The 144179-nt window shown below is 38.9% G+C and overlaps 5 protein-coding genes across 13 annotated transcripts; 4 read left to right on the forward strand and 1 right to left on the reverse strand.

The window, feature by feature from the left end:
- Window positions 1-5043: 5043 nt before the first annotated feature.
- On the reverse strand, window positions 5044-37785 carry LOC103705586 (Glycine cleavage T-protein family). The gene is made up of 3 exons (XM_008789348.5): window positions 37099-37785; window positions 35678-35796; window positions 5044-5711 (listed from the first exon to the last, which is right to left on the reverse strand). Exons 1-3 carry the CDS (start codon window positions 37666-37668, stop codon window positions 5165-5167), a joined length of 1236 nt encoding a protein of 411 aa, XP_008787570.2. The 5' UTR covers window positions 37669-37785; the 3' UTR covers window positions 5044-5164.
- A 2112-nt stretch (window positions 37786-39897) lies between these two features.
- On the forward strand, window positions 39898-44334 carry LOC149752989 (uncharacterized). The gene is made up of 5 exons (XM_089924926.1): window positions 39898-40074; window positions 41995-42232; window positions 42509-43077; window positions 43352-44094; window positions 44292-44334. The coding sequence occupies exons 1-5, from the start codon at window positions 39898-39900 to the stop codon at window positions 44332-44334; spliced, it is 1770 nt and encodes a 589-aa protein (XP_089781052.1).
- Window positions 44335-50255: 5921 nt separating this feature from the next.
- Window positions 50256-71698, forward strand: LOC103722954 (uncharacterized). 2 transcript variants are annotated; one of them, XM_008813706.5, is made up of 6 exons: window positions 50256-51162; window positions 51313-51878; window positions 70066-70256; window positions 70486-70552; window positions 70639-70714; window positions 71223-71698. In XM_008813706.5, the coding sequence occupies exons 1-5, from the start codon at window positions 50355-50357 to the stop codon at window positions 70678-70680; spliced, it is 1674 nt and encodes a 557-aa protein (XP_008811928.4). In that variant the 5' UTR covers window positions 50256-50354; the 3' UTR covers window positions 70681-70714; window positions 71223-71698. The 2 variants fall into 2 exon arrangements, with proteins under 2 accessions (XP_008811928.4, XP_008811929.4); XM_008813707.5 differs by having other exon boundaries at window positions 71227-71698.
- Window positions 71699-79074: 7376 nt separating this feature from the next.
- LOC103697793 (E3 ubiquitin-protein ligase RGLG4-like) lies at window positions 79075-111589 on the forward strand. Of its 8 annotated transcripts, none has more exons than XM_088702898.2 (13): window positions 82755-83352; window positions 83650-83739; window positions 95750-95834; window positions 95967-96107; window positions 96218-96331; window positions 107708-107805; window positions 107924-108003; window positions 109445-109550; window positions 109985-110112; window positions 110210-110330; window positions 110399-110455; window positions 110546-110616; window positions 111317-111589. In XM_088702898.2, the coding sequence occupies exons 2-13, from the start codon at window positions 83737-83739 to the stop codon at window positions 111357-111359; spliced, it is 1047 nt and encodes a 348-aa protein (XP_088559024.1). In that variant the 5' UTR covers window positions 82755-83352; window positions 83650-83736; the 3' UTR covers window positions 111360-111589. The 8 variants fall into 8 exon arrangements, with proteins under 8 accessions (XP_038972601.1, XP_038972600.1, XP_038972602.1 ...); XM_008779725.6 differs by having other exon boundaries at window positions 111348-111589; XM_039116672.2 differs by lacking the exons at window positions 82755-83352; window positions 83650-83739 and adding an exon at window positions 79076-79336 and having other exon boundaries at window positions 111348-111589.
- A 14964-nt stretch (window positions 111590-126553) lies between these two features.
- Window positions 126554-130835, forward strand: LOC149752990 (uncharacterized). Its single transcript, XM_089924927.1, has 9 exons — window positions 126554-126884; window positions 127029-127238; window positions 127471-127712; window positions 127839-129120; window positions 129255-129369; window positions 130065-130197; window positions 130315-130435; window positions 130493-130710; window positions 130794-130835. Exons 1-9 carry the CDS (start codon window positions 126554-126556, stop codon window positions 130833-130835), a joined length of 2694 nt encoding a protein of 897 aa, XP_089781053.1.
- The last annotated feature ends 13344 nt before the right edge of the window (window positions 130836-144179 follow it).

Below are 144179 nucleotides of genomic sequence, written 5' to 3' on the forward strand. Positions count from 1 at the left end.
CATCCTGATAATAGGTTCCACCCAAATTTCTCATACAAGCAGAACGAACCTATTCAGCATTAAGGTGGTCCACCAAGTTTTCAGAACTTCTCCAGGATAAGTCCATCACAAATGAACCAACCTTTCATTCCATCTGTACCTCCTTACAATACCCCTATCCCACAGCAACCTTCACCATTAGAAACCATGATGGCTAATATGATGAAACAACAACAAGATTTTATCAAGCAACAACAACAGACCAATACAGCCCAAGCCCAGACTAACCAATTTCATACGCAAGCAATTGCAAAACTTGAAGTTAGTCTGAGCCAAATAGCAAACTCTCTAGGGGATAGAAAGAAAGGTGAACTACCTAGTCAACCAGTGCCTAACCCTAGTAGACAACAAAATCAAGATCAGAGAGGTCAGTATCAAATCGATTCTAATGGAAATCCGACCTATGAAGTCTAGGCAATTACCACTTTAAGGTCTGGCAAACAAGTGGACAATAAAGTCCAACTTCCTGAACACGTAAAAGAAAATAAGAATGAATCCAATAAGAACCCTATTCAAAAGAGGGGTCAAGAATAGGACAAAAAGGAATAACCCATAGAAACATACAAACCTAAGGTTTCCTTTCCCAGTAGACTTCATGACTCCAAGAAACAATCTAACTTTGATGAAATAGTGGAAGTCTTTAAAAATGTTCAAATAAATATACCTTTTCTCGTTGCCATACGACAAATTCCCTCCTATACAAAATTCTTGAAAGATCTCACCACAGTCAAAAGAAAAACCAGCATTCCTAGGCAAGCTGTTATGGCTGCACAGGTTTCATTTCTCATTCAACAACAGATTGCCCCAAAATACAAAGATCCTGGTTGCCCCACTATTGAAATAAAAATAGGAGAGACGATCATCCAGAGAGCCCTATTAGATTTAGGAGTCAGCGTGAACCTACTTTCCTACTATGTGTACCAAAAGTTAGGTTTGGGGGAATTAAAGCCCACAAATATTACCCTTTCCTTAGCAGATAGGACGGTGAAGTAACCCAAGGGGATTGTAGAGGATGTAATAGTGAAGGTAAACGAGTTTTACTATCCTGTGGACTTCGTTATCCTTGAGACCGAACATATAATACATCCAGACAGTCACACACCTATAATTTTAGGTAAACCTTTCTTAGCCACAGCAAATGCTGTGATAAATTGTCGAAATGGCATGCTGAAGTTATCTTTTGGCAACATAAAAGTCGAGCTTAGTGTCTTCAACATAAGTAAACAACCACTAGACGATGAAGAAATCAATGAAGTTGACATGATTGAAAGTCTGGTTCAGGAGACTTTCTTACAAACTTATAGTAAGGACCCTTTAGAGGCTTACCTTGCCCATTCCGAGGAAGAGGTCAAGCATGCGCTCCCTAATTCTGTTCCCCTTATGAGCATAGATCGTCATCAGCCGACTGTTCTTTCTCGGACTCTTCCAAAACCATTCTTAGATAATGGTTGAAAAAAAAATGAATCTACATTTTGTCTGGCTGAAGACATAAAATATAACGCTCTTGGGAGGCAACCCAACATATAAATATTATAAAAAAATAAAATAAAAATAAAAAAAATTACTAACATGCAGGTTTGGGGGTTTTTGCCCCAATTGCAATTTACCTACCCATATCAAGTAACTTCTCCTCTGTCCTATTATTACTTTAACATTGAGGACAATGTCTTTAGGTATGGGGGTGAGAATATTTTTGATTTTTCTGCCTAAAAAGATTAAAAAAAATAGAGAAAAAAAGGGGATTTCAAATTTTTAACTCAAAATCTAATCTTTTTAGCTGTATAAACTAGGAATTACTTTGATAATAGCTTTGAGTTAAGAAATATGATAGCAGATCTAGCTTGAGTTTTCGTCCCACCTATCTTCTGCTAACATGATGGAAGACGATTTAGCACCTACACATAAGCACATGAATAGTGGGGTATGTAAACTTGCGACTAATATGAATACTTTTAATCTTCTGGATAATTTAAAGTTATATGTGTGATGAACACCCTATTAATATATATATATATGCAAAAAAAATATTGCTAAAAAATAATAAAATAAATTAATAAAATAAATTAAATAAAATGAGTTTATCGTAAGTCTTCTCGCTGAGTAACCGGGCCTTTTGCTTGGCAAGCAGCGAGTGTTCACGTAAAAAGGTGAGGATGATCGAGATTAAACTCTGAGTGACTAATTTGGCCTTGGAGCCTAGTTGACTTGAGTTATTAAGCTTGTTAGGGTGTCTTTACACCTAGTGCCCTGAGCCATCTGGATCGGGAGTCATTGGCCTAACACTCGATACATGGGTTAGCTAGAAAGCTTAATAAGGCTAGATATTGCACAAGTCATTCTTCTTAGCATTCAGTCTGATTAAAAAAAAAAATTTGGGGTGTTCATTACCATTTAACTCTAGAAAGTCTTGAAAATTGGAGTGATCATGTTGAAAGTAAGTGAAAGCTACTCATTTATATGATACTATCTTGCACCTCACTACATTCTTGACTTGTTAGCAGATAGATGGGGTGTAATAAAACTTGAGTTAGAGTCTGATTAAATATGATAGCAACAAGTCTCTATTGTCCTTGCAATTCTAATTTCATACAGTAATACTTGTTCAAATTTCGAGTTAAAAATTGGAAATCCCTGACTGATGAAGTTTGTGGGTAACTTCACTGCAAACTCTCACGAGACAACACTCGTCCACTAGGGTAACCTAGGGGTTTAAAGGCTTGTTGCACGTGCTAAGTGTAATCGTGATGCTCTATGAAAGTGGGTACGTATCTCAGTTTTATGTGCGCTAGTGACTAAGAGTGGTGGCTGGGCTGGCCAATTCCAATCGAACTAGCTCTGATCATGCCACTGCCTGCTATATGCCCTGCTCCACAACAGTTAGCACCTGCACCTATTGATTGAACAGGTTGAACTGCTCATTATCCACAGGCATGGCGGGTTGTTCCAGCGAAGCCGGGTTCAAGCTCTGCAACAACCCTCAAGAGGTCAGAGCGCGGCATTGCAAAGCACGTGATGCGTCGTGGGCTTCTTGTGACTTCATGCTAATTGTCTCTCCCTTCGATGGATGTTGATATTGCTGGAGTCTGGTGCCCTCCTAGTGCCAATCTGCTTCCACAGAATCCAAGCTAAGGTCGGAGTGCAGCTCGGACGACCCTGAGGTCGGCTAGAGATAAGCTGAGTAGGCTGGCTATGGTGTGGGGGGTGGATCTCCTATAGACGTGGCCTAAATTAAGTCTAATTGCAGGAGAGTTTTCGACTAGAGACCCTCCAATGCCTAAGAATAGCGAGGCAATAGCGTAGAAGAGAGAGAAATTCAGTAGAGTTTGATCTCTATAAGTAATATTGCATGCATACCTGAGGTCCCTCAGGCTACCTCTTTATATAAGAAAGTCGATTTTGTTATTATCTGGCCTGACGTGGCGTGCAATAATGGCCAGATAACGGCCGGTAATATGGTCGAGACGTGGGTACCAGTCCGCATGGGCAGAGGGCAGCGCTGGTGGAGCGTAGGCCGTGGTAATGCCACGACTGTGGACCGCCAAAGCTGTCGGTTGTTGGGATTGTCAATTCTTGTCGATACGTGCTAATTATTCTTCTTGGCTGATTAACTCCTTGGCCGGAGCCATGGTAGTACACTTCGGTCAGTCAGCTGCTCGGCTAGGGCCAAGGTAGTTCTCCTCGACTAACATCTAAGATCAAGAGGGGAGGTTTAGTCCGAGGTCGAGGTATCCAATATTTCTTCCAGCAATGTCTAATGCTGAAATCAGAGCTGCTCGCAAGGTCTTATACACCGTTGTACCCTAGTTCAAAGTTTCACAAGTTTTGGTGGAGGGAGACTCAGAAACTATGTTCAATTGGATTAATGGATACGCTTGTAATGCTCCGAGTTTCAATCCCTTATTGTCCCTTGTTGAAAGGCATCTGGTAGTACAGAAAAACTTTGTTAGCATTCAAAACCACATATATCTTTAGACAGTGGAATCAATCTGCGGATTGGTTAGTGAATAAGTCTCAGGATGATATTTGTTTCGATGCGGAAGCTATCCTTTCTCAGTTTTCATATTTGTTGGCTGCTGATGCCTATGAGACCTCTTTTCCTCATCTCTAATTTTCTTTTCTTTTACCAAAAAAGAAATAAAAAAGTTTCTGGCAGCTTGACTTTTTGTTCAAGTGCCAACATCTAAAAAAATCGCTCAACTAATATTTTCCTTCACTTTTTTTTGGATAATCACGCTGTCAGCTAAAAGAAATGGTAGTTACAATAGGGGTTAAAGTTTTCAATATGTCAGTTACTAAATCTTTTCCTGCCGGTAAAAGTAACAAATTCACAACCATCTTTTTTTTTTTTTTTGTTAGTTAAAAAAGGAAGGGGGAGAGGAAGGGACAAGCCCACCCCCGCATAGTAGCCTCTACTGAGCCCCTATCCCGTCAGGAGAATATTCGATGCGGACAGAAATGACCGTGTGTTGGACACTCCGACCAGTTTTACTCATACCCTCCCCACCCGTAAGCCCGGCTCGGTTACCCCTCTGAACTCCGGCACAAATATCACGTATGAGTACGTCACACCTAGCACCACCAAGGCTACCAGCAGAACGAAACGCCCTTCCAAACTCCATGTCCGAGTAGGGAGCATCCGGTCTCCGTAATTTAATCGACGCCCGTGTGTTTCGAACTCGGAACCACTTGGTTAGAAATAAGGCCACGCTTCCACTAGGCTACCACCTCAATGGCACAACCATCTCTTTTTTGATGCAAAGATCCACAACAATCTCAAAATCATGATGATATTCATGTCTTGAGGGATTCAGAAGAGTCCTGTACATTCTATAAAAGCTATCTTGGGCATACATGTTAAAATGCTGAGAATGTAACAGATGTTGCTATTGGTTCCGAGCGCTTTAAAAGAAGGGATTTTTAATTCTTACTTTAATTCCCACATGAATAAAACTGAAATGGCGTTTGCTAAGCCACAGTTCGCAGGACATCAAAAGGAAAATCATGGAACACAAGAAGCAAAACTGTTTCCATATTTAAATTGTGATTCAGAAGGAATGTTAACTCACATTCATTAACTTGTCAGAAACATGTGAAGAGAGGGGACAACTTGAACAAATTCCAGAGTTTAGGTGGGCCTATAGTACTTGGTTGGAACAAATGGCATCTTTGTCACGGCCGCAATATAGGATTTCCCACGGATGACAATCTTAGCCTCAGTCCCAGGCTTGTGGAAACCAGATTTCACATAACCCATTGCTATATTTTTCTTTAAACATGGGCTAAATCCTCCACTGGTCACCTCCCCTATGTTCTCCCCGGTGCCGCTCACAATCTCGCTGTGGCTCCTCGGTGGTGGGCCTGATGAGAAGAAACCAACACGCCTAACCGGTGGGCCCTCCTCAAGCTGCTTCAAGATTACGTCTGCACCCAGGAAGCCACCTTCTGCTCTTCTTCTCTTCCCGATTGCCCATGTGAGGCCAGCCTCAACTGGGGTGACATGTTGCTCCATATCATTACCATACAAACAAAGGCCAGCTTCAAGACGGAGACTGTCACGAGCACCTAATCCTATCAGCTTTACCTTCCCTTCAGACTTTTCCAAGATTGCTTTTGCAAGATCTACAGCATGCTCTGAGGGAACAGAGATTTCGAAGCCATCTTCGCCAGTGTACCTGAAATTAAGGCAAATGGAGGAAGTTACATACTCACTAGTCACGTACTAGGAGGACAAAGAAGCTTCCAAAGCATGCTTTAGGAAAAGGTCCTTTTTTATTTTAAATTTTAGTTGCCAATGGTTGGTAGATCAACAGGCTGGCACCTACCTCTCCAAGTGAGAGGTCTCAGGTTCAAAACTGAGTAATGGTGAATAACCACCTTATTGTCAAAAAAATATATTAATATTAGTTGTTTGAGAAGAAAACAAGGCTAACAGACATAATTCTGTATGCCCTGACCAAATATTATTGGAGGCTAACATAAATTTTGACAAAGGGAAAATAGATTTCAAAGCCATCTTCACCAATGTACCTGAAGTTAAAGGCAAATCAGGATGTTAGCTACCTGCTGATTCACTGGTCATGAACTGATGAGGCAGAAAAGCTTCCAAAGCATTAAGAAAATATCCTTCTCAATATAATACATTTCATTGTTTGAAAAGAAAATTAGGCTAAATGACATAAATATGTGTATCTTGAATGAATATGTGGAAGTGAACAGAAATATTGATGTACACTCTTACAAACATAGCCCATGTAGGATGAATTTGGACATGATGCCATGAAAAAAACTTTCAATGAGTTTATACTTGGTACTATGATGGTGGTAATGATCAGCCTTAGAATTAGTAAATATTTTTCCGATATCTGTGAAGAAATTTAACAATGTAGTTCTAGCATCTTTAATGAATTTATTATAAAGAGAAAAGGTGAAATCCACTTTCACATTTGTCATGCTGCACACTGCCATAATATTTCTGCATGGTTTCAAAGGAAACGAATATCAATTTCATTAATAGAACAGAGTGGAATGTCAGATAGAATAGGGAGTTATAGAGCTAGCAAACAACCCTAAGAGAAAAATCTACCTCAGATGAACAATATTACCAGACAAAACTAGACAGCCAATGCCAGGACACCAGCAAATCAGCATAAGGCTATAAAGAAAAATAGACAAACAATTACTACAAATTATCCAATAAAACAGCTGCAGACCCACAAATTATAAGTAACGCCTCAACATATCAACTCCCCCACACTTGATAGTCTTTGATGTGATATGGTTCATTCAGTCCACAACAGTTCTTCCTTTCTTTGCTCCCACTCTGGCAAAAACTAGCCGTTTCTTTTACTGCCAACAACCCAGGCAGCATCAATCTGTCTGTTAGAAAAATTGGGACAAAAACTCCTTGTTACATTTGAAACTGAGCTTCCCTTCCCTCTATAAAGTACTGCAAATTCTTCTCCTTAAAGGGCACTTGCAGTCACTGAATGGAAAAAAAGGAACTATGTTCTATGCAAAATATTAGAGGCATATCGAAGAATGGTCTAAAAAGTAAGCAAAGCCTTGCTCCTAATTGGATTGCTTGTTAATGGAAAGTGGTTGCTTAAGCAAGTAAATATTATCAAAAGAGCACGAAAAAAATAATAAATGCCGAACATCAAGGATGGTCTCAAAAAATGTTGCAAATGATTTCCAGAAAGGCTTCTGAAGAAAGCCTAATAACGCCAAGACATTTTTTCACCTTCCTATGGTAATCTTGTAATATACTTTGCTCATGAGAGATATAATGAAATCTATTTCAGTTGACCTTTAAGGTTAAAAGAGGATAGAAGACTACCAAAATAAAGGAATGGAAATGTGTATGAAAGCTATAAGGTGGCTGAAGGAACTTAAAAAAGCGGTACAAGAGGCTACATTCAAAGCATATAAAGAATTATATCTCAAGTTAAAAACTAAAGATAGGAAGAAAAATATCTACAAGATTACTAAATTAAGAGAGAAAACTAGAGACTTAGGTTAAAACCAACAAGGATGAAGATCAAAAGTTCTGGTTAAGAAGGATGAGATCAAGGAAAGGTAGAGAAGCTATTTTATTCAATGAAAGACATGTAGATGATCTAGGATGCCTAACTAGTTTCATTGAAAGTAGAAATATCAAATATACATGTAGAATTAGAGTATTTGAGATAATGGAGGTTATAAAAAAGATGAAAACAGGAAAAATGGTTGGACCTAATGAAATTCTAGTTGAGGTTTGGAAGTGTTTAGGTGATATGAAAAGAACGTTGTTGACTAATTTGTTTAGTAAGTCGTAAACTTTAAAGACTAAGAAGTTGCCTGACAGAAGTTCCCAAGAATGATCATGTTCAACATGTAGGATCAATTATTCATAAGGAGTGAGAGATTGAAGAAGATATTCTCTATAGGTTTAAAGCACGTTGGATGAAATGAAGAATTGAAATTAGTATAGAATATGATCACAGGCCAAGTTGAAGGAAAAAATTCATAGGTAGCAAGATGACCGGCTATGCTGCATCGGGTAGTTAGAAAATAACATGTGAGCAAGATGAGTATAGTTGAAATGAGAATGTTAAGATAGATGTGTGGTAATACAAAAAAGATAAAATAAGAAATGAATCGTTTGTAAATAGGTAGAAGTAGCACCACTTGAAGACAATTTGAGAGAAGGACGAATTAGATGGTTCAGACATACAACATAGGCCGAGAGATACATAAGTAAAAAGGAGTGATATGATATAAGGAGGAATGAAGAGGGGTAGAGGTAGACCAACAATAACGTTGGATAAATTAGATAGGAAGGACGCAATATCTCAACATCTTTTGGAAAACATGGTTCTAAACCAAGTGAAATGGAGGAAAAAGATTCTTATAGCCGACATCAACTAATTTGGGATTAAGGCTTAGTTGACTAGAGTTGAGTATATCAGCCATTGTATGAAAAGTTTCAATAAGTTATAGTCAAAAGTATATACTAGATTGATTACTCATGAAAATAAGATTTTATTTTAACGTGGCAAAATACATCATCAAATTTGTCAGATCTTGAGAAAGATCTGAAACACTCAAGCAAAGGAAGACAATTTTCTTCACATGTCAGTTCTATTGTGAAGCTTCTTCTTGTCAAAACAAGTATGAAAGATTTTTGGATTTAAATAGCTGGCCAAATCTTAGAGATTTTGAATTATGGACTGAAAAAATGTTGGACGTAGGTGGAAGAAAATACTGTGGAGAGATTTATTAGAAATTAAAAAGATTTGGAGAAAAGGAAAGAACCAAAAATGTTAGTTTATAACATATTTACAAAATGATTGGTATTTTAGGATCACTAATAAATGAAAGAGAAGACATCTCGCTAGAGGAAAAATTCATGTATCAATTCACAAAGAGATAGGCAGTATATTTAAGTGGAGGTATCTTGTTTAGTTTGTTTGGCCATTGATTAGCCAAGTGAGGGATTTATCTTATTCTATGTGCTTTTGGCCTCCAGTTACCAGAAAAGGGGCCTTCGTCCAATTATGTCTTCTAGTTCACAAAGGAGCAACCTCTACTCTAGGGTTTTGCAGTTCATGGCACGCTCACGCATCATATGCTGGTGTGGTATACAACATGAAGGGTACGCCCTAGGGTGAAGTTCCTTGACTATGCTCTATTGGGCGATGACAATGTCATCGCGGATCTAGTAGTCATGAAGTCATATGTTGAGGTTATGGAGGACTGTGAGGTGACCAAGTTAAAAGAAAAGTGAAAAAGACAAGCGCATCGGGAGAAGAAATGAATAAGGGGTAAGGTGCAAATAAGAGGTAAGGTGCGAATATTCTTCCTTTATATGCTTTCCAGCGAATCATTTTTTAGGAAAATTCAGTTTACTTCGAAAATCACTCTCTTCAAGTTCTTGCATAAGTGCGAGGACTTAGATCAGAAGAAAGGTAGCAGAGTGAGTTTAGGTGAGAAAACACTTGCTCAAATAGGGATTAAGATTTCAGCCTCTTCCAGAAGACTATGAAAGAAGGAAGAACATCATCAAGGAAATAACAGACTGTTGAAGAAAAGGTATCATAACAAGATAGTTATATTGTGCTTGCTACCATAATGTTCTATGGAGGTAGGAGACTGCTATTTCCATGAAAACCATTAAAGCGCCAAAAGATTGGGCTTGAATTGATGGAGCGTACAACAAGGCCAGTTCGACCAATGGTTTTTAAGAATCAAATTTCGGGGACGGAAAGGAAGTCGCAATGAGATCAAAAGAACATATGGTACCCAAACCAAAGCATGGAATAATTCTATTTGTTGATCCTAAAAGGTTGATTTTGATAATGCAAAACAGTTGAATCAAAAGTTGATTAATCTATTGCTGAGTTTTATTAATTAATTTCAGAAAGCAAGAAGAAAACCAAATGAAGATCATCCATCTGAAAAATTTGGAAGCTCACATACAAGACAGAAAAAATTCATCCTGAGCTATCTCAAGAGTCAACCCTAAGCTTGCAACGAGTCGACCCCGGCATAGTCGCTAACTGATACTCCTTCACGAGCCAACTCCAGCAGATCATGAGTCGATCCTAGAACGGTCTCAGAAGACAGACAGAAGCCAAAAAATTCATCACATTAACGAGTCGACCTATGAAGCACTCAAGCCGATTCAAGCTTAGCGATAGTCGACCCCAGACAAAAGCAAGTCGACCACAGAATGACCATAGAGAAAAGAAAAAGAGCTGAAAAAATCATCGCATTGGCGAGTCGACCCATAGAATTTACGAGCCGACTCCAATCAAACTAGAGTCGATTCCAAAAACAGTCGTGTCGGACCTAGAACCACCGCAATGAAAAGACAGAGTAGTGAAACTTACTCCGTTGAGGAGCCGACCCCTGAAAGTAACAAGTCGACTCCATTCATCTGACAAGTCGACCCTTGAACTGAGAGAGCTAACTCCACAAGTGCCATAGAAAAAAGACAGAGCACATCAGAAACAGAAGTAAGCTCGAGACGACTCCTGAATATCACAAGTCGACTCCTGAATATCACAAGTCGATTCCTGGAAATCTCGAGTCGACCCTAGAAAACAGCGAGTTGACCCCTCTGCGTCTGACAACAGTATCGGCTAGTTTTTTTAAAATCAAAACGATTGTTTTCATCTCATAACGGCTCTATTAACTGTCTAACAACTAGAAGTGTTCCAACCTTCTCTAAAGGGTATAAATGCATGGGAACACCAAAAAAAAAAAAGCTCAAGCACTACAAAGAAAAATCCATCGGAGCAAGAAAAAAAAAGCAAGAAAAGAGAGCCTCAAAAAGAATATCAGTCAAGACTCAAGAGCTTTCATTATGAGCTAATCGATCAGAACCTCAACATCACAGAGTTGGTCAAGTGCCTTCCAGAGCAATCAAGTCAACCAATAGAGTCTAGTTCCATTTATTATTTTATAATTATTATTTTGGAGCTATATTCATTGTGCTTAAATTCTTTTTATTCTTTGTTGTAACAAGTTTTAAGGATTGAAACTTGAGAGAAAAGGTCCATCCACACCTGAAATTGGATTGTAAAGGTTTTGGTTGATTGCCTAAAAAATCAACTGGGTTTCTTGTGAACCCGAAAAACAATCAGTGTAGGTTTTGGTTGATTTTCTGAAAAAAATCAACTAGGTTGTTTGTGAACCCAAAAAACAATCGGGTGTGGGTTTTGGTTGATTGGCCTGAAAAAATCAATTGGGTTTTGTTGTGAACCCAAAAAACAAATGGGCTATAATCTAGTTTATAATAGTGAAATTTCCAAAAAAAAATCTTGGAGAGTGGACGTATGTGCAAGGTTGGCACAGAACCAATATAAATCTTTTGTGTTTGCATTGCTTGATATGTATGCCTCTATTTTCAGCTTATTTACTTATTCATCATTAGCTAAAATTTATTTTCTTCTATTAAGCATTTAAATCCGCTGCATTTAGTAAAAGTTTTTGAAAAACCCAATTTACCCCCCCTTAGTTGCATAGCTAGACAACAAGTGGTATTAGAGCTTAGCACTTAAACCTCTCATTGCCCTAATCGTCAATGAGTCAAAGATCTATGGCAGCCCCTGTTGGTACCTCTCCTCGAGGAACATACCACAAATAGACTTCTATTTAATGGCACCAACTACACTTTTTTGAAAAGCTCACATGTGCATTTTTATTCAAGCACTAGACTACGACATGTGAAATGTGTCAATGGTCCTTAGCCACAAAAATAATTGGTGTCTCTACCCAAACCCGAAGAAGAATGGGATAAATTTAATAAGAAAATGACAGCTAAATGCTAAGGCCATGAATGTTTTGTATTGCTTATTAGATGCTAATGAATTTAATCACATATCTACTTGTTCTTCTACTAAAAAAATCTGAAATAGGCTGGAAGTAACTCATGAAGGCACTAACCAGGTTAAAGAATCTAAAATTGATATGCTTGTACATAACTATGAGTTATTTAAAATGGAATCCAATGAGCCTATTTCTGATATGTTTTTACAAATATCATAAATGGTCTTAAAAGTCTTGGTAAATCATACTCTAATAGTGATTTGGTGAGAAAAATTCTCAAGTCATTACCAAGAATGTGGGAGGCCAAAGTTGGAGCCATCCAAGAAGCAAAAGACCTCAACGCCCTTCCTCTAGAACTACTGGATTCGATGATGACTCACGAGCTATCTATAAAGCAAAACCTTAAAGAAGAGGAATCAAAGAAAAGGACCATTGCTCTTAAATCAACTACTCGACAGAAAGAAAAGAGCAAAGAATCTGACGATACAAAGGGTGATGAAGAAATGACCCTCATCATAAAAAGATTCAGAAGGTTTACGAGAAGAAAATTAGAAGGCTTTAGGCTAAGGGTGAGCAAAGCAAAGAAAAAGAAAAAGAGTAGCCGCTAATATGCTATGAATGCAAGAAACTAGATCACCATAGAACGAATTGCCCACTACTGCGGAAATCTTAGAAAAAAACCAAAGAAGAAAAGCAATGGTCGCTACCTAGAGTAATAGCAACGAATTGAGTTTAAAAAAAGAAACCCAAGAAACAGCAAACTTATACTTCATGGTTCATAAGGATGAGGTAAATTCTGAATCCTTAAAAGGCGTTACTTTTGATGAACTTCGGAAAGGTTTTTACGAATTATTAGATGAATTTAAAAAGCCTAGTCATAGGAGCAGAGAGCTCAAACTAAAAAATCAAACTTCGATAAATAAAAAGAAAAATATTTTAAAAGTAAAACAAACATTACTGCAAGAAAATCAGAACTTAAGTAAAGAAGTAAACAAGCTAAAACCTTTTGTTGATAAATTTACTTTAAGCTTTGAAAAATTAAACATGATTTTAAACAGCCAACAAGCTATCTTTGATAAAGTAAGACTTGGCTACAACCCTCTGCTAAAACAAAAATCTTTACAGAAAATGTTTATTAAATCATCAAATCAATCAAGAAAAACAACTTATTATAACTGTGATAAAATTGGCCACAATTTCTTTACCTGTAATTACAAAGTAAATAGCTTATATGGTAAAGTTACAAAAATATGGGTTCCAAAAAAAACCATAATTGCTAACCTGCAAGGACCAAAGAGAGCTTGGATACCTAAAATAAAAACTTGAATTCTATGATGCATGTGTGTCTAGCAGCCCATGGAACAAATAGAAAATGGTACTTGGATAGTCGGTGCTCTAGACACATAATAAGGAATGAATCTCAATTCACTTCCCTTAAAAGAAAAGGAGTGGTCACCTTTGGCAACAACGACAAAGAAAAGATTATTGGAATTGGTAAAATCTGTATCATTCTCTCTTCATTTATTGAAAATGTCTTATTAGTAGATAGTCTAAAATATAATCTCTTAAGTCAATTATGTGATAAAGGTTTTTAAGTAATTTTTGAATCATCTATATGCTTTGTGTCCTGTGCCAATGATAATGGCATTAAGTTTACAGGGCATAGACATGGTAATGTATACTTTGGCAATCTTGACCATTTATCCATGAAAAACATGCAATGCTTGGCAGCCATGAATGCCAAAATCAATGAGACTAGTTGGTTGTGGCATCGTAGACTAGCTCATGCAAGCATGAACCTTATTTCTAAATTAGCCAGAAAGGTCTACCAAAATTAAGTTTTGAGAAAGATAAAATCTGTGATACATGTCAACTAAAAAAACAAACTAGAGTTTCATATAAATCAAAAAATATGATTTCAAGTTATATACCTTTAGAACTTTGCAAATGGACTTATTTGGGCCAACAAGAACTTCAAGTCTTGGTGACAAACATTTTGATTTTGTTATTATTAATAATTTTTCTAGATTTAAATGGATGTTATTTCTTGCACATAAAAATGAAACATTTTTTGCATTCTCAAAATTATACAAAAGAATTTCAAATAAAAAAGATTTACATGTTCTTAAGATAAAAAGTGATCATGGAACCGAATTTGAAAATCATGAATTTAAAAAGTTTTGCAAGGAAAATAGAATTAAACATAATTTTTCTGCACCTAGGACTCCTCAACAAAATAGGGTGGTTGAAAGAAAAAATAGAATCCTTGAAGAAATAGTTAGGACTATGTTGTGTGAAATCCATCTACCAAAATACTTTTGAGCTGAGACAATCAATACAGCTTGTAACATTTTGAATAGAGTTTCTATAGACCTTTGTTAAAAAAAACACCCTATGAACTTTGGAAAAGCAGAAAACCTAAAATTAGATAGTATTATATTTTTGGGTGTAAATGTTTTGTGCTTAATAATGGAAAAGATAATCTAGAAAAATTTGATGCTAAATCAGTTGAAGCCATCTTTCTTGGATACTCTTCATCTAGTAAAGCATATAGAGTATTCAATAAAAGAACTTTAGTGATAAAAGAGTCCATTCATGTTATTTTTAATGAAACTAATGACCTTCCTTTAAAAAAAGAAAAAAGATCTTGATGACAATGTAGGTCCATTGAACAAAAAAATGAAAGACCTAACCTTGAAGGACATATCTACACAAAATGTAATGAAATAAGAAGAAAAAGATAGTGTTGATTAAGAAGAAGAGGACCAGCCACAACAACAATCTCAAGGTAGATATAACTTGTCTAGAGAATTGAGGTACGTTCATAGTCACCCTAAAGAATTAATTATTGGTGATCCTTCACATGGAATAAGAACTAGGTCATCTATGAAACATACCTGTAATCATTTAGCATTTTTTCTCAAATTGAACCTAAAACAATAGAAGTTGAACAAGATCATAATTGGTAAATGCTATGCAAGAACTTAATTTGAAAGAAATAATATATGAAAACTTGTAAATAGACCCAAGGATTATCCAATTATAGGAACTAAATGGGTTTACAAAAACAAACTAAATGAAGATGGAATTGTAATAAGAAACAAAACCAGATTGGTTGCCAGAGGATATAACCAAGAAGAAGGCATCAATTTTGATAAAACTTTTGTACCTGTAGCAAGACTAGAAGCCATCAGATTATTACTTGCATTTGCTTGCTACATGAACTTTAAATTATTTCAAATGGATGTCAAAAGTGACTTTCTAAATGGTTTTATTGTTGAGGAAGTTCATGAACAACCGCTTGATTTTGAAAATTATAAATTTCCAAATCATGTTTTTAAACTAAATAAGACTTTGTATGGTTTAAAGCAACCTCCTATAGCTTGGTATTAAAGACTAAGCAATTGTTTTTAGAAAACAATTTTTCAAGAGAAAATGTAGAGAAAACTCTGTTTATCAAAAGAAAAGACAATGGCACCTTAAATGTGCAAATTATGTGGATGATATCATTTTTGGTGCTACTAACGAAGTTTTATATCAAGATTTTGCTAAGCTCATGTAGGGAGAATTAGAAATAAGCATGATGAGTGAACTTGCATTCTTTCTCAGTCTCCAAATCAAGCAAATAAGAGATGGAATCTTCATTAGCCAAAGCAAGTATACAAGAGAAATCTTGAAAAAAATTGGCATGGAGAATACAAAATATATTGGTACCCCTTTAAGCCCCTCTTGTAAATTAGATGAAGATGTGCTTGGTAAAAGCATTGATTTAAAAACTTTATTGAGGCATGATAGGATCTTTATTATACTTAACTGCAAGTAAACTTGATATCATGTTTAAAGTTTGCTTATATGCAAGGTATCAATCAAACCCTAAAAAATCACTCTTAACTGCTGCTAAAAGAATACTTAAATATTTAAATGGAATAATAATACTCAAAACAATGATGTTATTTGTATGTTCTGAAAATCTACTTGTTGACATCCTTACGAAACTTTTGAATGGCAATAATTTTTGTTTGATTGGAAATGAACTAGTGTTTGCAATCCTTTCTATTACCATTAAACTCCTGATTATCCTTTTGAATCAACTCAATCTCAATTGCATTTCACTAAAAATCTTAAACTCCCTTTCTCTTAAAAGTCGACTCTTAGTCTAAGGAGTCGCTCCAAATAATGAGCCGACCCCTTGGAGTAAGGAAGAGCTTTGAGTCAACCCAAGAGTTAACTCAAAGCTCTGCTGACTATTGGGAGCCGACTCGTACTCTACGACGAGTCGACTCATGTGCGGCGGTCAATCTCCCAGGTCGACACTTGGAAGCTCTGCTCTCTTAAAACAAGCCGACCTTTCCTTTTCCCCTCTTCATCTCTTCCAAATTCTACCTTCCATCGGGGATCTACCGTGCAAATTTCCTTCATCCTCTCTCTGATTTCACCGCTATCTTCCAAGCTTCTCGCCGTTAAATCTCTTGATGGCCCCAAGAAAGATGCTTCCTTAGAGAAGAAAGAGGTCTAAAGCAGAGGATCAAGAAAAGTCTCCGATCAAGCAACCGTTAGAGGATCGCCCTCTCTTCTCCCCATTACAGCCTCCTTTGCAAGGATTCCAAGCACGATATCCCTCTCCACTCGAAAGATTGCGTCTGGTAAGAACATTGATTTTCGATTTCTGGAAAAGGAGGGCTTCAATATAGGAAAACTTATCAGAAGCCAAGGATGGGAGTTTTTCTACATACTCAAGGGACCCATCTATCCAGACCTTGTTCGAGAGTTCTACCAAAACCTCAAGTTTCGAATAGGAAGTGTTTCATCTATTGTAAGAAATGCGGGCGTTGAACTGAATGATCATGTGTAGGGGTACAAATGGGTCGGGTTAGATCATGAGTGACCCCGACCCCACCCGATTTCTTGTTCGGGTCCTAATTTTGGATCCAGACCCAACCCAATAGAAGATCGGATCGAGTCGAGTCCACCGCTAGAATCTTTGACCCAACGGATCATTCAGGTCGGGTCGGGTCCATGTATAACCCGAACCCAACCCAAAAAATTCGGGTCCGATTCGAATTCGGGTCGGGTCAGGTCCGGATCTGTCATGGAAGTCAAGAGTTAAATTTTTAGTATTGAGAACAGAAGGATAATAATTAGTAAGCTTTGCAGTTTTATATGTTCTTTGGACATTCTTTTGGTACTAGATATCACCATGCATTTGAAAAATTGAATTTTTTATCTCATACATTGAATTTTTGCATCTGATCGGTCCATGACTGCATTCCCTGGATTGTTTTACTGTTTACATGCCGAGGAATCGATGCCAGAAAATTTCAAGAAACAACAATAGTAATACTAAATTCTTATGGCACTTCTAAGAAAATGAAGGATCCTAATACATGAATGTTTATTTTTCCAGGCAATCTCTAGCCTTCAAGTAGTATGCTTGGTATGGTCTGGCAGCTTTATGGGCTCCTTTTTTGGAAAAATCTTGCTTACTTATTTAGACGTAGAACCTTGCTTGCCTTCTGTCTATAGTAAATGGACTCATTATGTTTTTCGTTGTTAGTCAGAATGCTTCTTCTGTCAGAAAAATAGAAACAAACCTTTTCTCCATAGTGCAGGCCTTGGTCCATTCTGTCTCTACGTAAACCTTGTTGTTTAGACAATCTGCACAAGAGATTTGGTCTACAATCTAACAATTCTCAGGCAATCTCACTGGACTGATAACCATTGAATGTTTTTGTCTCTGGAAACATGAACCCTATATGATTTCTAGCTCTTCTTGGTGCAGCCTTATACAGTTCTCTTTTTGCCATCTTTTGGTTTCATACTATTTTGGCTCTATGTTGTTTTAGGTGTTGCAGATCTTTCTCTCTTGGATGGTTCGAAAAATTTCAAATGGCTCGGACCTGGTCGGGTCGGGTCTGAATCAATAAACCCAGACCTGACTCCAGAAATGGAATGGGTCCAATTTTAGGACCCAGCCAGGCCCCATGGGTCCTCCAAAACGGATCGGATCAGGTCTAAGCTGGTCGGGTCGAGTGGGGTCGCGGGTCAACTCGATCCATTTGCAGTCTTAATCATGTGCTCGGGCAAGTTCTTCAGATGCCCAACCAAGGTGCTCTCATGGACAAAGTTAAGATCGGCAAGCAGCCCTACAATGCATTCTGGAAAAAGAATCGATGAATAAAAATGCTAAAATCGGAGGAAGCCAACTCAGTGTGGTGATGAGGCTACTACACCACATAATCAACATGATATTTTATCCCACATCTAGGAGGTTTGAGATTGTGTCAAAGCGGGAGTTGTGCTCAATGTTCCACATCATCAAAGAGATCCCGATTAATCTTCCAACTCTGATAATTCAGAGGATGCATGAACCTGTGTCAAGGACAAAGGCTGCACTACCTTACTGCCTGATGCTCACTGAAGCCTTCAAAAATTTCAGTATAAATTTATTTGGTGAGACAGCTTGTGAACTTACATTTACCGATACTTACAATGATCATTCTCTACATCGCATGGAATATCCCAAGATAAATGATCGTTGAGTGAGAACTAAAGGAGGAGTCAAATCTGAGGAAAGAGAAGAAAACAGAGAAGCCATAACTGAACCTTCCTCAGTTAGAGAAAAATCTTATAAGCAACTTGCTGCTGAAGCAAACTCTAACATTCCATTGGCTAGCAGATATCAGCATGTTTAGATTCGACTGCATGAAGATGAGCTGAAGATTATATCTGATCAAGTAGCTACAATCCTTCTAATAGCTAGGATTCCTGAACTGGAAGACAGCTCAAGGGATCCTCAAGCCGCAGGTACATCTGATTTGATACAGTTGTTGATAGAGCAAGGTTCATGCTGACCTAAAGATTGATTTTGATGATCACAAAACCTTGAAGTATAATTACTAATGTTTGTGTTGCAAGAAGAAAGATAATTTGTTTTGCAAGGAACATAGCAAGTTGGAAAAATACAAGAAGGCCTCAAAAGCTCTCAAGAAAAGTTGGAAGAAAGTCACACTTCATTGGCCTAAGGTTCAAGTTCAAAGGATTCAAGTTGGAGCAAATTTCAAAAAAAATTCAAAAGAACAGTCCTCGAGTCGACTTCTGGAAGTTCAGAGTCGACTCTGGCACTCTGGAGTTTCAAGGAATAGTGCTCGAGTCGACTCCTACTGTTCACGAGCCAACTCCCGCAGGAAAAGACAGAGAATTGATTTTTAATGAACAGTGCTCGAGTCGACTCCTACTATTCACGAGCCGACTCCAGCTACAGTGCCGAGTCGACTCCTACTTCATTCGAGCCGTCTCTCTCAGTCAGGACAGAAAGTAGTTTTCAACGCTACAGTTCTCGAGCCGACTCCAGCTACAGTGCGAGCCGACTCCAGCTACAGTGCCGAGCAGACTCTTATTCACGAGTCGAATCCTGCTTCAGCCGAGTCGACTTGAGCACGCTGGAAGGCGTAACGGCTAGTTTTTTCTCGACTCCAACGGCTCTATTTTTGTCTCTAACGGCTAGATCTTTGTTCCCACGCCATCCAAAGCTATAAAATCAAGGAGAGAGCAAGGAAAGAAGGAGAGAAGTGGGAGAGAACATATAGGAAAGAGATTTCAAAGAGATTTTAAGAGAAACCTCCCAAAAGCACAAAAGGGCCATTCAAAGCAAAAGAAAGAGAAGAAGAGCATCTGAGTGAATCCCAAAGCTTCCTCTCCAACTGTGTGCTGCCTCAATGATCCTCTACCTCGTGCGAAATCAGAAGAGGATCAAGTAAAAAAGAAGCCGAGTTCTTTCATCTGCAAAACTTGTTTGAGGGCTTCTTCTCTTTACTCTATTTGTTTATATTGTTATATCTGCTTATTTGAGAAGTTTGTATTTGATTTAAACTCTTATTCTGACATCTTGTAACTTGATTCATCAAGGGTTGAATCAAGCAGTTAAGGATTGTTGGTGAGCCAATGAAAACCAATGTTGTAGGTTGTAGTTGGTAATCCAGGAAAAACCAACTGGGTTGGATTGTGAGCCCGTGAAAAACAGTCGGATTGGTTCTAGTCGGTGAGCCTGTGAAAACCGATCGAGTTCGTTGTAATCTCGTGAAAACAACAAGTTAGGTTGTAAGCTTGTAAAACAACCGGCTGTAATCTGAAGGATTATAGTGAAATTTCCAAGAGGTCTTGGGGAGTGGATGTAGGTGCTGGGGTGCACTGAACCACTATACATCTTTGTGTTTGTGATGCCTTATCTTTTGTGCTTAATGCCTTACATTCATACTTGATTGTGCAATATCTCTAGCATTATTTCCTATTGATTTATATGTGATTGTTTAGAGCTTGCTTAGCTTCCACTCCATTCATACCATTCACATAGATTAAAATTGATCATACAACTACAAGTTAATTTTAGATCAATTGCACTTTAAAGCCATAGTGAAGTTGCTCTAGCTTAATTTTCCACTGCTTTACTTATAATTGCCTAGAGCTTAAGTAAGATAACATCTTATCATTCCGCTGCATTCAATTCAAAGTTAATTAGAGAACATAATTTCTTGAAAATCCAATTCACCCCCCTCTTGGGTTGTCACCTTGGGCAACAAGTGGTATCAGAGCAGGTGCTCTAAGGTTAATTTTGATCTCACGATCAAGAGCCAAAGATCATGACAACTCAAATAGATAGTTTTCTAGGAGAGGGACAATTAATTGATAGACCTCCACTATTTAATAGCATAAACTACAAACATTGGAAAGCACGCATGCGCATTTTCATTCAAGCACATGACTACGATCTATGGAATATCATAGTCAATGGGCCACACACAAACACTAATCATAATAAGAAAATGGCTCAACAAAATTCAAAAGCCATAAACCTATTATATTATGCATTAGATGGGAATGAGTTTAATTGCATATCTTCTTGCATAACTGTTAAAGACATATGGAATATGCTAGAGGCTAAATATGAAAGCACTAACATTTTTAGTAAATCTAAAATTAGCTCTGAAGAAGAAGAGAGGCAAGGTGAATTGAAAACCTATACCTTGTGGCACACAAGGACGAGGTATGTATTGAAATACAAAGTGTCTCCTCTTCTGAATATGAAGTATATGATAAACTTGAAAATGATTTTATACTTGATGAGTTACATGATGCATTTCTTGATCTAATGAAAAAACATAAGCAACTCATTTGTAAAAACAAGAACCTGAAGAATGAAAAGAAAACCCTAGTAAATGAAAAACTAAAACTGTCTAATAATTATGAAACACTAATTAAGAAACATACTAATGAAACTGAAATCTTAATTGAGGAAAATAAAGAACTAAATCAGAAAAACCAACTTCTCACTGAAAGCCATGATAAACTTAAGAAAAACAATGAATTGCTTTCAGAAGATAATAGAAGATTAACTAAAGAAGTTGGTAAATTAAAACCCGTTGTTGAAAGATTTACTTTCAGCTCTGAAAAGTTGAACCTAATGATAAATAATCAAAGAGCTGAATTTGATAAAATTGGATTGGGATATCAACCTTGGTACATCCAAAAATCTTTCAAGAATATGTTTATTAAAATAGTTTCTAATTATTTTAAAACAGATTCTTATAATACTGATAAACAGGAACAAAAACTAAGTAAAATCTCTTCTGTTGTTCCTAAATCTGTACATTACAAATTTGATGAACCTAAAAGACAAAAACAGAAAACTGAAAGTTTATCTACTACTCATGTTAAATCTATGTTTGTTAAATTCAACAAGAGGATGCAGAAATACATTCCTTGTAATCCTAAAATCTGCAAACTTATGGACAAAATAGCTATTAAGAAAATATAGGTTCCCAAAGGAACAATTATAGCTAACCTACAAGGATCCAAAAGAGCTTGGGTTCCTAAGTTGAAAACCTGAATATTTTTTGTAGGTGTCTAGCACTCAAGGCTCCAACAAAAGATGTTAATTTGGACATTGGGTGCTCTAAACACATATTAAAGAATGAAACTTAAAATATACTTAAGAAAAGTAATTGAAAAAAAAATAATAATGAAATCAGTAATCCTTGCATCTCATCATTCTATTTGCTTTAGTATTTGATTAAAACATGAATTGCAAGTATTAATCAATTTTGTGATATAGATAATATTTTTGAAAATATATTCAAATCACTTCATTTTATAGTATGCTTTACTTACTGTTGGATAAGTTGCTAAATGATTAATCAATTTTAAAAGAATAACTCTATGAATTCTCCATATGCTTGATTGAGAGTTTTTATATCCATGGCATTATCTTCTATTGATCATAGACATAAGAATATGTACTTGATATGTTCTTAAAAAATATGCATTATAAATACCAAGATCAAAGAAACCTTTTTTTTGGCATATAAAATTAACTCATGCTAGTATGGACCTAATTTCAAAAGACCTTGTCATTTATTTTCTGCAAGGTCAAAGTTTGCTATGCATGTTAACTAAGAAAACAAACAAGAATCAATTTCCAAATCTAAAAATGTTGTTTCCATTACTAAGTTTTCAAAAGCTTACATTGGATTTGTTCTTGGCAAATAAAATTGAAGTATTTTCTGTATTTGCTAAATCTTGTAAAGGTGTTTCAAATGAAAAAAGTTTCCAAACTGTGAAGATAAAGAGTATCATGGCACAATGTTAAAAACCAAAATTCTGATAAGGTTGACACAGAAAATAAAATTAAACAGAATATTTTTTTTGCACCAAGAACATCATAAGTAAAATAGGATTAATAGAATCCTTGAAGAAATGAAAAAGACAATGTTGTATGACAGTCATCTGCTTAAATAATTTTTGTTAAAAACTATCATCACTGCTTGTCATACATATGGTTTCTATTAGATCTATTTTTGGTGAAAACTCCTTTTGATCTTCTGAAAAATAGAAAATGAACTATTGCATATCTTTCATGTTTTTCATCATACATGTTATGCTTGATATGTTCTTATGAAAATAATGCCAAATCTGATAAAGATATTCCTGTCCTTGGGTATCATTCATCAAGCAATGCATATAGAATATTCAATGAAAAGATCCTAGTTGTAGAAATATCAATTCATTTTATTCTTTATGAGACTAATGATCTTTCATCAAGACACTAAAATCAGATTATATGATATGTATATGATTAATCTTTTTGCTTACATATAACAATCTGAAACTAAAACGTCTTAAGAAGAATGAACAAGATTATAATTGGTCAAGTTAAACTAAATCATTTTTGGAAGAGATAGAATTTAAAATCTTGCTGATAAAATCTGAAAACTTGTTAATAATTAGAACCAAATTGAGTTTTTCAGAAATGCACTTAATGAAGAAAAATTGGTGACTACTAAAAAATTCAATCAAGAAAATATGAAATAGATCTTGATGAAATTCTTGCATGATTAGAAGTAAAGATCATTATCATCATTTGCTTGCTTTATGAGCTTTATATTCAGTCAAATGAATGTGTAGAATGCACTCCTATGTGGTTATTTCATTAAAGAAGATCTATGTAAAATAACCACCTTATTTGAAAACACTCATTACAAATATGATAAAGCAATATATGATTTGGAACAAGCACCAAAAGCATGATATGAAAGCTTGAGTAACTTTTTGATAGAAAGCAATATTGATAAATCTATGCATCAAAAAGAAAAATTTGTGATATCTTATCTGCTTAAAGTATACATTGATGACATCATTTTTGGTTCTACTGATGAAGCTTTATATGAAGGTTTTACTAAGCTTATGCAGGGTGAGTTCGAAATATGTATGATGAATGAGTTAACATTTTCTCTCAAACTCCAAATTAAAACAAACAAGAAAGGGGATCTTCATTGGCCAAAGTAAGTTCACAAGAAAACTCTTATAGAAGATTGGCAAGAAGGTATGTCTAGGATGAGCAAGGTACATCTATTGTTTTGAAGCTGTATTGAAGCATAATAGAATAATCATTTTATCATACAGCTAGTAGACCAGAGTGTATGCTCATTATGTGCCCTTGTGCAAGACTTCAATCTAACTCTAACGAATCATATTTTATTGATAACAAATAAATCATAATTAGAATTTTGATAGAAACAACAGATAATTAGATTAAAACTTAATTAGTGATCTTTTGAGCATAATAAGAATTTTGTTTGCATGATATATATTTATGTGTTATGAAGCACATTAGATTATTTCTTTATTTCTACTCTTTCATGAAAATTACTTGAAAAATAATAAAAGAGAGAAAGATAAAGAAAAGAAAATGAACATTGTTTAGGAGGAATAAAAACTAAGTATATGTAAAACCAAAAACATATGAAAAAAATTAAAATGGTCAATAATTAAAGAAATATATAAGGGAAGGAATGACAGATAAATGAAAAGGATTGTTGCTCACATTGATAATCTCTAAGTAAAAAAAAACAAAACTAAAGAAAGTTGTGAAAAATAAGTATAGTTTCAATCACTTTAAAACACACCTTAAGGATAAAATTAATGTAGAATTATATTTAAATAGGAAAAGATTATTTGAAAAGAATTGATTTTGATCCATGACATGCTTGTTATGATTGGAATGTTTTGAATTATGTGCTTACAATATTCAGATAACAAAGATCTTCCTTAAATATAAGTTGTAATGCTCCATGCTTGGATAAGTTGATTGAAACATATTTTATCAACAACAAATTGATATTCATACCTTGAAATATGTTTTGACTTTGCATACAAGTCTTTGCTTCACCCTTACCTCAAAATAACTTGTGTTCCAAAGCTTAATGAAAATGGTTTTCACTTGCAAAACATACTCCTCAATGATATGTATTTTCTGGATTCATCGATTCTCCTTGTACTTTTCTGATTTTAATGAATATCTTCTTAAAAACAAAAAGAAAAGAATAGACTGAATTTGCAATTTAGGCAAAATGAATTGATTTTGATTTATCTTTCAACTTGCCTAACTTTGGTACATAATGTCCTAATACTTGTTAAAATATCCTCCAATTTGTACCAAAACTCAATATTAAATACAAAGATTCTGAATGTGCTCTAATGTGTTTGAAATATGTGTTTTCAATCATAATGATTTAAGATGAGCTACAATGTGGAAGATACATATCTCAATTTATAATTTTGAAAGACTTCTTGAAAATCCTTATAAAAATCAGAATCTAATCTTTTATAAAAGTTTAAACTCAATATAAAATGCTTACATCTTTGAATGTTTATAATTTTTTTGTTATATGCTTCAAAGATTGCATCATTCTGGAGAATAACTCAATATGATTCCTAGATGAAAACTACAGCTTAAAAAAAACAGAATTAATTTTGATGCCTTAGTTGATTGCTCTGATACACATCCGAAACATATCATTTTGTATTTTATAAGTGTACTAAAATTGGTCTAAATGATGTGTCTTTCAATGATCTTGATTGCGAACAAATGTTTCTAAATATATGATTTTATTTTGATATTAAAAAGATTCATTGTGTTTCATGTATACATTGCTGTGACACAATGATTAAGAAATTGAGTTCTATAAATATCACTTTAATGATCATCTATATGTTTTCTCTCCTGCATAATTAAGGGCCTCTATCATTAAAGGAAAAAGCTTTTTTTTAAGAAGAGTGGATGATCTTAAAGCTATAAATATTTCAACTCACTCAAATAATTCTTAAAGGAAAGAAAATGTAATTGTTTTTGAAAGAAATTTGAGCTTCAAAAGAATTATTTTCTGATTAATATTTCAGTATATTTTCTCAAAGATTAAGAGGAAGCATAACTTGTTCTTTAAAGATTAAAAAGAGTGATTGCTATAAATTTTGAATAATTCTAGATCACTCTACATTTTTGATATCATAGAATTTCAGTTTTATTCACGCTTATCATTAAAATCTGAAATTCAACAAAAAAAAGAATGATTAAAGAAGAATGCATCTTTTGAGGGGGAGCTTTAGATATTCAATCTAAATGCATTCTGTATCTTATCCAAAAATTATGTTCATTTGATGAATACCTTGAATATTTTATGGATTGATTTTGATGAACCTCCTTGTATTGCCTTACTTGCCTTAGTTACATAATAGGCCTATACTTTGAGTTTAGTTCTATAAAGCTTTTCTTATCTCAAACTTTGAGCTTTATGGAAATATGCTCTCAATAGTGAAACTTGTAGAAAACATATTTTCAAGATTAACAATTTGAATATTTTATTGAAAATTATCTTCAAATTCTAAACTCTTAAATGGAATGCTCAATTAAGGGGGAGAAAGAAAATTTCAGGAAAGAAGATCATATGGAACATAATCGCATAAATCCATAACTAAAGGACAGAAAAACAATACTAAATAAGAAGTGATTATAATACTCTCCCATATGTATCATCTGAAATTTAAATCTGAAAATCTTTATGATACACCTTGAAGCTTGCTATTTGGTTAATAAATCCTGTGTATCAATCATGAACCAAATTGTTGTCTTAAAGTATCAGAAATTTACATTGGAATATACTAATGAGTTCTTATTGGCTTGCATTTTAGAGTTTCAATCCTGTGCCAATTCATTTTAATTGATTTTGATGATATTCTCTTTAAAGGAGTAAAAAAAAGTCTTTAAAAGAGCTCTAAAAGAACTTTCAAAGCTTTGAATTTTATGTATGCTCTAAGATATATCATAAATTGCATGAATTTATGTTTTGGTATTTATGCTCCAATGCTTTTATATCATAAAAAAACTTTGAAGTCATTAAGAATTAATGATCCAACATGATGTTATGTTTTTCGAGTATATAAGTTTTGATATTATACTCTAAAAATTAATTAGATTGCTCTCATACTTGCTATATATTTAATACATTGGGCAAAAGATCTTAAATGAACGCTTTCATACTTGTTATTAAAGCTCTTTCAAAAAAAAAGGAAGGTTGGATTTCCATTCGTGCTTTCTTTGAATATCATTCTTGACACTCCTTGAATTAACTTGAAAAAGATTCCATCTGCACTTGATTTAAAAACTATCTTTGGAATCATATTCGATGTGCTCTCATTATAATTTGCTCTGAAATCATATTAATTGGCTTTGATCTATGCTCATTAATCTTGTTCTAATATTATTGCCTTGAGTTATATGATTCATATTCTTGCAATAATTCGACATGCATTGACTGAAAATCAGAGTACAATAAGGGAGAGAAATATCTAAGTTTAATTTATTACTTTGCGCTTAATGTTTCATTATTTTACAACCTTTTTGATGTTGTCAAAAAGGGGGAGAAATATCTAAGTAAGAGTATATGCTCATAATGCTTTATGTCTCATAATGCTTTATGTATTTTCAATGGAATATAAATCAGCTTAGATTGAAATGTATTGATTGGGTTAAGCTAATTAAATCTAAAGCATTATCATGAAGTATGTTTTAAATATGCATGTTTTCTACTTCATGCAACTTAGCTATGCATTAGTTCTAGAACACAATCTATTTTATATTGCATATACTCCAAGTTTTGTCATCATCAAAAAGAAGAAGATTGCTGACCCAAAGATTGATTTTGATGATCACAAAATCTTGAAGTATAATTACTAATGTTTGTGTTGCAAGAAGAAAGATAATTTGTTTTGCAAGGAACATAGCAAGTTGGAAAAATACAAGAAGGCCTCAAAAGCTCTCAAGAAAAGTTGGAAGAAAGCCACACTTCATTAGCCTAAGGTTCAAGTTCAAAGGATTTAAGTTGGAGGAGCAAATTCCAAAAAAAATTCAAAAGAACAGTCCTCGAGTCGACTCTGGCACTTTGGAGTTTCAAGAAACAGTGCTCGAGCCGACTCCTACTGTTCACGAGCCGACTCCCGCAGAAAAAGACAGAGAACTGATTTTTAATGAACAGTGCTCAAGCCGACTCCTACTATTCACGAGCCGACTCCAGCTACAGTGTCGAGTCGACTCCTACTTCATTCGAGCCGTCTCTCTCAGTTAGGACAGAAAGTAGTTTTCAGCGCTACAGTTCTCGAGCCGACTCCAGTTACAGTGCGAGCCGACTCCAGCTACAGTACCGAGCAGACTTCTATTCACGAGTCGACTCCTGCTTTAGCCGAGTCGACTCGAGCACGCTGGAAGGCATAATGGCTAGTTTTTTCTCGACTCCAACGGCTTTATTTTTATCTCTAATGGCTAAATCTTTATTCCCACGCCATCCAAAGCTATAAAATCAAGGGGAGAGCAAGGGGAGAAGGAGAGAAGTAGAAGAGAACACATAGGGAAGAGATTTCAAAGAGATTTTAAGAGAAACCTTCCAAAAGCACAAAAGGGTCATTCAAAGCAAAAGAGAGAGAAGAAGAGCATCTGAGTGAATCCCAAAGCTTCCTCTCCAACTGTGTGCTGCCTCAGTGATCCTCTACCTCGTGCGAAATCAAAAGAGGGTCAAGTAAAGAAGAAGCCGAGTTATTTCATCTGTAAAACTTGTTTAAGAGCTTCTTCTCTTTACTCTATTTGTTTATATTGTTATATCTGCTTGTTTGAGAAATTTGTATTTGATTTAAACTCCTATACTGACATCTTGTAACTTGATTCAATCAAGGGATTGAATCAAGGGGTTAAGGGTTGTTGGTGAGCCAGTGAAAACCAACGTTGTAGGTTGTAGTTGGTAACCCGGGAAAAACCAACTGGATTGGATTGTGAGCCCGTGAAAAACAGTCAGATTGGTTCTAGTCGGTGAGCCTGTGAAAACCGACCGAGTTCGTTGTGATCTCGTGAAAACAACAAGTTAGGTTGTGAGCTTATAAAACAACCGGCTGTAATCTGAGGAATTATAGTGAAATTCCCAAGAGATCTTGGGGAGTGGATGTAGGTGCTGGGGTGCACCGAACCACTATACATCTTTGTGTTTGTGATGCCTTATCTCTTGTGCTTCATGCCTTACATTCATACTTGATTGTGCAATATCTCTAGCATTATTTCCTATTGATTTATATGTGATTGTTTAGAGCTTGCTTAGCTTCCACTCCATTCATACCATTCACATAGATTAAAATTGATCATACAACTATAAGTTAATTTTAGATCAATTGCACCTTAAAGCCATAGTGAAGTTGCTCTAGCTTAATTTTCCACTGCTTTACTTGTAATTGCCTAGAGCTTAAGTAAGATAACATCTTATCATTCCGCTGCATTCAATTCAAAGTTAATTAGAGAACAATTTTTAGAAAACCCAATTCACCCCCTCCTCTTGGGTTGTCACCTTGGGCAACAGTTCAAAACTGACATTAATTCAGAACTCTGACAACCTTTGAGAAAAAGAGTGGCTTCATTAGAAGAAAAGATTGATCATGGCAGAACAGGTCAAAGTTCAAATAAAGAACTGTGCAAATTTCTGAACTTGGCCTGGAAGCTGGAAAACTCAGAGGAAGAATTGAGTCTGAAATCCAGCAATTGGAAGAGACACAAGGCACCTCTACTGTTGTCTCCTCCAGAGTGATGTCTCTTCTTCAGGCCATAGAAAGTTTAATTGGGCAACTTGAGACCACCTCCTCTACCCTAGAGCCTCCACATCTTCTAGACCCCCTGCACAACCCAGTCAACCTTCCTCATCCAGACCTTCTCAATTCTTCTCTAGTGTTGGACCTTGTAGTAGAACTAGGAGTCACCGAGCTAGTGCATCTTCTAGCAGGCCTGCTCATCTTGATGTCTCCTCTTCTTCAAACGAAGACTAGACATCATAATTATCCTTGATCAATGATAATCATGTATCTTCTTGTCTATCTTTTGTGACTTGTCCCTATCCTTTCATGAACTTGATCTAGTTATCTTAATAAAATTTACAATTTCATTTCAGATACTATATGTTTGAATGTTTGCAGTTTTAGTTCAAGTGACAACTGCTTATGATATCTCTTAATATTATGATGAAGGAAAATCTACAAATTAAGTGCTTATTTGATTTTAGAACTTGTGCTAATCCATTTGATTATGTGATATGCTGCAAAGAATATTTTAGTCTAAATGATTCTCATGTTTATCCTGCTTATTCTGTGAACTAGTGCCCTCTTTATTAATAATGACAAAAAAGGAGAGAAAGGAAAAAGGGGGAGAGATGGAAATGAGAAAGATAGAAATAATAAAAGATTTAAGAGGAAAAAAAGGGGGAGAAAGAAAAATGAGAAAGATGGTAATGATCTAAAACAAGAAAAGCAAGCAAGTTAATATAAAACAATCTCTGTAATTAGAGATCTGAAATCCTTCTTTAAATAGTCCTGTTATTACATCAAAAGAGAGGAGAATTATTCAACTCGCAACTAAAGCAATTGTAATTAATCATAAAGAGTGAATGATAAAGCAAGATAAAATGATTTTTCACTTTATAAATTTTGTGAACTTAAATCCAAATGTTATTTAAGTTTATTCTCCTATCTGAATTTTGCAAAAGTATATTGTTCTAAAAAATATTGATAAAGGAGCAGGAGCTCGAGTCATCCTAGATATGCGTCATGTTTGGATCGTCGCTTGAGTGTGCCGAAACACAATGGGTCCAATATTTTCAACACCTAGTTACATTGGGTCCTCCATTTGGATATGTAAATTGTTGATTTGTGTTTGATGATTGAGTCCAATTTATGGGGCGTGTCAAGTCCCCTTTGAGTCCGTGTGTTCAACACCCAAGACACATTGAGTCCATGGCGTTGAGGAGTCCTAGATTGGTTTGAGTCTAGTCTATTTTATGATGTGGCGTGTTGGAGAAGTCTTTATGAGTTTAGAGTCCTTTTATTTGTATTCCATGGCGTGTGGGAAGGAGTCCTAGCTGACTTGGACTAGTCCATGCGGCATGAAGAGTCTAATAAAAGTAGGAGTCTTGTGGTTGAATTGGTCAATGCTTGGAAGAGTCCAAAAAAATTAGAAGTCCTTGTTTAGGTAGGATTTGATTCCTTTTAAATTCTGCATTGAGAAAAGTCCATGTTTATCCCAACCTCTTACTCTATAAATAGAAGAGGTATGAAGAATAAAGGAGGGAATTAGAGAGTTAATTTCCAGAAATCGTGTGAAGCTTTGAGAGAGGTGAGACACCTTTCCCTTGGGGTGCGACGCTCCAAAACGCTTCCTTGGTGAGTCGCCAAGATAGGCTGAAGTTGAGAGGGTGCGACTCCTTTCCTTCTTTACGCCAACCCCTTGAGATTTATGCGAAGGTGAGACTCTTCCACATCTATCTCATAGTTATCTTTCCCTCAGCAAATTCATCACGCCAACATATCATCATATCAGCCATCCATCACGCCCCAAAATCCTTTTACGGTTTCATTGCAGCATGCCCAACCAATCAGCCTTCAACCGTCCAAAAATCCCCATAGTTTCACGCCCCAAGTCATCCTATTCTTCCGTCCACAAATGCCCTTCATCACGTCATCAAATCCAAAGAGTTCTAAGTAATTTGGGACTCTTAATCTCATCAAAACCAAACGACATCTAGAAGTCCTACTTCAACTAGGATTTTGAATTTCTGCAGCGCCCCAAAACCTGCAGCCATAAGCCACGTTCCACGCCCATAAATCTCACCCTTCTCATCACATTCCACAGCCAATTGATCACTCTTCTCACCCCGTAACCAGCCAATCACGTACTAGAACAAAAAAAGAGAGCCCCAATCAACCGCCTACACCAATTCAGAAATTCTGCCCACTTATTTTCCAAATTCAGCCGCCAACTAGTGCAATCAATTGAACCCATTAGCCATCCCCTTCATCTTTCTACTTCCACCATCCCTAGAACCCTAGCCGCCATTACCATAGAAGAGAAAAAAAAAAAAAAGATAGTTTCAGCCATCATACAAAGGGAAGAAGAACAAACAAAAAAAAATTGGCAACCTTCCCACTTCCTTCTGCGTCAAGTGATATCAGAGCATCCCTTTATCATGTTTCAGCATCCCTTTCCCTTTCAATCTGCAGCCACAATCAAGACAAAAAAATATTGCCACGCCCACCATCCACATAATCATCCTTTCCGTTTCCCACACGCTGCTCCCAACTGCGTCAGATGTTATCATTGATTATATCTTTTTCTTTGGAACATAAGAATTTTTTTTCATCATCAAAAAGGAGAAGATTGTTGACGCTAGAGGGTTGATTTTAATAATGCGAAACAGTTGAATCAAAAGTTGACCCTAGTCATCTGACGAGTCGACCCTTGAACTGAGAGAGCCAACTCCATAAGTGCAACAGAAGAAAGATAGAGCGCAGTAGAAACAGAAGCAAGCTCGAGACGACTCCTAAAGATCACGAGTCGACTCTTGAAAATCACGAGTCGACTCTTGAAAATCTCGAGTCAACCCCTCTACGCCTGACAACAGTAACAGCTAGTTTTTTTGTGAATTAGAACGGTTGCTTTCATCACACAATATCTCTATTAACTGTCTAACGGCTAGAAAAGTGTTCCAACCCTCTCCGAAGAGTATAAATGCATGAGAACACCAAAGAAAGAAAAAAAGAGCTCAAGCACTACAAAGAAAAATCCATTAGAGCAAGAAAAATAAGCAAGAAGAGAGCCTCAAAGAGAATATCAATCAAGAGCTTTCATTATGAGCTGCTCGATCACATCCTCAACATCATAGAATTGGTGAAGCGTCGTCAAGAGCAATCAAGTCAACCAACAGAGTCTAGCTTCATTTATTCTTTTGTATTTATTGTTTTGGAGCTATATTCATTGTGCTTAAATTCTTTCTATTTTTTGCTGTAACAAGCTTCCAGAATTGAAACTCGAAAAAAAGGTCCATCCAAACTTGAAATGGGATAGTAAAGGTTTTCGTTGATTGCCTGAAAAAATCAACTGGGTTGATTGTGAACCCAAAAAACAATCGGTGTAGATTTTGGTTGATTTTCTGAGAAAATCAACTGGATTGTTTGTGAACCCGAAAAACAATCAGTTGTAAATTTTGGTTGATTGACCAAAAATAATCAACTGGGTTTGGTTGTGAACCCGAAAAACAACTGGGTTGTAATTTGATTTATAAATTATAGTAAAATTCTCAAGAACAAAATCTTGAAAAGTGGATGTAGGTACAGGGTTGGCACCAAAGCACTATAAATCTTTTGTGTTTGCATTGCTTGATTTGTTTGTTTTTATTTTCAGCTTATTTACTTATTCGTCATCAGTTGAAATTTATTTTCTTCTATTACGTATTTAATTCCACTGCATTTAGTAAAAGTTTTTGAAAAATCCAACTCACCCCCGCCTCTTGGGCTGCATAACTGGGCAACATTGTTAACCAATTTTCTAGGCAAGAAACATTTCTTTGAAAGCATTAGGCTAATAAGATGAAGTTTTTGCTAGATACTAATGATCTATTTATTTTTATTGTCATTTATGCTTAAATCCTAATCAAGCAATCTGAACAATTGCATGATTATTATTGTTGGTGCAAGTGGCTCTTTTGGGTTTATCCGATCAATGATTCTAAAAGGCATTGGATCAACAGCATAGATTGGGCATTTGATTTGCTCCTGCACTGTAGTTACCAGAAGCAGGTTTGGATGCAGGAGCAGATTCTGAGGCAAGTGTGGGAAGTGGGTCTCTTATTTTTTTTTTATATAATAAGGAAGCGGGTGAGGACGAGTTTCCATGAAAATTGCAAAGCGGGTGCAACATCTTCAGCAGAAGATTCCTGCTACTAAGTTTTGTGCTAATTACAAGGTCTAGGTGGGTTCGTGACAGCTTGAAAGACATGCTTCCTATAACCCTAGTATGTGGCCTCGCCCTAAGAAACATCTGATCATCAAGGATAGGAAACTAAGGGTCATGAAATATAGTTTTGCATTCGATCCATGAGGCACGGAACCGATTTCATCAATGATTCTAAGACTGCTCAATCACATTTAGATCAGCTAATTGTTTTGAATCTCTAGAAGTAAGCTCAGCCAGCACAACCTCCTCCCCTCCCCACAACCAACTACTTCTGAACCCTAGTTTTTTTTCTTTTCAACCTGTAATTAAAATTGTCCTTTCCCATAAAAACTTGAAATCCTAAAATACAAATTATCATATTCTTAGATCTGGTTTGATATCTGATTGCTAAAAATCCTCCTTGACCTGAAATATTTACCAATCTCTCACTTTATAAATCTGATTTAAGCTTATGGCTGGAAAATACTAGGTCCTAGTTAATTTCAGGTTGAATAACATATTAAATCACAATTATAATATGAGTCACCGAACCCCTAATTCAGTGAATCTGGATCCACCCAGATTTTGGACCAACTTTAGCTTACCTATTTTTACTCTCAAAAAAGGAAAGGACTGCTTTGAGTAGCATAGGGAGACAAAGGGTATCCAATACAAATATTTTACAAAACCAAAGATTTTCCAATTCAATAAAGCCACAAAGGAGGCATCAAAGTTTCTTAGCTAGAAAGAGCAATGAGCTGAAAGGGTGGGGTTTCAATTTTTGGGAGTGGAAACAGTGAGAAAAAAGAGAGGTGTGGGGGGGGGGGGGTCTCTTTATCCTCTAAATGGGCAACCCTGAGCATTTGGTGTACCTAGCAAAAACCACTAGGGCAGGACAACTTCAATATAGGGCAGGACAACTTCAATGTAGGGCAAGACAATGAACGAGTCTCTTTGAGATTCCCTACAACTGTTTCAACCGTGCCAACAAGGAATCCCACACCATCGGAACCCACCTTTTCATATTTGGTCATCAAAATCAGGGAGCAGAAAGGCCATGATTGGCCTCTATAATTGAGAGGAATAGAGAGAAGGCAAAAGTAGTCTAATAGTTATGTGCTGAGATTGAGAATGAGTCAAAGAGTGTCCCACTCCTTAAATCATTGGCTTTTGATTGGTTTGGAGGCTATTTACAAACAGATGACACTGAAGTTTGAGTGTAGGTCTTTGGCATGTGAGATTTGTCAAAGCAGTTAAGGAACAAAGATCAAAGGTCTGGTGGATGCACAGAAGTAACCTCTACTTTTGGGACGCAAAATCCATAATTTGATTTAATGAAGATAACTTCTACTTAACCTTAAAAGGTAGAGAACTTTCAGTTGCATAGGTAGGCTCACATCAACCTAATAAAATGATTCAATTGTAATTAATTCACATAAGCAGCTTTTGCTTTCTGCAGTTCCCAAATTTATGCTTATTAGGCCTTATTATAATTATTTTGAAAAAGAAACTAATCATACATGGGCCTTGATTCTCAGCATGGTTTTTTGCTGATAATTTTAACAGCAACATAGAGTAAATGATTTTCAGAATGAGATTTAGAAGGGATAAGATAACCACTGAATAGAGCAAAAGGTGAAACAACTCCTAAGTTATTGAGTATGCCGCAATGTTTATTACCTTTAAACCTATATAGGCTATAATGCTTCAGTTTGAGAATTTCAGATGACAATGAATACTCACTTCAAAGCCCTAACATGTTTGGAGGAAAAAGGCGCTGTCCCCATTTTCACAGTAAGATTTCCTTCATTTTCCTTACATTTAACTGTCTTCTCATCAGCATATTTTCAATTGCAAGTTAGCTGCATTACAATGTCATGACAACATAATGGACTCCATACTTGTTGATCTCAATTGGTGGATAAAATTTTCAAGATGACCCCAAAAGTCATTTTGCTAAACCATTTAAATGGGAATCAATTAAAATGATATAAAATTTGCTTTTATGCATGATAAACATATCTATGAGAGGATGAAGAGCCAAATTAATCAAAACATAAACATGAACATTTTACAGAGAAAAATGTTGTGGATGTTCCAGTTTACATATTCTCATGAATCAAGGAATATAGCTGCTTCTATACATAAAATGAATAATATGCCATAGAAATAAAAGATAGTAAGCATAAGGAGATAAAAGAAACATACCCAGTTCTCGTGAGGAAACAATGGGTTCCATTGATGTCCAGCATTTGGAACTCACCGAAATACATTTTGCTTAAATCCTCTTTTGTTACCAACTGAAGAACTGGTGCAGCCAGGGGACCCTGAGCAAATTTATGAAAGGCTTTGAACCAGTTAGAGAGTAGAACATTGAGGTTGATATAAGAATGCAGGGACAATTTCATGATAAAGAAGCTACAGAAATGTATTAGGCTCCATAAGCTGCCACATCAATTTTCTATAATTGGCACAAAAACATGTCAGTTGCACAAATATATGGATTTTAAGATAAAGGAAAACTAATAAAATTATGAATCATAACAAACAAGCCTCATCTCTTCTATTAAAAAGTGGGTACAAGGTCCATCTTTGTTCTTTGAGCCTTTCAGTTGAAAGGAAGTGGGGAAAAAGAAGAGCTGTCAAGAAGTTAGGAAAATAACACAAGTCTGAAAAGTCAAATGATAGTAATCCAAAACACCTGCATAAAGACTAAGGACAGCAGGCATTTATCACAATAATCAAAACCTAACTATCCATTGCAGTAGATTACTTTGTTCAGTGAGTGATAAAGAGTTTGATAATTTCACCATCTCGACATGCAAGTCAGCCAGAAACTCATCACATCCATCACAATCACTTACTTCATTATTTAGATATTTCATAACAATATGGTAATGTGTAAGATTTGGATCTGGCTGTTCACATTATTCAAAGGTTCACATTAAAGTCCAAACATTAATTCCATGAAATTTCTGTGTACCCATTTAGAGGAGTAACAATAATAAAAGGCCAAGTAACCACTAGAGAGAAATGAATTCCATGAAATTTCTGTGTACTCATTTAGAGGAGTGACAATAATACAAGGCCAACTAACCACTAGAGAGAAATGTGCCACAGTAACATTCCATCAAGCATTACATCTCAAATAAGACATGAACTGAAACATAAGTTGTCCTTCATAAAAATCTAACGGCTTGTTTGGTATCATTGTTGTTTTTGAGTTTTTGTTTCTCTGAGAATCAGTGAAATATCAGATGGCGATTGACATTGAAGATGCAAAGAACTCTGCTATTCATTGCTTCTGTTTTCCCTCTTTGTTAAAAGCAATACATCTCCGCTACCAAAAGCTCTGAAGATTTTACCAACCAATTCAGAAAACAAAAGGGTTTCATCATGCATGTTGTTCACTCTAGTTCATCTCTCCTTGGATTTTTGTTTAACAGAAACAGAAAACAAAAGCAATCCTAATTCCTATTATAAAAAAACATCGGTTTAGAAACCTTGGACAAGCACAAGGAGCATCAGATTTCTCTAAAACACGATCAAAATCCAGTAGGATAAAATCTCGATTATAATTTCCATAAAACATCATCATCATCATTCGAAGAAGAATGATGGCAGCAGACCTGGAGGGCGAGCAGGGACCTCTCATCATGGATGTGCCAACCGACGTGCCCTCCCTTGGCCTTGAAGGCCTCCATGTGGGCCCCGATGTGGGCGAGATCCTTGTCCCTGCACCCGGCATTCACGACTAGGTAGATGTGATCGTCCTTGACCTTGGTGATGACGGAGTCGTCGATGGCGCCGCCGCGCTCGTTGGTGAAGACGGTAAGCGTGCCGGTGCCGTCGCGGAGGCCGGCGACGTCGGCGATGACAAGGCGCTCGAGAAAGGGCACGCAGTCGCGGCCGGTGAGGCTGAGGCCGCACATGTGAGAGACATCAAAGAGGCCGGCATTCTGGCGGCAGCTAACCGTGGAGTCCATGATGGAGTCCTTGTACTGGATGGGCATGCTCCACCCGGCGAAGGGAACCATCTTGGCCCCATGCTCCACGTGGAAATCGTACAGGGCCGTCTTCTTGAGCTGGGTCTCGGCGGCGGCGGCGGCGGCGGCGAAGGGCTTGCGGTGGAGGGGTTGGGACTGGGAGAGGCGGCGGGTCAGGATTTGGCTCAGCTGCCAGAGACCGCCTCCTCTCATCTTGGATGGACGGTATGGGAACAGCAGCCGAGGATGAAGAGGTGAGTTAAAGAGATGTTGGTGGAATGAGGATTGAAGGGGTGGGCTGGTGGGATGAACCTTTCGAGTTGGTGGGTGGGGACAGGATATAGATTGATAAACATTATTATTATTTATTGGGATGGGAGTGGGTGGACGAGGATTCCTTTAGCAAATCAAGAGGATCAATAGTGAGTGGCGGCCATAGATCATTCGTTCCCTTCCACTGTCCCTTGGAGGGCGCGTATTTGATCCCGGTGCATTTGTTTATCATGTCCCCGGCTAAGCGACACGCCTATCAAGATCCGTGATGCACAGCCACATGGAGGAGTAAACTGAAGTTTTAAATTCATGATCAAACTTAATAGTCCACCCGATAAAATTCTTAAATCCTTACATATTAAATCATGCAAAAGCAGCTTAATTTTCTGATTTTTAATTTCAAAAATAGTTCTTCACAAGAGAAGGAAAACAATGGAATCAGAAGAGGATAAAATCTCCGTAATTCTGATTTATTTATGAACTGATTGTATATACATGATGTATATAAGCTTAATTATAACATATTTTGGTTATCCTAATAACTCCGTTAATATTACAAGTTGGTCACATTAACCTCTCCCTCCCTCTTTCTCTCTCTTCAAACTCAAGATGGTATGGTAGTATCTTCGGGCATATCGTACCACTCATCACACTACAACTAGAGCAACATCCTTCAACCTCTCCTTTGGCATAGAAGCGGTCATCCCTTTAGAGATATGCTTGTTGTCTTATTGAGTGGATATGAATGACAACCAAAGTAACTCCGATGACCTCTGTGCAAATGTCAACTTGTTTGAGGAGGCTAAGGACCAAGCCCAAATCATAATAATGGCCTATCAGCAACGAGAGCTTGGTATTACAACTCCAAAGCCAGAGGAAAGCTATTCTAGAGACCTCATGCTTGGAAAAGTTGAGGTTGCAAGATAAGGAGAACTTAGAAAGCTAGCCTCAAACTGAGAGGAACCATACTGAATGACTAAGGCTATCCATCCCGGTACTTATCGACTTAACTACATCTATTTGAATATTTTACATAATTATCATGTATTTTTGTATGAGCTTAATGATTTTCGTATTCTTAACTTCTAAAGTTTCTATCTTTTTTTTTTAGGTTCCTGATACTTCCTCTACTTGTAGAGATGATGATGATGATGCCATCGACCCCTAATAGCTCTTAGACTATTTATTTTGGAGTTTTATATGTACATTTTTATGTTTTTCGAAGTACATTGTAAATATAAATTGACAGTGTAAATATAATCATATTTGACATTTGAATATTTTGAATAATCTATTTGATTGTGACGTGTTATTATATAACTTTTGTTGTGCATATATTTGGTGTATATAAATGTATGCAGAGTTTTTAAAAAAAATTAAATATTTTTTTAAAAAAAAATAACTCTTACGATACTTTAAAGCATCGTTAAAATATATATTAACATGCTTATTAGCGTCGTTAATTAGAGACTCAAATAAGCATCGTTGATATAAGACGCTTCATCGTCGTCGCTTTTAAAATGCATCGACGATTAACGACACTTATAAGCATCGGTGTCTTTTATAATTACCGATGTTTTAAACAAATATCGTAAAATTGAATTTCGATGATAGCATAGACGATGCTTTTGAGATGCTTTAGAAAGCTTCGGATAAAACTACTGATGTGGAAAAGCATCGGTATATAAATTAAAAAGCGTCGACAGTGCCTGATTTTCATATAGTGTTCCATGACTTCACGAAAACATGTTTCAGTTAAGCAACTATTGTTATTGTAACAACCCAAGACTTCACTCAAAATGGCTAGCCGGAAGTATTATTTGAGTTCTTTGATCTTGTATAAGTGCCCAAGATCTACCCAGCGAATAACCGATGTGGGACTAAACACACGCCCGCACGGATCCTCACATACTCTCTCCATTCATGCCCTGACGTCCTCGTCAGGCTAAGGGTTCAAATCTATTCAAATCTAATCACAAACACCACGATTGGCCCGTGGTCAGCCTCAATGAATCCGTGCTGCAGTGTTCCCTAATCCACATTGGTTATGGGCCGGGTCGCTCTGATACCATTTGTAACAATCCAAGACCTTACCCAAAATGGCTACCTGGAAGGTATTATTTGGGTTTCTTGATCCTGTATAAGTACCCAAGATCTACCCAACGTGATATGATCCAGCTCAAGGACTTTGACAAGGACAAAGAAGATGCTCCAGATGATGTGGAGATTCCAACTGGGCCAATCACAAGAGCTCGGGCCAAGAAACTTCAAGAAGCTGTCCAAACTTTATTAACTCAAGCCCAAGGAGAAGGTTCTAGTCCACATGAAGATTTGGACTTGAAGATGGTTAATATGTGGCTTTTGGAAGGCTGAAGGACATTTTTGAGGCTTGCAAATGAAGGATGAACCTAGTCAAAATGGTTGGGAGTTTTGCTGCAACTTTTCAAGGTTAATTAATTGCTGCCAAGACTTTAAGTAGTATTCCTTTCATCTTCACCAACTTTCATTTAATGTTTTTCTAGTTGGTTCAATGCACCCAAGGCTTGTTTTGCCTATAAATACTTGGTGTTTTCACTTGTAATCAAGCAATTCCGAAATATAATCTTTTTGTGAGAATTTTCTCTCTATTGTTCTTGTGTAGAACTTACGGTAGTTTCAAGTACAACCACTTGAACCTCCAACCCTTGATAATATTGGTTTCTGACTCTCTATAGTCACGGGGTCAATATTCTTAATCCTTTGATAATATAGGTTTCTTGCTCTTTATAGCAACGGGGTCTATATTCCTTTCCTTTTAACCTTTTTGGACGATTTGGGAATTGATTTTCCAAACTATTGTTGTTGGGTCTCATGGCAGGTTCGTTGAGGTTTGCATCATTTGGTATCAGAGCCAAGTTTCCAATCAGGTTACCTATTCCTTATTTGCTTTTATATTCTATCATTTATATTTTTTTCATCCTTTTGCATCGTTTGATATCATTTCATCCATAACCATTTCATTTCTATTCTCTACCATTTCTTTTCGTGCTTCATCTTTGTTGATATTGCTGTTGGTTCTATTATTGAAAGAAAAACATAAAAAGAGGAGACTGAAGTTGTAAAACAAAAAAAAAGAAAAAGAAAAAGAAAAGAAAAAAAAGACAAAAAAAAGGGAGATCAAAAGGAGTTAGAAGGTTAAATGTTTTGAAAAAAAAAGAAGAAGGAGAAGTTTGCCTTTTATTATCATCTATTTCTCATATTTCATCTCTATATATCCATCATTCAACTTTTCATATCCATTTGCTTTCTTTTCATATTCTTTGCTTTTCTTTTTATATCCATTTCTTCTCATCATTTATGTTCCTAAACTCTTCACACTTGTTGCTTCCATATTGACTCCCCTCAAAAATCTGTATTTTTAAGTGTGTTGGTTTTTCATTTGCTTTGCTTTGAAATTTATCTTAGTTTTCTCAAGAACTTTTAAGAGAAAATTGAGTGGTAAAAGGCAAGAGTGTGTGAGATCATCAGAGGGAAAAAGCCAAATCATTGTGTGCAAAGACGAGTGATTGTGTGAAATATATTTGAGTGAAACACGTGAGGGAGTGGTGAGGTTCTTTCCATTTTTACAACATGTCTCAAGGTGGAAGTGAGGAAGCACCAATAGACACCAAATTGAACATTCAAGCTCTGCAACAACAATTCCAGCGGATGAATGCCCAACTTGAAGAAATCCGAGAACGATTAGATCATAATGACCAACAAGTGAATCAAATACAGCAAGGCACTATGCCACGAGGGAGAAGGCAAAACAGACGTCCCTCCATTCCTCCAGCTGATCATGTTGATACTTATGAAGGTGAAAATGAAGAATTTGATGATGAAACCTCCCTAGCTTCCATACGAAGACAAAGAGATCATAGACCAAGATGACATCGCCAGCACATGCATCAAAATAGAGATGTTGTCGATCGCAACACAGGTTCGATTAAACTTTCTCTCCCACCTTTTCAAGGTAAAAATGATCCTGATGCTTACATTGAATGGGAAAGAAAAGTGGAACTTGTTTTCGATTGTCATAACTATTCGGAGGAAAAGAAAGTTAAGCTTGCAGCTGTTTCTTTTACTGACTATGCAATTATTTGGTGGGACCAATTGGTTCTAAGTCGAAAAAGAAACCGAGAGATTCCAATTGATAATTGGGATGACATGAAAGCTGCCATGAGGAGAAGGTTTGTTCCTTCACACTATTATAGAGACTTACATTTGAAGTTGCAAAGTCTTAAATAGGGAACAAAATCTATTGAAGAATACCATAAGGAGATGGAAATAACCATGATTCGTGCCAATGTTGAAGAAGATAGAGAGGCAACAATGGCTAGATTCATTTGTGGTCTCAACCGTGAGATTGCGAATGTTGTGGAACTACAACATTATGTGGAAATTGAAGATGTGGTCTGCATGGCTATGAAAGTTGAGAGGCAACTTAAAAGAGGAGGAAGATCATCATCGAAGCATGAAGCTGCTGGTTCATCTAATTGGAAGTCCAAATAGAGTCCTACTCCAAAACAAGAAGAAAAGCCTACTTCTAGGCCTAAAGAAGAAAAAACTATGACCAAACAATCTGAAAAAGATACTTCTTCCAACCAAACTCAAAAAAATCGTGATATTAAATGCTTCCGATGTCAAGGCTTTGGTCATATTTCTTCTCAATGCCCAAACAAGAGAACCATGATCTTGCTAGATAATGGGGATATTGTTTCTGAAGAAGAAAATGATAAATAGTCTATGCCATAACTTGAAGATGCTAGTGATATAGAACAGGCTGTTGTTGGTCAAGCCTTAGTTGTTCTTAGAGCCCTTCATGTTCAAGCTCAAACAAACAATGATGAACAACAACGTGAGAATATCTTTTACACTCGCTGCCATGTCAAAGAAAGAGTTTGCGGTTTGATAATTGATGGTGGAAGTTGTGTGAATATGGCAAGCAAGCTGATGGTGGACAAGCTAGGGTTGAAGACTCAAAAGCACCCTCATCCATATCGACTTCAATGGCTTAATGATAGTGGAGAATTAAAAGTCACAAAACAGGTACTTCTATCTTTTTCCATTGGAAGATATTCTGATGAAGTCCTTTGTGATGTGCTTCCAATGCAAGCAAGTCACATATTGCTTGGAAGACCTTGGCAATTTGATAGGCGTACCCTCCATGATGGTTACAAAAATAAGTACAGCTTTACCAAGAATGGCAGAAACATCACTTTGGCTCCTTTACCCCCTCATCAAGTTCTTGAAGAGCAAAATCAAATCAAGAAATCTGTAGCAACCAGTGCTAAACAAAGTAAGGATGAAAATGAGAGTTCAAAAGAAATTGTGAGTAAAGAATCTGATAAGAAAAGTGAGAAAAAGAAAGAGGAAAAAAAAGTGAATTTCTATACAAAAGAAAGAGAGATTAAGAGAGCTATGGTTTCACAGAAGCCAATGATGTTGATCTTGTATAAGGAAGCTTATCTCTCAACAACTAACCTTGATGATTCTTTGCCTAGTACTGCCATATCACTTTTACAGGAATTTCAAGATGTTTTTTCAGAAGAGATGCCACTAGGATTGCCACCAATTAGAGGCATTGAACATCAAATTGACCTAGTTCCGGGTGCCCAAATTCCAAATAGACCAGACTTATAGATGCAGCCCCGAAGAAGCAAAAGAATTGCAAAGACAAGTTGAAGAGTTGATGAACAAAGGTCATGTTAGAGAGAGCATGAGCCCATGTGCTATTCCAGTTTTGCTAGTTTCCAAGAAAGATGGAACTTGGAGGATGTGCATTGACTGCCGTACTATCAACAAAATAACGGTAAAGTATCGTTATCCTATTCCCCATCTTGATGACATGCTTAATGAACTCCATGGTTCCACTATCTTTTCTAAAATTGATTTGAAATCTGGATATCATCAAATTCGAATGAAAGAGGGAGATGAGTGGAAAACTGCTTTTAAAACAAAACATGGACTTTATGAGTGGTTAGTTATGCCCTTTGGATTAACTAATGCACCCAGCACTTTTATGCGCTTAATGAATCATGTCTTGCGTAAGTTTATTGGAAAATTTGTGGTTGTCTACTTTGATGATATATTGATTTACAGCAAGAACTTGCATGAACACTTAGGGCATTTAAAGAATGTTTTACTTGAGCTAAGAAAAGAGCAATTGTATGCTAACCTTAAGAAGTGTACATTTTGTTTGGACAAAGTTGTGTTTCTTGGCTTTGTTGTAAGTACTAGAGGTGTAGAAGTTGATGAAGAGAAGGTAAAGGCGATCAAAGACTGGCCTACACCAACTACCATCACCGAAGTTAGGAGCTTCCATGGCGTGGCGGGATTCTACCGAAGGTTTGTTCCAAACTTTAGCACTATAGCTGCTCCATTGACAGAAATCATCAAGAAAAGTGTTGAATTCAAATGGGGTGAAGCACAAGAGAAAGCATTCAACACCTTGAAAGAAAAGCTAAGTTCTGCCCCTTTATTACTTTTACCAGATTTCTCTAAAACTTTTGAAATTGAATGTGATGCTTCTGGTATTGGTATAGGTGCTATCCTTATACAAGACAAGAGACCCTTGGTTTACTTTAGTGAGAAGTTGAGCGGAGCTGCCTTGAACTACTCCACCTATGTTGGACATATTCTACCGCTGTGCGGGCCATACCTTGCGGGGTCCCTGAGCAACACAGGGAGGGTCACTGTCAGCATGTCCTGCCGCCTGCCAACGGCGATGGCTTGGTTAGTAGGTGGGTTATACCCGAGGGTCCCTGAACCCATGGCGAGGCCAGGTCGGAGTCCGGGGTGGGCGAGGCCTGGTCGGAGTCGACTCGTGGCGCTGCCTTTGGTGGGGTTTAAGGAAATAGAGTTGCGCCTTCACTAACACCGGTCGGTTTTGATGTAATGGTAGCGCTTGATCCTGACAATTGGTATCAGAGCCAGAGGTCTCGAGTTCGAAACCCAAGCATCGCGTTGGGGGGGGGAAATGTTGGACATATTCTGCCGCTGTGCGGGCCATACCTTGCGGGGTCCCTAGCAGCACAGGGAGGGTCACTGTCAGCATGTCCTGCCGCCTGCCAACGGCGATGGCTTGGTTAGTAGGTGGGTTATACCCGAGGGTCCCTGAACCCATGGCGAGGCCAGGTCGGAGTCCGGGGTGGGCGAGGCCTGGTCGGAGTCGACTCGTGGCGCTGCCTTTAGTGGGGTTTAAGGAAATAGAGTTGCGCCTTCACTAACACCGGTCGGTTTTGGTGTAATGGTAGCGCTTGATCCTGACACACTTGAACCTCCAACCCTTGATAATATTGGTTTCTGACTCTCTATAGTCACGGGGTCAATATTCCTAATCCTTTGATAATATAGGTTTCTTGCTCTTTATAGCAACGGGGTCTATATTCCTTTCCTTTTAACCTTTTTGGACGATCTGGGAATTAATTTTCCAAACTATTGTTGTTGGGTCTCACGGCAGGTTCGTTGAGGTTTGCATCACAGCGAATAACCGATATGAGACTGATAGTCAACTTTAAAGACCACGCAATAGCACGTATCTAGTAGGATAGTGATTACGGGTATCGATCCACAGGGATTGGGGTATAGCTGTTTTTCTTAAAAATAAAAATATTTAAAAGGATGAATTTGTGAAGACTATTAAATTAAGCAATTTAATAAAAGAAAATGCAATTAAAAGGATATTAGTTTAAGGGAACCTAGGGCAAGGAATTCACCACTAGCATCGGAACAAGGGTTATTTATATTTTATTTCGTTCTTGGATTAACATGCAAATTGGCTACAAGCCTAATAAGCATTTAAATAAAAATTCACAAAAGTAATTTGGGCATAATCCATCTTCAGTTGGCATGAAATGTCTACCCTAATCTAAGGTGGCAGCACATCGCATCTTCCCTAAGCATGGACTATCTTATATTTACTTAGTGATCATGAAGAACAGTTGTACGAACATCATACTTAAAATCACAGAAATTAAATATGATTCAAAAGAAGATATTCATTAAAAATAATAAGTTCATACAACTCCAAGAATATAAAATAAAATATAAAACCCGTGTCCCTTTGTTAGGGTTGCATCCAGCCCTAGTGAAGAGCTTAGGCTTCCATGCAGTGGTGGACGGCAGCAGCAGCACAGCAGCAGGACTTCATGGTGATTGGCTCCTTTGAAATATTCCCAAAATACCCAAACTCTTCTCTCTCCTTTTATTTTTTTCTTCTTCCCGTGGGAGCTTGTGGGATTCCGCCTCTGAGAAGATCTTGATGGGGATCAGTCCCCGGTGGGGAAGAGGGAATGCCCCCCCCGGTGGGGGAGGAATGAATGGAAGAGAAGAATGCCCCTCCTCGGTTCACGCCTGAGCCTTTTATAGGCTGCAACTCCCTCTCGCTCCTCTGTTCCGAATGAAGGATTAAGATGAACAGATGACTTCTATCCCTTGATCCTTGGACGCGGTGGGAGAGGATTTGAGTCTATCCGTGACTGTTGAAGCTTGATATTCTTGCTGGCGAGAACACGGGTTGCATGCTGTGGATTTGTTGCAGTCGGTGGATGAGGATGCAGGGTATTCGAAGATGCTGTCGTTGCTGTGGATGCAGTGGGAGAGGATTTGGTGCTGAGATAAAGATGAACTTGGAACGGGAGTTTGGATTCGGCTGGGATTAATCTGGATGATGGCTGGCTTGATTCGGCTGAGAGGAAATCGATGCTCACAAAGTTTGCTGGAGTCCATCTGACGGAATAAGATGGGTTGGTTGGTTGGGATGTGATCCACGGAAATGGGAAGATGACTGTGTTCTGTTTCCGAAACAGGGGAGGATACATTTGGTTGCCGTGAAGCTCGGGACTCGGGAGGATGAAGTCTAGGAATCGGCTGAAACAAGATCCTTTGATGCTTACGGGATGGGAAGAGATCTTGACGTTGGAAAAATCTCCGGACGGCTGGAACACATGGATGAAGGAAACGGAGCTGATCCGGAAGAAGATGGATGGAGTTCATCCGGAATGATGCAAGAAACAGGGGATTCGGAAGAAGATTGATGCTGTGAAGATTTGTTGCGGATTGGAGGCGGCTGGCTGGATGGCTAAGAGGTGATCTGAACGACTTCGAATCCGCGGATGAACAGATGGATTTGGCTGACAACGGAATATCTAGATGCTGGGAGGAAAGTTTGGAATTGGATTCAGTCGTGAAAGAAGGGAATGGATGGGAGCGGAATGGCTGGGAAGAATCCGTCGCGCTTGGCTTTGGGATAAGGATGAAGTCACGGAGGAGATGGGATGACGCTAAATCACGAACGTGATGCGGAGGGATAACGAGATGAAGCTGTGTTTGTTTGGGATAAAGTTGCAGCTGGAACAGGGAAGTTGATTCATAGATGAGGAAGCGAATGAGGATGATGTGGAAGACGTGGGAAACATGGAATGGTGCTCACGGCAGAGAGGAATCCGGAAGCAGGGAATCACGGAGAAGATGGGATCCAAAGCAGAGATGAGAGCGGGTTGCTTTGATTGTGGAAGGAATGAAGCGGAGAGGATCTCGGCTGTTCTGAGAGGAACTCACGAACGGGATGTACGTGAAACAGGGGAGAATCACAGCATATGCGAACGGGAGATGAGGATGAATACGGTTGCTGGGTTCATGGGATTTTGTTTGGATACGGGAGAAGAGAAGTTAAGTTGTTTTGTTAACGGAGAGGAGTTGGGGGTTGTGTTTAGAGATGGAATAAGGATGGGTTGAGGCTTTGAGATCCGTGCAACTAGATGATATACTTTGAGATATAAAAACAAATAATTGAAGAGATCGGATCATGTGGAAAAAGAGTTGGAATGAGTGAGGAGAAATTTAGGTGAACGTATGAAGAGTCAAGAATTAATGGGAAGCACTGGGTTTTAGAGAAGAGTTCTTGGAGTCGACTCTGAAAATATAAAATCGTGAAATGATGTAGTGTCCGTTTAGGCTTTACCTAATTGAGCTTGACTTGACCTGCATGCATTAAACTTAATCAATAAATAATCAAATCAAACTTGAATTACCTTTAATAATTTATTAAAATGCAATGATGAAGGTGACACATTTTTTAGTTGAATTTACAAAATATATGAATTAAAATAATGATAAGTGCTATGAATAAGATATTAATTTATGCATTATTTAGCACTTATCAGAGACTAAACACACATTCGCACGGATCCTCACACCCATATTGTAGGTTATGGCATAGTGACTTATTAATCACCTAGGGACCATTCTTGAATACAACTAGGGAGGTATTGAAAAGATGTGGTGACCAATGCTAATTGGTCAGAACTATGGTAAATTTCTTGACCTTTTTAGCAATCTTGGTGGAAGAAGTTTCCTATTGGTTAACAAATAGTCTCATGATTGTAGTAACCTGACTTGTCACCACTTTTAGAAGATCCCTCTTGCTTTCATCCAAATGAAACTTAAAATGTGCAATAACATCATAAAGTTGAGCTATAATCCATTGGAACGATCCTTTGTAAAGAGGTTGGCCTTCTTGGCCAAATTCTTTCGCAGGGATGTCCCTTGTTGAATCTGACTACTAGCGGCTCGAGGTTGCCGCATTGGTGGAATATTTTCCAATGGTTCCACCCAAGACACTTGCCGCTCTTCAAGAGCGGCAGCATTTTCCAAGAGATTCTCAGGTTGTACCATACTAGAAGATTGCGCATCATCAAATCTCTTCTTTGGCAGTCTTCCATGTAGTGGGTTTCACTGATTCAGCCAAAACTTTATTTCTTGGATTTTTTGGCCAAAAACGGGATAGCCAGCTAGTGCCAGAGCGGTTTGGAATCTAGAAAAGAAGGTGCTCGGTTTGGATGTCTTGAAACTCGAGGACTTTTAGAGAATGGAATGCTGCTTAAATTAATCTAAGCTACTGCAAACTACTGTAGAAAATTATAGAGCAAATGTAAAGGATAAAAGGTAGATTTCATTATCTCGAGAAAAAATCCTATTTTTCTGAATGCAAGTCTTTTTTTATACATCTACGTTTCTCATTTTGCTCACTTCTTAGCGGTTGCACATCCTAGGTGGTTTTGCTGACTAGTCCACTATTAGTAGTTGCTTAGCAATTGTGATATAAATGTAAAAAGTTTTAAACTTTCCTGCCTATATGCATGCATCTGTTCGTCGTGTTTAAATTCTTCTATTTGAATTGGATCAAGTTTTTCTCACAAGATTATTAATCTCAGGCCGATCTCCTCTTAAGTCTGTTTGGCCACTAATTTATATATTTTGATCACTCAACAACTTCCGCGCCAATTCTAAGGCCGCTTATCGAGTTGATTGGTATGCCATGTGACATATGTGCAAGATGTAGTGCAAACAATCTTCATAGGGTCTCAGTTGTAGAACACAAACATTTGAGCAATATCTTTTTCCCCAACCATAGCATCACACCATGAGTCCTGTGCGATGTCTCACCATATAAGACATGGAAGAAAATCTAGAAAATAACTTTATTAACATCAATAATCAATTCCGAGTATGTAAGTAGGGTATACATAGGAGAAGTTTTCTAAAGCCAAAATGCTTTCCTATTTCCCAGACGATAAAATTAGTAAATTACCTAAGAGAAAATAAAAAGGTAAATTTCAAGTAAATAGTAGAAAATGGTCCCTTAACACCTCTTGGATTTATAACTCGTATGGCATTAGTTTCCAGAAGAAAGAAACATAAAATCTGGGGTTAATATAAACAAAATTCATTCTTAAATCATGGGCCACAACTTGGCATGTTCATAATTATTTAAAAATTTGTAATTACTTATGCATCTTTAATAAATCATCCATTACGTGTTTCATGTAAGTTGAACCTAACCCCTCACCGGACCTTGGCCCCCCATAACCCAAATCCAATCCAATAACTTTGGCCCATGGCCCAGTTGACCAAAACCTGGGCCAATCCCCAACTTCCTTCACGTGAGTCGTGAGATCAATGGGACAATTTGATTGGAATAAATTCCAATTTCCATCCAACTCTAGGACGGATGGGAAATTTACATCGGTCATTTTCACAACAACTGACTTGAACTATATATCCAACATGGGCACCGTATGTCTTGTGCAGGGGCCATAATCGGAACCAAGCAATAGGCGGTTGGGTTGTGCCGCGAGGATTACATAGACCAAGTCAACAAGCTCGGCCCGAAGCCTAATCAGCCTGACCTGCTTTGAGCCCAAGAGAGAAGGTAGAATGAGGGAAAGAGCTTGCGCGACGTATTAATAAAGGTTAGTCATCCAGTTAGGATCTAGACTGGGTTAGATTTAAAATTGGGTTGGGGGGAGACCGGGCCCGGTTCTGGCTGGGCATCAGAGCCCACCCGGGGTGGGTCGACTATGGACTTGAGCCCACCTTGAAATTTAATTGAGATCTATTTTTATCCCAAGCTCGATCCAAATACCCGAAATCCAACCCGAAGACCGACGGACCTCGCACCGGCCTGGGCCATTTAACCCCAGTTCACGGCCCCATATTTCGCGGCACTCGGGAAAATCGAACCATATCTAAAAGCCAAAAGCGATCAAAATCCCATCTTTCCCCTCCTTGTCACCTCATCCTTCCCAAACCCTCCCCGCCAGAAGATGGACTTGGATCCGGAAATCGCCCGTTTGATCCTCGAGTTCGTCCTCATCCAGCCTAATGTCGGCGACTTCCTGGCCAACAGTCTTGTACTCGCTCTCCCGGTCACGCAGCCTCTCGAGCCCCGCCTCAAGAAGACCGTCCTTCTCCGGAGGATCATCTCGGAACTCTCCCGCGACTCCGTCTCCGCCCGGACCCTCCATTCCCTCGAGCTTCTCGAGGAGATAGACCGCAATGGAGGCGTTGCCCCTTCGGAATCCATGAGGGCTGCTTACTTTGCGGTTGCCGTGGAATGCACTGCCCGGTCCCTGCTGAAAAGCGACGAGCACTTCTTCAAGACCGTCGACCAAATCTGGAGCCGCCGTGTGGCCGATCTTGAGCACTCGGAGGCCGCGGGGTTAGCGTGCAGCCGCCTGAAGAAATTAAGGAAGGAGATAGTGGAGGCCGCCCTACTAAATCCTGGTATTAGGGCTGACCTGTTGGAGAGGGGTACCAAAAAGATGACGTCTGATTCTGTTCTCAGAACCGAGCTGTTGGAGAAGGACACTAAAAAGGTGGCGTTGGATTGTGTTAGGGCTTATTTGGAGGACGCCATAAACATAATGGGTCCTCCTTTTCTTGAAGTTGCCTCGAAAGCTGTTCTTTCGGGGCGATTGGTGTTGAACGAACAGTCTAGAGAACCTTCTGTCAAAATGGGCAAGAAGGAGAAGTGTTCGAAAGATGTATTGACTTCAATAGTGGAAAAGAGTGTGGGTGAGCTGGGCCATTCACAAATTGATGGAGGCACATCATCTCGATCACATGTAATCAGTGAGTTGCCCTGCAAACTTAGTTAATATTCTCCTTTTTCCTTTGGAATGTTGCAAACTATCATGGGCAAATTTGTGCTAGATTACGTAGCTCTGTTAAATATCTCTGTCTGACTTCTGCTTCACTCGTCTAACTGTGCGATGCATATAGGGGATGAGCTTGATGAGAGTGCAGCAGCTAGAGGACAAAATGTGCCCAACCAACTTGGATGCTTGACTAACAAGTTTGACCGACTGCCATCTCCAGAGGTTAACAGAGTGGTACGAACTCTTAAATCAAGTTCTGCAGATCTGCACATGATGGTAGAAGACCCTCTTCCAAGTGCAAGAACAGCTGCAGCTGAGATAGTAAACAGCAAGTGTGGAATAATGATGAATCTTGAACAGGAGGAGCGTCAAGACCAGGTTGATCATATGGGACAACTTCTTGTAAGTGAAATGGGTTCTGAAGTTAAATGTGATGAGAGCAGTACTTCTCATACTGAGAAAAACAGGAATGGTGACACTTTTCAGTCAAAACCAAACCCATATGGTGTGAAAGAAATGAAAGGAAATCATATTAGGGAGGACGTGAATGCACCTGTTGCTTCTGAGAAGGGGACTGAAGTTTCAATTACTGCAGGCGCTAGCAGAGGTGTTGAGATGAAGATAGATCATGATGTAGTACCAACACGGCCTAGTTTGATGGATTGGAATCCAACTGCCCGTACTTATGAGGTGATGTCATAATCCTGCTGTCTTCTATGATTTATATGGTTTCTTTTTCATTATATGATTGTAACGTAAGAAATCTATTTTTGGTGAAGACTGGTATTTATCAAAGGGTTGATAGATTTCCTTTTTCCAATTCTTGCTCACATACGTGTTCAGTGGCCAAATATTTTGCTGCTTTGTTTTACCCTTATAATTTATTTTGAGCGTGAAGTTTGTATCTCTGTTCCACACTTTTTTTCGACATCACATGGATTTGGTATTAGGCTTTTCTATTGTAAATTTCACGTCTAATGTAATTTTTCTTGTTAAAAGATAAACATAAGTGCAATTTTTTCTGTATGTTGAGTACAAATTCAATAATACACTAGTCTTGCAAGCGATTCATAACAATTATTTTATTTGATAAACAATAGAGCTGTAAGCTACGATGTTTCTTGTGGCAAGTTTTTAACTATTACATGTTTGAGATTCCAATGAACACCTCAGAACCTTGGTAAAATGGTACAATTCCTCAAAGTATTGATGCTAATGATGCTATACAAGCTATGAATACACAAACAGTGCTGTTGCATTTTAATTGTGCAAATCAGGTTTGCCTCACCTAGTCAGGGGCAGTCCTGCCCCCCCCCCCCCCCCCCCTCCCATCCCCCCTTCTTTTTCTTGTATTCTAGGGCCCAAAGAAACCTACTAGGAGTTTGCACACACCCCCTGCCCTTCTCTCTTGTATTCTAGGGCCCTGAGAAACCCACTAGAGGAGTTTGCACCACTCCCCCATTCCTCCAACTAAATGAGAGAGTGGTTTGGTTTTCCAATAAGATGGGCAACTAGCTGTTATTATGGAATAGATATGAGACTGCTCAGTTAATCTCAACAGTCCATAGCTATATGAAAGGCTATGATGCATTTGAACATATAGAAGGTCATAATAACAGTCCTTGAAACCTCTGGCACTTAGAGACTAAAGAATAAAACCTGATGCCTGCTCTCAATTCTGAGAAACAACCTATTTTTATTAGATTTCAGATGAAGAAAAAGAAGAGCAGCAACATATTCTGCTGCACATTTGGGTACTTATTTTTTATTACTTATTGGTTTTAATTTTATTAATGAAGAAATACGGTTCTGTGTTTTGATCAATACATAACCACTGCTGTTGTGTTTTAATTGTGCAAATCAGGTTTGTCTCACCTAGTCAGGTGTAGAGCCACATAGGGAGGGAAGGTGGGGGGGTGGGTGGCTGGTGTCCTCCCCCCCCCCCCCCCCCCCCCCACCACCACCATCCCCCTGACGAAAAGAGAAAGTGGTTTGGTTTTGTAATAAGATGGGCAATTAGCTGTTATTATGGGATAGATATGAGATTGGTCAGTTAATCTCAACAGTCTGTGACTAGATGAATGGCTATGATGCATTTGAACATATAGAAGGTCATAATAACAGCCCTTGAAACCTCTGGCACTTAGAGACTAGAGAATAAAACCTGATTCCTGTTCTTAATTCCAAGAAACAACCTATTTCTTTTAGGTTTCAGAGGAAGAAAAAGAAGAGCAGCAACATATTCTGATGCACATATGTGTACTTTTTTTTTTCTATTTATTGGTTTTAATTTTATTAATGAAGAAATATGGTTCTGTTTTTTGATCCCCCCTCACCCAACAAAAACAATAGCTAATCATCTTCCAACCATGATTTCCGCTGGTGTGTTTTCTTTTCCTTTTTCTTGTTGTCTTCTTTAATTTTGGTTTCTTACTTCTTTAAGTATAGAATCTTTTTTTTTCCTTGTAGCATGAGCAGCAAGAACAAATATTTCTGTACCCCATATTGCTAAAAACTTGCTTATTTTATCCTTATTATTAAGCATGATTAGTCTTGTTTTCTATTTCAAGGCCATGTATAATGAAGAATAGAGTATGTGTTTCATATTAATTTTTATATGTATTTATATATTTAATTTATTTTTTAGTTTATCTTTACTTATCACTTTCTCTTTAAAGGTAATATTTCGAATGTGAAAGATTCAAACCATTTATATAAAGTATACCCAGTAAAGCTTGATGATTTGTAAAATATTTAATTGTTTTATAGATTAGGTATCAGGTTATCTTAAAACAACTATTACTTACAGCTGAACTTTTTGAGGAGATATGGGACCATAGAGGTGGATTTGATCATAAACAGAGTATTTGATTGAGTATTGAGGAGCAAAATAATTTAGTCTGAAATACTAGAAAGTAGATCATTTTTTTCATTCTCGAGGAAGTGCATATATCTTAAGTGTTGATCTTTTTTTTTTTTTTTTGTGTGTGTAGAGAAATCTGCTAAAGAAATAGTAGATCAGTAACCGGATTTTAGACATGAAAAAGTAAGAACTCAGCGGGACCTTACTGCTCTAATCAAACAAAGGAGGGTCCCGCTGAGTTCTTACTCCATATAGCGAAACTTTGATCTACTCCCTAACATACAAATTGGAAAGTTATCCAGTAAACATAACCGATATTGCTCATCATCATTTAGCTATTGCATTTATTTTTCTCGTTGCTGGGCATATGTGTACATTTATATCCCTTGTATTGTTTGCCTCCCACTGCACCTAGTCTTGGTGCTTAAGGATAACACCTACCGGGTAGGTTGCATATGTGTATGCACAACTTTTGGTCTGTTTTTCTCCTGTCAAACATTGATGTTTGTGTGGTAGTGAATCTGATACATAGGTGGCAGCTATTTCAATGAGAAAAGCAGATGAAGGATTGTGCACACCCTTATGCGGCTTGTTCAGAATTGGTGCTGTTTTTTCCATGATATAGACAACTTATGTATTTTCATTTTTATATTATTTTACATCCCTAACTGTTTTCAAGTGGACAATACAATGCAAATTCTAGTTTGTAATTGTGTATATCCAAATTAGTTGCTATTTGTTTCACCAAAAAATTTAGTTGCTATTTGGGCTTTTATAGAATGACAGGACACAGAGATTGGAAACTGATACTAATTTGCGGTTTGTCAGAATTTCTTTGAGAAAGATCATTCATAGGACTTATCTCTTTTATTTAAGGCTCTGTTTAGTTGCTGATAACATGAAAGAAAAGAAAGATATTTTAGCAGAAGAAAAGAAAAGAAAAGAAAAGAAAAGAGAGAATGGAAAGAAAAAAATGGAGTGTTTTCTGTGTTTGGTTGTAATAAAATTAGAGAGGAAGTTGTTAAGGAAGCAGTTGAGGAAAGAATAATAGGACAATAAAAAGAGAATTAAATTTATTTTCTGAATGAGCAGAAAATAATCAGCCAGATGTTGAGCACTGTATTATTGCGTTTGGAAAATTGCAGCTCTGTCTTTCACAGATAATACATCTTTTTTCTTTTTAAATCTATTGTATGCTATCCATTTTTGACTTAGGGATTTTATTTCATTTTGGAAGGATATAGAGAATGGCCTTTGTTGATGAATCCAATTCCCTATGTTGAAATTGCTCAGTCATTCTTCATCTAGACTAGGGGAGTTTTAGTTTGTGGCTCATTCTTAGTCATATTCTACTATAAGCTTGATTTTCACTTGCAAATCAGTCATTTGCTTTTTATGCTGAAATCTCTCTGGCACAGTTGCCTATATCTCGCACCAGCGCAGTTACCTGATGTCATGTTGAGAGCTGATTATCACTTGTTTTCAAGTTTTATGTGCATATCTTGATTTGTAAGCAAACCATATATAAATGGATAATATTTTGGTTGTTGATGTGCATGATATCTTTTTCTGTTTTGCATTGGTTTCTAGCTTTCTTCATCATTTCACATGTGTACACCTATAAGCATATTGTTGTCCATGGGCATGCCATATTTGATTTAATTTTAGTTACCTTTTTCTTCACTTTCGTCCATAGAAGTTAATTTGACTCAAATTATAATACCTATTCACTCTTTTATTTTGGAACACTACAATTTATGCGAGCCAAAATGGCCCTAAACAATCTAGATCCCATCCTTGGATCAAGATCAGTGTAGGATGACAAGATTTAGAACCTTATGATGGATTATACATTCCCTTGGATCATATGATCCAACTTGATAATACTGATTGACATAGTACATCATGTGTGTGTCCATTTTCCATTTTTATATGACTTTACTTATCAACAATAAGTCTCTAGCAGGCAATTTAGCAAGTCCATTATCGAAGTTCATAGTGTTAAAAACAAGATGCCATTTTTTGTATTTTTTGGCCATATGTTAAAGTCTTGTCCCCTTTTCTAATAAATTCTACCTAAATGATAAAAAATAGATAGATAATATACAAATTTCTTGAATAACCAAACAAATTATTTGTTTCATTAGACATGCTATATATGGGTCTATATTGGTGAAAATTAGACATTTTGTATATATGGCTTTCTATTCACTGTCAATTTACTTTATAGTTGATCATATCACAATTTTTCATGTTATTTTATACTTAAAAAGTTTTGAAAGTAATGAGAAGAAAAATCTTACAATTTGCAATGTGATCCATGATGCTATCCGATCTAGCCCCCCCTATGATTTATGACTCAATTTTGATGTTAACAACAATTGTCCATTTCTCATTGCTTCTTCCCTGCAGTTACTTCTTGGCTTATATGACCCTTTCTTAATGGAATGATGTAACTTGGGTCATATTTATGGAGCATATTATGGAACAATCTGAATCACCTTGTAAAGAATCACATATATATTGTGTACTTTATCGTATCAGTTTCTCCCAGACAAACAAATAGAGATCTGTATGATCAATTTTTCCTTCTTTGTGCCAATTGATCATCTCTTCGCTTCCTTCCTCTCCACCTTGTTTCTTCATTGGGTATCATAAGTGAATCTTCTTCCTTGATCTTTTAACTAAGTAATCTTAGTGTGAAACAAATAATATTTATTTAGAATGAGAGTAGCAATTACCATTACTTAGAAATATTAGTGATGAGAAAACCTAAGAGAAATGATGATTCTGCTGGTTGACAAATTTAAAAGTCCTTTAGGCATTTCGGCTGAATATGATATTTGGCGTTTTTCTAAGATCCCAGATCTTATCATCTTAATGCTTCTGTCATCATGCCAACCAGAAGTAATTCAATGTAAATATACTAGTGGTAAGTTGGATTTTTTGTTTTGGTGACGAGTAGCTTTTTCCATTCTATATCAAAGCTAGTTCAGATGCCTTTGTTTAGAGTTTTTGGTATTGTAAGTCATTATTTAATAGTAGATGATGGATAGTAATGAAGCTCTTTGGAGAGTTAATACAATAGAAGAGTTTTATGAATGGGAGTTTGCTAGATCACTCGTTAGATTTCATGATAATTTTTCTGAAAATTTGTGTCAGTAGTTCCTTTTGGAAGAATTCTGAAGAAACAGTAAGTTGTCTAGGTAATGTTTTATGGGGTCCTGCTTGGATTTCTACACTAAGTGTCCCTGTGATTGGGCATGTGGGAGGGAGGGCTTGATGAGAGGACGTTATCCCTAGCTCTCTCTATGTCTCGGATCTCGCTTCCTGATATTCCCCTAATCAATTACTTGAGGAATCTAAGAAAGAGAAAAAGTTGTCCCATTGAAACAGCCCTTCAAACTCATTTTCCCTAATTTTTGAGATCAAATCACCTTTTAGTTGAATTCCACATCCAGAAGATTGGGGGTGGGTGGTTCAATGGGTTCTCTTGATCCCACAAAATTCTATCCTTTGTAGCTATTTCTCCTCACTTGTTTCGCCAACATGAGTTTATTAGCAGGATAAACAAGATATCCATCCACACAAGCTTACAAACGTAGCTCTTCTCAATGATGGAGGACCATGAAGCACGAAAATGGATATAGGATGTGCATACGACACGATACAGAACTGCAGATATGAAAGAAGCAGGATATGATATAACTAGGATACCCTAATCAATATGTATATCAAGATTCACAGTACTGGAACCGGCACCCATGCTGATAGGCCAGTGGTACAATATGGTACCATGTCGTGTTGTTTCGACATGTATTGACAAAGAGAAACCAGAGAGGGGAGGGGAGAGGGAGGAGGAAAAGAGAGAGGGAGCGAGGGAGGGAGAGAGTGGGAGAGATGTTGGGAGAGGGAGAGAGAGGTGGCTCAGATGCCCTTCTCTCCTTTGCTTGTCTGCAGGCCCCACTAGGTGGAGCCCCTGTTTCGAACAAAACAAGAGCTCGGCGAAAAGAGAGAGAGAGATGGAGGGATGATGGGAGGGAGAGAGAGGGAGAGGGAGGGGGAGAGTAAGAGATATCGGGAGAGCGGGAGAGAGAGGGGGATCGGAAGCCTTCCTCTCCGCTCATCTACATGGCCTATTGGGCAAAACCCTTGTTTCGAATGAAGCAAGTGCTCGATCCCAAATTTTTTAATTTTTTTTTGTTCTTTAAGAGAAGTCGGCAAAGAATGTCTCTTTGCCAACTTCACCACATTCTTTGCCGACTTCACTGTGCCGACTTTACTTAAAGAATAGGAAAAAGTTAAAAAAATTGGGATTGAGCCTTTGTTTTGTTTGAAATAGGGGCTCTGCTGAAATAGAGGCTCCACCCAACAGGCCTTGCGGATGAGCAGAGGAGAAGAGGGCTTCTGAGTTCCCTCTCTTTGCCTCTCCCGGCATCTCTCTCTGCCCCCTCCCTCTCCCTCTCTCTTCTTCCCTCACTCTCTCTCTCTTTTTCTCTCTTTCCTTCTCCCTCTCCCCTTCGCTCGTTTGTTCTTGAACCAAGGGGTGGAACCATGCGTACGGCTCGGTACGCACCAACTGGGAATTTAGGGCGGTATGGTGGTCCTTGATGCATATATATGCATGTATATATATTTATATATTCATACATGCGTAAGTACATACATACACAAGTATCAATATGTATGTATGTGTGTAAAAATGTATATAGATAAGTGTATGGATATAGATAAACATAGGCTGAGGGATGTCGTCAGTAGGAACGAATGATTTGATATATGTAGAAGGAACTACGAGTCTAGAGGTATACCCAAATCATATGGGATGAAGTAGTAAAGGACTTGACTTTTTTAACATCTTTCAGAAAGTATGACTATAAATCGAGTAGAATGGGAGAAAAGAATTCATGTAGCCGACTCCAACTAGTTTAGTTGTTGAGCTGATTTGGAGCAAGGATCGCTGAACTGACTCGAATTGGGTGGTTTGGCCTGTACTGATTGAACAACACTATATTGGGACGGTTCGGCAAAGCAGGCTGGTTTGAGTTTTAAAACACCTTCCTTGGTTTAAACCATCAAGTGTTCGAGAGGCATTGAGGGTTCTCTTGCTCACTCTCTCCCTCTCTCTCTCCATTGGATGCTCGCTCTTTCACTTTTTCTCTTTGTTGGACAGTCACTCTAGGTAAGCCTCTCCCCCCTCCCTCTCTTCGTCGAATGCTTGCTCACTTGCTCTCTCTCTCTCCTTGTTGGATGCTCACTGCTTGCTCTCTCTCTGCCATATGCTCACTTTCTCTCTCTCTACCACCCTCTCTTCCGCCGTCAAATGTTTGCTCACGCTCTCTTGTTGAATGCTCACTAAAGGTAAGCCTTCCCCATCTCTATCTCTTTGTCCCTCTTCCTCCCTCACTCCCTCCTCTCTCTTCATCCCTCTCTTTCTCCCTCTTTGTCATGGTTTGGTACACCTTGGCTCGGTACAGTACCTATCGGTACAGTGCCGAACTAGTTGCCGGCCAGTACGAGCCCCGATACTAGTCTCGCAAGCTTTATGTAGTTTTATGCGTGTAAGAAAGTCTCCATAATGCATGGTAGGCTATCAAAATATAATCCATGCTTTACATGATAATGTTACAAGCTCATCATGTAGTCGTCTTTCAAAGCCTTACTCGAATTCATACTTCATATTTACATATTGACATCATAGGCTACAAAATTGACTATTCATCATTTAAAGTTTAATACTAAAAGAACGAAAATGCCTCTTGCTCATTTGTGGAGTTTTTTGGAAGTATCTCGAATGTATCTGGGAAGTATCTAGAGTATTTTTTTTTTGAATTTTGAAAATGGGATTCTTTACAAAAGTATCAGATACGTATTCGAGAAGTATTTGACAAGTATCGGTACCTGATATGTATCCAATGTGGACAAAGCAAGTGATTTGATATCTGTGCTTTATAAATGACGGACTACCAGCAATCTTGGATGTTGGTAAAGCATCATAAAATGTTATCATTTGGATGTTGTGAAGATCTTTGTTGAATTATTAAAATTAAGAGGGCATCGATAGTTCTTTTTTCATTTCAGTGGACATAGGTGGGGATTCTGTTGCTTATGTTATTCTGCAAACTGAAGGAAGTGGCTTGCTTTATAAATTATGGTGCATGGAAAATAGAACATGGAAAGAGGTGTTAGTGGGTTCTAGTGGTGGTTTTCTGTTTAAGAATTCAACATAGAAAGTGATGACTCCATTTCCTATGGGTTCCTCTAAAGTGGCGTCTGATCTTTGATATGGGTTTAATGGTAAGGTTGAAATTTGTTATAGGAATAATTTAAAAGATTTCTCAAGGTTTTAAATTGATAGTGAATTTCATAATGCTTTTTGGTATTGTTTTGGTAGGTTACTAGGAAAGCCAATTAGGTGCCAATTTTTTACTTAAGTGATTTCCTCTAGTATTTTATTCTTTTCTTCTATTTAGCCTTCTAGTTCCTTAAGGAGCTGTTGAGGATGTTGGTTCAAAATATCCTTAAAATTTTTCCATGTAAGGTTGCTGTTGCTGGTTATAAATTAGTTAATGTTGGGAGGGAAGAGTCCTGGTTGGGAAATCTAAATGTGAGGTTGCCAAAAACCTGGGATAAGAAAAACCACCTTTCTAGTGGAACCAGGTATTCTTTTTATCTCGGATTGGAGGCTCTATGGATGCTATGAGGTGATCTTTATTCCCTGAAGTGCTCTCTCGTTGCTTGCCTTCCCCTCTCTTCCAGCTGAAGTGTTTGTTTATTCAATGACACTCCATGCTTGCATCCAAACAGGCCTTAAGGAGTAATGTTTTTCTGGAACAACAAGATTCATATAGTCACTCTAGTAACTCAAAAAGTATAGGCGGCCTCCCTCCATCAACTAGCAAGCTACTTGGGATTTATACATATGGACTGTACGCTCCCTCGATAAACTAGTAAGCTACTTGGGATTTGTACATATGTGGACTGTACACAATATTATAGGGAGAGGATCGCTGAAATGTTACCTTTTGATGGCCATAAGGAGGATGATAATTGTCATGGAGGAAACATTTTAGATGAAACACTAATGTTGTCTGGAGTATTTTGGTTATTGGTGTAACAATGCTAAACCATCTCTCCTCGATTCTTTGAAATCGGAGGGTTTCTTCTGGGAAGGGGAGACCTTCTTATAGATGGCAGATCAATTGAGTTGTATCATAATATATGAAGTAATGTATCGCTTAGTAAGTTTGGTAGGTTGGGTATAGAAGTTTTGGATATCATCATAAGCATCACTATATCCCTCCTACTAAGCTAATGTTGAGCCTCAAGCATTTTAAAGTCCGAATTGTTCCTTCTGCTATGCTACCACCATTGGCTTCTTGTTTTCTTTGGAAGCATGGAATTATATATTGCCTTCTAAATTGACTGGTCTGAGAGGATAAATAGAACTGTATATTGAATAGAAGGCAGGAATGTGAATATTCAAGCTTTTGGAGATTTGGTTCAAATCTGGAATTTGCTGCACTTGCAAGGTTCATTTGGTTGTAGAGAAACATTATGAAATAAGAAATTGAAGAGATATTCTTTCTGTTTGAAAAGGAAAAGTCTATTTTTTAAGGTGTCTGGGGCTTTTTATTGTTTAAAGCACATACTAATTTTCTTTCTACTTTTTGGATGTAGGAATTAGGAAAACCAAGAGTTGGCTACCTCTTTGGAGGGTGGTCAGATTGCCACTCAATTTCTCATTGATCGGATTGGAAAAAGGGGGCAGGGCTTGTAATAGCTGAAAACGTTCTATTTTTCAATTTTTAGAGATCTTTTGTATAAGTGGTTTTCCAAGGAAATAATGCTTTTCCGTTTCTTTTTCCTGCACCATGCACATCCTTACGGACATCTTTGAGCCTTTGTCCAGTAATATTTGTTTCCCCCCATTGCTTTGATTGTAGGTTGGTTGAAGAAAAGACTGGAGTAATTACAGTGATGACTTAAATTTGACAATTTGTGGGGTGATTCAAAAATAGTGGGGACTTATTTGTTTCCCTAAAGAAAAAGATGAAGATGCACAAGAAGTTGAAACAAGGGTGTTGATTCTATTGGGAAGATGATGAATTTGATGAGCAAAGCTAAACCAAATTTCAAACATAAGGGTTTTTAATGGTCTAATTACGAGTTACCTTGGAGTAGGCTTGGGGAATCCAAGAACGAAAATTATTGTGAAATATATCTAAAGTTTTTTGGGGTAGTGATTGTGATGCTGCCAAGACGTTATCCTTTGACTCAGAAGTTGGCTAGGTTTGTGGAGGTTCTTGTGCAAGAGGGGTTGGTGGGGACAATAGATGTAATTGGGGTTCTTTAGTTTTGAAATCTTCCAAGTTCAAAGCCTAGTAGCTGTGATGCCCCTGATCCGAAATCACGAGTCAGGGTCGCTACAGCTGCCACATACTCGTAGAAAACTATTCCCACGAACATGCAAGGCATCTCATCATGATATCAAAAAGCAAGTAGCCAGATAAATAATCAATTAAGCCTAAAATTTAATTAAATAAAAACCAAACTTAATATATCACAAAATTTTAGTAATGTCTAATAGTCTTATATCAAACTTTAATAAATTTTTAATCTAAAATAAAGAGACCAACACTCTATTTCTGATCAATCTCCCGAAACACATCTCCGTGCCATCTAATCTATAAAAATGATAAGATATTGAATAATGAGCTGTATAGCCTGGTAAGCAATAAACATTTTAATTAAATAAATCAAGCAATAGAATACATGTAGCAAAATAAGCATATCGAATACATCAAATCAAACTAAATTTATACATGTAGCATTATCAAAATATTATGCATGCGAATCTTAGTCTCTCTCAAAATTCAAATTCACTTCATAAATCCAATTTCTTTCAAAACATCAAGTTAATTTCATCAGCTATAAATTATGACTACATTTATACCCTATGGCTAAGGCAGATAATGAGCTTAGAAAAGGCAAAATGCCAACGTATAATCCCTACTAGCGGAATATCGATGTGCCATTGTATAACCCCTAGCAGTAGTGTATCAATGTACTGGCGCATAACCCCTACTAGTAGGGTATCAATGTACCAGCTCATGACCCCTGGTGGCGGGGTATCGATGTTCCAGCACATGACTCCCACTAGTAGGGTATTGTTGTACCAGCGCATAACCCCCACTAGCGGGGGTATCGATACATAGTCAGGCTATGAGTCCAAATCCATCTTGAATCAAAGCTTCTTCAAAAGTAAATTTCATGTTCCACTTCGAGAAATACATAAAGCTATATTGTATCGAAATCAATCAAGCATAATCTATATCAAAATCCATCAAGGATAATCTATATCGAAATCAATACATTTGATCATAAATCATATAATATTTCAAAATAACATATTCAATAATAAAGTACCATGCATCAAATTCATGAATCATAAATAATACGACTCGAGGTTATTAAGTATCAGTATTTTATAATTTGCTGATAAATTTAGAAAAAGGTTACATTACATACCTTGCAAGTACAACTAGCCAAAAAATCCACCAACCTTGAAAATCTCTCACTTTCGAAATTTAAAATTTCATATTCTTCTTATGACAATCAATGAAGGAATGTTAGGCAACCACTTAGTCCATCCTAGTATAATTTTGAATCTCATATCTCAAACATGTTAGCTATGTAAACAATTTTTTTATCTCCTATTCTGACTATACAAGTCTTATCTATACAATCATTACTCAGTGTATCCCCTACCGAAGATTCAATATATAACTTAGTTTTCATAGATTCACCCAACTTAACGTCATCTTATAAAAGCAGTAGGTATTAGAAAATGAGTAGCACTTGAGTCAAACTACATAAGAATAAATATTGAAACTAGATTAATACATGCCACGATTGCATCAGAAGCCTACGCATCTTATTATGTGCGAGCATAAATCCTTCCTTACGTCCAGGGTTTCTGACTTCTATCCTTGTTTTGTTCAGTTGTCTGAGTAGACTGGTTCTCCCTCCTTTGTGGACATTCTGCTATTTGTGGACCTTCTGTCCACAACCACAATATGCACCAATGTTCCAATGACAATCATTTACAGCATGATTGTTGCCACATCTGGAATATTTATTGCTATCCGTCTGCCCAAAGTTATCACTCGCTGATCTCTTGTTTGAACCCTCAGTGTTTTTATTGCTCTACCCTTGAGATTTGCTTGACCTAGTCCTCTTCTTTTGATTACTTTTTGTTTTCGCTTGTTCTTTATTGACTTTCCTTTCAATTATCAATACCTTGTTTACCACAACTGTATAAGTAGTATATCTTATACGACACTGCTTGCTTCCTAATTTCTGTCCTTAGTCCTATCCTATCACGAATTTATGATCTCGATCTTTCCTATTCTCAGCTAACCTTGAAATAAATTTAGCTAGCTCAATAAATCTAGCTTCATATTCTGCCAAGATATACCTTCTTGTCTTAGATAAATTTCTGCTTTTTTGAGTCCTCATGCTCTGAGGAAAATACTTATTATAAAATGCCACACGGAATCTTTTCCAAGTTAGTGGCTCATATTTTCATTCTAGCATCTGCCACTAGTTGAATGCCTCACCTTGTAATATGTAAGATGCATATAGGATCTTCTTGTCATCATAGCATCTCGGAACAACAAATGCCTTCCAGCTTCATAAACTTTGCAATATTACTTTGTTGCTCATGTTGCTCCCCATGTCCTTGCTGTTGCCAGGCATGTTGCTGCAGCTACGTCTATTGTTGTATTTACGGCTGTTGTAGCAACTGTTGTTGCAATTGCTGCTACATTCGCATCACTCCAACTAATATTTGCATTAATTAGGCCATATTAGTTTTCGGTTGCTCTATCTGATGGTTCCCAATATAATCAATAATTTTCTTTTTTTGAGGAGTGCCACTAACCCGCTAGTGAGTACTACCAACTTGTTGGTTTGATGCCTCTTCAGTAGTAATTCTGGTCGTCCTTTTCCTCCGACGTGGAGGCATCTTAACCTATATCCATCAGACCAAGGTACGTCGAATCGATACCGATCAGCGTACCGGTAGAGATCCGGACCGGTTTGGTATTGGTTCGGGCTATACCGAACCAGTCTACACAGTGGTGGGGTGTCTTGGTTGGCCGTTGTTAGGATCAAGCACTGACCATTACACCAAAAGCGACAGCTGATAGTGAAGGTGCTAATTTATTTTCTTAAACCACACCAGATCAGCACCTTAAGTCGACTCCGACCAGGCCTCGCCCACCCTGGACTCCGACCAGGCCTCGCCAATGGGCTCAGTGACCGCACTATGTCCCACCCTACTAACCGGCGCATCCACGCTAGCAGGCGGCAGGACTGACTCGACCAATCCGGCCTCCGCCAATGTTGACTCGGCCCCTCAGGCCTCCGCCAACAATCCCCCTTCGCATGATGCCCGGATTTCGAACTCGAGACCTCTGGCTCTGATACCAGTTGTTATGATCAAGCGCTGACCATTACACCAAAAGCGACCGCTGATAGTGAAGGCGCTACTTTATTTTCTTAAGCCGCACCAGATCAACGCCTCACCCCGAACTCCGACCAGGCCTCGCCCACCCCGGACTCCGACCAGGCCTCACCAGTGGGCTTAGTGATCGCAGTATGTCCCATCCTACTAACCGGCACATCCACGCTGGCAGGTGGCAGGACTGACACAACCAACATGACCTTCGCCAACAGGCTGGCGCGCGGTCACTGTAGCTGGCAAGGTTTTTTCGGTTGAACCTCGCTGCATTGTAGCAGGCGGGCGCAGGCGGGCTGGCTGGCGCGCAGTCACTGTAGCTGGCGAGGTTCTTGCGGCCGAACCTTGCCGCACTGTAGCAGGCGAGGTTGGCCGCGACAGGATGTGGCTGCAGTAAGGCTTTGGCGGGGCCGCGCGCGCGGCGGGCTCCGCAAAGGTTGGGCGTGCTTGGCCAAGGTGGGGTGTGCTCGGCCGAGGCTTGGCATGCATGGGCTTGGTGTGTGCGGCACGGACAGGGTCTCGGCCGACCATGGATGTGCTTGGCCGAATGAAGGGGCTTGGCCAAGGTTTTCCAAGCAAAGTAATTGACCTTGGCTTGACCTTTCGTTGGCCTTCTCATGGCTTGATGTCCTCCTTGGTTGGCGTGGCCACTTTGGCCTTCGGTTGGCATATGGTCCTCTCTCGGCTTGGCGCTTCCTCGGCGTTGCTTGCGTGGGTTCTCAACACAATTTCCAACGCGGGCAATCGCGGGCGCGCAGCCCCATTCCCGTTCCTGCGCGGGGCGCTCTGTCCCGAGGGAGCGCGTGGCCCAAAAGGGCCACACGCTCGACACCACAGTGCGCGCGCTGTGTTTTAAAATCCACAGCGCGCGCTGTGATTAAAAAAAATCGGTACCGGTGCGAACGGGCCGGTATGAGACTGTACGCATGCATACCGATCAGTACCGGCCAGAAAACAGCTGGAACCGGTTTTCATGCTGTCCGGGTACCGGTTCCAGGCTGGACCGGTCCGTACCGGGCCGAACCGGCTGGTACGGTCCGGTTCGGCAAACCATGGACCAAACTTAATGTGTCATAAAATTTCAGTAATATCCAGTAGTTTTACATCAAACTTCAACAATAAATTTCTACTAAAATAAAGACCAAAATTTTGCTTTTAATCACTCTCCAAAAATATCCTCGTGCCATCTTAGTTCCTAGGATTTGTAAAACTAGTAAGATGTCGAATAATAAGCTACACAACCTAGCAAGCAATGAATACTTAAATTGGATAAATTAAGTAATAAAATAAATAATATTTTAATAAAAATAAGCATGTGGAATAAATCAAATCAAAACTAAATTTAGATATGCAACACTATCAAAATATTATGCATGCGAATCTCAATTTTCTCAAAATTTAAATTTCGTTCATAAATTTAATTTCTTTCAAAGCATTAAGTTTATCACGTTAGTCATGAACTATGACCACACATGCATCCTATGACTATGCTGGATAACGAGCTCAAAAAAGTCGAAGTGTCAACGTATAACCTCCACTGATAAAGTATCGATGTGCCAACATATAACCCTCACTAGCAGAGTATCGATGTGCTAACATATAATCTCTATTGGCAGAATATCAACGTACAAGTATATAAACCCCACTGACGGGGTATCGATGTACCAGCACATAACCTCTATTGGTAGGGTATCAATGTACCAGCACATAACCTCCACTAGCAGAATATTCGAGTCCAAATCCATCTCAAATCAAAGCTCTTTTTATTCAAAAACAAGTTTCATGTTCCAATTTGAGAAATACACAAAATTGTACAGTATTGAAATCAATTGAGCATAATCCATATCGAAATCAGTATGTTCAGTTATGAATCATATACTATTTCAAAAATAAGATATATTCAATAATAAAGTACTATGCATCAAATTCATGTATCACAAGTAATACGACTCAGAGTTATTAAGTATCAATCTAGAAAGAGTTACATTACGTACCTTGCAAGTACAACTAGCTGACAAATTCACAAACTTTGAAAATCTTCCTCAAAGCCTAATATTCAAGAATTACATTTTTATCAAAATTTAGCCATGATTAATTTTAAAATAAAAATCCTAAGTCTCAATACCCTCACACAATCAAATCTAATAATTAGAGAATACTGCAATAGATATGGTGGACAGACGTGAAGAAAGAGTGGAGGAATGACAAGGCTGGCAACACTAATTTTATCTGATTAAGGTTAGATTAGGATGCAGGTGGCTCAGTAGAGATTGAGGACAATAAATCTAGTGGTGTCTAATAAGAATGGCTAGAGGCTGACATGTTACCTGACGGCCAAGGATCAGAGCCCCTTATGGTGGTCAACCTATGCTGCAGGGGGTTGCACCGATGCCGCCTATGGGTCATGAAAAGGAGAGAGGGAGAGGGAGAAATCTAATAATATTATATTTTTCTCTCTTTATCTCTCCTTTTTTTTTCTTTTTTCTCCTACTTTCTTTTTGGTAAACTAGGGGGGACACTCGCGCCCCCTTTCTATAGCAAAGAGGAGGAAGGGAAGGGGTGGTGGTGGTTTGGCGAGGTGCGGCGGCACAACCGGTGGTTTGATAGTGGTTGAGTAAGGAATGGCTGGTGGTGATCAGCGTAAAAAAGAAAAAAAAGGGGCTGAATAGGGGGTTCTTTTGGTTCGCCAATCCTAGGTTCTAGCCTGCTTGCCGACAGTTGGGATCCGATGCAGGCGTGGGGCCGATGTAGGGGAGAGATCGAGGCCCTTGGCAACAAATGCTGATGGCGTAGACGGCTGGAAAAGGAATAAGTAGGGCATGGAGCTTCAAAATTAGGGGAAACATGGCACTTTTATTGGATATGAAATCCGGCGCAACGCTGGGACAATCTCGACTTGCAATGGCCTCAAAGGGAAGGGGCAGGTTGGAAAAATGAAATGGACGAGGGAAGAGAGCTCGTTATCTTATTGCCGACAAGGGATCCATCACGGCGATAGGAACGGTAGCGGGCTGCTTTCGAGATGAAGAAAAAAGGAAGAAATTGGTGATAATCGATTTTAACGCCTAAGCTAGGAGGTGGAAGTCGAAGGGAAGCCTTGACTGCTTAAATAGAGCCGAGATCCAGCATTAGTGCTCTTCTTGATGTCTGACTCCTACCGGAGTCGAGGGAGAAATCGATTCCCATCGGGAGTCTGTCTTCTCCTCTGCACGTGCGCTACACTAACGCGCACCATCCCGCCTACCAGCACGTGCAAAGCACGTGCCGTCCCTTTTTTTTATTTTTTGTTGGGTTTAGGCCAATTTTGGCCTCACAAATAGCCGACTATGAATAATCCTTCTACCATATTCTATGAGAAGGAAGATGATTTCCATGGAGTTTTGCTGTTGTGTATAGGCCCAGTGTGGATTATAAGTGGTAGGGCATGTTAGCTATGGGTAGGGATAAGACCCACAAGACTTCCTCAATTATGCATGAAGGAATTGGGCCCTTTTAAGCGGGGACTGAGATGTGTACCATGTCAAATGGATGCTTTCTATGCATATTTCAATTCAAAGATGACTGCAGAGGATTTTCAGAGAGGGGACCTTGTATCTGTTTAGAAATTGGTTCTAAGAAGCATGGCTAGGAGATCTGGCAGCAGTGAAGTATAGGAACACAGAATCTGTGCTGGACTTTAATGCCTGTTTGGCAATGTATTCGAGAGGTGAGACATCATGGTTGGTAGTGTGTATTGGTGCGATACGGAGCGAGATTATGACTGAAAACTGTTCATAGTTACTGGAGAATAAATTTAGGCTGTCGGCTGGTTGAAGGCTGTAGGCCTGTAACACCAAGTGCTATGGTTGTGTAGATTGCTTCTGCTAACAGACATGGAAGAGATTCACTGATGAGGAACTTTGGTAAGGTAAACTGAAGCTCAGATAAGGGAACCTATGGTAAACAATACTGGTTTCTATAGCAAGGAGAATCAAATTTTGGAATGAGGAAGCTCTATTGGTTGCAGGCGAAACCTATAGCTCTAATACCATGAACTTGAGACCTAATGTTGGTAGTGCAACCAAAAGAGTCAGGGCATAGCCGAAACAAACATACATACAGCAAATGTTTCACCTACAAATCTGAATATACAACTAACCGTATACAGAAAAGGGTATATCAGCTTGTGCATAACATAAAGATCTGGAGTAACTAGATTTTTCTATCAAAACAAGTATGCTATGATGACAATCGGGCATGCAGCATTTTTGAAATAAAAACTATCTGGGTAAAAGACCATAACAAATTTCCTCTAGGATTCCATTGATGATTTGATCAAATGTTTTGCTCCCTGCTTTTATATAAAAATCATTCATTATTTCGCAACCACCTACACATATGTTGCATTAACAAAACTTTGTTATGTAGATCGTGTTTGATTAAAAATTTCATAAGCTTGTATATTTTTTCTTTTTTGGCTTTTTGGCGTGTAAACTTCTTCCTTTTTGCAGTGGGATGATAGTTCCGTTGAGTCTGCATCTGGAATGGCACCAACCCTGTTGAAGGATCTTTGCTTACATAGCCCAAAGAGAAGGATGGTTTCTCCTTTGACACTAATAGAAAACAACAAACTTTCTAAACGGAGAAAAATTAAGCGATGGAGTTTGCTGGAAGAAGAAACTTTGAGAAAAGCTGTGGAAAAGTATGGACTTTGTGCCTCGATAAACATTTCCAGTGAAGTCTTTGTATTTGTTCCTTTGGGAAACCAGTCTTTTTTTTCACAGAATAATAGCAAATATTTTATACAAAGTTCTACATGAGACAGTAACTTAAATTTAGATTACATTATCAGATCTTTAATCTGCATTTGTTTCTATCTTACATGGTGTTGATGCATATGTTTATAATTTTGTTTTATCTTTCATGTGAAGGCATGGGAAGGGTAACTGGAAAATGATTCTAAGCTGCCATCCTGATATTTTTGAAGAGAGAACTGAGGTATGTATTTGTTGCTTCATTTCTCAGCTTATCCTGTTTGCTTGTCTTCCGCTGAATTGAAAATTAATAAGCTATTCCATGAGCAGGTTGATTTGAAGGATAAGTGGAGAAATATGACCAAACACTAGCTTGCTTGTCTTCGCCACTTTGTTCCTTGCAATGGTTTGTCATTTTTTTTGCCTATAACCGGCTGGTATTTCACAAAGTTATTTCACATAGGCCTTATGGATTTTGAATGAATGGTTGCGGCAGTGTTCTGTTGATAGTTATTTCTTTAAAGTAACTTTGTGCACCTCATTTCTTGCTTCTTTAGGGACTGTTTGCATTGTTTTTTTGTTTGTCTTTACAAATTAGTGAAATACTTCATGAAGCTTGATGTCAAAAATTGCATTTACCAAAACTGCTGTTCCTTGTTTTCATGTTCACTCTTTCTTGAAAGCAATAAATCATTGCTGCCAAAAGACCCCCAAAAGTTTTGTTGTAAACAATTTTAAAAAAACAAAAGAATTTCATCATATATGTGCAGCCTGGCGCATTTTTTTCTTCTTTAGTTTTTGAAATAAAAACAGAACAAAAGCAATTACAAATGGGCTGTTACATTTTTACTTAATTTTGAGAAAAAAAGTATTATTCTTTATATTTAACTAGCATTTTGCATGTTTTTATTTAGACAGACGAATCATATGATGGATGATGATGATTCTCTCCGTCTTCATTAATGAGGAGGATCATCTATATGGATGGTTGTGCTCCATAGGATCAAGAGAAAACGGAATGGTGAAGTTGGAGGAGGGTCCGGCTACAAGAATCTAGTCAAAACAAATGATAGATGTTGAACTGCTTGTCTCCTTCCCTATTGAGGTTGATTCTATTATTTGTATTAAATAAACTTTTTGTTTTTTTTTTTGAAATAGAGAGAGGGATATAGATCCATATGTGTTATATTTAGTCAGGTCTAAATATTTGACGGATGTGCCATCCAAGAATTGGGCTTTGTATCTTTACTTGCTAAACACAGTGATGTGACTGTTTGAGGCAAAACCCAATTGACCAACAGAATGGGTAACGTTGTAGGATGATGGGTAACCATAGGGATGTTTATAATGAATAAAAATGAAACAAAATGAAATCCTTTGTATGCCTCAATCTGTGTTATGTTTGCATGAAGAAATTGGTGTAAAGAAATGTTTGGTATGCAGATGAGACTATGTGGTGGCTATTTGGCAACTCTTGGGCTTTATCAAAACAATTTCTGAAACTTTGAGGACTAAACAAAAACATTTCAAAATGTATAAGGACTTCAGACATTATAAAACCATTCCTGAAACTTTCCCTGTAAACATAATCATACTGTTAAAAGCTCTCCACCGTATTATAGATTTAATACATTATGAAACATTTGCCTAGATATCATTCATGATAACTGAAATGTTAGCTATGTAAACCCACTACCATCTCCCATGCCACAAAAAGGTGGAGGACCATCATCATTATAAATTATCAACGGCTAACCACTACAACAAAAATCAAACATTGCCGAAATTTTTTATTGCCTATACCGACGTTTATAAGCGTTGTTAGTTTTATTACTGGTGCTTTATAAAGTGTCGCAAAAGAGTCGATAATTTAAGAGTTGAAAAAAAATAATAATTGCCGACGCTTTTTAAGAGTGTTAATAACTGCCTAAGCTTTTAGCGACACTTTTTAGCGTCTTTAAAGCGTCGGCTTTTAACTTCTAATATTTTTTATAACAATGCTTCAAAGCATCGTTATAATTATTTTTTTTGAAAAAATATTTTATTTTTTTTTCTTTTAGCAAGCTTTAAAGGTCATCGAAAAACTTGCAGAGGTCATACTCTCAGTATGTTTAGTAGAAGGAAGCTGAGAACACATCCGAACCTGGCACCTTCCCTTTTAGCAAGCTCAGAACAACGTTTCTAGCTTCAGATTCACTGAAGGGGAGCTCCACATTAGATAGATCAATAGTTTGATTTGGATAGTCTCTCTTCCAATCCGTTGAAATGTGTACACATTTTCTATTGGACTTGAGTTCTGTATAGAAATTAAGAGAAAATATAAGAAAATAAATAAAATGGAAACATGAGACCGATGGATAATTATTTATGTATCAAAAAGGGGATTCAAATTAGTAAAAGCCAAAGATTTACAACAGATCAGTGGTGGTCATTGCATAGAAAAGGCTAGCTATGCATAGTGTTGGGCAACGGGCCGTGCCGGGCCGGCCCGGCCCAGGCCCACCGAGCCAAAGGACTAAACGGGCCGTGCCTGGCCCGGCCCGCTTATGAAGCGGGCCGTGCCTGGCACGGCCCGTCCAGCACGGAACGCCAGCCCGGCCCGGCCCCAGGCCCGTCTATTGGCGGGCCGGGCCGGGCACGGCACGCCACGGGCCGTGCCAGGCACGGCCCGTAACGGGCGCAAACGGGCCGTGCCAGGCACGGCCCGCAACGGCTTCAAACGGGCCGTGCCTGGCACGGCCCGCAACGGCTCCAGACGGGCCGTGCCGGCACGGCCCGTCTGGAGGGGGGAGGAAAATAGCCGTTGGAATCGGGAAAAAGTCCATTTTACCCCTCCCAACAGTCCAATAACGGCTGAATTGAGGGGTATTTTGGGAAAAAAAAATTTTTGGACTTCTTTATGATATTTATGCTATATATGATGAAAAAATTCGTGGATCTAGAACACAAATACAAACCTCTATTTCTTCTTCTAGTAGTTCTCGTTCGTCATCTATTTTTTCATTCATTGCACAGAGAAGACACACACATGCTTCAAGTTCCTCTTCATCTTCTTCATCTTTAAGTAGTGAACTAGAATTTTATTTACGAAATGATCTTCATTCTGCATATGATGAAAATCAAATAGAGAATCTAGATGTATTATCTTGGTGGAAGAGTGTTAGAAATCAATATCCTGTTATGTCTGCAATTGCACGCGATATTTTAGCTGTGCCGATGTCCACGGTAGCATTGGAATCCGCTTTTAGTGCAGGTCGGCGTGTTCTTGACGAAAAGAGAAGTAGGATGACGGGCGAAACGGTGGAGATGCTTCTCTGCTTCAAGGATTGGTTGGATGCTGAGGCAAGACTTCAAGATAAAGGTGGACATAATACAACATCCTCTGATGATGATGATACAAACACTACTGAAGACTGAAGACTGAAGACTGAAGAGTGAATACTGATTCACTGAATCACTGATGATTAGTAAGATTTCTTAATTTTTTATAATTGTACATTTTTATTGTATTCTGGAGTTCAGACCAAGGTCCAAACCTCGGCCCTTTCTTAGTTTCTTATTGTATTCTAGAGGTCAGACCAAGGTCCAAACCTCCCTTCATGTACCATTTTGATTTAAATTAATAAACTGATAGGGGTCTATGCCAAACCCCCCACCATTAAGGTGGCTTTATATTCATAAATCCTTAGTTTTCAATATTTATTAATTTTTTTAGGAAATTTATGAAGCATTAATTTTTATCGGGCCGGGCCGGGCCCAGGCCCGGACCGTGCCAGGCCCGCGGCCCGCGGGCCTAGAGCGGGCCGTGCCGGCCCAGGCCCGAAGCGGGCCGTGCCGGGCTCGGCCCGCGGGCCCGTACTCTGTGACCCAGCACGGCCCTCTCAAATGGGCCGTGCCAGGCACGGCCCGGCACTGTAGCAAGCGGGTCGTGCCAGGCACGGCCCGCTTCGTGCCGGGCTGCATAGCTAGAGTTGGACACTGGAAGATCCAATGAAAATATCAATATGATCAAGATTGTCATTCCATGATTGCTATTCCATGTGCCACCGCCGCCAATAAAATATTTCCAAGAAATCAAGAATTCTCACGATGATTAGATTTCTATTAGAATTAAGATTAGTAATCCAAGAACCGCACAGAAGAGGAGGAGGAGGAGAAGGCTTACCTTAGGCGAGGTTGATGGCAGCGGAGAAGTGGAATGACGAGGGGGGAGGTCGGAACGGTGCACGGCGATTAGGGCTCAGGATGGAGGTGGGAGAGCGAGGGAGATGGTGGATTGATGTCGGCGAGGGCATGGATGAAAGCTAGGGTAGTGAGTGACGCAGCGAAGGGAAGGTTGATAAGGGAAGCTAGGGCCTTTTCTTTCGAACAAAAAAGAAACCCTCTTCTGGAAATCATGATAACACGACGAAGAGCTGACGGCCTTCACAAGAGCCAGAAGGTGTCCTTGTTGACATCAATCACCTGCCCGACGGCCGGCGCCGCCATCTCCAGGCTTGACAACCTCCCCGGCAGCGCCCTCCCCCATCGCCCGACAACGCCCTTCGACAACCCTTGAGGACGAAGGAGGAAGAGGAGGAGAGCATCGAGGAGCAGGAGAAGAAGAGAGAGAGATCCAAACAGCCATCATATTATCAGAGATCTTCGGGGCTAAAACTATGGAAGGGGTTAAGGATTTTTAAGGAGGGGCGGCTGGGTTGAAAGGAGTTAGGAATTTGTAGGGGGGGTGCGGGGGGTGTGTTGTGGGTTGGAAGGGGTTAGGATTTGTAAGGAGGGGGAGTAGGACGATGAGGCCTCTGACGGTGCTTATAAGCGTCGTCTTAGTAAATAGGGTTTCCGTCGACGTTTTCTTTAAACGCCGTAATATACCGATGCTACTCACTTGCATTGGCAAAATTTGGCGCGATGACTATACTAGCGACGCTTCTTTATAGCGTCAGCAGATTGCTGTCGGAAAACTTTCTTTTCCCTATAGTGAATACATCTCATGTGTCACAGTTTTCAAAAGGCATAGGACCACCATTTATACCTATTCCAATACTAATACATATATAGTCAAAAATGTGCTAAAACCAAAACCATTTAAATCACAAAAGTTATTCTAAAACAGCATATACAATTCATATATTACGGGCACTAGGTCTAGGTCCGGCCGAGAATATAGTTGCATATCTACCCTCCCCCAAAGCAGAAAATCTGGCCCTCCCAGCAACAGCAAAACCAGCCTCCCAATACCAACACCAGACCCTTCAACACCAGCACCACTACTCTCAGCAGCACCAGCACCAACATGAGCACCACCCCGCCTAACAATATATCCACTCTCTCTAGAGCCTCAATCTCAGCATTTGTAGAAGAGCCCTATAAGGTAACATGATGCCTTATATACTTTTCATTGCTGATGTAAACATATATATGAATTGAAATATATAGATGGTCGCATACTTGGGTGCCAATCTGCTCTGCTACAAGCCTAAATCTCATGAATCTCCTACTGGTGCTCCTTTCCATATCTTGGCTTCCATGTGTAGAAGTAGAGGCTCCACTTTTTCCCATGAGCTTCTATCTTGGGTTGCCTCCCACTGGTTGTCCCTGGCTTATGACCCGTAAATTTTATTTTCCACATTTTAGGCTTATGATCCTCTTTCTGAGTTAAGTTGGATTGGGGTTTTGTGGCTCATCTGCATCTCTTCTCCTTTGGTTCTTGGTTATAACAAGTGGCCTCGTTATTCGAGGGAGTGGAGGGATTAAGTTTGTGTGTCACATGTTTTGACCCTTCAGTTGTTGGAGTTAGTGAGAGAAGGTCCTTAGATAGGTATCCTTATGGAAATATCTATGCTCAAACTCGGTCTTCCTTTTAGAAAGTACTACACTATATTAAATATGCACAAGGTATTTACTAGTCAATTGCCATTTGTAACAGCTGCAATCATACTTATCCAAATCCACAACATACTAATTAGGACCACATTCAATCTCACTCATGCTCACACTAAGCCCATTTTACCAGACAAAACCTTGAAAAATCCTTAATCTTCTCCACCTTCTTCTAGATCTTAGGAAAAACTGCATCATTGTGTTTGAGCATCACATCCTTCTTCTTAGTTGTCCTTGACATCACAGCCTTGAGTATCATCTCCAACAGCTCTAGTACAGGCTTATCCCTTGCTTGCAATATGTAAGCATTAAAAGTCTCTAATAAATTGTTTAACAATATATCACATCTTGGCTATGTTCTAAATGCATGCCTAGCCCACAATTCTATTGGAACAGCCCTTAACTAATGATACGCAGCTGGATCAAGTTTTCGAGCTCTCTTATGTGCATCTCAAAATTTGAACTTGCTGTAGCCCTAGCTGCTTTCCATAGGGCATTCCTAAGTGTCAATTCCTTGTATTTCCCTTAAAGTTGACATACAAATGTCGAACACAAAATCTATGGTCAACTCCTAGGAGTAGATCATCAAATATAGACACTCAAGCCTGCCAAAATCAAGAAAGTACTTTAGTAACTTATCAAGTTAGAGAAAAAAAAAACTTAAACATATGAAATGCAAATCTGTACATTACAACGATACCTTCTGTTGATGAGATAAGAATGTCCAGCCTCGCTCCCTATATGACTCAACATCAAGCTGAAGTAGTTCTAGAATCCATGACCAGCTGTCTATAGATTCAACTTCAACAATAGCCTAAGCAACTGGGTGCATACCATCATTTGCATCAATGCCAATTGCATGTTTTTGGTGTATTTGCAGTCGTTAAAAGTGATTCCAGATCAAAAAGTAAGATTTTGAATGTTGAATCGATGGTGTATGGGCTTTTCTTTTGGCCCTTCTTTCTCGAAATGTTACTAAAAACTATTAACAATTATTGATGGGCCACCTCGGAAATGCTTAATTTAAACCTATGCAAATTGGATTCACATTCGTGGTGAAGGGGTGCATATACCATGTGGCAGAAAAGCAATAGAAAAAATTATGGAACAGATGCCCTGATTTTCAGTAAGATGATAATGGTGCCCACAAGGATTTTGGGTGAGAGAAAGTGGCCAGAATCATGCTGAAGGATGATATTAAAATAGAAGTAAAACAATACGGACCTAATTAGAAATTATTAAAGTTTAGGGACCACTTAAAAATATTACCTAAACTTAGAGAACTAAAATCATAATTTATCCTTATTGTTTTAGTACTTAGAGGACTAGTATGGATCTAGACCGAGTAGTGTGTCGTTCTAGTTATTTCATATTGCTAGATAGGGTAAAGCGAAAAACTTAAGCCTTATTTTTATACATTTTTTTTTTACAGAAACATGCAATTCGATGTAAAAATATATATTTGGTTATTCTGTTTCTTTTATTGAAAAACAGCTTCCATTATTTTTCAAAAAAAGCAGGTTTTCATCTCTCTTCTATTGATCGGCTTTTTTCCGCTCAACCTCGCATTCGCTCTGTCAGTGCTGTCCGACCATGCCAACTCACCAGGCCTCATTGGCCACCTTTTCATTGACGCCAAGCCATCTCTCATCCCCAGCCCCATTCCCCACCCTCTCCCTCTTTTAGTGCTACTATGATTTTGAAAATAAACGCGCAAATGCCCATCAAAGATAAGTAAATATACCCGAAACATATAAAATGCGGTTGCTCCTTCACCATCTCTCTATCCAATATTGTGCTCTCCGGCGTCCCTGGTCCCATTGCTGGCGCCATCCTCTCTCTCTCTCTCTCTCTCTCTTTGTTGCTAGCTCTCGTTGTTTAAAAAGAAGCAAACTAAATATATTTTCTATTATTAAAAATTTTATAAAAAATAGAAATAAAAATTTTATTTTTATTTTTTGAAAAAAAAATGATGATGATGCCGAATACAGCCTTTAAGTTTTCTCTTCTCGGCAGTCCTAATCCGGGCCCTTATTAATTATGGGGGTGTTTAAATAAACAGATGTTATCAGTCCGATAAGATCTTGTGTGGGCATTGGCATTCAAATTATGAAAAAAGTGAGATATTTGAAGGCAAACGGGGCAACTGGAGCAGTATCTGGTCCCTATTTTCCAGGGATTCGATAAATCACGTCGCATAGGCCTTCAAAAATGTGGGCATGTTCCTAACTCTGTCGGTTCCAACTACTCCCACCAGTCTGGTGGTACGTTTTCAAACAACAAGACCTCGCAAACCAGAAAAAAAAAAAAAGGGTCCTAATATGATCTTCCACGTCCAAACCAGGCCCTATATCTTTTCAATGCAAAAATTTTGGGTCATGTGGTTAACAAATAAAAATATGGTCACAGAAGCTTCTGTTATGTTATTATGACAGTAGATGAATGGATAGGTGCTGGTATCGTAATCCCACTTGATATATGCGATATATTTCAAGATAAATCGTTCACGCCGCTGGTTTGTGCGATTTGGTCGCAGTCCAATCATTCCATCGCAGATTATTTATGGTGCGAATCTTGCGGTACCCACCAATTTTCCAACTTCTAGCTGTACAAGTGGGTCGCTTCGATCGAGCCTTAACATCTCAAATGGTTAGTGATCTGAAAATATTCAAGCCGAGCCCTGAATCTGCAGCGGAAAACAAAGAAGCCACTACTGCAAAGAATAAAGGCTTGTCCTCTGGAAGCCAAAAAGAAACGATGGGAAGACTCCAAGAAGTTTCCTCACTCCCTTTACCCACGTGATGAAGGCAAAAGATAAAGAACATTCCTTGCCTTCAAGCTTTTTCGTTTTCTTGTGGTTATAAGTGCTTTGCTTAAGCCAAGGAACCAGCCTCCATATTCTTTGTCTGCGCATACCCATAACGCCAATCTCAATCTAACGAAAACTCCACAGCTGGATCCACGTATGGGCAACGTTATAGGCGGCCTTCTTCGCCGCCGGCTACCCCAACAACGGGAAGTGGAGAGGCAGCCAACAAGAAGGATCCTTGCGACACAGCCTTCCATCAGACACAGGAACGGTAATCCTCGGAGGAGACTACTGACCAAAAAATACTCATATATACCTGATAATTACACCTCCCTCGAACAGGTTAAGTCCCTTTACTTATTTATGTATCTATTTATTTATTTTTATTCTGACTCTTTTGTTAACATGTTTCTTGTTCAAATCTGATTGCATGTAACATAAATATAGCGGCTACACTTGCCTCTTTTGAAATAGGCCTAAAATTGGTGCAAGAGCATGTAAACGTTTGCATGTAAAACTAGCAGATTTGAAATTAAAACAAAGTTCTGTTTTAAAGGAAAGCATAAGAATATAACTTTGACAATGGGTAGATGAAGTGAAAAGGAATGAAAGAAATGTTTTTGAGAACTGAAGCCATCAATCTCCTGCAGGCAGAAACAGGGTAAATAATGTCTTCTTTTTTCTTTATTGTGAAGTGGGAGAGGTATAGAAAAGTACTTAGTGATATATCATAAATACGGAATGATCACCCAGAAGCATGGGCTTGATTAATTAGTGCCTTAATAAAAGGTTAGCAGCAGCTGCCAGCAAACATGTTTGCCTCAGAATGTAATAGCAAAGAGCTTGACAGTAAAGCTGAAATTGGACGCCGATAGCCCATGCATCTCGGCACACTTGGTCCAGTGTTTTGGTTTCGCTTTGAGAAAATGGATCCAATCATCGGAGTACGTTCTCACATAGTAACTCAATTCCTTCCTCGAATCCCTTCGAAAAATTGGTCAATGCTTTTTTTCTGTTGAGGGGGTCTAATCCCACCCCCTACCCTATACCTACACCCCTACTCAACCTGGACCAAAACCTAGATCTCCGGGCAGAAATTAATAGGGGTTTAAAATGGGGAGCCTTGGCTACCTAGGATTGAAACCTAACTTCTTGCTTAGAGGGCAAAGATAGTACCATCCAAACTATTTAAGGTTGGTCGTAAAATAAACATCTGAATCCGTTGCTAAGCTAAACATCCCATTCCTCTCTTGCTAAGCGGCATCCCCAATTTAGGTTGCAGCAATATTGTCAAAAATGGACTAGAGTTGGTTAAACCAGTCGAACCAAGAATCGACTGGCTAACAGGTTTAGTGGTCTAGTATAGCCCCTTAAATCAGATTGGTCAAAAATTGGTTAAAACCAGATGAAATGTCCAAATTAGGTGAACCAGTTAAACCAGGTGAATCGTTAGAACAGGACAAATGATAGAAATTTGATATTCAGGCTGTAATATTGGGCTCAAATATTTTAATCTAAAAGCTTGAATTACTAATTTACGATGGCCAAATCAAAAGGACTAAAAGGACTAAAGCCCCGAATCAATAAATGTTTTAAAAAGTGAATTGGACATCATTGAATCATTTTTCATATTTTTTCCGTTTTTCTTTATTTTCATAAATTTTAACTAATAAAATGTTAAATTGTGACATCATGCTCATGTAAGCATTTTGGGAACAAGTGGTTGAACTAGTTGAATCGGGAATCGGACAATAAAATAGTTCAATATCCAGTCTGATTTTTAAAACATTGGGCAGTAGTGGGGCAGGTTATGATATGTATTCGGCCTAACCCCAAAGAATTTGTAGAGCAGCACAGGATACCGTAAGCAAAATGAACAAAGAAAAAATTGTATATTATGGTCACGTGGTGGTGAAAAAATTAAAATTTAGAAGGTATATGGTGTGTGGAGCCTTGGGCCCCTTTGTAGAAAAGATTATCGGTACATAACCTACTCAAATAGTTGTTAAAAATTTAAAGAGGACTGATGTGAGAGAAGAAAGCTCCATCGATAGGCAAGCCGATTGCCAGGACACTTAGAATCCTTAAGGCTGTGTATGTATATATATGTATGTATATATGTAATATATATATAAAATAAAGTTTAAATAATCTAACAGATAAAAAGTGGAGGCAGTGAACACTAACATTGTCTTTAGTTTTTTTTTCTTTTTCTGTTATTTAACATTTAGACAACAACTAAGGTTTATATATATTGTTGTCAATCCCCGGATTGATAATGTAGGCTACTGTTGCCCAAATATGAAACCCAAGAGGGGAGGGGGTAAATTTGGTTCTTTTCAAATTTTTAAAAATAATGTGATATGGAAACAAGAATGTGCTATGTTTAAGTGAAGTGTGGCAAATAGCAATCACAAATATACTTAAGCCAAACTAAAATAAATATAAAGAAAGCAAATGATAGCAAGAGGATGAATAAATGAAGAAGTCAAGTACACACACAGAAAATATAAGGATTTTATAAAGGTTCAGAGCTAAACCTAACTCTTACGTCCTCTTCCTAAGAAAACACCCTTGAGAATTTCAATCCATTAATTGTATCCAACGATTACAAGATCCATCATTTTTGCACCGATCTATAATACGTAAGCTTGTCCCCATGCTTGTACAACAACTCGTTTCAAGGCACAGTCAGGCCTTTCCCCTAGTTGTAATACAACCCTTGAAATTTGTCACAAAAATAAGCAATTTGGAAATAAAATAGGTTACAATAAGAATGCTCCCTATTTAGAGAATATGTACACTTTTCAGCTCGATTTAAATGTGTAGTGTTGCGGGGACGGATGCTTTGGCCGGAGCCTCGCGCAACAGTTAACCCACATTAAGCTAGCAGAGAAAGAGGACTGCGTTCCTTCCGAGGTATTGTCCGCTTTGGGCGTTTCCGGCCTGCGCGTCCAGCGTTGACGGAGGGATACCCTCACGGTTTTGCCCTTCAAAAGGCGCCTCGAGAGGAAAGGAACTTTGCCTCCCAATTAAGGCACAGAACCTTTCCGCTACTAGCCGATGTGGGACTAAATTCGGATGCACCCCCCACAACATAGCCCCCCTAGTGGGAAGGTTCAGTGCGTCTCCCAGTCCTAGGGGGTAGTCTGCGGCAAGGGGCGCGTCCCTTCCTCTAGTGCCAATCTGTTGCGGGGACGGACGCTTTGGCCGGAGCCTCGCGCAACAGTTAGCCCACATTAAGCTAGCAGAGAAAGAGGACTGCGTTCCTCCCGAGGTATTGTCCGCTTTGGGCGTTTCCGGCCCGCACGTCCAGTGCTGACGGGGAAATACCCTCACGATTTTGCTGTTCAAAAAGTGCCTTAAGAGGAAAGGAACTTTGCCCCCCAATTAAATATATGCTAGTTAAGCTCTTTCTTATTTGGATTTAAAATTGAATGCTTAAAAGAACATGTTGTTCTCTTGTAATGAATGCATTTCAATAATATATTCCAAAAGAGCTTATTTTCATTTAATTCTTGAAGCTTTTATATCAAGTCAAGAGGCTTGAGAGGCTTTCTTGATGGTTGGAGAGCTTTGATGGATCATTAATGGCCATTTAATTCATTCTGCATGTGTTGGAAAACTAGTTGTTAAAGTTTGTCAAATATAGTGGAGTCTACTTTTGGTTTTATGTAGTCAACTCTTGAATATCTAGGATTGGATCTTTTCTAATTAGAGTTAGCTCATTAAATAAGGTTGGCCCAAGCGTGCCTCAGTCGCCTAAGGCTCGGCCTAAAAGAAGGCCCGAGTGAGTTCGCCTTGGGCCCCAAGTCGCCGACCGCAAAAATTTTGGTCCTCCGAACAGAACCCTAAAAGAAGCAAACGGAAATAGAGAGGAAACAAGAAACCCTCGCCTTCTCTTCCTCCACTTCTCCCCAGTAACATCTTCCCTATTCCTGGCCTTACCATTAGGGTTTCCGCCTCCCCTCGAAATTCTCCCATTTCTTCCTTTCTTCTTCGATTTATTCTTCGAATTTGATAGCCGTGTGGATTGATGCTGCCTGGCTGCTCATGATTTCATCGACCATCTGTTCATTTCTTTCTTTGTTTCTTTTTTTTTGGTGAGGAGGAGAGATGATTAGTGGAGGAGGTGATAGGCGCAATATAGCTGGTTGGTGCTAGATTCTTCTGCGAGGAGGGGAGATTTTAGATAGATTTCAGGGTCGTGGTTGTTGGTCCTGATTAGGGTTACATTTGGGGCTGAGAGATCAGTTGCTTTTTTGCATGACCTACCGTCAGAAGGAAGCTAGAAGGAGGCTCGGTGATGGCATGATGCCCCAGTCCTTGTCCGGCCTCGGTGATTCCTTAATCCTTAGGTATGCTGAAGTGTTTTGAATCTTTTTCTTGTCAAAAAATCGCAATCTTTCCACTTTGGCATGCCAAATTCTTTAAATTTTAAGGGCATCATTTATGTTCTTTAGGTATGTTGGCATTCATCACTTATTTTTTCATTAAGAGTATTTTGATTTTTTTTTCTTGGGAAAAATATTTACATCTGCCTCCCCCTTTGGCATCCCAGTTTCTTTTTAGTTTGAAGGTTGTTCTGAAACATTTGTTCTTTTCTGAGAAATTTGTTTGCAAAGTTTTTATTTCTCCCTCTATTTGATGCCTAGATTTGGAGAAGAAGGCACCTTCGCCAGCTGGAGACAAGAGAAAGTTTTTATTTCTTCCATCAGCAGTTGCTTCATCGTATTTTCTTCATGGTCATATACTTGACTATAAGCAGTTATTATAAATCTTGCTATTTATTTTATGTTTATGTACTCTTTCATACCCTCCACCATTCGGATTGCTTGACCCAAATCTAAGCCTTTCAACCAGTGCGGTCTTCACTGCATAAAAACAAACTCTCTGAATGGTTCAAATGTTTGTCTTTTCAAACTCTCTTTCTTATTTTGCCACATCTTCATCTCCGTATTCTTTTCTTTGTTAGACATTACTCTCATGTATCTCCTTCATTATTTGCTCCCTAATTTTATCCTTGTTCTTCTGTCGCTCTTCTTATATCTCATTGTTGCATTAACTTGCTCCAATTACACCACCTGGAAGTGCAGCTTTGCAGCTGCACAGAGTTCTCCAGGGTTGGATTATACCAAGAACAAATTTATCTATATTTCCAATCCTTTGTAATATTGTAGCAAGATAAATAGTCACTCCACTCTGTCTTGGGGCATTGGCTCCGACTCAAAGCTACTCCGATTATGTTCTCTTTACAGTTGCATTTCAAGCTTTGTGGTACTCCAGGTATTGAACTTCTTTTAGAACTCTCTCTCCTAAAGCACCCTCTTCATAATTGCAAATTAGCAAATAATCCCGACATAATTGTAACATGTAAACATCATCCACCGACATGATTCCTACTGATGTTTGTAGCTACTTTATTTGTAATACGTGTAGTGTGTTGATGGTTGATGTAAATATCTTGCCAGTATCAAAACTTAGAAGTTACTCAGCTTATGATTCAATCTTGGTTTTATAACTGGTTCCACATATAAATCTTTAAAGTTGTAAATACTTTTGTCCAGGATTCCTGTATGAATTAATGCCCATAAAAAATCATCTTCTGATCCATTAATTGTGTGATTGAGCAGGGCCGGCTCAACCCTTAGGCGACTGAGATGGTCGCCTAAGGCCTCGGCCTAAAGAAGCCCCCCATAGTGAGTTCGCCTTAGGCTCCCAAATGCATTGGGCCACCCCTGTTTTTAAATATCATTGAAACTAGTCTTTTATTTCTTCCATATGGCCATTCTAAGGTCGACTCCTACGAGTCTAGGATGGAGTCCAGATCATCTATGGTTGACTCCCTTTGATTGCAGTTGGCTTCTGAAATATTATAGAAATTGAATCTTCTGTTTCTTCCTTTTGGTAGTTTTGGGGTCGACTCTTGCCAATCTAGGATCGATATTGACTACATGCTAGTCGACTCCTGCATGTCGAAGTCGGCTCTTAGGATGATGGGGCTGACTCGTGACCACCCTATTGAAATAACCCTTATGTCTTAGCCTGTGGTTATCTTAGGGTTGACACCTGGTTCCATAGAGTCGACTCTAGACATCTGTGATCTAGTCCTTACTGATTGGAGTTAGCTCTTGAAATATCGCATAATAGGATCTTCTATTTCTTTCTTGTGGCCATTTTGGGGCGGACTTCTGATCATCTGGGCTCGACTCCTCTTTGATTGGAGTAGGCTCTTGAAATATCGTAGAAATTGGATCTTCTATTTCTTTCCTGCGGCAATTTTGGAGTCGACTCCTACCAGTTGGGGTCCATACTTGACGGCATGCCACTCGACTCCTATGTGCTGGAGTCGGCTTGTGGGATGTTGCAGTCAACTTCTCAAGGCTAGGGGTCGACTCTTAACCACCCTGCTAAAATGACCCTTTCTATCTTAGCTTGTGGTCCATCATCCTATGTTGATTCCTTTGAGACTGGAGTTGGCTTATCCCAGTTTAAATCCACAATGGTTTGTATGTATCTCCGACCTCAAAATTGATTCCCCAAGGCTTTGTCATACACTTAAATGTAATAGGCTTCCTAAATGATGGAACTTAATATTTCCAAAATAAAAACTTATAGTATCATACTCAAATATTTAGTAATCATCATAATCAATCCTTTAGGTTAATAGCTGCTTCTGTGGATCTGTAAGACAGCAAACAAAGTAACTAAGCTTACCTAATAGGCTCTAGCCAAGCACTTTGATGCTTAAGTCAAAAGAGATTTTTTGGTGGAATATGAGGAAGAAGAAAAAGATATAGATAATGCCGGTATTAGATATGATTGAATGCCTAAACGGTTACCTTTTGCGCAGAGTCTCTAAGTTTATTTATAGATGCAAGGTCCTGAATCTCTTGCAAGTCATATTTTAACAACTTGGAGTCATATTAACTGTATGGGATTCTATTATAACCACCTAAAGATTTGGGGTAACCATTGGATGCTACTGTGGTAATCTTCTTCTCTTACTTGATGGAGGAAATGCTCCTCCACACATGGCAGAAAAATTGGATATCGAGTTGAGAGAGCCTAGTGACGCAGTCAGGGATGGATGATTGCTGAATATTGGAATGATAGTGGTTAATCTCTTTTTTTTTCTCTCCCTTCCAATGGCGCTAGGGTTTCTTGTAGATGGAAAAGGAAGAAGAAGGGAGATGGAAGATGGCCAATTTGGGTGCTATTGGGTTCAATGGTTGGTGGCTGAAATTGGGAATTGTGTTTGATTGGATTTGGGGTGGATGGATTTGGGTTAGGACCCTAACTTGATTGGGTTTGGTGTGAGGGGGTTGGGAATGCATTGGGAACTGGTTAGGACCCAAAGTAGGGTTGGGTTTGGGCGTGAGGGCTAGAAGGACATCGATAGGGGTTAGGACTTCTAATGGGATTAGGTTTCTTGGTGAGGTGGCAAGATAAGGAAGGGTTGTTGGGTGAGAGATGGGAGGCAAGGGTTGGCGTGAGATTTGGATGGGGCGTGAGGAAAGGGGAGGAGTCCTTCTCTTATTCGGACTCTTAATTAGAAAAGGAGTATGGCATGAGATAAGATTGGATAAGAATGGATAACTAAGGAGGGGACGAGAGAGTCTCCCTCTCAACCAATCCTAAGTGGGGCGTGAAGAGGGATGACGTCTCACCAATCCCCTTCAGCCTTTCTTGGTGTCGCACCAAGAGAAAGGAGTCTCTCCTTCACGTGAAAGGCTGAAAATCAATTGATCAAGTCCTGAAATTTATTCTCAACCTCCTCTATTTATAGTGTAAGAGGTTGGATGAACTTGGACGCTTACAATTTGAAATTTAAAGGACTCCTTCTCTACAAGGACTCCTACTTGGACTAGGACTCCTACTTGAACTAGGACTCTTACTTGATATAGACTCTTTGTGATCAAACTATTGACTAAACCAAATAACATGATTGAACTCCCACTCGATTTTGGACTTTCCATGCTGAATAGACTAGAGTCCAAATCGACTAGGATCCTCCCACACGCCATGAAACAAAAATGAAATAGACTCCATTCGATCTAGGACTCTTTCTAACTTTAGACTAAAATTTTAGGACTCAATCTAACATTGGACACACCCAATGTTAGACCCAAACTCCTTAATTCAAGACTCCTAATCAACTTAAACTCTTTAATTGACACATGACTATAGTTCAAATTAGCTAGGACTCTTTTACACGACTCACGGATTCAATATGACTCGCTCATAACTCGTTGTAACTTGACTCATGCACATGCTGCATCATAGTTGCTGGAACTTTTGGAACTCTTGGAACTCTTGGACTCAATCTCCACGCACGCCCCAGGCTTGGGCTCATGCTCCTGCATCAATTCTCCCTGCTGAGAAGAACTCGACTCCATCGAGTTGGGGCTGATTTGAAGAATTCTACTTCAGGTGGGATTCGCCATTTGGTGTGCATACGGGTGCGGGCTGATGCGCGCCGGAAGAGCTCTGGTGGAGCTGGGACTCTAGGCTGATATGATGATGAACCACCAATTGGATGGCCAGGCATGGATGTGGGTCTGGTGTGCATGGGACGTGGCTCCAGTGCGCATGGATACGAGTTCGAGCGAACGCTGGGAGATGGTATTGCATGCAGTTGCTGCAGTTGCGGCGCCTGGTTGCGACCTTGCGTGCATGCACTAGGCATGGCACCGCGCATGGATCAGCTGGTCGCTGCATGTGCTTCTCTCGGCTTCTCCGAAAAAATAGGTCATTCTCCTTGAGATCAGATGGTATCACTTCTAAAATTTTAGATCCGACCTTCTTTGCAACCGACGTGAATGTGTCCTCATCTTCATGGCTGATTTCCTGGACTCACCACATAGACAACACCCTTTGGATTACTAAATTTTCAGGCTTGAATTCATCATTCGAAGTGGCTTTAGAATAATTTTCTTATTGGCATACATCAAGGAATAACAATGGGAATGTCCGTCATACTTCACTCGTCGATCATACAACCAAAGCCTTCCTAGAAGGATGTGGCATGCCTTCATGGGCAGAACGTCGCACCACACACCGTCATAAAAGTCCTTGCCTAGTGAGAAGCTAACTAGGCATCTTTGCTTGACGGAAATAGCGGTGTTGTTGATCCAACTTACTCGATAAGGTTTGGGATGTGGTTCCGATTTCAACTTCATCTTTTTTAGCAAATTATTAGAGACGATGTTCATGTCGCTCCCATTGTCAGAGATTTTATGTTCCATGTGTAAGTACACTTTCGAGCATCTTGAGCTCGACTATTTGGCATGAGTTTCTCTCACTTTGCAACTTTATCCTCTTATGTAGTTGATTCTTCAACCTTGATTGTATGACCACAAGTTAAAGGGCTAGATCTCTTAGTAATGAGTCCTTTGGAGATAGTAGTGATTATCCTAGCAAGTGGTCGATCTTCATCTCATCTTTCATGGTTTTTCCTATCCGAACAATGTTCCTCTGATCTTCAACATATCGTCTGAGGTACCCTTGTTGGATGAGGGCTTCGATCTTCTCTTTTAGCTATCAATACTTCTTAGTGTCATGCCTATGATCTTTGTGGAACCGGCCGTACTTGAACGTGTCCCTCTACCTGCCGGGAGTCCTTATATTTTGAGGGAAGTGCATATAGCCCTAATCTTGAATCTCCATTAGGATTTGTCTTCAAAGCATTGAGAGGAGGGTACCTCTCAATCCTCCAAGGTGGATTCCGAGGTTGCATGATGCTTCTTTCTTCTTGGCCATGCTTCTACCTCGGCTCATCTTTCTCCTCATGGCTATCGTGCTTCTTGTCACTTTTTCCTACTAGATCTCTTTGAGCAGCTACGACTTTCTCAGCATGGATGGATTTATCCATGTTCATATGAACAATTTCATCACACAACACTGTTCATATGAACAGTTTCATCTCGCAATACTGTTCATATAAACAGTAATTTCAGCCATTGTTCATGGGATTTGATACTAAAAAGATCTTCTCTTTTCTGATGAAGTGAGAGTGGTGCAAAAAGAAGGGATCCATGGCTGAAATGTGCCTAATCGCAATTGGTTGAGATGAACTTCTGTCCATAACAATAGGGATGAATCGTGATGATGCAGTGGAAAGATAGGGAGTGACTCAGGTTTTAGGTGGGTTTAGCCCGGAAGGACCTTCAATTATAATAAGGAAACCAAAATAAAGAAATATATCTTTTTAAGAGTTATATGCAGGAGAACTTTAGAAAATTAGGTCCAAAAGAGTGCTAAAATGTGCACAGATGTGCACTTAACAATCCACTCGAGATAGAAGCTTGGCCAAGTCCTTAGGAGGCCCCTTCTCCAGTGAAAAGCTGAAGTATGGGCTCTTTAGCCTATTCATCATCGCATCTCAGCATTAAATCAGTTGATGTTGCTTTGGAGGGATTTATCTTCCCTCTACTTGTTGATAGATAAACTAATGGAGGTCATCCTCTGCTCTTATTGCTAATAAAGTGGCCGATGAAGTAGCTGCTATGTTGGTTGAAGGAGCCAATCAAGTCTGGTTGAAGGATTTAGTACCAGAGTTGATCGTCCTTCTTGACTGTGGCTGGAAAAGCCAAGCATATCAGGGCATCATTGGTTCCTTGGAGTAATATGAGAGCTGTGAAGCTCTTGAGATGGTCCATCGGAAATGCGATGCCATCGTAGTGCTCAAATTGCAGCATCTTGAATTTCTTCAACAGAGGCTCTTTGGTGAAGGAAGGCTCAGTCATTATCTTCAGTTCATCTCATGCTTTGGCTTTCTACCCTTGCAGGGCCTTGATCAGGTTGCACATCTCCTTAATCTCATGGTGGAGGTAGCCATGTGCTTGGAGACTTTTTCGACTAACATGGAGAAGAGTTACTAGAACTGGAACTCATGTTGAAGGGATAGATGAAGGTATCAAACCTCTTACCCCGATTAGGGCTCTTGGGGTGAGGGTAGCTACTCCCTTGCACCAAACTGAAAGGAACCCTTGTGGGCTGCATGCATGATTTTAAAAATTTTCTAGAAATCAGCGGAAGCAATTAAAAATTAAACTCTTTAATTTTCATGCATGCTTGAGATCTTATCTCTACCATAAAAATAAATACCAAGATTTAAATGTTTATGTAAGACATGAAACTATGATTGTATGTCTAATATACAATCCTGAAATTTCAGCAATGCTTGAGGCAATGTTTTTATATCATTCCACAGCTATTTGGAGCCCCATAGTTGAAGTTGCATTGGAACTTAAGTGACAATGCAACTTAAGTTATAGTAGTTGACTTGCGTTTGGAAGAGAGTTTGGAGAAAATAGGATTATCTTTGATAGACATTTCATTGAACACCTTTTGAACAAATGCCAAATCGGAGCACTTAACATACATTGGGATAAGAGTGTCCTGGATGAAGAGGTCGGAGTCAAAGTTGCTTGTAGTAAGGGCATGGGTGTGAACTAGAGTTCCCATGAGGAGCAAGTAGGAGGTGGTGCAGGCTTTAAGGAACATGGAGAAGATGAAGGAAAAGAGCAAGGCAGGGGACCTGAGGTGGTGCACGATGGTGTAGAGGTCGTTGCGGTGGTCAGCAGTAGAGGAGGAGGCAGAGTGGAGAATAGGGGAAGGAAAGAGAAATTTTTTTTTTAGAAATTAAAATACCATATTATCTATGAGTCAACCTACCACAAGTGTTGCCCAGAAGACAAACCAAGAGGGGGGTGAATTAGGTTTTTCAAAATCTTATTGAAACTTTCTAATCTAATTAAAACTTTTAAGATAGTTAAGCTAAGTTAAAAGAATAAGCAAATGAACTTAGCAAACTAAAGAAGTATGCAGCAGAAAACTTAATGCTTGAATTATGACAAGTTGCAAATCAGTTCATAAGCCATGTAAATAGTAAAAGTAATTGCAACAATGTAAAACAAGCAATCACAAATATAGAGAAATTTTATAGTGGTTCGGTGCTAACCCTGCATCTGCGTCCACTCTCCAAGACTCTTGAGAATTCCACTATAACCTCGTTGATTACAGTGTGGTTGTTTTCTGAGTTGACAACCCAACTTGTTTTTCCGGAATCATAACGAACCGAGTTGGTTTTCACAGGATCACCAACTTACAATCTTACCCCATTTGTTTTTGGGGCTCACAAACAAACCCAGTACAATTTAGGTTTGGACTAAACCCATGGTCTGCCGTACCGGTCCGTACCGGCCGGTCCGGCCTGGGATCGTTACCGGATCAACGTGGAATCTGGTACCGGTAGTTTATTGTTGGAGAACCGGTATGGAACCGGTTCGAACTGGTACGGACCGGTACGCCGACGGATACCGGTACGGCAGACCTTGACTAAACCTCTCCCAAGTTTCAATACTTGAAACTTGTTACAAGAATAATATGAAAGAGTTAGAACATAAAATTTATTGCTCAAAAATTAAATGCACAAACTCAGAAAGAATTGAGCAATAAATGGTTGCTGGCGCTTTGAGTGAAGTTGATGGACATCCGCCAACTTTCAGAGCTAAGAACTTGATCTTTGATTGCTGAAATGAATGCTTTGAATGCTTTAAACTTGAATGCACACTTCTTGCTCTGTTTTAGGTGGCTCTTTTAATGATTTGGACTTGTGGTTGTTGAGCTCTCTTCTAATCTCTTTAATCTTTCCTCTCTTTTTTTCTTCTTTTTTGTGTATGTCTTTAATCCAAGTTAGTTCTCTTGTATTTATATCTTCTAAGGACGAGGGAACAATCTTCTAGCCGTTAGACTCTAAAAAATAGCCATTAAAAAAGATTTGGTTCCGTTCTGATCACTCTGCAAAATTAGCCATTGAGCTTCCAGTAGGATTTGAGTCGGCTCTTGCAGAGCTGGAGTCGGCTCGGCTGAGTCAGTAGTCGACTCAAGCTTGCTGAGAAGTCGACTCGAGCTCAGGATTTTCAAAGATGGGTTTCTGTCTTTTACTCTGAGAGTCGACTCATGAACTGCTGGAGTCGACTTATCTACTGTTCTTCTGAAAATGTGTTTTTGTCTTTCTCTATGGGAGTCGACTCATGAATTGCTGGAGTCGACTCATGAACTGTTCTTCTAAAAATATACTTATGTCTTTCTCAGTGGGAGTCGATTCATGAACTGCTGGAGTCGACTCATGAACGTGCCAAGCGTGCCATTTGAGAATTTTTGTGCCAGAGTCGACTCCAACTTTACATGGGTCGACTCTAAGACTATTGCAAGGCACTTTAAAATTCAAAACTCTTTCAATTCGACTTTGAACTTCTTGAAATTGAACATGATGAATTTTATGATATTTTTTCTGAAACACTCAGTCAAATTTATTAGTACAACAAGATATATACTCAAGTATTTTGTGTTCATCAAAATCAAATACGGGATCAACAACAAGATAGCCCCTAGTTGTGGCCTAACAAACAACTTGCTATGCAATTTGAGTTGTAGGCATCTAAATCAGTTGGTTGGCTTGCAGTTGCAACTTGAGCTATATACGACTTGTAGGACTCCAAACAACCCTTACATTGAATATGACCTACAAGTTATCATCCTGTAAATCATATAGTAGACAACAATGAAAGTTATGTTCCAAATCCTTGATTATATGTCTAGGAATGAGCCATGGTTATTCATGTAGTGGTGTCATCCACCACTTACTCAAAGATGTGGTGCATACTTGCATGCATCAAATGCAAATTTAGAAAGAATTTTCTCAAGCATTAAAAGAATTTTGAAAATTTAAAACCAAGGTAACGTCGTGTAGAATGATGAGATGAAGTCCTCTTTTGGCAAAATTGTTCTAAAAGCAAGCTATTCTTTGGGTTTTTTATTTTTAACCTTCTTTGCTATCATTTGATTTATTTTTACTCTGTGTTCTAGATATTCTAAAAATAGCAATCAATTCATTTTTTTATCTATTTTTTCACACTTCGGCAACCTTTCAAATTTTCTCCAAGCCTTTCTTTTGTCCTCTTTTACCCATGGTTCCCTCATAGGTTTTCATTATATCTGAAATAACTTTTTTACTCATGGTTCCCATGCAATTTTTCATTAATTCTTGTTTTCAGAGCCTTATTGCCTCTGGTGCCTATTCTAGTTTTTGTTTAAGTTCACTTGAGTGTCCCAACTATTTTTAATCCTAGCATGCTTGTAGTTTTTTGTCATGCCTTTTCATCTTAGGCCACTCTTCTATCATGCCAAGAGAATAATCTATGTGGTAGTCTAGAAATGATAGATGATGACTTGGAAGTTACCTTTCTGGCATGAGTTGTGTTTCTTGATTAGAGATCAATCAGATATTAGGTGTTGCTTCATGATAAGAAGATATTCTGGTGCAAAAAAGCAACTGATGGCATGGTAATTGCCATTAAAATTTAAATTGACAAAATATGCATTCCCATCATTTAGTCAACTAATGGAGTAGCTATTCCAAACTATTCAGTGAACTTAGCGCCACTGATATTGCTTTAGAGGTTTGGTTGTATATTTTTGTTGTCAAAGTTGAAATTGAGGAGATCAAGATGTGTTTGGAATGTTAACCTAATGCCACGTGCAATGGAAGTGGTTTCCAGTTCAGAATGAATCCATGTTTACATAGTGAAATTATATTTTGATCTAATATGCACTATATTGCTTTCCAAGACTTGACTTATTTTTGGCACAAGCTGCTTATATATATACTTATATGCATGCATGCTTATATGAGAGAATGATGAGCAGAGAAATTGTTGGTGATACCAAGGTGAGGATCGGGCTTGAACCCTGGTCCTTGGTGCCAACCTCGAAAGACTAAGAATTGCAATAGTTGGTACCCTCTCTTTAGAATGAAGGGATTCCTATATCACATGGTTGAAGGGATTCAGCTTTTATTACTTTCCACCAAGGATAAAGTGTTTTCTTAGAATCCATCAAATCTTATGGAGATGAAGATACCGTCTGATCAAGTGAACTCACCCATTCAACATGAAGAAGTATGGGTTTAATAATTCAAACCAAGGTCCGCCGTACCGGTACCGGTCGGCGTACCGGTGGCCGGCCGGACCGGTACGGTACCGGTACCGGTCGGCGTACCGGTGGCCGGCCGGACCGGTACGGTACCGGTCCGGTACGGTACCGGCCGGTACCGGTACCCAAGGTTTGCCGTACCGGTACCGAACCCCGTACCGGTGCCGCACTAGCATAAGCGTACCGAATGTCGGTACGGTACGGTACGCGGTACGTCAGGCGTACCGACACTGGCGTACCGATACCGGTATCCATCGGTACGGGTACGGTACGCTCGGTACCGACCTGTACCGATCGGTACAGCATACCACGGCGGTACCGTACCGGCCGGTACCGGTACCGTACCAGCCGGTATGCGGTGGTTTCAAAAACCACAGCGCGAGGCACTGTGGTTCTATAAAAAAAAAAAATCATACCGGTGCGAACCGGCCGGTTCGCACCGGTACGAGGCCGGTACGGGCTCCGAACCGGCCGGTACGCATCCGTACCGGCCGGTTCGGCTAAAAAATTGGAAAATACCGGTTTTTTAGTGGTTCCGGTACCGGTCTAGGACCGGACCGGTACGGGCCGGTACGACATTCCATGATTCAAACAATACTGCTATGGGTGCCTCTAGATTCTAAAGCAAACTATTAAAACTACAAAATAGAAGAAAATAAACTAGAATTCACATATTCTAGAGGCTACTAGTGAAGTATGTAACATTGAAAATTCCAATTCAAATTTGGGCACTAGATACCATTTAATTTAAGATGCTAAACAAAGAAAAGGATGCCTTTTGGTGAACTCAATCATTTCTCGTGCATGCAATAACTCCCGTTGTAAATCTACAAAGTGAACTGATTCTATATTGTAAGGTCAAAATTTTTTATAATAGTAAGGTCCAAAAATTTATCATAATCCATAATAATAAGTGGTCTTTTACCTTCAAGATACAGAGTTTTACCAATCTTCTTAAGTGCATTCATATGGTATCTTTTTTTAATCCAATAAGCCTTCGTCCATATAAATATCATTTCCCAAATATCTTCAACTAAAGTATCCAAAAGTATGCAATATGTGGATATTGCTATGTGTATATATGCATCTTGAGTTAGACAAGTGTTACTTCGAATTCATTCACACAGACATATCACTAAAATTGGAAGATATCTTTTATCATCATTCTGGATTGGGTGGGATCTAATGGCAAGTGTGTACAAGTATGACAATGTTGCATCCTTTCACCCAACAGTTGCGACTTGCGAATATGATCCTAGTCTTGAATGCATTATATTGCCCTAAGGATGTGCCCCCGGTATTACAACCAATTAAAAATGGGTCTTATATGGGACACAATGACAATCTCAAGGGATGTGTCCCTAGAATACCTCTGACATCTAAAAGATATTTCTTTCAAAAGATATACTGACATCCAAAATATATATCAATTGCAAGCACCTCTAGATAGAAAAAGCTCGTGCCTATTCAAGGAAAATAAAAAAATTTAATCTTGAATGACCATTAAAAAACAAAAAATTCAAAAATTATTATTATAATTAATAAAGTTCAATAGAAAACTATTTCATCAGCCTTACAATATTAGCCAACCAAATAGTAGCGAAACATCTTTTTATAAGCTTTTGTCTCGTACATTATTCTTAGTGTTATATATAATTTTTATTAACATGCTGGTATTTCTAATTTCTCTGAAACATTATCTTTCTACTATAAAATGAAAGTTTCATGAGCTTAATCTAGCATTTTCATTCACAGGTAACAACTGCGTTGAGAGAATCTGGTTTAGAATCATCAAATCTGATACTTGGTATTGATTTCACAAAAAGCAACGAGTGGACAGGTGGTGAAGTAGTTTTTTCTAATTCATCGTGTTCAATCTTTTTGCAGTGCAATTAGAATTATTTCATGTTAACTTGTTTATTATCTTCTTGACAACAAAAATACATTGAACTTGTTACTTTTCTTGTCAAAGGGAAACATTCATTTAATAATCGAAGCCTGCATGCAATTAGCGATATACCTAATCCTTATGAACAAGCCATTGCTATAATTGGGAAGACTTTGGCTCCATTTGATGAAGATAATTTGATTCCTTGTTTCGGGTTTGGTGATGGTTAGTTCTCATATTAGCCATGTGGATATGCTTATTAATTTTGCCTTCAAATTTGTAAATTAAATTGAGTGTTTTCTTCTTTTCTATTGTGATTATTGTGCACATAACAGCAACCACACATGATCAAGAAGTATTTAGCTTCCACACTGATCATTCACCTTGTCATGGATTTGAAGAAGTGTTGGATTGTTACCGAAAGATTGTCCCGCTCTTGAGATTAGCAGGTAATTCCTTAATTCTCTTCTTCCTGAACTCCCTTGCCTGGAGTGTCACTTAAAGTTTATAGATGGTGTTAAATCATAGCAATTATGAGATATGATTGGATAATTTAGAGTGTAAATTTTGTTGCTTTCTTGCAGACATGTACTATGGGCAAATCATCATAGAATTTTATTTTTCTAATTCTCACTAGATTCATGATATTTCTAACACACCCAAGTTATTTTCGTTAACAAATTCTTCTTAAAATATTTTTTCTTAGCAACTTAAAGATTGCAAACCTATATAGAAGGTCTAGTATCTAGTATGAAGATTGGACAAAGTGATTTCTCTAATTTCTAGTCTACATACTATATTTTTAAGTATGGTTGTATTTGTGTTTACGATATCATCCAAAACAAGTAATATCGTGATCGTTATCTATTTCATATTTACATACAAAAAGATGAAACGTGATAATGTTTAATGATGATCCATCTTATTGATGGCTCATGGTGATGAATATGATTAAATTGGTCTTGACTTTTTCATGTGGGTGAGTTACCTATAGATTTTTCTTTTTCCTTTTCAATGCATACCTATAGACTTTTTATTATCCATGAGTAAGTTGAAACTTTTGATCTTTTATGCATTTATTCTATCTTCCCTACAGTAGATATTTGGAAGTAATTGTTCCCAAACCTTTGAGCATGTGCTATTAGCTACCATAAGATGTCTCTCTTTATTATTGATGAAGAAACTACATTGTTCTTCAATGCATACTGAATGTTACTAAAATTGTCAATTACAAAGTACAAGCTTGTGTTTGTGTGGTCAATATATGTGTCCACATTTTATTCCAAAATGAGATGTTCTTGACTTTTTTGATGAAACATTGTAAGAGTAAATTGCATGGTGTTTGATGTTGGAAAAAATAGAGGGGAAAGACAACAACAAACACTCCAACACCAACCAGAAATTCGATAATAGTGGCAAACCCAAAATTTCCAAGAACAAGAACAATGGATAGATAAAAACTCACCACTCAAAGGAATCCACCCAAGGGATACAAAGTTTGATGGAAAAATAAAACTCACCAGCCATAGGAATCCACCCTAGGGATACAGAGTTCTAGTGATCATCACCCACAGAAGATCTTTCTGAGATACAGAGCAAGAACATGCTCACCCCCAAAGAAAAAGCCTAGAGATACAGAACATCCGAAAGAAGAAAAACAAGCCAAAGGCTTAATTCTTCAATTCACTCAAACTCGAATTAAATTCACTCTAAAAACAAAACATAGGGCATGCCTTTATATAGGCACTTTTGGAATGCTTTTTAAGCAATTACAAATAATCCTAAACTTAGGGAGAAAGACAAAATGCCATAATAGGCATTCTCTAAGTAGGCATCCCATAAGAAAGAAAAACACCACATATTGGCATTCCATTAGAGTCCTAAACGTGAGAGAAAAAAAAGACCATATTTAGGTGGTCTAAAATTTGCCTTTGTTTAGGCATAAACCAAAAATAAATTGTCATAGAAGGATTCTTTTTTGGCTCTCTTGATTGAAAAGGACTCCTTAAGCACCCGTGTCAAAATCGCATAGACAAAATTCTTTTTTGGCTCCCTTGGTTAAAAAGGACTCTTCTTGTGCACCCGTGTCATGCTCCACCGGTTGAAAAAGACTTGTACTCGAGTTTGGACCAGCTTCATCTTCATCTCCATGATAAGAAAACAAGTCAGATACATTGAATGTAGCTGAAACACCATAGTCTTCTGGAAGTTCAATCTTGTAAGCGTTCTCCCCAACACGTCACAACACCTTGAATGGACCATCAGCTCAAGGCATTAGCTTCCCATACTTTCCAGTTGGAAAACGCTCCTTCCAAAGATGAATCCATACCAAATCTCCTTCCTTGAAAGTCGTCGGCTTACGATGCTTATTGGCACTAGCACGATACTTCTTGTTTTGTTTGATAATTTTCTCTCTAATCAGAATCGACATCTCTGCTGAATTGTTGTGTTGATGGAATAGAAGCTAAATTCAAGGGGCTAATTGGATTAAGGCCATACACTGCTTCAAAAGGACTATAACTAGTAGTTTGACTTGTCGAACGGTTGTAGGCAAACTCCGCCTGAGCTAACATAAGATCCCACTGACGAATGTTTTTACCCATAAGACTCAATAAATTTTTGAAGGTTCGGTTAACAATTAGTTTGCCTATCGGTTTGAGGATGATGTGACGTGTTGAAAAGTATCTTCGTTCCAAGCTTTCTCTTCAAAGTGCGCCAAAAGCGACTCATCAACTTGGTATCTCGATCCGAGACAATCATTTTTGGCATGCCATGAAGTCGCACAATCTTCTGAAAGTACAAGTCAGCTATATGTGAAGCATCCACGATCTTGCTACATGGAACAAAATAAACCATCTTCAAAAAACGATCAACAACGACCATGATAGAATCCTTGTTCCTTTGTGTCCGCGGCAGCCCCATCACAAAGTCAATGCTAACTTCCTCCCATGGTGAATTTAGACTGGTAACGGGGCATACAAGCCTCTATTTTGCCCATGACTCTTGGTTATATGACAAGTCTTGCATCGCTCCAAGTGCCTCATAATGTCTCGCTGCATTCTAGGCTAGTAGAAATGAGACGCCACCAACGAAAGAGTTTTGTCTCGCTCAAAATGTCCAGCTAGGCCATGACGCAGAATGGAGGTGGGATGATTGCTCTGATACCAATTGACGCAGAACGGAGGTGGGTTGGTTGCTTTGATACCAATTATGTGGTGGGATTTATGTGGTGGACTTGGACGGAAGGGCTGATCTTTGTTCTCTCTTTTGTTTTTCTCAAGTGGCGGTTAGGGTTTTGATTGATGGAAGGATGAAGGAAGAAGAAGATGATGATGATGAAGAGATTGGGTTCTATGGATGGCAGCCAAGTTAAGAAAATGGTGAATAATTGGACTAGGTCTAGAGTTGGGGCATGGTGATGTGGATGCAAGGAAGATGTAAGGAAGATAATTAGGTCTTGATTGACAGAGTCTCACCTTCGCTCAAGAACTCGGGGTTCGCATGAAAAATGAGAAGTCTCACCTTTCCAGCTTCTACCGATGAATAACCTCGGCGTCTCACTAAGGGTTTTTAAGACGTCTCACCTAGGAAGGGAAGAACCTTTGGAGTCTCACCAAAGGAGGAAGAAGAAGTCTTTCACTTCTAGATTACAAGAGCAATTGAAAACTAAATTAATTCTCTGATTTTATTCTTCAACCTTCTCTTTATATAGAGTAAGAGGTTGGAAAAATATGGGCTATTACAATCAAAATTTTAGGACTCTAACTAAACATGGACTCTTTTAAATCAAATCAATCATTTGACTAAATCACCCAAGCGACGATCCATACACAAGGCATATCTAGGTTGACTCGGGCTCCTGCTCCTATATCAGGCCATCTCCATGAGCTTCTAGAATAATTGCCTCCCCATTGAGCATTGAGGAATGCATAACCGATTGCCTTTGAAAAGAAATCCATTCTACAAGACAAAATGATTAAATGGCCCTTTCATGCATTCAGTTCAAATAATACCGAAATACGGATCATCTTGATATAGCTTCTTGAGAACTTCAAAGCCTAAGACCTTCACTTGCATAGTCGACAACAAGGAATATCTTCGATTTAATATGTCAGCCACCATATTCTGAAGTCCAGACTTATGCTTAATGGTGAATGAATAGGTCTGCAAAATTCTGCCCACTGAGCATGTCGTCGATTCAATTTGTGTTGCCCATTGATGTACTTCAGTGCTTCATGATTAAAAAGAACAAATTCTTTGGGTAAAAGATAATGGCTCCAATAATCCAAGGCTCGCACGATAGCATAGAATTTCTTGTAATAAGTAGAATATCGCCTCCAAGACTTACTCAACTTCTCGCTGAAATAGGCAATAGGCATTCCTTCCTGACTAAGGACAACACCAATGCTCACATTAGAAGCATCACAATCTACTCCAAATATGCTTTGAAATTTGGCAATGCTAATATAGAGCTTCAGTTACCTTCCTCTTCAAAACCTCAAAACTCTTCTAAGCTTCTTCAGTCCACTTACAGACTCCCCCTTTCAAGCAATCCATGATAGAAGAAATAATAGTACTGAAATCTTTCATAAATCGACGATAAAATGGAGCTAACCCATGAAAACTTTGGATATCATGAATAGACTTCGGAACATGCCAGCTTTTGATCGCCTCCACCTTGCTTGGATCTATCTTGATTCCAACACTTGAGACCACAAAATCTAGGAAGATGAGGTTAGTAGTGCAAAAGTGACACTTCTTCAAGTTCACATACAGCTTTTGCTCCCGAAGCTTCTCAAAACTTGACGAAGATGCATCGATTGATGATCAATGTGCTTGTTGTACACTAAAATATCATCAAAGTAAACCACAACAAACAAACCAATAAAAGGTTTAAACACATGATTCATAAGGCGCATAAAAGTGCTCGGGGCATTCAACAATCCAAATGGCATAACCATCCACTCATACAATCTATCCCTTGTCTTGAAAGCAGTCTTCCACTCATCTTCCAGCCTTATTCGGATCTGATGATAACAGCTCCTAAGATCAATCTTAGAAAATATAGAAGCACCATGTAATTGATCAAGTAGGTCATCAAGACGTGGAATTGGAAACCGATACTTGATTGTGATCTTGTTCACTGCTCTACTATCAATGCACATATGTCAAGAACCATCCTTTTTAGGCACAAGAACAGCTGGAACCGCACAAGGACTCATGCTTTCCTTCACTAACCCCTTAGCAATCAACTCGTCTACTTACCTTTGTAACTCTTCTTGCTCCTTAGGATTCATCCTATATGCTACCTTATTTAGGAGACTAGCGTCGGGTATGAAATCAATGCAACGTTGTATGTCTCTCATAGGTGGTAGTCCAGGTAGAATTTCATCAGGAACAACTCACACTTCTACTCATTCTCCTCTAGAGCAACAAGGGCATAGGTCCTACGAGATTCCATTATGGCCTTTTCAACTTCAGTTTTGTACAAAAGGTTATTTTCCTCCCCTTTAGAAGGCTTGGGACTGCTCTCTATCTTAGTAGGCTCTAAACAATCTTTACCCCATCCTTCACAAAGGAATTCGTATTGTTGAACCCATCATGTATCATCATCTTTCTATTATATTGCCATGGACGACCAAGTAATAAGTGACAAGCATCCATAAGTATAATATCACAACAACTCATCGGAATTTTTTTTTACTAATAGAAAATTAAACAAGGCAATGCTTGTGAACCTTTACCTCATTACCCTTGTGAATTCAAGAAAGCTTATATGGTCGAGGATGTTCTTCCGTTTTGAGCTTCAATTTCTCCATTGTTGCTGCCACGACATTCTCACAGTTCCCTCCGTCAATGATTACATCACAGACTTTGCCATGAGAAGTGCATCGTGTATGGAAGATGTTGTTGTGAAGCCACCCGTCATCTTCTACATGTGTTGCGCTCAAGCTCCTATAAACAACTAGAGATTCTCCTTGATCGGCATAAACCACTTCCTCTTCTTCTACCTCCTCATCATATATTGGTTCACCCAAATCTTAGGCTTCACCTTCATCTTTCTCCACAAGAGAAATAATTTTACAATTAGGACAATCAGATGCAATATGGTCTATACCTTGGCATTTGAAGCATCAACGACCGGTAGGAGGTAGGGAACGACTAGAACCACCTGCTGGATTTTCTGCTTTAGAAGAAATTTTTGACAAGGATGCTTTGGTGGAATTAGCCTTGGAAGGTCCAGCACTCCCTTGATTAAAAGAAGTGTCATGACTTGTAGAGCGAAAAACTCCCCTACTATGCTCCTTCATTTGCTTCTCAACCTTAGCTACAAGCTTGCACACATCGTTAAAAGTCCAATAAGGTTGCAATTGTACCACATCACAAATTTCACCACGTAACCCGCCAAGATAACGGACTGTGGTTTGCTCCTCGGGCTCCTCAACATCACACCGCAACATGAGATACTCAAACTCAGCAGTATAATCTTTCACAGATAATTCTTTTTGCTTAAAATTATGAAATTTGAGAAAAGCAGCTTGCCTGTTTATTATTTGAAAGAAATTTCTGTCTCACCACCTTTTTCATCTTTTTTCATGTCACAATTCGTCTTTTTCCTTCATGTGCCCTCTACTTCTTAAGATGCTCCCACCAAATAGAGGCATGTTTCTTCAACTTGATGGCTACAATTTTCACCTTACGATGTTCTGTCTTGGTATTCAAAGATGTGCTCCACCGTATGCAACCAATCAATGAACTCATCAAAATGCGCCCTTCCTTCAAAATCAGGAATATCAACTTTAATGTCGAACTCTTGTTGAAAGTCGCGACTCCTTCGGGAACGATTCGATGTTGGCCTATTATCACGATGAAAAGGATTGGTCTCCTTCCTCATCATGTGAATCTTCTTCCTCTGGTTCATGACTTGGGATATTATGTCTCAAATTTCGAAGGCTCGCCAAATTTTGTTGAAGCCGCTGCATTTCTCTCCGCAGTTCTTCATTCGCAGCATGATGAAGATCCCGCTCGCGGTTTGGTCCTTCAATTTCTTGCCCTCTTCGACCCCGACCATGTTTAGGCATGACAACCTAAGACACTCTGATACCAAATCTAATGCCGAAAAAAATAGAGGGAAAAGACAACAACGAATACTTCAACATCAACTAGAAATTTGATAATAGTGGTAAACCCAAAATTTAAAAAAATAAGAATAATGGATAGATAAAAACTCACCACCCAAAGGAATCCACCTTAGGGATATAGGGTTCTAGTGATCACCACTCACAGACAAGCTTTCTGAGATACAGAGCAAGAACACACACCACCCAAAGAAAAAGTCTATAGTTACAGAACACCTAAAAGAAGAAAAACAAGCCAAAGGCTTAATTCCTTAATTCACTCAAAGTCGAATTAAATTCACTTTAAAAACAAAACATAGGGCATGCCTTTATATAGGCACATTTGGAATGCTTTTTAAGCAATTACAAATAATCATAAAGTTAGGAAGAAAGACAAAATGCTATAAATAGGCGTTCCCTAAGTAGGCATCCCAGGCATCCCATAAGAAAGAAAAACACCATATATTGGCATTCCATAAGAGTCCTAAATGTGAGGAAAAAGAAAAAGACCATATTTAGGCGATCTAAAATTTGCCTTTGCTTAGGCATAAACCAAAAATAAATTGCCAAAGAAAGAATTTTTTTTGGCTCTCCCGGTTGAAAAGGACTCTCCTTAAGCACCCATGTCAAATCGCCATAGACAAAATTTCCTTTTGGCTCCCCTGGTGGAAAAAGACTCTCCTTGCGCACCCATGTCAGTCTTGCTTTAGCTCAACATGCTATGAAGGACATTCAACCAACTAGAATGATCTTCCTCTGGTAGCTAGTAATCCTTGCATGATTGTCTTCTCATCAGGTTCGATATGATTTTTTTTGAGATTCTAATTTTTCCTCGTATCTTGTTAAAATAGAAATTATTTTGTTAGTTCAAAAGAATTCCCACAAATATAGCTTAAATAAAAATCTCTATTCTTTTGGCATGGCCCTCCCCTTGAAGCAATTGTTTGATTTTTGCTTCTCTCGATAACGACATGCTCTCCAAGAGGCAATCCCGGTTTATCTTAAATTTATCTCTAATATGTAACTTAAACATTTAATCAAATAGAGAGTAGAAAGTAAGGAATGGAGGAATAAGATTTGGTTAGGGAAGGCAAAATAAATAAAGTCCCTTCTCAACCATAACTCCATTCGTTTCGCTCTAAGATACATGCCCAACTATTCCAAAATCTCCATTTGTTTCACTCTTTAGGGATGTTGGGAACCATAACTCCAAACCTAGATTAGGAAGTGTCAAAGTAATTTGAAATATAAAATATAGTTTTGATAGTTTGTTTGTGAAAGGAAGAGAAGGAACGCTCATTGCTTTCTTAATGCAACCTTGACTACTCTATCCATAGTAGAGGATTGATCCCCGAAACATTTGTTAGGATGAAGAATTGCAGATCTTTGTTCTTTATCTCTAAGAGGAAACTGATACCAATGGTTATGGGCTACAATGTTGCATCCTTGATCCTAAAATATACCAAACTATACTTTTAACATTTAAATGATCTCTAGAGACGATCATTGAATGATTTCTCTTCAATGTATTACTGATGTCAAATGATTTTGAAGAAAGGGTAGCATAGTTTAACCTAGATAGAGACTCACAACCTTATTAAATCAACTGTAAAAGGAAGAAGCAAGAAAAAAGATCTTTTGCAAGAGGTATTTATGTTTGAATGCAAAAGATAGATTTATTCATTGCATTCATTAGCATAACTATGTATAAGTTCATGCTTGCTCCCATGATATGGAAAATTTGAGAATGGTCATCTTAAATTTATACGGGAGGAATAAGACGTTCAAAGGCATTCTAAATTGTCCTACAAATTCTTCCCTAGTTCATGGATGTCATATGAGTTAGTGTGCAAATCTTGAGAATAAACTGGGAATAATGAATTGTTCAGTTATGCTACAAAGTGAAATCTACTATATGGATCCTCATTTTTAAGTGGATGATTCACTAGTCATTGTCCTTTCCTCGAGAACTCTTTGGTTTTCCTCCCTACACTTCTCATTTTAGAATTCTTTTACATATCTAGAAAAAGACCTCCTTAATTTATATGTTCTTCAATGTTCCCTAAGATGCCTCTAACAACAAGAATCAAACAAGAAACTTGAAAATTTTAGTTTCCTAACTAATTCTCAATTAAGAATGATTTTTCTAATCACATTTTTTAAAAGCATTATGTTTTTGGTTGGATTAAACATAGTAAACCATTTTTTTGGGTCTTGAAAGTAATACTATATTAAAGGTGAAAAAACTATGTTAAAAAAAAAATACAACTATAGTAGTGAATTTATGTGCTTACCATTGAATATAATTTAAGTATTTATCTTATTATTTGTTAATTCAATTTTTGAAATTTCCTTAATTTTACTAAATTTTCCTTTTTTTTCCTCCAAAATCTGAAGTTTCCAACTGCATCAAGTGGTCCCAAATGCCAAACTTGGGGAATATGCCTTGATAAGGCAAACCAAAAAGAAATGATATGGAACTTCAACAAATTCAAGGTTGATGATTTGTCTGTGTCATTTTGTCATCTTCTTTAATGAACAAGTTCATGTTTAGTATATATTAGGTTTAGGTGTCTACTTTTTCTTTTTGTTATTAAGATATATTCAACAATTATGTCCTATAACTGGCCTTTTGAGCAAAAGGAAGTCAGGGTGCTTCTCTTAGTAAAATAGGTTAACCATAGTGAGTAGAATTTTTAAGCAAGTTTTAGCAAATCACATCCACAACTAGATGTTTTAAGGCTAAGGCTTAGATTTTAGGTTGAATTGCATCATTACTTTGGCCACAAATATCGACACTTTCTTTGGCCATGCTTCTTGGACCTCTTCTTCTCAACCATGAACATGGAGTAGTATAACATATGCCTCCGTTATTCTCTTTGTTGATTATATGGTCAAATCAACCACCAATCTTGCTCTAGTCCCATCTCTTGTGCTTTCATAGTGCATGGTTTGTGACAAGAGATGATCGTATTCTCAAGTTATGCTTTTAAACATTTCATAATTTCCTAACCAATTTAATTTTATAGTTCAACAAGATTCTATAACAACATAACACAAATAAAGTTTGCAAAATCTAAGTTGCTACTATTTTCTTTTCTGATATTTTTTCTTTATTTGATAAAAGGATCGAAGACAAGTAGCTACATATAGGGGCTAGCGGGCCCCAATATACCCCTAACCCCTAAACACTAGTGATTGAGGGTTTCTTCCAATGTTGTTTAATATAGACCCATGTTTAGTTTTTCTTCTATTTGAGGTTATCTCTCACACAAAAATAAATTGTGTCATCCACATAATATACTTTTTGGTTATTGTATTAATACATGATATATTCATCAATATGCTATAGTATATGCCATGATATTCTTTATTCCTTTTTGAGCCACGTATTTTTATATAGATATGTTGAGTTCTTGAGACAGACCACTCAACCCCACCTATCATAACAACCAAATTTTATTATTTTCTAAAATAAAGCTCTTAGTTCTCTATAAAAGATTTCTGCTTCCATTCGTATGCACCCCTTAATTATGGACAAGCAATCAAAACTTAGCACTGCAAAAGAACTTTTTTTAAGAGAAATCCTTTACGAGAAACATGACATGTTCCTTCAAAGGGACATCCTGGGTCTACCCGAAGTTAAGATTTTATAAATAAATCTTTTGCTAACATTACAAGGCTTAAGGTTAAAATATAATCGGATATTGTGTTTTGTTCCCTTCGTATCAATGTTTGCATATTTATTCAATAATAACTGCAGCATAAAATGACAGCCTATTGACAAGATATAATGAATCGTTATGTTTCCTTTCTGAAATTTACTCTAGTGGAGAAGTTTGAGGTCAAAAACAAACTAGTAGAGCCCATAGACGGTTAAGAAGTGGTAAAAGACTAGATCAAAAATATTGGATATGCTCCTCTTTTGTGCTCTTGTTCTTACATTTAACTTGAATTTTATTTTCCCAAAAGGGTGAACTCAAGCTGATTACAACACTCAAAGCATGCACCCAAACTCACTTCAATCACTCTAATATAATTAACTCTTACTCTAATTTTCTCATAAATTTGACAGAGAGATTTATCTTGGTTATTTGAGGTGGTATTAGCAAGAATGTAAAAGTTTGTAAGCAACTCTTCATTAGACGAGAAAATCCAGTCATTATAAGAAGTATCTATTCGGCCACCTCTTGATTGAAGGGATGTCTCTTGAGTCAAAAGGGAGACATGAGGATGAGAGTCTCTAAATTTATGTTCTTTCAAACAAACATTTGCATAATCAATTGGATGAATATGGTAAGTTAAGTAAACACCTTTATTGAAGATTGAAATCTTGAAATGTAGAGGTCAACTCCATAAATGAAATATGGGACATAAGAAAACTTAGAATTACTTGAATGAAAAAAAGTACAACAAATTGAAAAGAAAAGTAATAGGAAACATGAGTGTAAAATTGTCTAATTATTAACACAGATAGTAAATAATTTGGTTATGATTTTATAAATAATTTTCTACTGATTTTCTTATACTTTGACAATTAATGGTGTGGAAAGTATCTAGATACATGGTCTTCTATTCTTACTAATGTCTGCATACTAGTTTGGTAATTCTTGCATTATTTTCATTATAGACACCTTCTTTTCATATGTTATCCTCTGCTGAAGCAAAGAAGTGCATTCTGATCGCTCATGTTTAATTATGTGGAAGGACCTACTAGTTTTGCACCTATAGTGGAGGCTGCAGTTGACATTGTTGAGAAAAGCAATGGGCAATATCATGTGCTGGTCATTATTGCAGACGGCCAGGTTGAGACATTTCTAGCTGTCCTCTCCCTATTTTAATAGCCCCTCCCAAAGAAAAAGAAAAAGAGCAAAAAAAAAAAAAAATTCAACACTCATTGAATATTTTTTATATATTATGAAGGTCACTCGAAGTGTGGAGACAGATATTGGAGATCTTAGTCCACAGGAGAAGAAAACAATTGACTCTATTGTCATGGCAAGGTATCCATATCAGTTTTTTATTCAAAATTTAGCACTCGTGATCACTATAAATAATTGAAGTACAATGAACAATATGATTTGGTGTAGGAGTGGTAGGTTGTATATTTTTCTTGCTCCATTTTACTTTATCTTCTTTTCTTATAAATATAATTAGTGTCTCATCCTATAGAATACTTACAAGAAATTAATCAAATGAGGGCTAGATAAATACAAATAGTGAAAAACCATTGGAATTCATAATTAGAAAGCAAAAATTGAGGTTGTTTTCTTCGATGATTAATTAAAATGTTTTGAGAATGAAAATGAAGAACTTATGCATGGTTTGTTATAAGAAGTGCATTACAACACTATGGCAAATGTGTGTGGGAGTAATGATAAGCTTGCTTATAGTAGTAATTTTTCTCTTTCTAAGTTGTGGATTTTATTGTGATTTTTTTCGCCTTTTCTAGCAACTCTAGTTTTGTTTGACAAATCTTACGTTGTAGATATAGTGCCAATGTACTAATAAGATTTCTCAAAACCCTCTCATAGACTTCTTCAAATAGGCAAAATATAACAATGACTGATGTTTACTAACTTGGCTTTGATTACAACCAAACAATGAAGCAATTTCTATAATAGAAAGAAATAAATTTGACCCTTATGGAAAACCCTAGATTGGCATTACATAAAATGACCAACTATTGGCTAATTTGATCCATCTTAGTTTTCATTGGCGAATCTCAGCTGGTGTACAACATATGCTATTTCTAGTCATCGACAAGTACCTAGAGATCCAACTTCCTTAATCCATATGTTAGCAAAGGTATTAATAGTTGAGATCGTATGCCTCTAGTTTGATTGAAATCTCAATCCTAGTGATGCAAAGAAAATTCCTATAAATCAAAATTAGTAACATATGTGACCAGTCACATCATAGTGCCTAGACATCAAAAATCAAAATTTCTCAAGATTAGCTCCTATGGCATCAAGTGATTCCAAAACACACAATCCCATATGTTTGATATAGGTTTTAATTTGTTCTAGAGATTAGAAATATTCAAATTTATTGAGTTTAATGCACACTTAATGTGTCTAGATGAAGTAAATGTATGTTTTCTTAAATCATATGACATGCAATATATTTTAACATATTAATTTTATTGGTCTTGCCTATTTATGTCAACTTGATGGACATGTAAGAAATCTTCAAAACAAACTCTACTTTTATTTGTAGTCGTATCTTGATATTAAAGGGTTTGTATTCTTAAACCAATAAATTCATCTTTGAATATATTGTTTGGATTAAGTCTTCGTCCACTTGAAGGAAGGATACAACTCAACATTAATATAACATAGTAATAAAATTGAAAGCTTAATCTATGAGATATCACTATTAACATTATTAGCATGACAATTCATTGAAGTTAAAAAATAATTACAATACAATTTTCAATTTTAGTGCTTACCCACTATCAATCGTGCTTGTTGGAGTTGGTGATGGACCTTGGGAAGACATGAAAAAATTCGATGACAAGATTCCAGCACGAGATTTCGACAATTTCCAGGTATTGCAATAGCATGATTGTATTAACTCCAGTAAGTTAGTATATATGCTTGATCACCAACTTTCCTTAGAGTCGGGCGATTAAAGAGACTATGCAAGTCAATCTCCTTCCAAAGCTTCAAGCTGCTTGAGCTATAATTTCACTCTTTGACTGTCCATCTCTTAGCTGATTATGTATGATTCCATGGAATGTTGAGCATTGATGGCCTACTAATCAGCATATACATGGCATGTGAAATTTTAAGTTGGTTCATCCATGCTTCAATTAGTAGGAAACATGTTCTATTTAAAACCAAAAACTGATTTGATGTCAAAAGGTCGGTTGTTGTAGTTTGCCCCAACCTGTTATTTTTGTTAAAGTTTTTAAACAAGTTCGGAAAGAGACCCGGAAAATATGCGCCGGGCTGCAGTGATCAATGCTATTTTGGAATGCAGTTTGTCAACTTCACTGCTATTATGTCAAAGAATACGAGCCTGGCAGAAAAGGAAGCAGCTTTTGCCCTTGCTGCCCTAATGGAGATCCCTATCCAATATAAAGCAACCATGGAACTTGGAATTTTAGGGTATGAAAGTAAAACTTGTTTTCTTTTGTCCTTTTACTATTCAAGCCTCTAATCCTGTGACTTTGTTTGCATCTCCCTGCATGCATTATCTATGAAGTTTTGTCACTGGGACAGCTAAACGAGTGGTACCATGCCCTCCTCCTATGCCTATTACCCGTCAACAATCATCAAGGAGGGAACCTAAACGCTCACAATCAACAAGTTATGAGCAAAACCAGGTATGAAATATTTAATTCATTTCTGACATTCTAGCTGGATATCATTCTAAGAACTCTTATTGCTTTAGGCTTGCCCAATTTGCTTGACCAGTGCAAAAGACTTAGCCTTTGGTTGCGGTCATATGGTAAGTCATGAACTAGATTTTTAATAACTAGGTTCCATTGTTGGATACACTATTGGTATAATATTAATTAATTCATATATATGTACACAGTGCTGTAAAGAATGCGCACAGAACTTGACAAATTGCCCAATATGTCGAGCAGTTATCCGATCACGTCTAAGGTTATATTCTGGATGATGCTGGCTACGAATTCGCATGGATTCACTATATCTTCAAGCCTTGTGTTTTTTTTCGGCTGGTTTAGAAATGGTTCTATTGCATAGCCAAGATGGATAACTAGAGTATATGTTTATACATACTTTGCTGTTGTCAACTATTAATGTAATGGATTTTTTGTCCGTGTAATAACCAGCTTTTTAGATCCTCAAAGCCTTATTGATGTTTTTGGGTAGTCTGTCCTTTCTTTTATTTGCATGTCCATTATTATTCCAGGGCAACTTGTTCTAATAAATCAAATATTGGATGGAGCATAGCTTTTGATCAACAAATAACCTACATGAAGATTTTTGAATGAATACATACATAATTCCAAGACATGTTTGATATTTCCATATTTTAGTACAAGAAGTTGTATCGACAACTCAGTAGAATATTTTTGGAAGTACATCATGACCGTTTGATGTGGTTACTCTTTTGAATCCCCATGATATTATAGTAGAATTTTTGTAAATCCAAATATGATATTTTGAGTAGATTGTTTTATTTTCTTGTTCATCATTAACTTAGAAAATGTGGACTATTGCATTGTCCAATATGGAGCATAGCATCTTATCAACAAATACTAAAAATCTGATAATGAGATATGCCGACAAAATGATGATCTAAATTGTCATTGTGATTGAGTAATCTTTCTCATTACAGATACGTGATTTTAAATATTTGCCCTATGCAGCACACGTCTTGAAGTTTATGAATGTGACACCATGTTCCGAAGACAAATACAACACAATCTTGCACATTCAATCTATATACATTGTGTGAATGCAACAAGCTCAAACACAAGACTCCAGCAGGCAGTTGCAACTTATGTATTGATCAAGGAAATGTTTAAAAGTTTTGTAATTTTGAATCGATGGACTTTGTATTTCTTATTTCTCTTTGTATTCTTATAAACAAGATTTTACGATTCCACAACCTTGTGTACCCACATTGTGTCATACCGTTGACCAGAAATTGTGAGCTAGTTTAATCTCTAATAGTAATACTAAAGATAAACTACATCTGTATGGTCAAATCTTACTTCTATTCTCACTCCCATGGTGATACCTGCATCTGCACTAAGTCTTCGAATTTGTAAGTAATGAAGAGAGCAAATAATGGGTCAATAGTCCAATAAGTAATGAGCACCTCAACTAGATAATTCAATAATTTTTTTTATAATAATAAGTATACAAGCAAAGTCAATATACATTAAAATAAAATAAAATAAAAATATCCATAGTTTTTTGAATATGCAATTCATTTCCATAAATGTAATTTAAAATATCATGTCCATATCTATGTCCAAAATTGTTGTTGCTAGGAATCGATCCAACCAAGATGTCACGCTGGAGGGCTTAATGATTGATTTTTTAGGCTGTGGAGGTCGACAGAAGGTCACGATATATCTCTGAGGTGGTGAGGTGGAGATCGATTTGCTTGGATGGCGATGGCTCCAACACCAATTGTTCTTGGAAAGGTCCTTGGATCGTGCTCGGGCCTTTGCTCCGACGATGGATCTAACTTGAAATAAAAAGGATGAAGAAGCGGTAGGGAACCCTACAATGTCTAAGTCAAATATTCTTAGGGAATAGTGGAGATGTTGTGAGAGTAATAGAGCAAGCTTTGATTGGTCGATCTACCACGTCGGTTGTAGTCGCATCCGAGGCATATCAATATCCATAAGTGTATTTCAAAAATATCATACTTCAACTCATCAGCCATTCTATGACCATATCTATAAGATTAAAAATAGTCAAAGCGCCAATATATAACCTCCACTGGTAGGGTATCGATGTGCCAACATATAACCTTTACTGACAGATTATCGATGTGCTAACATATAACTTTCTGTGGTAGGGTCTCAATGTGCCAATGTATAACTCCTACTAGCAGGGTACGATGTACCAACGTCTACTACCAAGGTATTAATATTCTAATATATAACCTTCACTAGCAGAGTATTGATGACATAGTCAAGTTGCGAGTTCAAATCTAAAATGTATTAAGGATCTATCTACAAAATAAGATGTCATATTCTAGTCAAAATAGGTGTTCTATAAGATCAATAAATGACGCCTGATTATCAATAAACAATATGCATAATACTTTGTAACAAAGACATTTACGAATTAGAAATTTTATTTGTCATTCAAAACACACCAAAAAATTCATAAATTATATACAAAGCGACTCATAATTTATTTAATATCAAAAACTTGTATTAATTAATTGAAATATTTAGAAAAGGTGGATCATTGTATACCTTATGCAAACAACCAATGGACGAATCCAATATCCAAAACCTAATATCCAAAATTGTATTTTATAAAAATATTGCTATGGAAAATATAAAATAAAATCCTTAGTCTTGACATCCACTTTATACGAGTAAGGCTAATAACTAGAGAATATTGTAATGGAAATTCGGAATATCATGAATCATGAGGAAAACGTATAAGAAGAATAGAGCTTATTTGGTGACAGCATTCGATGGCATGGGTTGATCCGATCGGGGTTACCCTACTAGTCAAATCTGGAATAAGAATCAGTCTAAGACATAGATAACTGGTGCAACCTATAATCGATTACTACAGATGTAGATTGATTTTATAATAATTAATTATGATGCGATTGATTGAACACTTCAAGAAATACTTATCATCCCAAAAGATCATCATAGACGTATGCGAACGCAAAGCAGAACACGATAGATATCTTATTAATGAAGCCTAATCAATAAAATATAACTAGTGCAACAAACAGAAAATAACCATAACAGAACAATAAAACAAATACTACCAATAAACTCGGATTTCAAGGGTGTGATAGATGGCAATGATGGTAATAATGATGGATGGAGATAATGATTGATGGACGAAGAAATGAGGGCTAGGCAAAAGATGGTGATTGAACTAGTCGGATAATTACCTCTGCAAGTTTGGTCCCTTCAATTTAATAAGAGTCTTTAGGCTACGCTCCACCAAGGTATCGAGGTGAAGGATGACGGGATTAAGAAGGTGGCTCCAAGAAGAAATAGGTCAAGAAACAGGATGAAAGTGGAAGAAAAAAGGTCTCTTAGGGCTTCGCCCATGGTGGCACTCACCTTTGTACGGTTTCTTCTTTTCTTCTTTTTTTTAGATGTTGTCCTCCCTTTTTATAGGCCGAGTCCGTGAATAGTAACCCAGTCGGGTTACTCTTCTGTGAATAGTAACGAATCAGGTTACTATTTCGTGAACAGTAGCGAGTCGGGTTACTGTTCACGTGAATAGTATTTTTTTCTTTTCTTTTTTTTTCTTTGTGCTGTTTTTTGCAGATTTCTGCGTATTTCTGCAGACTTATGTTGTATCTTTTTTTTTTCTCTTCTAACTTTCTTGCCCCCTTCTTCCATACATTCAACATGCACAATTCCATTCCAAGACTATCATTCATCCTACTATGTTCCTAGAGATGGGTGATGCCCGTGGGCATTGAAGAAAGGCCAAGGCTTAAGCAATTAAGTGTAGTGGTTTAGGGTTGGGTTAGGCTTCCTATCACACCTAGGTAGACCCTTTGTACTTGGTAGTCCTAGTACATGACTCGATTGAAAATCCAAGCTTAAACATGGTTTTGGATGGAAAATACAAAAACAACACAAACATAAACTATGTTCAAGATGGAGCTCTGAGACTACATCAGTGCCCACCAACTAGGAAGAACTTGACTCCTGACGAGTAGGCCTCCTGTATGTGCTGCAACAAATCTGGTCTCTGGCGCCTCAACTCGTCCTCGCTGATCCATGAACTGTTTGACATAGGTCTTCCTTACCAGCGCAAAAAGAATTTGCGGTACTGCCCATGCCTAATGTCTACTGCTCGCACGTCAAGAATATCCTTAATACCCTCATGGAAACTGGACTCTGAGCTGGTGCTGGGTAGATCTAGAATTGCAACCGCCTCTGGTGGATCTCCATGGAACTGGTATAGGTTAGCGATGTTGAAAATTGAAGAAGTGTGGATGTTGTCTAGAAGCTCCAATAAATAGGCATTCTTCTCCAGCTTTCGGCGTATGCGGAATGGACTATACTTTCGTGGGCTGAGCTTGCTATAACCGCCCAATAAAAATCTCTCTCTTCTGGAATAGGCCATCACCAGATCGTCCTCTGCAAAGTGAACCTCCCTGCGATGACGGTCAGCATTGTCCTTATACCGGCACTGGAGTCAAGCAAGCACTGATGGACTTCTTGTTGGATGTGACAGACCTGCTCAATATTGTCCTCTATTTCGGCACTTATCCGACCATGACAGGGAATGGAAGCATGATCAAGTATGTGTGGAATAGAAAAACCATAGATGATTTCAAATAGAGACTTACCAGCAGTATGATTTATAGAACTGTTTTATGCAAATTTAGCCGGTGCTAATATCAAATTCCATTGAGTAGGATGCTCACTAACCAAACATCTAAGCATGTTACCGATTGTACGGTTCACTACCTCTGTCTGACCATCTGTTTGGGAGTGATAAGCACTGCTGAAGTTTAGTTTTGTTCCTAATTTCCTCCAAAGAGTTTTCCAAAAATAACTAGTGAATTTTGTGTCCCTATCAGATGCGAATGATCTTGGAATACCACATGCAGTCTAACAATTTTTTTAAAAAATAAATTTGCTATATGAGATGCACTAGATATTTTTCTACATGGAATGAAAAGTGTCATTTTTTAAAATCGGTCGACACAACAATAATCGAATCAACCTTCCTAGCGGTCATGGGTAGTCCTACAATGAAGTCCATGGTGACATCCTCCCAAGGGCAACTAGGGATAGGCAACGGGAGGTGTACAAGCCTGTATTCAGGACCTTTCCCTTTTCATGCTGACAATGTTGACATTTTTGCACGTATCTAATGATGTCATTTCTCATTTTAGGCTAGAAATACCTCTCAACTAGGAGTCCTAAGTGCGACTCTGTCCATCATGAGCAGCTAACCGTCCATGAAATTTTTGAATCAAACTCTTGCGCAATTCATCTCCACATATGCACAAGCATGATCCTCTAAATAGCTTTTCATTTGATATCATCTAGACTATTATTGAGACTGAATTTGACCTTTTTTTTTTAATATCATTGGGGGGCTCCAGCCGACTCGAGTAAAACCCGAGTCGACTCGCGCTCGAGTCGTCTTGCGCAAACAAGCGAGACGTTTTGGGGACGGATCGATGGCTTTTTAACCTAGCCAAGTTGTCTCCTATTTCACTATTTCAACTATTTCAAAAACCCTAGCTCCTTCTCTCACTTCCATTTTCACTCCATTCGAGTCTTTCCCCAAGTTCTTGACCTGCATTGGGTATTCATGGCCTCTAGGAGAGTCTCCACCTTTCGTGGGAAGCGACCTCTCGTCGCAAGCGGATCGGAACGAAGGTCTAAGGCGAGGAATGAGCCGGCTTGTGAAGAGCCGGTTGCTCCTCCTCCTCGGCCTATCATCTCCATTTCTTGTGCGGGGAGAACCGTAACCACAGGGAGAAAGGTGGATTTTCCCTTCCAAGAGAGAGAGGGGGATTTTCTATAGGAGAAAAATTGAAAGCCCTAGGTTGGGAGAAATTTTGCTCTTTAGACTTTGCCTACCTACTCGAGCTTGATGAGGGAATTCTTTAGTTCGGTTGGTAGAGGTTCGGGTGGATTAGTTAGCACTGTTAGGAATGTTAGAATAACCCTAGCAGAAGAATATTTGGGCAACCTACTAGGTCTCCCTAAAGAGGGACAAGCCCCTACTACCCATTCTGATAGAGAGGGAGCCCTCAGACTTATTTTAGGTAGGGACATAGTAAACCCCTTGGAAGAAGTCTATGCAAACCAATTATCAGTAGAAATGAGACTTCTCCTAAGCATAATAAGTAGGGTCCTCTTCCCAAAAAGTGGTAGATTCGATTTTATTTCGGAGAGGAACTTAGTTCTAATGCATAGTGTTATCGAGTGTATTCCACTTAACTTGTCTAGGATGATGATGTCCTACATAGGAGAAGCTGCTACTAAGTCTAAGTTAAGTTTGCCTTATGGGATGGTCTTCACCCTGATTTTTAGAGAGTTCGGTGTACCCATTTCTGAAGAAGAACCACCTAGATATCTTAGGCGCACCGACTACTACAGTGACAAAAACTTACTTAGAATGGGCTTTCATAAGGTAGATGGTTAGCGGGTCAAGAAGTCTGACCATGGAGAGGAGACCTCACCCACTAGAGCCCCACCTTCTTCTCCTCCTACCCATGCACCCACTATATCCCCGCAGAGCCATCCTCACTACCCTTCTCTATACCAGCTCCATCTTCTACTGTTCAGCCCACTCCACCTGTCCTGACCGACGACCAGGTGCAGAGGATAGCCTCTGCACTGGCCGATGAGTTAGCCTCTCAAGGCCAATCAAGTGGAGTGAGTCGCAAGGAGATATCTAGATTGAGCTCCTCGATCGACGACCTCTCCGTCTGACTGCTGATCTTGGAGCGCAGTCTGGCTCGACAGCTTCGACCCCTGGTGGCTGGCGATGATAGCAGAGCAGCTTTCAGTGGTGGAGGTCTCGGGCCTAGCAGACATATCATCCTTCGCTTGAGAGGCTGCCTCACTCAAGGCGAGGATAGAGATGACCGCCACCTATCTCTAGGCGTCCTTGAACGACTTCTACCGGTTTTAAGGACGACACTATCTGGACATAGTAGCCTCCCTGGAGCGCGTGATCAGGAGGATGGATGAGCGGCATAGCATAGCTACTCAATCATCGGCACGACCCTCCACATCTAGATCTGCTTGACATTCTGAGCATTGTTTTTGATGTATCTTTCTCTATATGATTTTGTATATAATGTACTCACTTGTGTACTCCTTTTGTACTTCGATACTCACTTTTGTACTCACTCTTATATCACAAATGCAATCAACTTTTTGATGAAATGAAATGAAAACATTTCTATTTTCTATGCAATTATTGTGTATATTGATTTGGAATGAAAATTACTCCCTGACTGCTCAATAACTTACTTTTTGCTAATGACAAAAAGGGGGAGAAGAATAAAGAATATAGCAAAGTAAAAGCAAACAAGACGTACTTGAAAATTTCTAAAGAAAAGAACATAACAAAGTAAAAGCAAAACAATTGAAGAAAAGAAATGTTATACAATTCCAAATGAAAGCGGGAGTTTAAAGAATAAAAGCTTATTGAGTACACCTTTCATAAATCAAATGCATAAATTTTAATTATGAACATTTCTATCTGATTTTGTTTTGTCATCTATGAATTCTGAACTACTACTTTGTATGTGCAAATTTACTTGCATATACTCAGTATTTTGTCATCATCAAAAAGGAAGAGATTGTTGATCAATTGTGTTTGATCCTCTATTTAATTTTGATGAGCCCAAAACACTTGAGTATATTTCTTATTGTACTAATGTTCTTAAATGAGTGTTTTAGGAGAAATTACAAAAAAACTTAAGAAGAATTCATTAGAAAAAGGTTCAAAGGAATTAAGATAAGTTGAACACTTAAAATGAACATTAGCTGCCATTGAATAGTCCACGAGACATCTCTCACTGTGGATGAGACGTCTCTGGCACTTAGAAAATGAACAGGCACATCCTCGAGTCGACTCATGACTGAGATGAGTCGACTCCCACTATAGAACAGAAGACTGTATCAAACATGCCAATAAGCGAGACGTCTCCAGTTGAGCACGAGTCGTCTTGCGAAGTGAAAAACGTGCCAATATGCGAGTCGACTCCAGTCTGTTACGAGCCGACTCCCCATAGAAAGACAGAAACCCAGTGTCACGACTCCTCGAATCGGGGCTGGACCGGACGCGGATCAAGGTATAAACCAGATCGGGTCACTGGATGGGTTCAAGGTCTGACCGTGCTCTCTGGAGATTTGAACAACTTGGAGACCAAATCTGGGCCCTAGGATCACCTAGGGAAACGTGTGCAAGATCTAGGAGGAATACCCAAGAGCATGGGGCCGTGGGCGCGTGCTCCAAGGCGTGTATTGGCAAGAATACATGGTGGTTCATCATTAGGAGGAAAGCTGCTGCAACGAGGCTGATTCAGTGTTGTGGGCTTATCTCGAACATGGATTGAATCTGAAAAATTGGGATACATGAAAATGTGTGCCACTGATGGAGAAACGTTTTAACACATTTTCATAACTGAAAGACGTATGGTTAGAAAACGTGGATGTAACGTTGTTTTCACGCGTTCTCAAGTTGAGGGGCATTTCGGAAACTCTACAGAAGTCCGTTCAAAGTGGGATAGGTGTCATCTGGAATGATTTTTCGTCCAAAATCTAACTAATCCAGTTTCGTGGTAATCTGAGTTCGGTTGGGGCACGAACTTGGCCGTTTCATCTGATTGCACAGAATCCTGTGGGAATGGAGGTTTTCCTATCTTATTTAGGATTCATCCTTATTTTGTACATGGGAAGTGGAGTTCGTGAGGGACTTGTACTTGGAGGTTGCTCCTCCTCTATAAGAGGACCCTCAAAGGGGAGGGGTTGGTATCGGATAGAGCTCGAGAGACCAGGAGAGCTTATTGTAATCAGTTGAGTGGTTATTCGAAAAAGTTCTCTTTCCCTGTATTTCTTCCTCTCGACTTCAAAATGAGACAAGCCAATGGTTCGATTGATGGAGCTATTGTAGGCAAATTCGGCGTTTGGCAAAATCAGATCCCATGATGTCACATGATCACGAACCAAGCAGTGAAGTAGATTTTCAAGGCTTCGATTCACCACTTCGGTTTGAGGGTGGTCAGTACTGGAATAGGAGAGACATGTGCCAAGCTTTTCCCGCAATGTCTTTCAAAAGTAATGACAAACTTGACATCACGATCTAAAACTATTGTCTTGGGTAGCCCATGCAAACAAACTACCTCCCTCAAGAATAAAGCAGCCACTCAAGATGCATCATAGGTTTTCGAACAAGGCACAAAGTGCGCCATCTTGGAAAACCTATCGACAATAACAAAGATAGAGTCATGGCCGCATATTGTCATTGGAAGCCCTAACACGAAGTCCATGCTAAGATCCACCCATGGAGAACTCGGAAGGGGCAGAGGAGAGTAGAGCTGGCGTTGGTTTTCGATCCTTTGGCCAACTGACAGGTACGATAAAGTTTGATGACGCAGGCGACATCCTTGCATAGGGTCGCCAGAAGAAGCGGTCCTCCACCATGGCAATTGTTTTGTCACGTCCAAAGTGACCAGCAAGCCCTCCTCCATGGATCTCTCTGATGATGTGATCGCGAAGAAAGGTTTTAGGGACACAAAGCCTTGTGCCTCAAAACAAATAACTGTCATGTAGCGAATAATCTAAGTGCTGCCGCTGCTACCAATTTTCTGCAGAAAATTCTGAGAAGATAGTCTGAAAATATGGATTTGAATCATACAACATTTTGAGCTCTTCAAACCCCATAACCTCTGCATTCAAATGGGTTAGAAGATGGGCTTTTCGGCTTAATGCATCGGCCGCAGGATTCTCCACACCGGATTGATGTTTCAGTACAAAAGAAAATATATGCAGCACATCAACCCATCGTGCATGTCTTGCGTTGAGCTTCTCTTGTGAATTAATGTATTTCAGCGAATCATGGTTGGTGTCGAGGACAAACTCTCGACGAAGAAGATAGTGCTTCCAATGCTTGGAGTTTGAATAACAGCATAAAACTCAATGTCATAAATATGGTACCTCTTTTTGGCGTCATTGAGTTTCTCGCTGAAAAATGCAACTGGATGTCCTTCTTGACTTAGAACACCCCCAATGCCGATGTGGGAGGCATCACATGCGTGCGACCTCGAAGGGCTGATCAAAGTTGGGAAGACGAAGAATAGGGGCTTGAGTCAATCTTTCCTTGATCTCTTCAAATGCCTTGGTAGCTACAGGTGACCAATGAAACAAACCAGCCTTCATGCAGTTGGTGATTGGGGCCATGATGCTGCTGAAATTTCTGATGAAGCACCTATAGAAAGTTGACTTTCTCTGACAATTTCCTTTTGCACCAGCTCATCCACTTGCCTTTGGATTTCCTTTGTTTCTTCGGGATTAGCTCTATATGCAGGTCTGTTTGGAATGGTAGAACCGGGCAAGAAGTCTATTTGATGCTCAATGCCTCTTAAGGGTGGTAGTCCATTAGGAATCTCTTTTGGAAATACGTCCTCAAATTCCTGCAATAAAGTCACAACAACACTAGGCAAGGAGGGGTTAAGGTCGTTAGTAGAAAGATAAACATCCTTGTACATAAGTACAAGTAGTTGCTGTCTTGAGAACATAACACTCTTAACCTCATTTTTTTCCAGCAAACACACTCATTTTTTTACTTTTCTTTTTTTTTTTGAATACTTTTCTCTCTGCTCTCAATCTCACTCCTTTCATTTGCATTTTTCCTCTCGGACTCACCTTCTCTCTTTTTACACTCTCTCGCTATCCGAATCTGATCTTCATAAGCTTGCAAAGGTTTGAGAGGGGTTAGGACTATAGTGCGGTTGTTCATCACAAAAGAATAATGGTTTTTGTATCCATTGTGTGTAACCTTCCTATCAAACTGCCATGGTCATCCAAGAAAAAGAATCTCATATGTGTATTTGCCAATTGAAAATGAAACGAGCACTTGCTTGTTTACCCTCACTTCTCCACATTCATTTAACCATTGCAACTTGTATGGATTAGGATGCTTCATGGTGGGTAACTCCAGCTTATCTACTAACAAAGTACTAGCAACATTAGTGCAGCTTCCACTATCAATAATCATGGTACATACCTTTCCCTTCACATGACATCCAGTATGGAAAATATGTTCACGTTGCTCCTTATCACCATCATCCTTAGGCTGGATGCTTAGTGCTCTTCTTGTCACCAACATATCTCCATGTACAGGTTCTTCAATGTCAATATCACTATAATTTTCTAAGGGTGGCATCTCATCCTCACTTGAACTAGCACTTTCAATGTCACCATTCTCCAACATAATCATAATCCTCTTGTTTGGGCATTGGGAAGCAATATGCCCAAATCCTTGGCACCTAAAACACTTAACATTTCGTGATTTAGAAGAAGTATTAGTTTCGGTTTTACCTTTTGAAATAGCAACCGAATCCTTTGGCTTTGCATCTTCTTTTGTTTTTGAGGCAGATTTGTTATCCTTCCAATTAGACTTCCATGTGGAACTAGAAGCCAAACCCGATTTGGATTCTTTGGACTTGATTTGCTTTTCTATTTTGATGGCCTTGTGCAACAGCTCCTCCATCTCCACATAGTGTTGCAATTCAACTACATCAGCAACCTCTTTGTTTAAGCCTCCAATAAATCTTGCCATGGTAGCCTCTCAATACCAAATGACAAGAACCCACCAGGAGACCTGCCCTAGGAACCCTTGAATCAATTTGCTATACTTGCCCCGAGATCGCTAGAAAACAAGTTGTAGGAGATCAGATTAGAACTCTAAGGCAACTAAGTCCTTAAAACCCTAATCCTTGAAGACGCCACAAAGGTTGATCACTCCCTTTGATAAGTCAGAATTTTGTATTCTAATCCAAGAACACAAGAGAGCATAGCAAAGCTTGCCAACACTTTAATTCATTCATGATCATCCTCTATATTAGCTTTAATCATTGCCATCTCCATTTCTTTGTAATAGTCTTCCACACTCATGGAGCCTTGAACCAGCCCTTGTAACTTTCTATGTAAATCTCTATAGTAGTGGCGAGGTACGAATCTCTTGCGCATCACCAATTTCATTTCTTCCCATGACCGAATTGGCCTTTCTCCAATCCTTCGCCGACTAATCATCAATTGATCCCACCATATGCTTGCATAATCTGTGAACTCAACTGCTGCCAATTTCACCTTTTTCTCATTTGAATAGTTGTGACAATCAAACACATGTTCAACTTTTCTCTCCCATTCCAAGTAAAGTTCGGGATCATTCTTTTCTTGAAAGATAGGAATCTTCATCTTGATGCTGCCCAGATTATTATCTTTTGAATCATCGGCCTTCTTCCCCCTTCTAGAGTTAGATTCATAATCTAAATCTTCTTCATCATCTTCAAACATCCGCCCCCTCAAAGGTTTGATTCTGCTTGGTGATTCCAAATCATCCATTCGTGCACCAAGCTTAGTAAGTTGATCAGCAATGGCTTTCATCCATAACTTCATATCAACATCTGGTTGTTCACTACCTCCACTACTTATCTTTGTATGCTGCAATCAAAAGATTAGTATAAATAGAATAGGTCCTCACACACTCCTCTCTCGGGTGGACACTCTTTTATGGCTTTTTCTTGATGATGATCTCACCCAAGAGCCTTTTACCACTCAAGCCAGCCCTCTTTATGTTCTTAAAAGAATCAAAATCAACAAATCACAAAGAGCGATCAGATGGATGGTGGCAAATCTCCAAAAAATCAGAATTTAAAGGACTTAGATGAGGCAAATGGTACTCACAAGAAAAATTGTCTTAAAGGATCAAGAACATAAGAAGACTTCAAAAGGAAGTAAAGGATATGTAATAGAAACAACTAGAAAGCAAGGAGAAATAAGAACAAGCTAAGCAGCCTTGTAATACGTAAAACGGTCTTGTAACAAGTGAAACAACCTTGCAACAAGGGGTCTTCAGCTTTGTAACAAGTGAAACAACCTTGTAATTAATGCCCCTTAATCAATAACCTTCTTTCTCTTTTTTTTTTACGTTTTTTTTTTCGTTTTTTTTTTTGAATCAAACTAAGTAACAGAAGATTAAAGAACAAAACAGATTAGAGGAAACAAGAAACACAAGGAACTGAAAAGAACAGAAATAAGAGAACGAACAAAGAAACTTAAAAAAATAAAATAAGAACAAAGGAACAAAGATGATAAAGGATAAGTAACCTGATTTCTAAAACCAAAGCTCTGATACCAAATGACAAGAACCCACCAGGAGACCTGCCCTAGGAACCCTTGAATCAATTTGCTATACTTGCCCCGAGATCGCTAGAAAACAAGTTGTAGGAGATCAGATTAGAACTCTAAGGCAACTAAGTCCTTAAAACCCTAATCCTTGAAGACGCCACAAAGGTTGATCACTCCCTTTGATAAGTCAGAATTTTGTATTCTAATCCAAGAACACAAGAGAGCATAGCAAAGCTTGCCAACACTTAATTCATTCATGATCATCCTTTGGTTACATATGGCAGCCTTTATGTAGGCTTCAAACTAAGGTATTGGAAAGGACATCATCCCCTTTCCAAGACAATAAGTAAAAAACGTTTTCCAAGTCACAACTTCCAAGTTACAACTTCAAATAATAAATGACACAACTTTCAAGGTTCCTAACTACAAAGTACATGAATAACTTAGGAAAAACGAGTTGACAAGTCAAAACTTCATGTACAAGTACAAGTAATTAGGAACACAACAAGACTCAAGCCCAAAAGTACCCATGAAATGGGCCTAAATAGCATCTCCACCTGGATCAGCCTTGTTTAATGGCTCCAAGCTTTGTTCTTCAGCGTTTACTATGTAAAGATAAGTGATCAATCTTGGTGAAGCCTTAGAGTCTTCTAGAGCAGCCTCCTTCTCTTGAATTTCCATGACTAGTCCATATAAAGCTTCTTTCATTTGTTTTGCCCTTGCTCTAGTCATTGGACCTCCAATTCCTTGTAATGGATCTTTGGAATTAGCTTGAACCATTCGGCCAGCCCCTTGATCTCTATCATTCCCTCCCTCGAAAGGATTCGTCCTCGAATCACCTACATCAAATAAGGATAAATCAGCAACATTAAAAGTAGCACTAATATTTGATATGATCCAGCTCAAGAACTTTGACAAGGACAAAGAAGATGCTCAAGATGATGTGGAGATTCCAATTGGGCCAATCACAAGAGCTCGGGCCAAGAAACTTCAAGAAGCTGTCCAAACTTTATTAACTCAAGCCCAAGAAGAAGGTTCTAGTCCACATGAAGATTTGGACTTGAAGATGGTTAATATGTGGCAAGTCCATTTCGACAATATCCAGCCCAATTAATTATTTAAACATGGAAAAGAAGAGTCTAATCCTTTCAAATTCGGACTCCTCTTTATGGTGCATTTATCATAGGCTTTTGGAAGGCTGAAGGACATTTTTGAGGCTTGCAAATAAAGGATGAACCTAGTCAAAATGGTTGGGAGTTTTGCTGCAACTTTCCAAGGTTAATTAATTGCTGCCAAGACTTTAAGTAGTATTCCTTTCATCTTCACCAACTTTCATTTAATGTTTTTCTAGTTGGTTCAATGCACCCAAGGCTTGTTTTGCCTATAAATACTTGGTGTTTTTACTTGTAATCAAGAAATTCCGAAATATAATCTTTTTGTGAGAATTTTCTCTCTATTGTTCTTGTGTAGAACTTACGGTAGTTTCAAGTACAACCACTTGAACATCCAACTCTTGATAATATTGGTTTCTGACTCTCTATAGTCACGGAATTAATATTCCTAATCCTTTGATAATATAGGTTTCTTGCTCTTTATAGCAACGGGGTCTATATTTCTTTCCTTTTAATCTTTTTTGGACGATCTGGGAATTGATTTTCCAAACTATTGTTGTTGGGTCTCACGACAGGTTCGTTGAGGTTTGCATTATTTGATATCAGAACCAAGGTTTCCAATCAGGTTACCTATCCCTTATTTGCTTTTATATTCTATCATTTATATTTTTTTCATCCTTTTGCATCGTTTGATATCATTTCATCCATAACCATTTCATTTCTATTCTCTACCATTTCTTTTTGTGCTTCATCTTTGTTGATATTGCTGTTGGTTCTATTATTGAAAGGAAAACATAAAAAGAGGAGACTGAAGTTGTAAAACACAAAAAAAAAAAGAAAGAAAAAAAAAGACAAAAAAAAGGAGATCAAAAGGAGTTAGAAGGTTAAATGTTTTGAAAGAAGAGAAGGAGGAGAAGTTTGCCTTTTATTATCATCTATTTCTCATATTTCATCTCTATATATCCATCATTCAACTTTTCATATCCATTTGCTTTCTTTTCATATTCTTTGCTTTTCTTTTCATATCCATATCTTCTCATCATTTATGTTCTTAACCTCTTCACACTTGTTGCTTCCATATTGACTCCACTCAAAAATCTGTATTTTTAAGTGTGTTGGTTTTTCATTTGCTTTGCTTCGAAATTTACCTTAGTTTTCTCAAGAACTTTTAAGAGAAAATTGAGTGGTAAAAGGCAAGAGTGTGTGAGATCATTAGAGGGAAAAAACCAAATCATTGTGTGCAAATATGAGTGATTGAGTGAAATATATTTGAGTGAAACACGTGAGGGAGTGGTCAGGTTCTTTTCATTTTTACAACATGTCTCAAGGCGAAAGTGAGGAAGCACCAATAGACACCAAATTGAACATTCAAGCTCTGCAACAACAATTCCAGCGGATGAATGCCCAACTTGAAGAAATCCGAGAACGATTAGATCATAATGACCAACAAGTGAATCAAATACAGCAAGGCACTATGCCACGAGGGAGAAGGCAAAACAGACGTCCCTCCATTCCTCCAGCTGATCATGTTGATACTTATGAAGGTGAAAATGAAGAATTTGATGATGAAACTTCCCTAGCTTCCATACGAAGACAAAGAGATCATAAACCAAGACGACATCGCCAGCACATGCATCAAAATAGAGATGTTGTCGATCGCAACACAGGTTGTTTGATTAAACTTTCTCTCCCACTTTTTCAAGGTAAAAATGATCCTGATGCTTACATTGAATGGGAAAGAAAAGTGAAACTTGTTTTCGATTGTCATAACTATTCGGAGGAAAAGAAAGTTAAGCTTGCAGCTATTTTTTTACTAACTATGCAATTGTTTGGTGGGACCAATTGGTTCTAAGTCAAAAAAGAAACCGAGAGATTCCAATTGACAATTGGGATGACATGAAAGCTGCCATGAGGAGAAGGTTTATTCCTTCACACTATTATAGAGACTTACATTTGAAGTTGCAAAGTCTTAAACAGGGAACAAAATCTATTGAAGAATACCATAAGGAGATGGAAATAACCATGATTCGTGCCAATGTTGAAGAAGATAGAGAGGCAACAATGGCTAGATTCATTTGTGGTCTCAACCGTGAGATTGCGAATGTTATGGAACTACAACATTATGTGAAAATTGAAGATGTGGTCCACATGGCTATAAAAGTTGAGAGGCAACTTAAAAGAGGAGGAAGATCATCATCCAAGCATGAAGCTGCTGGTTCATCTAATTGTAAGTCCAAATGGAGTTCTACTCCAAAACAAGAAGAAAAGCCTACTTCTAGGCCTAAAGAAGAAAAAACTATACAATCTGAAAAAGGTACTTCTTCCAACCAAACTTAAAAAAATCATGATATTAAATGCTTCCGATGTCAAGGCTTTGGTCATATTTCTTCTCAATGCCCAAACAAGAGAACCATGATCTTGCTAGATAATGGGGATATTGTTTCTGAAGAAGAAAATGATAAAGAGTCTATGCCACAACTTGAAGATGCTAGTGATATAGAACAGGCTGTTGTTGGTCAAGCCTTAGTTGTTCTTAGAGCCCTCCATGTTCAAGCTCAAACAGACAATGATGAACAACAACGTGAGAATATCTTTTACACTTGCTGCCATGTCAAATAAAGAGTTTGTGGTTTGATAATTGATGGTGGAAGTTGTGTGAATGTGGCAAGCAAGCTGATGGTGGACAAGCTAGGGTTGAAGACTCAAAAGCACCCTCATCCATATCGACTTCAATGGCTTAATGATAATGGAGAATTAAAAGTCACAAAACAGGTACTTCTATCTTTTTTCCATTGGAAGATATTCTGATGAAGTCCTTTGTGATGTGGTTCCAATGCAAGCAAGTCACATATTGCTTGGAAGACCTTGGCAATTTGATAGGCATATCCTCCATGATGGTTACAAAAATAAGTACAGCTTTACCAAGAATGGCAGAAACATCACTTTGGCTCCTTTACCCCCTCATCAAGTTCTTGAAGAGCAAAATCAAATCAAGAAATCTGCAGCAACCAGTGCTAAACAAAGTAAGGATGAAAATGAGAATTCAAAAGAAATTGTGAGTAAAGAATCTGATAAGAAAAGTGAGAAAAAGAAAGAGAAAAAAAAGTGAATATATACAAAAGAAAGAGAGATTAAGATAGCTATGGTTTCACATAAGCCAATGATGTTGATCTTGTATAAGGAAGCTTACCTCTCAACAACTAACCTTGATGATTCTTTGCCTAGTACTGCCATATCTCTTTTACAGAAATTTCAAAATGTTTTTCCAGAAGAGATGCCACCAGGATTGCCACCAATTAGAGGCATTGAACATCAAATTGACCTAGTTCCGGGTGCCCAAATTCCAAATAGACCAGCTTATAGATGCAGCCCCGAAGAAGCAAAAGAATTGCAAAGACAAGTTGAAGAGCTGATGAACAAAGGTCATGTTAGAGAGAGCATGAGCCCATGTGCTGTTCCAGTTTTGCTAGTTCCCAAGAAAGATGGAACTTGGAGAATGTGCATTGATTGCCATACTATCAACAAAATAATGGTAAAGTATCGTTATCCTATTCTCCGTCTTGATGACATGCTTGATGAACTCCATGGTTCCACTATCTTTTCTAAAATTGATTTGAAATCTGGATATCATCAAATTCGAATGAAAGAGGGAGATGAGTGGAAAACTGCTTTTAAAACAAAACATGGACTTTATGAGTGGTTAGTTATGCCCTTTGGATTAACTAATGCACCCAGCACTTTTATGTGCTTAATGAATCATGTCTTGCGTAAGTTTATTGAAAAATTTGTAGTTGTCTACTTTGATGACATATTGATTTACAACAAGAACTTGCATGAACACTTAGGGCATTTAAAGAATATTTTACTTGAGCTAAGAAAAGAGCAATTGTATGCTAACTTTAAGAAGTGTACATTTTGTTTGGACAAAGTTGTGTTTCCTGGCTTTGTTGTAAGTACTAGAGGTGTAGAAGTTGATGAAGAGAAGGTAAAGGCGATCAAAGAATGGCCTACACCAACTACCATCACCGAAGTTAGAAGCTTCCATGGCTTGGCGGGATTCTACCGAAGGTTTGTTCCAAACTTTAGCACTATAGCTGCTCCATTGACGGAAATCATCAAGAAAAGTGTTGAATTCAAATGGGGTGAAGCACAAGAGAAAGCATTCAACACCTTGAAAGAAAAGCTAAGTTCTGCCCCTTTATTACTTTTACCAGATTTCTCTAAAACTTTTGAAATTGAATGTGATGCTTCTGGTATTGGTATAGGTGCTGTCCTAATACAAGATAAGAGACCCTTGGCTTACTTTAGTGAGAAGTTGAGTGGAGCTGCCTTGAACTACTCCACCTATGATAAAGAACTCTATGTATTGGTGAGAGCATTAGAGACGTGGCAACACTACCTATGGTCAAAGGAGTTTGTTATTCACACCGATCATGAATCTTTGAAGCATTTGAAGAGCCAAGGTAAGCTTAATCGAAGGCATGCTCGTTGGGTTGAGTTTATATGTTCCCATATGTTGTCCAATGCAAGCAAGGTAATAATAATATTGTTGTTGATGCTTTATCAAGAAGGTATATTCTTCTATCTACTCTTTCAGCAAAGTTTTTGGGGTTTGAACATATCAAGGAGTTGTACCCACAAGATTCTGAGTTTTCAACAGTTTTTGAAGCTTGTGAAACAAAACCTTTTGAAAAATTTTACAAGCAAGATGGGTACTTATTTTAGGAAAATAAACTTTGCATTCCGAAGTGTTCTTTACGTGAGCTTCGAAGTGTTCTTTACGTGAGCTTCTTGTCAGGGAGTCTCATGAGGGAGGATTAATGGGACATTTTGGTATTTTTAAAACTCTGGAAATTTTGAAAGAACATTTCTTTTGGCCTCACATGAAAAGAGATGTTGACAGAATTTGCAACAGATGTGTCACTTGCAAAAAGGCCAAATCAAGAGTGAAACCTCATGGATTATATAAAGCTTTACCTATTCCTAGTCACCCTTGGACTGATGTTTTTATGGATTTTGTTTTAGGTTTACCTAGAACTAGAAGGGGAAAAGTTTCAATTTTTGTTGTTGTAGACCGATTTTCTAAAATGGCACATTTTATCCCTTGTCATAAAACTGATGATGCCGTTCATATTGCTGAATTGTTTTTTAGGGAAGTTGTTCGTCTTCATGGACTCCCTAAGACAATTGTTAGTGATAGGGATGTTAAGTTTCTTAGTCATTTCTGATGAGTTTTGTGGGGTAAGTTGGGAACAACTTTGTTATTTTCTACTACTTGTCACCCTCAAACAGATGGTCAAACAGAGGTTGTGAATCGGACTTTAGGTACTTTGTTGCGTGCTATAATTAAAAAGAATTTGAAGACTTGGGAAGATTGCATTCCTTTTATTGAATTTGCTTATAATAGAACTGTGCATTCTTCTACTTCTTATTCACCATTTGAAGTTGTTTATGGTTTTAACCCATTAACTCCATTGGATTTACTTCCTTTACCTGTTAACAAGATTACCAGTTTAGATGGGAAGAAGAAAGCTGAAAAGGTGAAGAAAATCCATGAAGAAGCATGCCAAAATATCCTTAAACGAAATGAGCAAGCTGCTGCCCATGCCAATAAAGGAAGAAAGGAAGTCATTTTTCAACCAGGAGACTTGGTTTAGGTACATTTTCGCAAAGAGAGATTCCCTAGCCAACGAAAATCAAAGCTCAATCCACATGGGAATGGTCCTTATGAAGTACTGGAAAAGATCAATGACAATGCTTACAAGATTGATCTTAAAGGTGAGTTTGATATTAGTTCTACCTTTAATGTTTCTGATCTTTCTCCCTTTTATGCAGATCTTGATTCGAGGACGAATCCTTTTCAAGAAGGGGGGAATATGATCCAGCTCAAGGACTTTGAAAAGGACAAAGAAGATGCTCAAGATGATGTGGAGATTCCAATTGGGCCAATCACAAGAGCTCGGGCCAAGAAACTTCAAGAAGCTGTCCAAACTTTATTAACTCAAGCCCAAGGAGAAGGTTCTAGTCCACATGAAGATTTGGACTTGAAAATGGTTAATATTAATTATTTAAACATGGAAAAGAAGAGTCTAATCCTTTCAAATTCGGACTGCTCTTTATGGTGCATTTATCATAGGCTTTTGGAAGGCTGAAGGACATTTTTGAGGCTTGCAAATGAAGGATGAACCTAGTCAAAATGGTTGGGAGTTTTGCTGCAACTTCCCAAGGTTAATTAATTGCTGCCAAGACTTTAAGTAGTATTCCTTTCATCTTCACCAATTTTCATTTAATATTTTTCTAGTTGGTTCAATGCACCCAAGGCTTGTTTTGCCCATAAATATTTGGTGTTTTCACTTGTAATTAAGGAATTCCGAAATATAATCTTTTTGTGAGAATTTTCTCTCTATTGTTCTTGTGTAGAACTTACGGTAGTTTCAAGTACAACCACTTGAACCTCCAACCCTTGATAATATTGGTTTCTGACTCTCTATAGTCACGGGGTCAATATTCCTAATCCTTTGATAATATAGGTTTCTTACTCTTTATAGCAACGGGGTCTATATTCCTTTCCTTTTAACCTTTTTTGGACGATCTGGGAATTGATTTTCCAAACTATTGTTGTTGGATCTCACGGCAGGTTCGTTGAGGTATGCATCAATATTACTATAGTTGCTTGGCAAATCCAGCTTGTAGGCATTGTCATTGATCCTCTCTAAGACTTGAAAAGTTCCATCTCCTCTAGGCTGTAGTTTGGATTTTCATTGTGTTGGAAACCGTTCTTTCCTCATATGCACCTAGACCCAATCACCAGGTTCAAAAACAATCTTTACACGTCCTTTGTTGGCTTGCTTAGCATATTGCTCATTCTTCTTTTCAATGTTAGCCCGAACCTTGGCATGTAAATCCTTCACAAATTCTGCCTTTTGCTTTCCATCAAGATTAGCACGTTCTTTAGTAGGCAAAGATAGAATATCCAAGGGAGTTAAGGGATTAAAGCCATATACAACTTCAAAAGGTGAAAATGAAGTAGAAGAATGAACAGTTCTGTTGTATGCGAACTCAATGTGCGGTAAACATTTTTCCCATTGCCTTAAGTTCTTTTGAATGATAGTACGTAACAAAGTAGTGAGTGTCCTATTAACTACTTCAGTTTGTTCATCCATTTGAGGATGTGCAATAGTAGAAAATAAGAGTTTAATTTCTAATTTATTCCACAAGGTGCGCCAAAAATGACTTAGGAACTTCACATCTCTATCACTAACAATTGTCTTAGGCAAACCATGCAAACGAACTATGTCTTTAAAGAACAAGTCAGCAATATGTGTTTCATCATTGGTTTTAGAACATGCAATGAAATGAGCCATTTTGCTAAATCTATCAACAACAACAAATATGCTGTCCTTTCCACTTTGAGACCTTGGTAATCCTAAAACAAAATCCATAGAAATATCAATCCAAGGTTGGTTAGGCACGGGTAAAGGTGTATACATGCCATGTGGTAAAACATTAGATTTCGCTTGTCTACATGTAATGCATTTATCATAAATAGCTTGCACATCATACTTCATGTTAGGCCAATAAAAATGCTCATGCAAGATATCTAAAGTCTTTTGCACACCAAAATGTCCCATCAAACCACCCCCATGAGTTTCTCTGACAAGCAATTCACGAATAGAACAAATAGGCACACACAACTGATTTTTCTTAAATAGAAATTCATGCCTATAATACTTACCAGATGCACTCTTTTCGCATGTATTCCATGTTTGGCAGAAATCAGAATCATTGGCATACAAGTCCTTAATCAATTCAAAACCAAGTAACTTAGTTTGCAAGGTAGTAAGTAAAGCATACCTTCGAGACAACGCGTCAGCAACGATATTTTCTTTTCCATGTTTGTACTTGATAAAATAAGGAAATGTTTCTATGAACTCCAGCCACTTAGCATGTCTCTTATTAAGCTTACCCTGGGATTTCAAGAACTTCAAGCTCTCATGATCAGAATGAATGATGAATTCCCTCGGCCACAAGTAATGCTGCCATGTTTGAAGAGTTCTCACTAATGCATAAAGCTCTTTGTCATATGTTGGATAATTCAAGGCTGCCCCACTTAGCTTTTCACTAAAATAAGCAATTGGTTTGGAATCTTGCATCAAAACAGCTCCTATTCCAATTCCGGATGCATCAGATTCAACTTCAAAAGCTTTATCAAAGTTATGCAAACTTAACAAAGGTGCATTAGTTAGCTTATCTTTCAAATCAGTGAAAGCTTGTTCACGCTGATCATTCCACTTAAAAACAACATTCTTTTTAACAAGTTCATTTAAAGGTGCAGCAATAGAACTGAAATGTTTAACAAACTTTCGATAAAAACTTGCTAAACCATGAAAACTTCTTGCCTCGTTCGCATTCTTAGGTGTAGGCCAGTCCCTGATTGCCTTCACCTTCTCCTCATCCATGCTAATACCTTGAGAACTAACAACAAAACTAAGAAATATAACAGATTCCATGCAAAATGTACACTTCTTAAGATTAGCATATAATTGGTGTTCTCAATTTGCTAAAAACAGCATGCAAATGCTGTTCATGTTCATCCAAGTTCTTACTATAGACTAAAATATCATCAAAGTAAACTACCACAAATTGACCTATGAAAGCATGCAAAACATGATTCATCAGTCTCATGAAAGTACTAGGTGCATTAGTTAAACCAAAAGGCATCACTAACCACTCATACAATCCATATTTAGTTTTGAATGCTGTCTTCCATTCATCTCCCTCTTTCATACGAATTTGATATATTCCGTTCTGCTGGGTTGCCACTACATACTGCTAGGTGTCACTGGTGGATTGTGAGACTCACGGACATTTATCTGATGATTGATAAATCCTGATGAGTAGAATTAAAATCATTTCAGTCTACTGAAAGGAGTTTCAGTGATATTAAGATGGGGATCTCAATATATCTCACTACCAGACAGAATAGAACCTACGGAATCACACACATTAGAGAATTTGATTAGTCAGATTGTCGTAATTGTGATTTAGAATATCTTTTGGTGTCAATTATCAATATGATTGGTGATTGAATTAACCCAGTAAGTGTTAGTGAGTTAAAGGAAGAAGAATTGAGTGGAATTGATTGCAATTGGATTGCAATTGGGCTGATTTGATGAGCCAAATCAAATTGTGTTCGACCCAAATTGAGTTGGGCTCATGATTGGGTCAACCTTGATTAGATAAAGGTATATTTTTGGAAATATACCTTAAGTCGTGTTCACACCATGCTGACTCTAAAGTCTATATGGCATTATAGGATAAAGATGCCTTAAGTCGTGTTCACACCATGCGGACTCCAAAGTCCACATGGCGCAGGATCATGCATGGCACCTCCCCTCCTTCTCCTAATTCGATTAAGATTTGGCCATGGGACACATGGCATGCATCCAAGGGTGGGCGACATGAAGAGAATTCTAATCCTCTTGATCAAGGCACCATGGACACTTGGCATTAATCCAAGGATGGACTAATCCCTAAACATTTAGTATAAGTAGGAGGGAGGGGAGGCGGGTGAAGGATGATTGGAGTTCTTCCTCTCCACGCCTGAGGCCTCTTCCTCTCTTTCTTCCTCTCCCATGGCAGCAAGGAAATTTCCTTTCCTCCTCCTCTTCCAACGCAAGCAAGCAAGGTAGAAGAAGAAATAGTTTCATCTTCAAGGAGCAAGGATTGGTTGTTGTTCTTCTTCCTTTCTTCTAGGACAATCAAGAGAGATCTCTGCAAGGAGCTAGCACCTCGGTGAGATCCTATTCTCTGATTTTCAGATTCTCGTGTGGATACTTATAGAGGCTATACACGTGTGCGGCTACAAGGAGAACCTATACAACAATCATCAGATTGCGGCGAGCTTCTACCCGCACAAAGGTGAAGATGAGATCTTTACTTCTGATTTTTGTTTTTGATTTTTGTGATCAAGTTTTAATCTTAATCTCCTCTCCCCTATGGATTCAAAGAGATCTTCTGGATTACTGAATCCAGAATTTTCTTTGAATTCAACGACCCGTGGCAAGATTATGTGATGAACGACGCCCCGTGCTGATGATGGATGCAAGGAAGATGTAAGAAAGATAACTACATCTTCTTTGAAAGAGTCTCACCTTCGCTCAAGAACTCGTGTTGGCATGAAGGAGAAGGAGTCTCATGATGTGACTCATCAAGAGGAACAAGCTGACTCAAGTATATCAAGTGATCCTTTGCACATTCCAAGTGGGTCTATTACAAGGTCCCAGGCTAAAAGACTTAGAGAAGCTCTGATTGGACTTGTTCAAAACATATGGGTTAGGCAAGCTTCGAGTGGATCTACAGATATAAAGCTAGGCTTGAGCAATTCACAAGAAGTCATCAATATCATTCAAGTAGAATATGGAAGCTGTTGATGACACTTGGGCCAAATCTACCGTAAATGAAGAAGTCTTGCTGAATTTCATACATGGCTGATTCATTTGAACCTGGACTTCATTAATTTGAGCTCAACATGGTGTTTTTATCTTCATATAGGCTGCATGAATTTATAAAGACTTTTCATCATTTGAAAGTTCTCATTAGTTGCTTTGTCTTTTCCATAATTGGAGGGATGTTCCAAGGTAGTTAATTAATGCTTTGTGTTTTGCATGCTTGGAAGGGTGTTCCAAGGTAGTTAATTAATGTTTTGTGTTTTCCATGCTTGGAGGGGTGTTCCAAGACTAGTATTTATATTTGAGGTCATGTAGAGAATGAAAAACGATGAGTTTGTTCTAAATTTTAGATTTGAGAGAAGCTTTCTCTTATGTTCTTCATTGAACTGCCTAAACCTATCAAGGATTGATCAACTTTGTGGCGTTTCAGCACTTTGGGTCCTTGTTTCATCAAATTCAAGGGTACTAGGGGATCATCCAAAAATCTGGTTTTTGCTTTCTTGGGGTTAGAATACCATCTTGTTCGTGGGTTCTAAGGATCGAATCCTTATGGGTTTGCATCATTTGGTATTAGAACTTCGGCCCTAAAATCAGGTTACTATACTATATTTTCATCTGTTCATCATACTCTTTCGTCTATTTTCTTCTTAAACATCAAGTGAGTCAATTTCTGTTTTCTCATTTGAATTCCTGAGCGTCTGGCATAAAAAAAAGTATATATATCCAGATTCAAAAAAAAATAAAGGAATTTGCCATTGTAATCGCAAGCACAAGTGATATTGAATTTGATTGTTCCTTTGGGGATCGATTGCCTTCTGATTAAAGTTCTTGATTTTGTCCCTTAAAGTAAAGTGTTAAATTGAATTTTGCAAGGTTGAATAAATCTTTGTTTGAGTTGAACAGTTCCTTAAAGAGCTACAAGAGAAAGCTAAGAGTGGAGAGATATCTTTTGAGGGTAACTACGTGAGGGAGTGTTTAAGGTTTATTTTTGCTAACATTTTCGTGCAGCTTTAACAATATCTCATGGGGATGAAGCCACATCTACCCAGGGAGATACACAAAATATGGCATTTATGATAAATGCTATGCAACAACAATTTGAATGTTTAAATATGGTTTTCAGTGAATTTAGGGACAGGATGGGCAAGACATGGTGATTGCAAATTTACAAGGAGGGCAGCCTAATAAAAATCCTAAACCTAGAAGACCTGCAAGGTGAGAACCTGTACTTGTGGATGAATTTGATGATGAAGCAGGAAGTGGGAATGAGGAGGATTATGAGTCTGATTTTGAATTGGGTAGAAATAAGCCTAGAGGAGCTAGGCATGGAAGGGTTTATAGAAGAAATGGCCCCATGGGTAGAGATGAGGTAGACAGGAACCTTGGGAGCATCAAAATGAAGATACCTTCTTTTCAAGGTAGGAATGACCCTGAAGCTTATTTGGAGTGGGAGAAAAAGGTGGAATTGATTTTTGATTGTCATAACTACTCAGAAGAAAAGAAGGTGAAATTGGCAGAATTGAGCTTACTAATTATGCAGTCATATTGTCACGGCACCTCGAATCGGGGCTGTACCTGACGTGGATCAAGGTCTGACCAAGTTTTTTGGAGATTTGGGCAACTTGGAGACCAAATCTTGGCCCTAGAATCACCTAGGAAAACGTGTGCAAGATCTAGGAGGAATACCCAAGAGCATGAGGCCGGAGGCACATGCTCCAAGGCGTGTATTGGCAAGATTACATGCTGGTTCATTATTAGGAGGAAAGCTGCTGCAACGAGTCTGATTCAATGTTGAAGGCTTATCTCGAAGCATGGACTGAATCCAGGAAATTGGGATGCATAGAAATGTGTGCCACTGATGGAGGTACGTGGCATAAGTCTCTAGAAGGCAAGGGACACGTTTTAACATGTTTTCATAACTGAAAGATGGTTGGTTAGAAAACATGGTTGTAACGATGTTTCCACGCATTCTCATGTTGAGGGGCATTTCGAAAACTCTACACAAGTCCGTTTAAAGTGGGAAAGGTGCCATCTGGAAGAAATTTTCGTTCTGAATCCAACGAATCCAGTTTTGTTGTAATTCGAGTTTGGTTGGGGCACAAACTTGGCAGTTTCATCTAATTGCGTAGAATCCTATGGGAATGGGGGTTTTCCTATCTTATCTAGGATTCATCCTTATCTTGTACCTGGGAAGTTGAGTTCGCGAGAGACTTGTAATTGGAGGTTGCTCCTCTATAAGAGGACCCTCAAAGGAGAGGGATTGGCATCGGGTAGAGCTCGAGAGACTAGGAAGATCAGGAGAGCTTATTGTAATCGGTTGAGTGGTTATTCAATAAAGTTCTCTTTCCCTGTATTTCTCTCTCCCCTTTGTGGTATTTTCTAGTGTTGTGCTTCGCTGCATTATTGTTGTTAGTCGTAACCTAAGTCATAGAGACTAGGTTCCCACGCCAGGTGGCTGATCGGTTATCTTCGATAGACCGAGCCAAACGTTGTTGGGATCCGCTCTGTAATCCCTTCATACATGACACTTGGTATCAGAGCCATACCAGAAACGAAGGAGACAACCTCTACAGTAACTTCAATGGTGGGAATGGCGAACGCATCATCCTCGATCGTGGATCCCAATCCAGCCTCAGGAGGAGGTACGGCGATGGGTGGAGCACATCTAGTTGATGATTCCCTACATGGGTTACGTATTGCATCTCCAGTTATCTCTGCCGACAATCAATTACGGAGGTGCGAGGCCCAAATAGTTGAGGTTGAAGGGCGGATGAAGGACCTTGAGGGCAGGGACGCAACCCTCCAAGGTGAGATCGCTGCTCAGCTAAACCAGATTTCCTTCGATATGGAGCGGCACTATAAGGAAGTGCTGCGGCATAACGAGGAGTTGGAGATCATGGTGAAGGCTCTCCAAAATCACGTGGTTGATCTTTTAAAGGAGAGTACCACCACAGGCATATCCTCTTATCTATTGACAATGGAGGTCGCAAGAGAGGCTACGCGCCCCCTGCACAAGCTTGATGTTCCCAAGCCACAAGAGTTCTGTGGACGACGGTCCGCGAAGGAGGTGGATAACTTCCTTTTCACCGTGTAACAATACCTGCAGGTTACCGGCGTGAGGGAGGAAGCCATGAAGGTGAGCATGGCGGCCATGTTCTTGAGGGACATGGCGATGTTCAAGGGACATGGCGATGCTTTGGTGGCGGCATCGGGCTGATGATGTGAAGTGAGGGACTGTTCCGATCACCACTTGGGCATAGTTCCAAACTGAACTTTGGAAGCAATTCTTCCCCGCGTTCGCTAAGGATGATGCTCGAGCACGACTACAGCAACTCACGCAAAAGGGTGATGTACGTGAGTATGTGCGAGAGTTCAGCGAATTGTTGTTGGAGGTACCAGACCTCAGCAATGATGACTCTCTCTTCACCTTCCTTGACGGGCTCAAACCGCTGGCCAAGATGGAATTATAGCAAAGAGGAGTCCAGAGTTTGAACGAGGCGATAGCTCAAGCGGAGGCTCTTATCAAGTTCAAGACTCAACCTACAGCTCCCAAAGCCCAAGCATTGAAACAGGGCAAAGGTGGGGGAGAGAAATCAGGTTACAAGGGACGTGCAAAAGGCTCGAATCGGGGCTCCTCGAGTGGAGGGGCTTCCCAAGCAAAGGGCAAAGGGGTGGCGCAAGGTACCAGCACTATCTCATGCTCTATTTGCAATGGACCGCACAAGGTGAAGGACTGTCCATTGAGGGGCAAGATAGCATCTATGGCGGTGGAGGAGAAGCAAGAGACCGACCAAAGGATGGGCTCACTCAGTCTCAACGCCCTGAAGGCCAAGGGCCCACGAGGCCTGCTCTATTCACCTATCAGCATTGGTGGTCACATCTTCCAGGCACTCATTGATACGGATGCCACTAACTTCTTCGTGAACTTAGCTACGGCAAAGAGGCTCAATCTAAAGATTGAACCTGATGAACACACATTCAAGGCGGTCAACTCCGTAGAGGTAGCTACAAGCGGAACGTCGAAGGATGTTGAGATCCAATTCGGCGCATGGACCGGATGGGTGATAGCAGTGGCTGCCCCGATCGACGACTATGAGGTGGTCATCGGTATGTCATTGTGACACGTACGAAGGGATTTCAAAGCGAATCCCAACAACGTGCAGCTCGGTCTATCGAAGATAACCGATCAGCCTTCCTGGCGTGGGTACCTAGTCTCTATGACTTAGGTCATGCCTAACAACAATAATGCAGCGAAACACAACACCAGAAAATACCACGAAGGAGAAGGAGAAATATAGGGGAAGAGAACTTTATTGAATAACCACTCAACTGATTACAATAATCTCTCCTGGCCTCTCCAGCTCTACCGGATCCCAATCCCTCCCCTTTGAGGGTCCTCTTATAGAGGAGCAACCTCCATTTACAAGTCCCTCACGAACTCAACTTCCCATGCACAAGATAAGGATGAATTCTAGATAAGATAGGAAATCCCTGATTCCCGCAGGGTTCTGTGCAATCAGATAAAACAGCCAAATTCGTGCCTCAAATGAACTTGGATTACTATGAAACTAGATTTGTTGGATTCGGAATGAAAAACCCTTCTAGATGGCACCTTTTTCACTTTGAACAGACTTCTGTAGAGTTCCCAAAATGCCCCTCAAAGTGAAAGCGCGTGGAAACAGCGTTACAGCTAACCATACACGTTTTCAGTTATAAAAACGTGTTAAAACGTTTCCCTTGCCTTCTGGAGACTTATGCCACGTTCCTCCATCAGTGGCACACATTTCCATGCATCCCAATTTTCCGAATTCAGTCCATGCTTCGAGATAAGCCTACAACGCTGAATCAGTCTCGTTGTAGCAGCTTTCCTCCTAATGATGAACCAGCATGTATTCTCAACAATACATGCCTTAGAGCACGTGCCCACGGCCCCATGCTCTTGGGTATTCCTCCTACATCTTGCACACATTTCCGTAGGTGATCATAGGGCCCAGATTTAGTCTCCAAGTTGCCCAAATCTCTGGAGAGCACCGTCAGACCTCAAACCCGTCCAGCGACCTGATCTGGTTTATACATTGATCCGCGTCCGGTCCAGCCCCGATTCGAGGAGCCGTGACACCCTCCCCTACCTAAGCCGAAGTCGCCCCTGACGACGCTAGGCGGTACTCATTGATGATGTCCTCGAACTGCCATAGTTCGTCACCATATTCCCAGCTTGCTTCTGAATCTGATAGTCCTTTCCATCGGACTAAGTATTGCACACGGTTACCCTTTTTCCTGTTTGCCTTGATTTCAGAAACCTTCTTGGTGTAATGAACTCGTACAGCTACTGGAGCTCGCCTGCTTTGAGCCTGAGAAGGGTCAGTTGTGTCCTCTTTGAACGGTTTCAACAGGGACACGTGGAACACCGGGTGCACTTTAAGCTTGGAAGGCAGCGACAATCGGTATGCTGTCTCTCCAATTCGATGTGTGATGATGAAGGAACCTTCATACCTCCTCACAAGTACTTTGTGGTAGCCCGACTTCAATTTCATGTGATGGTAAAGCTTCACCAATACCCGATCACCAACCTGAAATTCAGCTGCCCGCCGCTTTATGTTAGCCGACTTCTTCATCCTTTTGGTCGCCTTCCAAAAGGATACCTGAACAAAATCTGTATCCTCCTTCAGATCCCTCACGAACCTGTAGGCGGTCGGACTACGTCCCATGTAGTCCGCTACGATACTTTCCGGAGTATCTGGTGAAAGCCCTGTAATCACCTCGAATGGTGATTTACCTGTCGACTCCGATCGCTGTAAGTTGTAGCTGAATTGGGCTTGGTCCAAGAGTCGCACCCAATCCCGCTGGTTGGCACTCACATAGTGCCTCAAATACATCTCCAATAATGCATTGGCTCACTCTGTTTGGCCATCGGTCTGAGGGTGGAAGGCCGTGGACATCTTCAGCTCCGTTCCGAAATAACTCCGTCCAGAACCTCCTTGTGAAGCGAGCATCGCGATCAGAAATGATACTCCGCGGTATCCCCCAATATTTCACCACATATGTGAAGAACAACCACGCCACGTCCTCCGCATGACAAGTAGTAGGTGCTGCAATGAAGACTCCGTACTTTGAGAAGCGATCCACCACTACCAAGATAGAGTTATTCCCATCCACCAGAGGTAGCCCGATGATGAAGTCCATGGAGACACACTCCCACGGACGCTCTGGTATAGGTAATGGCTCCAACAACCCCGTAGGCCGTCGATGTTCAACCTTGTCTTGTTGGCATAGCAGACAAGTGCGAACATACTCCTCGATGTCATCCCGCATCTTCGGCCAATAGTAGTTATGTTCTATGAGAGCTTAGGTCCGATGCACCTCCTGATGTCCCGCCCACATAGAATCATGGTGTTCTCGCAACACCTCGCACCTCAGCCCTCCACCTGAAGGCACATAGACACGTCGCCCTCGTGTCAAAATCAGCCCTCCTTCGATCCAAGAACGGCGCGCCTTGCCGTCTTTGATGAGTTCACCCATGGAAGTGGCCCATTGATCCTTCTCCATCTCGATCTTGACCCTCTCCATTAGGTTACTTGCTGGTCCGGAAAAGGAAGAGACTGCAGCCAGCTGTGTCTTCCTACTCAAAGCATCAGGGACTGAATTAGTTCGGCCCAGCTTGTACTCGATGTCGAAATCGAATTCAGCCAGAAACTGCTGCCATCTCACCTGCTTGGGGGTGAGTTTTGGTTGGGTCTGAAAGTAGCTTGTGGCCACGTTATCCGTGCGCACCACAAACTTAGATCCGAGGAGGTAATGACGCCAGGTTCGAAGACAGTGCACAATCGCAGTCATCTCCTTTTCATGAGCCGTATACCTGCGCTCGGTGTCGTTCAACTTCCGACTCTCGTAGGCCACTGGGTGCCCTTCCTGCATGAGCACCCCTCCAATGGCAAAATCTGATGCATCGGTGTGGACTTCAAAAGAAATAGAAAAGTCCGGTAGCACGAGGACCGGCTCCACTGTGACCGCCTGCTTGTGACGATCAAATGCCTCCTGACATTAGTTTGACCATCGCCATGGTCGATCCTTCTTTAACAAATCCGTCAGTGAGGCGCATAACTTCGAATATCCGGTGATGAACCTCCTATAGTAATTTGCCAAGCCAAGAAAAGAGCATGTAGGTACCTCCCACTCGGCTATGGCTGAAATTTTTGAGGGATCCATCATGAGCCTGCCATCCCCAATGATGTGCCCGAGGAACGGTACCCTCTGCTGCGCAAACACACACTTCCCCCTCTTCAGAAAGAGTTGGTGCTGCCGTAGGATAGAGAAGACTTGAAGTTCCAAGTATATTACCACGAGAGTCCGGCTGTACACAACAATGTCATCCAAGTATATTACCACGAATTTATCGATGAAGTCATGGAGTGCACGCTACATCAAAGCACAGAAAGTTGCTGGTGCGTTGGTGAGGCTGAAAGGCATGACAAGGTACTTGAAGTTCCCGTACCTTGTCACACATGCAGTCTTCTCAATGTCCTCCTCCGCCACGCGAACCTGATAGTACCCGCTACGAAGATCCAACTTGGAAATCCATCGTGCCTTGCCAAGTTGATCGAACAAATCATCAATCCGAGGAATGGAGTACTTGTTCTTCACCGTGAGCTTGTTGAGGGCCTTGTAGTCGATGCAGAGTCTCAACGAACCATCGTGCTTCTTCTGAAAAAATACCGGTGCTCCATACGGACTCTTCGAAGGTCGAATGAACCCGCTGTCCACCAACTCCGTTAGCTGCCTCCTCAGCTCCTGGAGTTCAGGTGGGGCCATCCTATATGGTGCTTGAGCTGGTAGACGTGCTCCATGCACCAAATCAATCCGATGATTGATTTCTCTTTTTGGCGGCAATTGCTTGGGTAACTCGGGGGGCATCACATCCCCGAATTCAGTGAGAACACCCTCGATGGGCGCTGGAATCTCCTCTCCTTCCAGTAGTTCTTCCTCCTGAAGGGACGCAATATATGTTGGAAGTCGCCTTCTTAGCCCCTTAGCAAGTTGCATCGCTGATAGGACTCGCTGCAGAGTCCCTTTAACTCGCTTTCTTGGAACTACGCAAGCTCCACTCGGATTCAAGACCACCACCACATCTGAATCCGGCTTTATCATGGCTTGTAGCTGGATAAGCAAAGACATGCCGATGACCACCCGTAGTCGTCGATCGGGGCGACCACCGCTGTCACCCGTCTGGTCCATGCGCCGAATTGGATCTCAACATCCTTCAACGTTCCGCTGGTAGCCACTTCTGCGGAGTTGACCGCCTTGAACGTGTGTTCATCATGTTCAATCTTTAGATTTAACCTCTTTGCCGTAGCTAGGTCCACGAAGAAGTCAGTGGCACCCGTATCACTGAGTGCCTGGAAGATGTGACCACCAATGCAGATAGGTGCATAGAGCAGATCTCGTGGCCCCTTGGCCTTCAGGGCATTGAGACTGAGCGAGCCCATCCTTTGGTCGGTCTCCTGCTTCTCCTCCACCGCCATAGATGCTATCTTGCCCCTCAATGGACAATCCTTCACCTTGTGCGGTCCATTGCAAATATAGCATGAGATAGTGCTGGTACCTTGCGCCACCCCTTTGCCCTTCGCTTGGGAAGCCCCTCCACTCGAGGAGCTCGGATTCGAGCCTTTTGTACCTCCTTTGTGACCTAATTTTGCTCCCCCACCTTTGCCCTGTTTCGATGCTTGGGCTTTGGAAGCTGTGGGTTGAGTCTTGAACTCGATGAGAGCCTCCGCTTGAGCTATTGCCTCGTTCAAACTCTAGACTCCTCTTCGCTGCAATTCCATCTTGGCCCACGGTTTGAGCCCGTCAAGGAAAGTGAAGAGAGAGTCCTCGTTGCTAAGGTCTGGTGCCTCCAATAACAATTCGCTGAACTCTCGCACATACTCACACACATCGCCCTTTTGCGTGAGTCGCCGTAGTCATGCTCGAGCATCATCCTTAGCGAACGCGGGAAAGAATTCCTTTCGAAGTTCAGTTTGGAACTGTACCTAAGTGGTGATTGGAACAGCCCCTTGATTCTGCGCAACCAGATA

This window comes from Phoenix dactylifera, chromosome 8 (assembly GCF_051530095.1).
Source record: "Phoenix dactylifera cultivar Ajwa chromosome 8, Ajwa_hap1_PhDact_Kaust_v1.1, whole genome shotgun sequence".
Lineage (NCBI taxonomy): Eukaryota > Viridiplantae > Streptophyta > Magnoliopsida > Arecales > Arecaceae > Phoenix > Phoenix dactylifera.

Excerpts from the sequence above, each read along its gene's own strand:
- LOC103722954 (XM_008813706.5), top strand. The coding sequence starts at position 50,355 with ATGGACTTGGATCCGGAAATCGCCCGTTTGATCCTCGAGTTCGTCCTC. Across the intron at positions 51,163-51,312 it reads ATCTCGATCACATGTAATCA|GGGATGAGCTTGATGAGAGT; the intron begins GTGAGTTGCCCT and ends CGATGCATATAG. Across the intron at positions 70,553-70,638 it reads TTTTTGAAGAGAGAACTGAG|GTTGATTTGAAGGATAAGTG; the intron begins GTATGTATTTGT and ends TTCCATGAGCAG.
- LOC149752989 (XM_089924926.1), top strand. The coding sequence starts at position 39,898 with ATGATCCAGCTCAAGGACTTTGACAAGGACAAAGAAGATGCTCCAGAT. Across the intron at positions 42,233-42,508 it reads ATCGAAGCATGAAGCTGCTG|ATGCTAGTGATATAGAACAG; the intron begins GTTCATCTAATT and ends CATAACTTGAAG. Across the intron at positions 43,078-43,351 it reads ATGAGAGTTCAAAAGAAATT|TTCCGGGTGCCCAAATTCCA; the intron begins GTGAGTAAAGAA and ends AAATTGACCTAG.
- LOC103697793 (XM_039116672.2), top strand. The coding sequence starts at position 79,151 with ATGGGCAACGTTATAGGCGGCCTTCTTCGCCGCCGGCTACCCCAACAA. Across the intron at positions 95,835-95,966 it reads AAAAAGCAACGAGTGGACAG|GGAAACATTCATTTAATAAT; the intron begins GTGGTGAAGTAG and ends TTCTTGTCAAAG. Across the intron at positions 110,113-110,209 it reads ATGGAACTTGGAATTTTAGG|TTTTGTCACTGGGACAGCTA; the intron begins GTATGAAAGTAA and ends TTATCTATGAAG.
- LOC103705586 (XM_008789348.5), bottom strand. The coding sequence starts at position 37,668 with ATGAGAGGAGGCGGTCTCTGGCAGCTGAGCCAAATCCTGACCCGCCGC. Across the intron at positions 35,797-37,098 it reads GGTCCCTGCTCGCCCTCCAG|GGTCCCCTGGCTGCACCAGT; the intron begins GTCTGCTGCCAT and ends AAATTTGCTCAG. Across the intron at positions 5,712-35,677 it reads TGTTTCCTCACGAGAACTGG|GTACACTGGCGAAGATGGCT; the intron begins GTATGTTTCTTT and ends CCTTAATTTCAG.
- LOC149752990 (XM_089924927.1), top strand. The coding sequence starts at position 126,554 with ATGAAAGCTGCCATGAGGAGAAGGTTTATTCCTTCACACTATTATAGA. Across the intron at positions 127,239-127,470 it reads AGACAATGATGAACAACAAC|TCCTTTGTGATGTGGTTCCA; the intron begins GTGAGAATATCT and ends ATTCTGATGAAG. Across the intron at positions 130,198-130,314 it reads GGAAGAAGAAAGCTGAAAAG|GTACATTTTCGCAAAGAGAG; the intron begins GTGAAGAAAATC and ends GACTTGGTTTAG.